Below are 144179 nucleotides of genomic sequence, written 5' to 3'. Positions count from 1 at the left end.
ATGACTTAAGACGATATTTTGTTAAAACGTGACTTCAAGTATAAGTCTTAGAGGGAGACAAGTTCATTTGAGAAAGAAAAAACTGCCGAAAACACGATAAGGAATATGGACACACATTTTTCATTTCCGTTTATGTGCTCTTGCATACCGACACGATGGAAGATGTAAATTTCAAATATAAATACGCACCACTACCACCTCCCTTTTCCCCCACCTCTACAACTGTCGCCACCACCAGAAGAACATTCACTTACGAGTATACTACCACCCTCTTAAAGTCTTCCAAGAGAAATCAATAATGAAACATAAGAAAAGGTGTTTGGGTGTCAAACCAACAAATGAAAGGAATAAAAATAACAATAATTCACCGCTACATTATACTCAAAGATAGTATAGAGTAAACATGGTCGAACCACTAAGATACAAGACTAACTATTTTGTCATACTTTCACATGATACGTTCACTTGTTAAAACGGGTGTATTTGTTAACATTAATTGAAAATTCATAATTAAATAAAATAAAGACTCAAATTCAGAAATTAACAGACTTTTTCAATTCCAAATTTTATTCAAATACTATGTTGTTGGATGTAATGTTACATCAATTCATGTTTAATCTAGATTGAGAATTAAATTATTAATATGCTCTAATAACTTAAAATTGTCATAAGTGTTTTACTCAAAATATGATTTCCAGGTAAAACTTCGTCTAGTTGATCTAATCCAAACAAGTTCTTGAATTAAAACACCAAAAGACTTCAAGCTCCATGCACTTAATACCAATAATGCTCAATACTCCCCATATGCTCGAAAATGTAAAAACATCTAGTATTTGACTACACTTATTCTGATTCATTTGAAACCAATTAAGTGTTTTTTACTAATTCCAAATCATAAACCATTTATGAATTTCACAATTTGAGTAATAAGAATTATATGAACCCTAATTTCATTGAACGAGTAAAAAGAGTACAAATCAAACATATTACAAGGATCAAATCAAAGACTACTAGATAAACTTAGATTAACATCACAAAATAATTCAAAACAACAAGTATTTCAGAATTTAGAAATCGGAAATGAAAGGAAAATTAGTTGCACATGACTAACTCGAAGTACAAATTCAACTAGTTTAAATCTTAAAACAACTTACAAATTCAAATAAATGGTGTTTACAAAGTGCTAATCAATGATAAGTTTTCCCACAATCGCCCTCTTGAAGTATCTATTCGAAGTCCTTGTAAAGTTGGCCAAAAAGAATGGAGAAATTGAACATTAAAAATCGTAAAACTGCGAAAATTGCATTACACGACCCACATAATGATTTGCCTTGTGAAAGCGCGAATGTGCAATGGAAAAGTACATTGCTATGGCTGATTTTTGCACTAAAGTACATTGTTGAAATATGGGTGCATTTTTCAAAACACAACCATGTAATGAATTGGCCCTCCCAAAGCGCGGTCGTGTAATGAAACTAATTTGCTGAAAATCCACAAAACACACCCGCATAATGGCATGAGTAGCTAAAGTGTGGGTCGTGTAATGATCTGAGAAAAGTCTATTTTTCGTTATTCTAACTTCTTTAATTCAACTCCAAAAGTTTTAAAGCTTTTTAGAGAGCATCCTTTACCCATCCTAAGCATTTCCAAACTTTCGAACGCCACTCAAACATCCACAACAAACATGAAAAATAGATAGATCCTCAATATTGTCCGAAAAATGTAAAATACATATAAAATCACACTAAAATGCTATGTAATGCTTGAAATAAACATGAAATGAGTATGCAAAATGTGCATTTTATGCACCTAACAAAGACTTAGAACCATAATAAAAAACCATTTTCCGTAAGAGAATGGGTTGATGATCCGAAAGGTAACAATCTAAATAACTCATGTAAATCTCCACTCATCCTGCGAACATAAGAAACCTATACAACTTGCTCATCTAACATGCTTCACGATCAAACCAAGTACAAGAATAGCCTACTAACGCTAAGTCAAACAACCCCGCATAAGTAATAAAAACATTAAAGACGGTTGCACCCTAACCATTAAAAATTAATCCATATTGTTCAGAGTCAAAGCATGCCTCATTAAAATACCCTTACATAATAACAATCATGAGTAAATATGTGTTGGTAAGACACCACACATGCTCAACCACCAAAAACTAATCATACGTAGAGGCATTCCTTTTATCAAACAACAAAGAATCCCCAAAACAAAAAAAAAAATACATCCAGACCTCCCAACTGACTAACTATAAGAAAAATGACCCCTTAAAGCCTTAATTGTAACGCCTGTGATTCTGGACTTGCCATTTTTAGCAATGTAATGGTCTAGGTTAACCTTTGTAACTCGTTTTGAAATAATAAGATTGTATTATTTGAGTATTATGTGTTTTGTGCTTAATTGCTTAATTATGTGGTTTGATTAATTAAGAATAAAAATAAGCGTCAAAATTTAAGTGTATAATAAACTTGATATCTTTAGATAATGTTGTAGTAGTTGAAACAAGGTTTCCGAAGATATAAAGAATGCCGAAATCCGAGTTATAACAAACAAGTTATGACCTGTCGAAATTTCGCGACAGAATCGGCACCGCTGAATAACGTAAAAAGTGAAATTTACGTTAGAGCGATATTTAGCCTTAGTGATCTAAACGAGAATCGAAGATCTCGTTGTTAGTATCAAAGCGATAAAAAGTTAGGCAAGAACGGACGTCAAACGAAGAAGTTATGAATTTATAACGAAACTTTCTGTCTCGGCCTATTAAAAATAAATGATAAAAATAAAGTCAAAATTAGCCGACGAAATCTAAACGAAAGTTGTAGAGCGTAGTCTCACCTTCGCGTGGATATAACGAACGTCGAAAACGGAGTTTGTATGAAGGAGATATGAATTTTCGAAGTTTATTAAATAATTAATAATTAAATTTAATTATAAAATCCGGCCTTATCCGAAGGCGAGTCACCGGACTCATCCGGAGTACGCCCAGCGTACTCGAGTACACCCCGCGTACAACGAAGATGTCGACATTCGCACTCGAGGACTTCGGATGACGCATGCGCTTACGATTTCGGAGCAGTACGCCCCGCATACTGCTGTACGCCCCGCGTACGAGGAGGTTCCAGCCTCCTATAAATAGGATGCGAGGCTGTCGGATTTATTTGCTAATTTCCTCTCGTTTTTGTGCCGAAGCTATGCGCGTAAACCCCCGAAGCCATCCCGAAGCCCCGGTAATATTCCCGAGTCCCGAAGCAAGTCCCGAGATCCCGAAGATCCCGAGAACTGCGGTTTCCGAGCCGAAGCTCTGCCCGCGAGAAGTTCGATTTTTGTAGAGATCTTCCAGATCTGCTGAGGATTTCTACTTTTGCAAGTCGTACTGCTGTCCGATCATCTTCTGATCAAGTGAGTGTATACTACCTTTCATAAACGCAATAATAATACAAGTATTGTTTGAGTGTATTAAGTATATTGTTGTTTATACGTGTGAGTGCGTTGTTACTTTCTCCTAACGTATAATTATGAAGTATTTTATACGAGATACGTGTTATGTATATATTTTGTTGTTATGTGTGTGAATGTATATTCACTTTCTTCTATCTTATAGATATGATTATTTCTATATGAAATACGTGTTATGTGTGTGTGCCTCATCTGTTATATGGAAAATGTATTGAACAAGCATGCTATACAAGTTTTGAAAATATGTATAAAAATGTATGTTTTTATCTACTAATATGTTGGGTAGAACATGGGTAGATAGTTGGTGTGTAATAAACAGATGAGAGGCCTCGTTGTTGTTTTGATCCAGTCATCTAGCGGAATTTAGATGACGACCACGAACTTTTCTAGACAGTCTAGTGGAACGCTAGCAGGCTCATAACCTGTAGGTGTTAATGAACTTGGGTGTTCATTCGCTGTATTTCATCCCCCTCATGGTTGCCTTATTTGACTTATATTGCTGAGGAAACCCCGCAGCATGTGTTGTCACCCCGATGAAAATATTTTTAGATTAGGTCCCTTGTGTTAGTTATTTTAGGGACGTAAAGTGAGAATAACGGGAATGGGTAACTGGGTTATTGTTGGTTGATAATAATTAATTTAATTATTTATTGTGGGTTGAAAACCCTATATGCTCACCAGGCTCCCAAGCCTGACCCACTCAGTTTTATTTGTATTACAGGAAGTGGCGCAAGGGCGTAAGATGGATGAACCATCAAGTTGTTTTGTTTACAAGTCTGTATATGTATATATTTGTTGAATGACTTGTAATGTTATCGTTTATGCTTATTGGTCTATATCGGAACATGACACCCCGAGTTTTGATTATATAATGAAAAATACATTTCTTTTATGAAATGCTTTGGTAAACATTGTTTTATCATGATTTGTTTTTGGGAACAAATTCCACAACTCTTTCAAATCAAAAGGATTTACTCCGAATTTATTTTAAAAGCATAAATGAAAATCGATCTTTTCTGACCGAGATTTTGGGGATGTCACAGTTGGTATCAGAGCATTAGTTTAAGCGAACTAGGAATTTTTAGGATTTCTAGACTTAAACTTAGAATGCTAAATGAAATTTTGAGATGTGTATCTGTTATATTTTAGACACGAGCACTAGTTTATTTTAGGAAAGTTGCCTAAAATGCTTTATGTGCTAAATGTTATATGTTATCATATATGATATTATTTGTTCGGATCTATGGTCTGTTGCCGACCGGATCTAGAAACTTTATGTGTGTAGGATTCTAAGCGTACGTCTACGATATTAGAACTAGCATGTAAACGTTTCAGAGTGATAAGGATGATTTGAATATCTACCGTGAATGAGGATCTAATTTCACCTTATTCAGTGTGTAGATCAAAAATGATGAGAACAAGAAGTAGAGTTGGAAATGCTGACGAAACAGGAATCAACCGCCAGTGATTGAGCAAAGACCTATCGTAGCAGCAGCACCTGAGCCAATTACAATGGCTGGTGTGCAAATGATGATTCAAACAATGTTGGATCGTCAAATGGATGAAACTAGACGGTTGCTTCAACAGAATCGTGAAGAACTGTCAATTCGTGTGGAAGAGCCTGAATTAAATGAAGGGCACTCGGAAGGTGGAAACTTCAGTGGATCAGTTAGTCAAGCCAACCCACCGATAGTTAGACGAGACAACCATGATGGAAGGAATGATGGAATGGGATGCAAGTACAAGGACTTTCTAACTTGCAAACCATCGACCTTTAATGGAAAGGAGGATCCGATTGGAGTTATGGATTGGATCTCAGAAATGGAATTGACCTTCATGACTTGTGGCTACAGAGGCAAGTTACAGACTATCTATGTAGTACGTCAGTTCCGAGGAGGAGCCGTTCGTTGGTGGAAAACTTTAGGAAAGACCGTAAGCCCAAATGAGCCACTGCAATTGTCATGGGCAGAATTCTTGGTGCAGTTCAAGCGCAAGTTCTGCTCGGCTCAAAATCTATTGGAGCTAGAGAACAAGTTTCTGACACTAACGAAAGGCAGCATGTCAGTCGATGAATACACCAATAACTTCACCGATAAGATGGAGTTTGCCTTGCGTATCGTTCCAGACGAGCTGACAAAGGTGGACCGGTATGCGAAGGGACTCCCATGGGAGTACGAGGTGCCAGTACGTCAGACACATACTCTAGAGGCAGCTATCTGGGCTGCCAAGTCTGTTGAGAACATGATAAAGGGGAGAACCACCAACAAGGTTGAGGTTGGTGAGAAGAGGAAGTTTGAGGGGACATCTGGTTCCGGTAAGAAAAGCAAATTTTCGAAATATGATTCGAAAAGGTTTGGTGGGGGAAAAGGAGGAGAAGCGAAGTGGTGTGAAAAGTGTAAGAAAAAGCACTTTGGGTAATGTAGCGAGGATGTAACTTGCTACAAGTGTGGAAAGGTTGGACATTTTGCCAATGAATGTCCGAACAACAAAAGGATGTGTTCTGGTTTTAATGAGGAGGGGCACATTTTGAAAGACTGTCCGAAGAAGAAGGAGGCAGCTAAGCCCAACATTCCACCAAAGCCAAAGGCGAGAGCATTCCAGATGACACTGGAAGCTGCTAAAGATGAAGCTGATGTCGCTTCAGGTACCTTTCTCGTAAACACATTGCCTGCCCAAATTTTATTTGATTCTGGAGCCAACTACTCCTTTATATCGCATGAATTTGGTAGAAAACTAGCTTTGCCTGTTGATAGACTAGATAATGCTTTATTAGTCGAAGTTGCTAGTGGCAAGTTTGTACCTGTTAGCCATCGTATGAAAAACATCTTAATCGACTTGAATGGGAATAAGTTCCGCGAGGAATTATTGCCTATCTAACTTAATGGTTTCGACATCATGTTGGGAATGGATTGGCTTAGCGCCAATGATGCCGAAATTTTATGCAAGAAAAAGATAGTTAAAGTAAACCCACCTGGAAAAGATTCGTTTATGGTGTACGGGGACAAACGCAGAGTGAATTCTGGAATCATTTCTCTAATGTAAGCTAGAAAGTGTTTGACCAAGGGATGTACATCATATTTAGCATTCGTGATTGATGCTAAGAAGGAAAAGAAGGTGATGCAGAGTATTCCAGTGGTGTGTGATTATCCGGAAGTATTTCCCGAAGATCTTCCTGGATTACCACCTGATAGACAAGTAGAGTTCAGAATAGACTTGTTACCAGGAACCACGCCAATAGCAAAAGCACCTTATCGATTAGCACCGACGAAGATGAAGGAGCTGATGATGCAACTTCAGGAGTTGTTGGACAAAGGTTTCATTAGACCTAGTTCATCACCCTGGGGAGCTCCGGTGTTATTCGTGAAGAAGAAAGATGGAAGTATGAGAACGTGCATCGATTACAGAGAGCTAAACAAGGCAACAATAAAGAATAGATATCCGTTGCCAAGGATTGATGACCTATTTGATCAATTGCAAGGTTCGAGCTATTTCTCGAAGATTGACCTAAGGTCATGATATCATCAGCTGAAAGTGAGAGAGCAGGATATAGAGAAGACTGCGTTCAGAACTAGATATGGACACTACGAGTTATTGGTTATGTCGTTTGGACTAACCAATGCTCCGGCAGCATTCATGGATTTAATCAATAGGGTTTGTAATCCGTTCCTTGATAAATCCGTGATAGTGTTCATAGATGACATTCTGATTTACTCGAAAAGCCAGGAGGAGCATGGCAGACATTTGCGAGAAGTGTTAGAAGTTTTGAAGAAGGAGAAGCTATATGCGAAGTTCTCCAAATGTGATTTTTGGATTCGTGAAGTACAATTCTTGGGTCACGTGGTCAACCAAGAAGGGATAATGGTTGATCCAGCAAAGATTGAAGCTGTAATGAAGTGGGAACAGCCGAAAGGTCCCACGGAGGTTCGAAGCTTTTTAGGATTAGCCGGATATTACCGAAGGTTTATCCAAGGCTTTTCTTCGATTGCTACTCTGTTGACAGATTTGACCCACAAAGGAGCTACTTATGCTTGGAGTGAGAAGCATAAAGAAGCATTCGAGAAGCTAAAGAAGAAACTATGCGAGGCACCGGTACTTTCTCTACCCGATGGAGTTGAAGACTTCGCTGTTTATAGTGATGCTTCTGGGGTTGGATTGGGTTGTGTTTTAACCCAAAGAGAAAAGGTGATAGCATATGCATCTCGACAGTTGAAGGAGCATGAAAAGAATTACCCGACTCATGATTTGGAGTTGGCAGCGGTAGTTTTCGCTCTGAAAATATGGAGGCATTACCTCTATGGCACGAAGTGCAAACTTTTCACTGATCATAAGAGTCTCCAATATCTCTTCAATCAGAAAGAGTTAAATATGAGGCAACGACGCTGGCTGGAATTACTCAAGGACTACGACTGTGAGATACTTTACCATCCCGGTAAAGCTAATGTTGTTGCTGATGCTCTCAGTCGGAAAGTCGATCTTGAAAGGAAAATGCCAAGAGCGTTGAGAATTGAAGTTGTCTCAACTATTTTAGAAAGTATAAAGAAAGCTCAAAGCGAAGCTTCTGAGAAGAATGACCGAAAGGAAGAACGTTTGGGCAAAACGTTGGTGTTCGGTGTAAACAGTCATGGACTGAAGGTGTTCCAATATCGGATTTGGATACCTAAGATAGGAGGAGTCAGAGATCTTCTGATGGAAGAAGCTCACAAGACCATGTATTTGATTCATCCTGGTAGCACTAAAATGCATAGGGACCTGAAACCCTACTATTGGTGGCCGACGATGAAGCTTGATGTTGCGAAGTATGTGGCTGAGTGTGTGACTTGTGCGAGAGTCAAGACACAACATCAGAAACCGTATGGGAGTTTAGAACCTTTACCTGTGCCTATGGGTAAGTGGGAAGACATTGCTATGGATTTTGTCACTAAGCTTCCCAGAACAAAGAATGGCCACGACATGATTTGGGTGGTCGTTGATCGATTAACTAAGAGTGCGCATTTCATAGCAGCCATGGAGAAATGGTCTATGGAAAAGCTTGCGAATTCTTATGTGAAGGAAATTGTGAGACTTCACGGTGTTCCGCTAACAATTGTGTCGGATCGTGATAGTCGTTTCACCTCAAGGTTTTGGAAATGTCTACAAGAGGAAATGGGTACCAAGTTATGTTTAAGTACAACTTACCATCCGCAGACTGATGGTCAGAGTGAAAGAACGATACAAAGACTTGAAGATATGCTGAGAGCATATACCTTGGAATTCCTAGGTAATTGGGATGAACAGTTACCATTGGTAGAATTTTCCTATAACAATAGTTTTCACTCGAGCATTAAGATGGCACCTTACCAAGCTTTGTATGGACAAAAGTGTCGTACGCCGTCTTGTTGGCTTGAGGCTGGGGAAAAGCAGTTTATGGGACCGAAAATGGTTCATCAAACTGCTGAAAAGTTGAAAATAATTAGGGAAAGAATGTTAGCAGCTCAAGATCGTCAAAAGAGTTATGTTGACAAAAAGCGAAGACCGATGACTTTTGAAGTTGGGGATTCGGTTTTGCTTGAAGTCTCGTCGTGGAAGGGACTTATAAGATTTGGTAAAAGGGGAAAATTGAGTCCAAGGTCTATTGGACCGTTTAAAGTTCTTCAGAGGATTGGGAACCAATCTTACAAGCTCGAATTACCCGAAGAACTGAATGGAATTCACAACACTTTTCATGTGTGTTATTTGAGAAAATTCACGGGAGAAGTTCCCGATATAATTCCAATTTCTGAATTGAGAATCGATGAGAACAAAAGGTTGATTGAAGAACCAAAGGCAATTGTTGACCGAAAGACTAAGAAGTTGCGACGCAAGATGGTCGAGTTAGTGCTTGTCCGATGGAAACAAACGAATGGGCCAAATCTCACCTGGGAGACGGAGAGTGACATGATGGGTCGCTATCCGCATTTGTTTGTTGAGGTGTGATTCCGGGGACGGAATCATTCTAAGGTGGGGAGAATTGTAACGCCTGTGATTTTGGGCTTGCCATTTTTAGCAATGTAATGGTCTAGGTTAACCTTTGTAACCCGTTTTGAAATAATAAGATTGTATTATTTGAGTATTATGTGTTTTGTGCTTAATTGCTTAATTATGTGGTTTGATTAATTAAGAATAAAAATAAGCGTCAAAATTTAAGTGTATAATAAACTTGATATCTTTAGATAATGTTGTAGTAGTTGAAACAAGGTTTCCGAAGATATAAAGAATGCCGAAATCCGAGTTATAACAAAGAAGTTATGACCTATCGAAATTTCGCGACAAAACCGGCACCGCTGAATAACGTAAAAAGTGAAATTTACGTTAGAGCGATATTTAGTCTTAGTGATCTAAACGAGAATCGAAGATCTCGTTGTTAGTATCAAAGCGATAAAAAGTTAGGCAAGAACGGACGTCAAACGAAGAAGTTATGAATTTATAACGAAACTTTCTGTCTCGGCCTATTAAAAATAAATAATAAAAATAAAGTCAAAATTAGCCGACGAAGTCTAAACGAAAGTTGTAGAACGTAGTCTCACCTTCGCGTGGATATAAAGAACGTCGAAAACGGAGTTCGTATGAAGGAGATATGAATTTTTGAAGTTTATTAAATAATTAATAAATAAATTTAATTATAAAATCCTGCCTTATCCGGAGTACGCCCCGCGTACATCGAAGATGTCGACATTCGCACTCGAGGACTTCGGATGACGCATGCGCTTACGATTTCAGAGCAGTACGCCCCGCGTACGAGGAGGTTCCAGCCTCCTATAAATAGGATGCGATGCTGTCGGGTTTATTTGCTAATTTCCTCTCGTTTTTGTGGCGAAGCTATGCGCGTAAACCCCCGAAGCCATCCCGAAGCCCCGGTAATATTCCCGAGTCCCGAAGCAAGTCCCGAGATCCCGAAGATCCCGAGAACTGCGGTTTCCGAGCCGAAGCTCTGCCCGCGAGAAGTTTGATTTTTGTAGAGATCTTCCAGATCTGCTGAGGATTTCTACTTTTGCAAGTCGTAGTGCTGTCCGATCATCTTCTGATCAAGTGAGTGTATACTACCTTTCATAAACGCAATAATAATACAAGTATTGTTTGAGTGTATTAAGTATATTGTTGTTTATACGTGTGAGTGCGTTGTTACTTTCTCCTAACGTATAATTATGAAGTATTTTATACGAGATACGTGTTATGTATATATTTTGTTGTTATGTGTGTGAATGTATATTCACTTTCTTCTATCTTACAGATATGATTATTTCTATATGAAATACGTGTTATGTGTGTGTGCCTCATCTGTTATATGGAAAATGTATTGAACAAGCATGCTATACAAGTTTTGAAAATATGTATAAAAATGTATGTTTTTATCTACTAATATGTTGGGTAGAACATGGGTAGATAGTTGGTGTGTAATAAACAGATGAGAGGCCTCGTTGTTGTTTTGATCCAGTCATCTAGCGGAATTTAGATGACGACCACGAACTTTTCTAGACAGTCTAGTGGAACGCTAGCAGGCTCATAACCTGTAGGTGTTAATGAACTTGGGTGTTCATTCGCTGTATTCCATCCCCTCATGGTTGCCTTATTTGACTTATATTGCTGAGGAAACCCCGCAGCATGTGTTGTCACCCCGATGAAAATATTTTTAGATTAGGTCCCTTGTGTTAGTTATTTTAGGGACGTAAAGTGAGAATAACGGGAATGGGTAACTGGGTTATTGTTGGTTGATAATAATTAATTTAATTATTTATTGTGGGTTGAAAACCCTATATGCTCACCAGGCTCCCAAGCCTGACCCACTCAGTTTTATTTGTATTACAGGAAGTGGCGCAAGGGCGTAAGATGGATGAACCATCAAGTTGTTTTGTTTACAAGTCTGTATATGTATATATTTGTTGAATGACTTGTAATGTTATCGTTTATGCTTATTGGTCTATATCGGAACATGACACCCTGAGTTTTGATTATATAATGAAAAATACATTTCTTTTATGAAATGCTTTGGTAAACATTGTTTTATCATGATTTGTTTTTGGGAACAAATTCCGCAACTCTTTCAAATCAAAAGGATTTACTCCGAATTTATTTTAAAAGCATAAATGAAAATCGGTATTTTCTGACCGGGATTTTGGAGATGTCACATTAATGGATAACAATTCAATGTTATTTAATTCCGTCTCTTGTAAAGATAAAAAAATTCACGTGATATTTTGAGCACAAATCCCTAACACATACTTTTTTTCTCCTTGTCACACAGGCCTTGAATATTGAGCGATATGAATTTCATTTGGGATCATCATCAACATATGTATTATAAGTATATTTTATCACCTAATTCCCCTCCTATAAATATTGATTCTTGGACACCTCCAACTTTGTTATCTTCATTACACAATTTAACTACCACACACTCCTCATCAAACTCCGAAGCTTTGGATTCAGAAAAAATGATAATCACTAGAATCACTCTCCGACTTGAATTCAAGATCCTTCCAAACAAAGGCAGGGTTCCATCCGCTTACCTCCTTTGCCCTTACCTAGTTCACATTACTTTACACTACTATCTTGAAAGATTAAAAGAAAAAATAAGAGCTTCGACCGTAGTCTTGATGCATAGTCAATTACGCGAAAGATTGTGATCATCGGGTCTTCAACGTAAAGAAGTTCGCCTCACCAACTAGCAATTTAGAAAATGTTTTTTGTGTTCATGTTTTGTTATGATTCTTATTAACTAACAATGTTTTATGCTTAATCGGTCATCAATCTACCAAATATAAAGGAAAATGCATCAAATTTTCTTAGGGTCTTCTTATTGTTTTTAAGGAATACGTGTTCCATATAGAGTATTACATGTGTTATTCATTTTGCCTTAGACTTAGAAACATATGATAAGTGTTTCTAGCCCAACAGTATCCAGTGTTGTCGTCCCTCCATAAGGTCGAAGGTTCAAGTCTCACTCTGGACATAAATAGAATATTTTATGAGTAGTTTATTATATATTTGTAATTATCGTATATACATTAATTATTTGTTTGAGATGCAAGGCTAATGTTTATTTATTTCCTATTTACAATACTTAGAACCAAACTAAATGCTTAAAACAATGGTGACAAATGTATTTAATTCGTAAAACCCTCTCTGTGTGTATATAAACTTTTTATTGATTAATTCGATATAATGATTTTCATTTTATATTTTCAATTTTATAGCAAAAGAAATGAAAGACAAAATAGGAAAGTGTTAAAGAAGTTTGGAAATGAACCCAAACCATGTACATGTTTAGGATTCTAACAATTAAGAACATACGGTCATATGATATACATGCAACGAGCGTGTTTGTGGTTGAGCTGGCCACGAACAATGGGCGTGCACACTACCCCATTGTTTCGTGGTGGCTCATGTTCATTCTCACTCGTGTTCGGGACAACGGAAGCGCACGGCCAATTGGATTGAAGGAAGCAATTTGAACGTTACGCTACCCGTTGAATGGTTAGTTTGTTAAAAAAATCAATTATAAACAATTTATTTACCTATATAAATACAACACTTTTACTCCTTATTTTTTACACCATTCTTTTCTATCTCTATTACTCTATACATAATTTACATACTACATCTTCATAACCAAAAACCATGGATCCCAACCAAAACACCCCTCCAAACTACAGAAATCGCAATCCCGATAATGCTTTTGCGTTAGATACAACACCTCGCCAATTTCCGACTATGGAGTCACCTCAATGCGGTTTTATCGATCTACTTCAAACCGGTTCCCCTATCCAACAAACACCACTTTTCTAATAACAATATCAACCTTTTCCGTATTTCCAACAACAACAAATGCAACAACTCCAACAACAATCGTCACAACAACAACCACCAATTTCACAACCACCAAGCTCACAACCACCACTTTCACCGGATTTTGTTGCGAAAACGCAACCTTCACCACCACCTCAACCAAAAAAGAAAAAAGAAAAAAAAACCGGCCCGACCCACTACCACGCAAGAAAGGGTTCCATGGACAAAAGAAGAAGAAGAAAAGTTAGCGGAGGCATGGGTGGCGGCTTCCGAAGATCCAGTTGTAGGAGATAATCAGCCTTACGGAAGTTTTTGGGAAAAAATCCGAGCCATTTTTTACGAGTTAATGGAAAGTGAAACTCGAAATGCCTATCAAATTACGTCGAAATGGCGAGATATTCGACTAAAATGCACCGAGTTTGGAGGAATCTACAACAACCTCATAAACATATGCAAAAGCAGCTCGAACAATTTTGATGTTTTCAAGGCAGCCATGGACCAATTTGAAAAAACAACGCTAACACGCAAAGCTTTTCCGTATATGAAACCGTGGCTAAAATTGAAAGACGCCCCAAAATGGAAAGAGCAAACGGAAGGAACTTCCCAATCTTCGGGTCCACAGCGTTCGAGAAATCCCGATGGAACTTCTCAACAATCGGACGACCGAACACACATCGACATCAACGACGATCCGATAGATCTTGAAAACGACCAACCTCTTCGTCGGCGGGTTGGAAGAAATAAAGCAAAAAAGCGGCGTCAACATCTTCGAATTCTAGTGTTATGGATATGTTTGGCGATAAATTTGATCGATATGTGCAACTTCAAGAAACGAAGGCCGAGGTGATGACTCGGATGGAACAAAAAATGATCGAAGCACAATCATCATTTCAAGAGGCACAAGAGACACTCCAAACAAAAATCGATATGGAAATCTTGAAAATGAAAACGGACGACCTCGAGGGCGAAGACTTGAAACTTTTCCAAGTGATGAAAGAGTCAGTTCGAACCCGACGTAGGTGTAGATGGTAGTTTATTTTATTTATGGTTGGAATTTTTAGTTTTTTTTAATGTTTTTTTTTTAATTTTTAATTTTATTTTAACGAGTGTAATTTTTATTTTTATTGTTAGTTTTATTTTTATTTTTCAATTAATGTAGTTTTTATTTAATGTAATTTGGTATTTTAATTTAATGGAAAAACTAGTATTAAAAAAATGATTTAATGTATTTTTGAAAAAAATTAAAAAAATAAAATAAAATAAGGTGGAGTAGTGCGTTAGTGATAGATATCCCATGCTAACGGTAGGAGGATGTATCATGTAGTGCTGATGTGACACCCACCATATATGTGGTATGTGTTGGATATAACGAATGATCTAATAAGTGCGAAAATGAGAATGAAGCACATGAATTAGATGAGACAATTGTTGATAACGAACTTAACGATGATGAAATTCTATTTGGATGAAATCTACAAAAATCTCACATGATCCGTGAAATTTCGTGTTTTTAGCGATTGGAGCAAAAAAAAAATACTAAAACTATATTTTTATGAAATTAATTTGAGATAACATAAAACATGATCATGCCCTCATGCTCGTTCCGATGGTTTCATATATATATATATATATATATATATATATATATATATATATATATATATATATATATATATATATATATATATATATATATATATATATATATATATATATATATATATATATATATATATATATATATATATATCCTAATTCTAATAAATAAGTAGAACTCGGCCACGTGGCATTCTTCCAGCCCCCCAAAATAGAGTTTTCCCGCTCATTTTTTCTTCTATATTTACGTAAATGCCATTGAATCCGAAAATTGAATAAAAGTTCAAACTGATGCAATATATCAGGAAATTTTAGCTGTCAATTGCATTCAAAATATTCATGCATTAATTTTAAATGAATAAAGATTATGGAAATAATTTGAAAAAATATGTTAATGAATAATCAGATTCGAAAATCACGATTAAATTTGAAAGTTTGTTTATTTTGATTGCAAATTCAATATATTGCAATCATTAAATCCCTAAAAATCTGCAGTATTTTTCAGCAAACGTAAATATCATTTATACGGTTAGTTTGTTTTTACCATTCTGCTCCATAACAATTCTGCCCCATAGAAACCACAGCAAACGTATTCTTCTTCATTCTTTGTTATTCTGCAACGCTTCAAGAATTAAATATCAGGTTAGTGTATTCAAAAATCAGAATTACCAATATTTCTATTTCCTCCATGTTCTTATTTATCTGTATCTATCACGTTCTCATTGTATGATTTCTATTCTTCTTCTTTTTTGTAATTCTTCTTAATCGTCTACTTCTTCTACCTTTTCAGTTTAAAAGACGAAAAACTAATGAACATTACAAGTTCATTTTCTTTAAAAAAATTAAAAATAGTCTTTTTCAGATGTGCACAGTAACTTTTTTTTATGGTATGAAATTTTAAAATTTGTTTGTTTTTATCTAAATACAATCTCAAAAAAATTTAGAATTTTAAAATTTATGAGTAAATTAAGTCAGTTGTTATTGTCATGTGTTGATTTTTAATTTTTCTGTTTTACTCATTGTTATGTTATCTGTTAGTGTTAGTATGTTGCAGGGGCATTTTCGGTATAATTGTCGTTTTCATGTTTATTATATATTTGTGTTCCATCTTATTATATAAACTTTTATTCAATCTAAAACATTATTTCATATGAATTATTTGTTTTTATTTGTATTCCATTTTATTATAAAATGAATTATTCAATTTAAAAATTTATGAGTACATTAAGTCAGTTGTTATTGTCATGTGTTGATTTATAATTTTTCTGTTTTACTTATTGGTTAGGATGTTCTGTACATTTTAAAAGGTTGCTAATTTTCCTTACAATTCTATAATGATTAAATTTATTGCAGAAAATGGAAATAGGAAATAAGGTTTACCTAAATAAATCTTATTAGTTGATTAAATTTATTGCAGAAAATGGAAATAGGAAATAAGGTTTACCATTTAAATCGTATTAGTTGATTTTAGTTATAACTCAAATAAAATATATTGCCCCTAACTTGATAAGTATTTCATATATCGCAATTAACAATTAAGACAAATCAATCAATCAATCAATTTGTATAATAAAAATGTGAAATTCTTAGCTTTCTTCCCCAATTCGCATTCTACTGTAAAATTCGCATTCTTCATTCACCCTCTTTCTTCGCATGTTCCAGTAATTTTTTTTTTTTTTTTTTAGTTCATTCGCATTTGAGTTGTTTGTCTCACCAAATGCGAAATTAATATTAACCATAATCACCTTCGCATCTTTAACCCCAATCCATACAACCTCATATGCGAAACCCAATTTTGATTTGTATTACCAAATGCGAACATTTTTGCTTTTACACATGAACTGCATTTGACTCCAATATTGAACAAATCACATTTCACAGTCCTTCTTGACTTCGCATTTTTCTTCACGAATCGTCCCTCAATCAATAACCCAATTAACCCAATTGCGAATCCAAAATCAAAACTTATCTGTTTTCATATGCGAACCCAACTGATTGGCTTTTCAAAATCAAATTCGCAACTCCAAATCGTTCGATTATTCGCCCCAATTCCAAAATCAAATAACAGATCCTTCGTATGATTCATTTAATAACCAAGGCTTCGTTCCAGAAAACATCGATTTTAACAGATATTCGTTCCCACAATCTTTAACCTCCGTTTAAAATCGATCCCTATATACAAACCCAATAACCAATCGAACACATACCATTCGAAAACAATAATCATTACACCCTTCAACAGATTTGACATCGCATTTCAAAACAATCGATCTTACTTCATCTGCTTGATATATCGCAATTAACAATTAAGACAAATCAATCAATCAATCAATTTGTATAATAAAAATATTGCTATATATGTAAAGACCATATTGCCCCTAACTTGATAAGTATTTGATATATCGCAGTTAACAATTAAGACAGATAAATAAATCAATCAATTTGTATAATAAAAATTCGAAATTCTTAGCTTTCTTCCCCAATTCGCATTCTACTGTAAAATTCACATTCTTCATTCACCCTCTTTCTTCGCATGTTCCAGTCTTTTTTTTTTAGTTCATTCGCATTTGAGTTGTTTGTCTCACCAAATACGAAATGAATATTAACCATAATCACCTTCGCATCTTTAACCCCAATCCATACAACCTCATATGCGAAACCCAATTTTGATTTGTATTACCAAATGCGAACATTTTTGCTTTTACACGTGAACTGCATTTGACTCCAATATTGAACAAATCACATTTCACAGTCCTTCTTGACTTCGCATTTTTCTTCACGAATCTATTCAAAAGGTTTTTCATTTTATTTTATAAACTTTTAATTATATTTGCTTGTAAAAAAAATTTAAATTTTTTCTTAATATTTTAAATTTTTGGCCGATATTGCATATGTGGTTATTATTGTTCAAATGTTAAAGCTATCTTGAGCTTGATACTTTGATACTTTTACAGGTGAAATTATATTGTGATTGATGGTGCTTAATTTGTACTTTATCTAATTTGTATTAAAAAAAATGAAAACTTTGTTGGTATTCTTCTTAAAGTAAAAAATAACTACTCGATAGTCAATACTACAACATTTTACTTTCATTGGTTTCCCTTTAACCAGTAAAAATCATTATTATGTAATTTTTTAGAATGGAACATTCCCTTTAACGGCTGTTTACTTAATAATTCTTTTCATCATATTGATGAATCCTACTTTTTTTCATTTGTTACCATTTAAATCTTATTAGTTGATTTTGGTTATAACTCAAATAAAATATATTGCCCCTAACTTGATAAGTATTTCATATATCGCAATTAACAATTAAGACAAATCAATCAATCAATCAATTTGTATAATAAAAATGCGAAATTCTTAGCTTTCTTCCCCAATTCGCATTCTACTGTAAAATTCGCATTCTTCATTCACCCTCTTTCTTCGCATGTTCCAGTAAATTTTTTTTTAGTTCATTCGCATTTGAGTTGTTTGTCTCACCAAATGCGAAATTAATATTAACCATAATCACCTTCGCATCTTTAACCCCAATCCATACAACCTCATATGCGAAACCCAATTTTGATTTGTATTACCAAATGCGAACATTTTTGCTTTTACACGTGAACTGCATTTGACTCCAATATTGAACAAATCACATTTCACAGTCCTTCTTGACTTCGCATTTTTCTTCACGAATCGTCCCTCAATCAATAACCTAATTAACCCAATTGCGAATCCAAAATCAAAACTTATCTGTTTTCATATGCGAACCCAACTGATTGGCTTTTCAAAATCAAATTCGCAACTCCAAATCGTTCGATTATTCGCCCCAATTCCAAAATCAAATAACAGATCCTTCGTATGATTCATTTAATAACCAAGGCTTCGTTCCAGAAAACATCGAATTTAACAGTTATTCGTTCCCACAATCTTTAACCTCCGTTTAAAATCGATCCCTGTATACAAACCCAATAACCAATCGAACACATACCATTCGAAAACAATAATCATTACACCCTTCAACAGATTTGACATCGCATTTCAAAACAATCGATCTTACTTCATCTGCTTGATATATCGCAATTAACAATTAAGACAAATCAATCAATCAATCAATTTGTATAATAAAAATATTGCTATATATGTAAAGACCATATTGCCCCTAACTTGATAAGTATTTGATATATCGCAGTTAACAATTAAGACAGATAAATAAATCAATCAATTTGTATAATCAAAATTCGAAATTCTTAGCTTTCTTCCCCAATTCGCATTCTACTGTAAAATTCACATTCTTCATTCACCCTCTTTCTTCGCATGTTCCAGTTATTTTTTTTTTTAGTTCATTCGCATTTGAGTTGTTTGTCTCACCAAATACGAAATGAATATTAACCATAATCACCTTCGTTCTCTCTCATACTTAATTCAAGAAGGTTGTTTCAACAATTTCTGGTAGATGCTGTAACGACTCAATTTTTACGTCCGAAAATTTCATTTTAAAATATTACTTTAGGAAACATTAATAAATAAAAACATTGTTTGATCACACCATAACACATCGTAACCATGTTCTAAAAGGTCAAACCATACATCCCATCAAAATATCAGAGTACAATCCCAGTAAATCTCGTAAATGCGGAAACCGAAGAGTGTGTGTATGACGTGCCGCTACCGCACCGGCTCCTTCCCCTTCGATGCAGAGGTACCTGAAAACAAAACTGTAAACGTAAGCACAAAGCTTAGTGAGTTCCCCCAACGTACCACATACCATACAAACACATAACATACGTACTGCCAGGCTATTCTGGGGTGCCTGACTACCCGGTACGGCCATTCTGGGGTGCCAACCTACCCATACGGCCATTCTGGGGTGCCGTCTTACCCGTGTCAAGCCATTCTGGGGTGCTGACTACCCATGTCAAGCCATTCTGGGGTGCTGACTACCCATCGGTCCTAACAACCGATCCTCGGGGACTATTTCACCCCCTACTACTACTATCACATATAACATAACAAGCCAGCATGCAAACATATCATCACATACTGTCAGACGTATCTGGGGTGTCTGACTACCCTTCGGTCCTAACAACCAAACTCTACTACTATCACATACAATATATCATGCTAGCATATAACATATCAGGTAGTAGCAAACTTAGATGATATCACAAAGACAATCATCTAACATACATCTCCTACTGGTGGGTCGGCATTGTGGCCTTAGACCCACTGCTACTGGAAGGTAACTCACCTCAAAGTAGCTGCTGAACTGATCGGGAACTAACTGACTGCTGCTGCTCCGGGAGTCCTCCGGCTGCAATTCCCACAACATACTCAATCAAACACTGCTAACTGTCCTTTAGGTAAAATGACCATTTTACCCCCGGTCTAGCTCTAAGCCAAAGCTAGAGTCAACTTTCAGTTGACCCGACTCGCCGAGTGGATCTCCACTCGCCGAGTCCCTAGCAAACTATTGTCCTGGGTCCCTGGTTCTACTCGTCGAGTCGGGCTATGACTCGACGAGTTCACCTTCTAACTGTCATTCAACTCCTTCATCCTACTCGCCGAGTTGTATGAACAACTCGTCGAGTTCATCTTCATCCGAAGAACACTTTATGCTAAGACTCGCCGAGTTGTATGAACAACTCGCCGAGTCTGTTCTTGATCTATGAAGATTGCCTTGGACTCGTCGAGTCAGGGCATTGACTCGCCGAGTCCTAACATGGGTGAGTTCAGCTCCCAACTCACCGAGTCACCCCCTGTGACACACGGCTCAACTCGACACATCATGAAGGGACCAAATCGGTGACTCGCGACCAGACTCGCCGAGTCACCTATACGACTCGCCGAGTCGTCGCCATGCATCCACCAAATACACAGATTTACTCGATTTCAGTCCATGCCATTCATAGATCTGGACTTCTAGGACCCAAATCACACGTAAAGTTTCCAACTTTACGTGTGGATATTCACTAATGTGGATTTTAGGGTGCAAAATGCCTCAAAAGGGTAGATCTAGGATGAACAAGCCACATGGGGCCATAAAGCTCACAGATCTGAGCTCCTGGAGCTCAATCTTGCATAGATCTAAAGGTTAATCCACTTATTATGAAACATTAAGCACAAACAAGCTTGAAGAATTGCTCAAGGGTGTCCCAAATGAAATCCTAAGCATAGAAACAGGGGAAAAACGAGATATACCTCAAGGAAACTGTTGAAATGACACAGAGATGGCTGATCTCCTCCTCCTCTTCTTGATCTACTCCTCTTTCTCCTCAAAACCTTCAAGAACACACCAAGAACACTTCAATCTCTCAAAGAAATAAGGGAAAACGATGTTAGGGGAGTTCTGGGGGTGAATGGGGACGAGTTGGGGCGGAATGAGGGTTTAAATAGGGTGCAAACCCTTGAAACTTAGGGTTTCATCCAGCAGCGGTGACTCGCCGAGTCCAAGATATGGACTCGCCGAGTCGCCCACTTAAACGTGTCCTGAGTCTCGTCCCTACTCGGCGAGTCGGACCCTATGACTCGCCGAGTCCAAGGCTAAATTAGGGCAATGCTCAAATAAAATTCACATACCGGAAACTAGGTGCTACAAATCTCCCCCACTTATTTTAGACTTCGTCCTCAAAGTCTGATGCCTGGTCCTGAAACAGCTCGGGGTAATGCTCCATCATCTCGTCCATCGGTTCCCAAGTCCATTCCGAACCCTTGCAGTGCTGCCATTGCACCTTTACTAGCTCTACCCTCTTGTTTCTCAACGTCTTGGTCTTTCTGTCAAGTATTGCGACTGGGTGCTCAATGTAATTCAAGCTGCCATCAACCTGAATATCCTCCAACGGTACTACTGCTGAATCGTCCACCAGACACTTCCGCAGCTGCGAAACATGGAAGGTGCTGTGGATCTGACTGAGCTCGGCTGGCAGATCCAACCTATACGCCACCTTGCCCACCCGGGCTGCAACCCTGAACGGCCCGATGAACCTTGGGCCCAACTTTCCCCGCTTCCTGAATCGAATGACACCTTTCCAAGGCGACACTTTCAGGAGGACCATATCCCCGACATGGAACTCCAAGTCGGATCGACGTCTATCGGCGTAGCTTTTCTGCCGACTCTGTGCAGTCTGAAGTCTGCTCCGAACCTGCTGGATTTTCTCGGTCGTCTCTAGCACCACCTCGGTACTTCCCATGACTCTCTGGCCAACCTCCCCCCAACATATCGGGGTTCTGCACTTCCGTCCATACAACATCTCGAACGGGGGTCGATCAATACTCGCGTGATAGCTGTTGTTGTAGGAGAACTCAGCCAAAGGAAGATAGGTATCCCAGCTACCACCGAAATCCAGTACACACGCCCGCAACATGTCCTCCAAAGTCTGGATGGTCCGCTCACTCTGACCATCTGTCTGCGGGTGAAAGGCGATGCTGAAATGTAGACGAGTGCCCAACTCGTCATGAAATTTCTTCCAGAATCTGGAAGTAAAACGCACATCCCTGTCCGAGATTACCGATACTGGCACCCCATGCCGTGCCACAATCTCCCTGATATAGATGTCGGCCAATTTTTCGGCCGATATGCTCTCCTGAATCGAAATAAAGTGAGCACTCTTGGTCAATCTATCCACGATGACCCAAATCGAATCCACTCCCCGTGCGGTCCTGGGAAGCTTTGTGATAAAATCCATCGTGATATCTTCCCATTTCCACAGTGGAATGTCCAACGGCTGCATCTTGCCATGCGGCCTCTGATGTTCGGCCTTGACCTTCCTGCAGGTCAAGCACCGCTCGACGTACCATGCCACATCCCGCTTCATGCAAGGCCACCAATAATCCGGACGAAGATCCCTATACATCTTCGTCGCCCCGGGATGAATAGAAAAGCGGGACTTGTGCGCCTCCTCCATCAGAATCTGACGCACGCCACCGTGATACGGTACCCACACCCTACGGTGTAATGTCAAAAGTCCTCTGCCATCATAATCAAAGGAGGAAACCTGACCCACTACACGCTCGCTCTTCCGATGCTCCTCCTTGATAGCCTCCTGTTGAGCCTCCCGAATCTGCTCCAACAGGGGAGTCACCACCGTCATCCTCAAACAGACGTCCCTGATCGGCACCGTCTTGCGGCTAAGCGCATCGGCCACCACATTGGCCTTCCCCGGGTGGTAAAGGATCTCGCAATCATAATCCTTCACCACGTCCAACCATCGCCGCTGCCTCATATTCAGATTCGGCTGGTCCATGAGGTACCTCAAACTCTTGTGGTCCGTGTAGATGGTACACCGAACTCCGTAGAGGTAATGCCGCCAAATCTTGAGGGCAAAGACCACCGTCCCCAACTCCAAATCGTGCGTCGGGTAATTTGCCTCGTGAGGCTTGAGCTGCCGCGAAGCGTAGGCAATGACATGCCCCCTCTGCATCAGAACTGCGCCCAACCCTGAAATGGACGCATCGCAGTAAACCACAAAATCCTCTACGCCCTCAAGCAGGGCTAGGATCGGTGCCTCACACAATTTCTGTCTCAGCATCTCAAACGCAGCCTGCTGCTCGGGTCCCCACCGAAAGACCACGGCTTTCTTCGTTAGCCGGGTCAGGGGTACTGCTATCTTGGAGAAATCCTGGATAAATCTCCGATAGTAGCCCGCCAATCCCAGGAAGCTCCGAATCTCGGATGGAGACATCGGGACCTCCCATCTCATCACGGCCTCGACCTTGGCCGGATCAACCAGAATTCCGTTCTGGTTGACGAGGTGTCCAAGAAATTGCACCTCGCGCAACCAAAACTCACCCTTGGAGAACTTGGCATACAAGCTCTCCCTCCTCAGGGTCTTCAATACCTCCCTCAGATGCTCCTCGTGTTCCTCCCGAGTCTTGGAATAGACCAAGATATCATCGATAAAGACTATCACAGACCGATCCAGCATCGGTCTACACACGCGGTTCATGAGGTCCATGAACGTGGCAGGAGCATTGGTGAGCCCAAACGGCATCACCACGAACTCGTAATGACCATAGCGCGTCCGAAACGCGGTCTTCTGCATATCCTCCTCCCTGACCCTCATCTGATGATACCCCGAACGCAAGTCAATCTTGGAGAACCAGGATGCTCCCTGAAGCTGGTCAAATAGGTCGTCAATCCTTGGAAGCGGGTATCGGTTCTTCACCGTTACCTTGTTCAGCTTCCGATAATCTATACACATCCGATGCGACCCGTCCTTCTTTCTTACGAACAGAATCGGGGCTCCCCAGGGTGAACTGCTCGGCCGAATAAATCCCTTGTCCAGCAGCTCCTGCAGCTGCGTAGACAACTCCTGCATCTCGGGAGGAGCCAACCAATATGGTGCTTTGGCTATCGGAGCCGCACCGGGAATGAGGTCAATCCTGAACTCCACCTGTCGCTCCGGAGGTATCCCAGGTAGTTCCTCCGGGAAAACATCAGCAAAATCTCGAACCACCGGGACCTCGCTCACGGTCACCTTACCCGCCTCTCGGGTATCCATCACATACGCGACATAACCGCGCATCCCTGCTGAAGGTAGCGCCTAGCCCTCGCTGCTGAACATACAGTGGGTCCACACTGCGGCCGCTCTCCATGAATCACTAACTCTCCCCCGCTTGGGGTCCTGACTCGCACTAGCTGCTGTGCGCAATCTATCACTGCCCCATTAGGGCTCAACCAATCCATACCAATAATCACCTTGTTCCCACGCAATGGAATGGGAACTAAGTCTACCAGGTAACGCTCCTCAAACAGTCGCAGAACACAATCTCGAAACACCATCGATGCTCGCACCGATCGATCGTCAGCAATCTCTACCTCTAACGGGCAATCTAACTCGCCTGAAGTCTCATGAAATCTCTTGCTAAGAGCAAGAGAAACAAACGATCGGGATGCACCCGAGTCGAACAATACCTGAACCGGGATGCCGTTCACATGGAACGATCCTAATACACATGTATACATACGGAGCACATATCAATATCATAACAACGTAAAATAAAAGATAGAAGGAAAGAATCATACCCGTCACCACATCGGGCGCGGCGCGTGCCTCCTCGGCAGTCAACTGAAATGCCCGACTCCTCACCACTGGAGCCTCTGCCTTGCCCTGACGACCATCCGTGATCCGCAGGGTCGCTGGAGCTGGCGCCTTCACTGGCGCTGAAACTGTCAACATGGGGCAATTGGCCTTTTTGTGGCCCCTCTGGTTGCAGTGGAAACACAGCAACTCCGATGTCTGAATAACTGGCGCAGGAGCAGTGCAATCCCTGCTGATATGCCCAAACTTGCCGCACTTGTAGCAGCCTGACGATCCCATCCTGCACGCCCCCTCGTGCGGCCTGCCGCACCTCCTGCAGCGGCTCGGTCCCGACTGGCCTTTCGGCCTCCCGTCTGATCCCTTGGGCTTCTTCCCCGAAGCCCCTGCTGCCTGACCGTCCTCAAGTTTCCGTTTCCGGATGTGCTCCAAATCTATCTCTCTCTCTCTCTAGCCCTGGCAATCATGGAGTCCAGGGTAGGGCAGGCCGAAAAGCTAACATGCTCCCGAATGTCAGCTCGTAGCATATCATGGTAACGAGTCCTCCTTATATCCTCGTCACCTGCATACTGGGGCACCAATAAAGCCCTCTCCCGAAACTTGGCGGTGATCTCCGCCACGGTCTCTGTCGTCTGTCTCATGTCTAGAAACTCCCTGGCCAGCTGCTGAAGCTCGACCGCTGGCGCAAACTCTGCCCTAAACCTAGCCACAAAATCCGACTAGGTCATTGCCTCGATAGCCGAGGCTCCCAACGAGTCACCCACTGACTCCCACCAATCCCGGGCTCGGTCCCGTAAACACCCTGCTGCGTACCTCACCTTCGACCCCTCGGGGCAGAAGCTGGTCAACTGGGCGGACTCAATATCCGCAATCCACCGTCTGGCGACAATGGGGTCCTTCACCCCATGGAAATCCGGCGCACCACTGCCCCTGAAGTCCTTGAAGGACAGTGTGCGAGATCCCGACTGGCTAGAGGCCAAGTCGCTCCTGAATGCCCGTAGGCGATCCTCCATCAACTCCACGATCCCTTCCTTGATCGACCCAAAGATGATGGGGGTCGACTCAAGGATGCCCCTAGTGATCTCCGACGTGATGAACTCACGTAGCCTCTCATCAATCGGCTCGGTGCCTGATCCCGAACCTGACCCCTCTCCTGACCCGCCATCTGTCGGTCTCGGTCGAAGTACCACCATTCTGCAAAACATCATAATAATCATTAGTGGTACTGCTACTTTCTGAGGGATCTCAACTACTTACAGGTTCCTTGGTCTTGTCTTGGCCTTCCTCGGCTCGGGTACGGATCCTCTGCTTTCAGTAGTACGGGCCCATACTACCTTCCACATCTATCCGTACCTTCTCCGAGGAATTCCTCGACTCCACCAGCTCCCCTTTACTACTGCTACTCTCTGTTATTCTCATCCTAGGCTTGCCCTAGGGAAAACTCAAGTTCAACACAACTAGTCCTCAGCTGCTGTAGGTCTCCTCATAATGCCAGTTAGCCACCACCTAAACACCATCACATGTGATGAGGATTAGATAATCCTTCAAGTAAAAGATCCGTCCCTACAACGGTTGGACTCAAACAAGAGCTGCGCCATAGGGCCAGTTCCAATACTTTGGGATTATTCAACCCTGATTACATGTGGTGTGACGTGCTTACCCAGTGGCTAACTCCCATTACTCAGAATCCCACCAAGCACGAAGCAAGCAGCATTCGGATAAGGGAAAAACAGACTCAAGCCAAAACTATTCTTATAACAAGAAACGACACTTAACATAGGATGCTAAGCTCATACTATCAGGCATAACCTAAACAGGCTATCCTACTGCTGTCTACTCAATTCTAGTGTGCAATATTCATAAAGCTGTAACACATAAGCAGGCACATAAGGCATCACTCCTAGATCCTTAGCCTATTCTAGCATGCAGTTCTACGTAAGCTGATAAACATAACATAAACTTGTATGGGTACTATGGGGAATACTTACTTGAGCTCGGCCGGTCGTGCACGTCACACACTTTGCTCTTTCTTATGACTCTTTTCCGGGTTTTAAAGAACAATTTCTTTTGAAAAAAATCATTCAATCCCTCGATTTGAGTCCAAACACTCCCGAAGGCGTGTCCGAATCCCTCAAACCAGGGGTCTGATACCAACTTGTAACGACCCAATTTTTACGTCCGAAAATTTCATTTTAAAATATTACTTTAGGAAACATTAATAAATAAAAACATTGTTTGATCACACCATAACACATCGTAACCATGTTCTAAAAGGTTAAACCATACATCCCATCAAAATATCAGAGTACAATCCCAGTAAATCTCGTAAATGCGGAAACCGAAGAGTGTGTGTATGACGTGCCGCTACCGCGCCGGCTCCTTCCCCTTCGATGCAGAGGTACCTGAAAACAAAACTGTAAACGTAAGCACAAAGCTTAGTGAGTTCCCCCAACGTACCACATACCATACAAACACATAACATACGTACTGCCAGGCTATTCTGGGGTGCCTGACTACCCGGTACGGCCATTCTGGGGTGCCGCCCTACCCATACGGCCATTCTGGGGTGCCGTCTTACCCGTGTCAAGCCATTCTGGGGTGCTGACTACCCATGTCAAGCCATTCTGGGGTGCTGACTACCCATCGGTCCTAACAACCGATCATCGGGGACTATTTCACCCCCTACTACTACTATCACATATAACATAACAAGCCAGCATGCAAACATATCATCACATACTGTCAGACGTATCTGGGGTGTCTGACTACCCTTCGGTCCTAACAACCAAACTCTACTACTATCACATACAATATATCATGCTAGCATATAACATATCAGGTAGTAGCAAACTTAGATGATATCACAAAGACAATCATCTAACATACATCTCCTACTGGTGGGTCGGCATTGTGGCCTTAGACCCACTGCTACTGGAAGGTAACTCACCTCAAAGTAGCTGCTGAACTGATCGGGAACTAACTGACTGCTGCTGCTCCGGGAGTCCTCCGGCTGCAATTCCCACAACATACTCAATCAAACACTGCTAACTGTCCTTTAGGTAAAATGACCATTTTACCCCCGGTCTAGCTCTAAGCCAAAGCTAGAGTCAACTTTCAGTTGACCCGACTCGCCGAGTGGATCTCCACTCGCCGAGTCCCTAGCAAACTATTGTCCTGGGTCCCTGGTTCTACTCGTCGAGTCGGGCTATGACTCGACGAGTTCACCTTCTAACTGTCATTCAACTCCTTCATCCTACTCGCCGAGTTGTATGAACAACTCGTCGAGTTCATCTTCATCCGAAGAACACTTTATGCTAAGACTCGCCGAGTTGTATGAACAACTCGCCGAGTCTATTCTTGATCTATGAAGATTGCCTTGGACTCGCCGAGTCAGGGCATTGACTCGCCGAGTCCTAACATGGGTGAGTTCAGCTCCCAACTCACCGAGTCACCCCCTGTGACTCACGGCTCAACTTGACACATCATGAAGGGACCAAATCGGTGACTCGCGACCAGACTCGCCGAGTCACCTATACGACTCGCCGAGTCGTCGCCATGCATCCACCAAATACACAGATTTACTCGATTTCAGTCCATGCCATTCATAGATCTGGACTTCTAGGACCCAAATCACACGTAAAGTTTCCAACTTTACGTGTGGATATTCACTAATGTGGATTTTAGGGTGCAAAATGCCTCAAAAGGGTATATCTAGGATGAACAAGCCACATGGGGCCATAAAGCTCACAGATCTGAGCTCCTGGAGCTCAATCTTGCCTAGATCTAAAGGTTAATCCACTTATTACGAAACATTAAGCACAAACAAGCTTGAAGAATTGCTCAAGGGTGTCCCAAATGAAATCCTAAGCATAGAAACAGGGGAAAAACGAGATATACCTCAAGGAAACTGTTGAAATGACACAAAGATGGCTGATCTCCTCCTCCTCTTCTTGATCTACTCCTCTTTCTCCTCAAAACCTTCAAGAACACACCAAGAACACTTAAATCTCTCAAAGAAATAAGGGAAAACGATGTTGGGGGAGTTCTGGGGGTGAATGGGGACGAGTTGGGGCGGAATGAGGGTTTAAATAGGGTGCAAACCCTTGAAACTTAGGGTTTCATCCAGTAGCGGTGACTCGCCGAGTCGCCCACTTAAACGTGTCCTGAGTCTCGTCCCTAATCGGCGAGTCGGACCCTATGACTCGCCGAGTCCAAGGCTAAATTAGGGCAATGCTCAAATAAAATTCACATATCGGAAACTAGGTGCTACAGATGTCTATACTATGATGGAAACGGAGAGAATGTACTACATACGTAGGCAACAACATGTTCTTAGATGTGATTCTTATGAAAATTTACGTAACCAAAAAGCTCAAGGAACGACTGATATCTCGAATGTCGGCCAACGTGTCATATTACCTTCATCCTTTACCGGAGGTGCACGCTATATGCTGCAAAACTATTTGGATGCCATGTCACTATGTAAATGGTTTGGATATCCTGATTTCTTCATAACCTTTACGTGTAATCCCAAATGGCCTGAGATTAAAAGGTTTCTTAAGGATACTTCACTTCAACCAGAAGACAGACCTGATATACTATGTAGGTTGTTTAAGATCAAGCTTGATGCATTCATTAAAGACTTAAGGGAGAATCAAATTTTTGGCAAAGTTCAAGCATGTAATTAAAACTATATTTTTAATTTTTTTATAAAACATTGATCTTATTATTATATTTTAAATATGTTTTGATATCTAATCACATTCTCTTTTATTTTTTGTCAAATTCTTTTACAGATGTTTATACCATTGAATTTCAAAAAAGAGATTTGCCGCATAGTCATATATGTCTATTCATGCATTCTGACAACAAGCTACCAACTGTTGAACTTATCGATCCAATAATTTCAGCAGAGATACCAGACAGAATTGAAGATCCTGAATTGTATTCGCTTGTGAATGAGTTTATGATTCATGGTCCATGTGGAGCTGAAAATATGAATTGTCCATGCATGGTGGATAAAAAGTGCTCTAAAAACTTTCCAAAACAATTCATTAATCATTCGTCTGTTGATCAGAATGGTTTTCCGTTATATAGGCGAAGAAACGATGGTCATTTTGTAGAAAAATCAGGTGTAAGGTTGGATAATAGAAATGTTGTTCCATACAAAAAATATCTATTGAAAAGATATCAGGCACATATTAATATTGAATGGTGCAATCAGGGATCTTCTATAAAGTATTTGTTTAAATACATAAATAAGGGTCCTGATAGAGCTACAGTTGCTGTTGTACCAACCAACAATGAATGTGAAAATAATGATGCGGTCGATGAAATAGTTGAATATTACGATTGTAGATATTTATCAGCATGTGAAGCATCATGGCGAATTTTTAGATATGATGTTCATTGCAGATATCCTTCTGTTGTTAGACTACCTTTTCATCTTCCTAATCAACAACAGATTGTATATGGCGAAGATGATGATATTGATGATGTTCTTGACAAACCTTCTGTTGCCGCTTCAAAGTTCACAGCTTGGATGGAGTGTAATGCAATCGACAGTGAAGCACGAAAACTCACATATGTTGAATTCCCTACAAAGTTTGTTTGGATATTAAATGGTCGGTTTTGGAAGCGAAGGAAAGTAGGAAAAGCCATCGGTAGAATTCATTCAGTTTCACCTAAACTAGGTGAAGCATATTTCTTAAGGATTCTTTTAAATAAAGTAAAAGGACCAACATCATTTGATGAAATTCGCACGGTAAATGGAGAAACACATTCTTCTTTTAGAGATGCCTGTTATGCACTCGGGCTATTAGATGATGACAAGGAATACATTGATGCAATTAAAGAAGCAAGTCATTCTGGATCTGGTTTTTATCTACGCTTTTTATTTGCTACATTGTTGATGTGTAATAGTATGTCTAAACCAGAGATCGTTTGGGAAAATACATGGGAATATTTGGCAGATGGAATTCTATATAGCCAACGACGAAGATTTAAGTCAGCAGGTATTACATTTTTTCTTATTTTTTAAAATTAATTTATTTTTATTTTTCAACACCCATTAAATAATTAGTAATGAAATTATTAAATATCAACCACGTATTTTATTAATTATTTAATATTTTCGTGCAGAATTGTCCCTCGGAGTAGATGAACTTAAGAACTTAACTTTGTTCGAAATACAACAAATTTTACTTCGAAACAACTCTACTCTCAAAAACTTCAAAAACATGCCATACCCAGATGTTGAATCCGTTTCTTCTTCAAACAATCGACTTATCACCGAGGAACTAGATTACGACATTCCCGTGATAAAGAATGACTATGATCGTATGTTTCTTGCATTAACAAATGAGCAACGGAACATTTTCCTAAACATCAAGAGTGCTATTCAACAAAATAAAGGAGGTGTCTTCTTTGTTTACGGGTATGGTGGAACGGGTAAAACTTTTTTATGGAAAACAATATCTGCAGCAATTAGATCTGAAGGAAATATTGTATTAAATGTTGCTTCAAGTGGTATTGCTTCCTTATTATTGCCCGGTGGTAGAACAGCACACTCTCGATTTATAATTCCATTTGAGCTTACAGAGGATTCTTTTTGTAACATAAATCCAGACGGTGAGTTGGCAAGCTTAATAAGGAAAACCTCTTTGATAATTTGGGATGAAGCACCTATGGTCCATAAGCATGCATTTGAAGCTTTAGATCGAACTTTGAAGGATTTATTAAGGTGCGTAAATTCAACCATCTCAAATATTCCATTTGGAGTGAAAGTTATTGTCTTTGGAGGAGATTTTAGACAAATTCTACCTGTTGTGCCGGGTGGCAGTAGACAGAACATTGTAAATGCTTCTTTGAGTTCTTCATATTTATGAGATTAACAAAAAAACATGAGGCTAACTGTTGGAAGGGATCAATCAGATATAGGAAAAATAAGAGATTTTGCAAATTGGTTGTTGGATATAGCAGAAGGAAAACTTGGTGGTCCGAACGACGGTGAAACGATTATCGATATTCTGGATGATATTCTCATTAATGATTCACATGATCCTATAGGTTCCTTAATTGAGTTTGTATATCCTTCAATTTTAGAGTACTATAGCGATATAAATTATTTCCAAGAAAGAGCGATACTTGCTCCAAAAAATGAAGTTGTCCAAGAAATAAACGACCGTTTACTTAAGAAGTTTCCAGGAGATCAAGTTGAATATTTAAGTTCAGACTGCATATGTGAATCCGAATTTCTCCATGATCAATTTGATGCAAATCTATACTCTCCTGATGTATTAAATGGACTCAAAGTATCCGGTTTACCAAATCATAAATTAGTTTTAAAAATTGGTGTTCCAGTAATGTTACTGAGAAATATTGATCAGAAAAACGGCTTATGTAATGGCACAAGACTACATGTGTTATCATTGGGCAAACGTGTTATTGAGGCACGTATAATAACTGGAACTAATATTGGAAATCGGACTTTTATTCCAAGAATGTCTTTAACTCCATCAGAAAAAAAGATTCCCTTCAAATTCACAAGAAGACAGTTTCCTTTGGCTGTATGTTTTGCAATGACTATTAACAAAAGTCAAGGACAATCGTTGTCAAAGGTTGGTCTGTTTCTGAAAGATCCAGTTTTTTCACATGGACAATTGTATGTTGCCTTATCTAGAGTTCAGAGTAGAGAGAGATTAAAATTATTAATTTTAGATAAAGATGGCAAACTCAGAAATAAAACTTCCAATGTTGTTTATAAGGAAGTTTTTCGAAATTTGTAGCCAACTTTTTTGTAACGTCGTTTTATTCAATTTTAGGAAATCACACTTAATCCATCATATTACTGTATTTTTTTATAATTACGTATTGTTGTATTTTATGTTAATTTCATTACACACATTGGTATTGTATCATCTGCATATGTCCAATTAGAATGATGAATAAAAAAAAATAGTTTTCAAAAATCTTCATTCCTAATTAAATACTTCCCATTTAGTTAGTAATTAAATAATTACCAATAAAAAAAATTATTTAAATATTCAATATTACAATTTATAAGTTATCAGAATTATTGATATAATATTTTATTAAATAATTAATTTTTAAATTCAATTCAAAAACAGCACCCGTGGGTTCCACGGGTTTTAACCTAGTATGTATGTATATATATATATATATATATATATATATATATATATATATATATATATGGAAAGATTATTTGGAAAATAAAAAAACCTTAAAAATCATAAAAATACATAAAAAAAATACCAATACATCATAAAACTTCTTTTTGAAATTTTTATCAAAAAATTGCAGCATTTTTTACAATTTCTCTGAAAAAAAAAATCAAAAAAAAAAATCAAAATTTTTTTTCATCGATTTTGACCTAAAAGTTGCAATTTTTTGATAAAATAAATTCAACTTTTTTTTTTGTGATCTCTAAGTATTTTTTTTATGCATTTTAATGATTTTTAGGAACTTTTTTTAAGGTTTTTTGTTTTCCATAAAACCTATATATATATATATATATATATATATATATATATATATATATATATATATATATATATATATATAATAATTATGCAATAATAATTTAAAATAAGTATAACTATTTAAAATTAATAATTATGCAATAATAATTTAAAATAAGTATAACTATTTATATTTTAAATAAACACTACACTATAGTGTTAGAATTTATAATATTATATATTAAATATTAGAAATTAGAATTAATGTAGATATTATATAATTTGTAAGTCACATGACTATTCATAATGTATATATAATAATTTTTGGCAAAATATCAGAAAATATCCCATAATAGCCCACGAAACCATAGATATTTATATTCGTCTACTGTTTCGCAAAATCGTCTCCTGTTTCGTGTTTTGTATAATTTTTTTTTTCATTTTTAAGATATAAAACCATAGGTATTGTAAAATCTACGGTTTTCCAAACCGTAGGCTACGGTTTATGGTAACTCTATGCGTTTTTTTTAATAATAAATCTACGTTTTTTTGGGTATAATGTACGATTTGTCAAAAAAATGACGTTTATTCTCTTTTATTTTTTTTTGAATAGAGAGTATTTTTTTGAGAATTATTTTCATTATAAAGAATGCTTATAAAATGTAGAATTATTTTGTTAAATTTTTTTGAGATTTGTAAAATATAAAATAGTTTTTAACAAATAATAAAAATTGCCATTTTTTTAATTTTTATTTTTATTATTATTATTTTTTTGTAAATTTGGCTATTTTTTGGGTAAATTTGATTACTTTTTTTACTAAATTTGATTATTTTTTTTTTGTTAAACTTGATTACTTTTTTGTCAACTAAGGTTTTGTTTCAAATATTTGGTATACAATTTTCTATATCATCATTTTTCAAATTATCATTTAACTTAAACTATTAATTTTTCATGTATTTATCAGCATCTAAAGTTTTTAAGGATTATATAATGAGGTTTTTCCAGCACAGTAAGAGAAACATTGGTATAACCATGCTTAAAAAAATCAATTTTTACACTTTTTAATTAAAAAAACATTTTTTATTGTTTTAGGACGATATTGCCCCTACACATTGTGTTTATATAAATAAAATTTGATTTTTACAGTTTTAGGACCATATTACCCTTGCACAGTGTTTTTATTTTAATAAAATTCATTTTTTACAGTTTTATGACCATATTATCCCTACCCACTGTTTTAATATTAAAAAGAATTCAAATTTTATAGTTTTAGGACCATATTGCCCTGTACATAGTTTTTATATTAAAAAAACCAATTTTATAGTTTTAAGATGTTATTGCCCCTGCAAACTGTTTTTATATTAATAAAATTAATTTTTTATAGTTTTAGGACGATATTGCTCCTACACACCGTGTTTGTGTGAGCTCATTTTAAATATTATCTTTTATTTTGTAGCTTCCAAGTAGTTTGTGAATGCTAAAGCATGGAATAGTAGCATCAGGAGAGTTTAAACTGTATTTTTAACTACACCTTTGCTAAAAATGTATGGATTAGCTTTGGATTGGGCTGGTAAGTGGATTGGATGTAAACATACAATGATTTATGGTAATCTATTGAGCTTGTGGATGATAGGAATACAATTCCTAGAAGGAGAGCGACTTGTATTTGGAACAAAATTTCGGGCTATATGTCGATTTACTCTAATTCATGATGTTATTATTTACTGTGTTTGAGGTTGAATTTGATAGTTAATATCAAAGGTCTCAATGGAGAAAAGTTGGAAATATGATGTTAAATGGATCGTTTCTGCTTTTGAGTTAAATAGATTTGGTGAGTTATGTTAAATTGGATGATTTTGCACCAACAAATGGTTTTGAGTTTGAAGTCTTTAAGTAAATCAGTTGCTGATTGGATATTGTTTGAATTCGTAGAGAAATGTAAATCGCCTCCCCTGCATAGTGTTTTTATATTAAAAACATTTAATTTTTACAGTTTTGGACAATATTGGATACTAAAAACTGTTTTTATATCAAAACACGATGGATTTTCACTTTTTTTTTACCATATTGCCCTTGCACGTTGTACTTTTATTAAAAAATAAATTCAATTTTTATAGTTTTAAAATCATATTGCCCCTGTACAGTGTTTATTTTAATAAAATTCAGTTTGTACAGTTTTGGGACAATTTTTTCCTTGCACACTGTTTTTATATTAAAAAAAATCATTTTTTAAAGTTTTAGGATGATACTGTTTTTGTATTAATAAAATTCAATTTTTACAATTTTATGATCATATTGCTCATGCACATTGTTTTTATATTAATAAAATTTATTTTTTATAGTTTTAAGACAATATTGCTCCTGCAAATTGTTTTTATATAAATAAAATTCATATTTTATAGTTTTAGGAACATATTGCCTTGCACAATATTTTTATAATAATAAAATTCAATTTATATTTTTTTTAGGACCATATTGCTCGTCCACAATGTTTTTATTTGAAGATAAACTATTAAATGGGCCATTGACTGCCGAATAGCTGCATCGTGCTGATCGCCGAAATGAACAAATCGCCAGAATGAAACAAATCGAAATGAATCAATTTGATGACCGCCGAAACTAATCGTCAAAAAGAAACAAATCGACGTCCGAAAAAAAAAATCATTACATTATAGTAGATATTATAGTAGATAGGTATACTAAATTCTCTATTTTAACCAAAACTTGGTTTTCATATCAAACCTTTTGCGATATGAATTATGTGTATAGATACTTAGATATTTAGATTTTAAATATATCACTTACTAACTAATCGTTTACATGATAAATAAGTAAATAACCATAGATACATAATATTTACTAATAGATTTTCGGTGTCAACTTAATATCAAAAGATTATTTTTATACTATTACATTAACAAAAAAAATCATGTCAAAGTTTCATTTGTTTATGGTTTGAAAGTTAAACAAATTTGACTACATTTACCTAACTCATTGCCCACCAAAAAGAAAAAGAAAAAGAAGTTAATTATAGATGGAAAACTAATTGCTGAAATTTTTAATTTTAACATAAATTAGAAACATATTGTTATTTTTGACCCAATAACGAAACATAGTTTTATTTTAAATCCAAAACACCCACATACTTTTAGCGATTAACAACCATTGGATTTCGTTGAAAGCTTATGTTGTAATTTTTAAACTATACCATATATTATTATTTATGTCTGCATTTAGTTATTTTATCTCCTTCAAATATAATAATATGATCTATATCAAAAAAAAATAGAGTATGCGTCTTCTTTTATGACAACATAGACTGGATATATAAAAACTCTAAAATAAGATTTCATGACCAGAAAAAGCAATTCGACATACATTGGAAATAAAAAAACGGGTTAAATATTTCGAATCCACATCACACCAAAGCGGTTAAAGTTTCAAAACAAGTTAGATGTTACAGTGATTTGTAGTTAACATTTTGAATGATTAATTGCAATTTGCAATGAAATGACACATAAATGATTTATCAAGGACAGAAAAAACTAACGAATTATGAATATTTAGTATATTAATTAACAGTTAATGGTTTTTTGGTTTGATATGATAGCTGCAATGAAACTATTCAATGAAATAAATTAATCGCCGCTGAAAACTATTCGCTGCCGCTGGTTTGCGCGGGTAAACAACTAGTGTATATATATATATATATATATATATATATATATATATATATATATATATATATATATATATATATATATATATATATATTATTTGTTTCCATTAAATAAAAGTATTGAGTAAATGTCTCGGTGTCATTATATGAGAAAAAATATATATTTCTTTGACTACTCTATTTCCCATATGAAAGTAGCATAATTGAGGATTGAACTAATGGAATGGGATGACTTTCAGGTTGTTATTGGTAATGCCAGTACCTACAGTTTCACCGTCCCAACTTTCTTGGTACTGCCCAAAATTAAGATGATGCGAGTTCTCCAAGCCAGTGCTCACTTTTTTTTCTTCACAACTTGTATGCCACGCATTCATATTTCTACTAAAAGGTTTGGAATGTGTAGGTTATATTTTCAATTGTTTATTTGGAAATGAAAGAAAAAATAAAATATGATGTGACATCTATGTGGTACCAAAGTTGAGAGATGGAAAGGGAGTCAATAAGGGCATCTCCAACACACATTCAAACTTCATTTTTTTCATCAATTTCTTCTTACATTTTTCTCTAACTCTATCCAATTTCCATCTCAATTTTTGGATATATGAATTTTATTCCCCTATATTTAGGGTTATACTATTCATATCTCCAAAAATAAAGTTGGAGTTTCAGTTGTCAATTTTAATCTCTTTAATTTTTATTTTATATATTTTTAGTTTATTTTTGTTTACTAATTATAATTTAAATGTAATATTTAATATTTATAATATCATGTTATATACTAATTTATATTAATTAATCGTAAATATAAAGTTTAATATTTATTTATCGAATTCATGTAAAAAAATAAATATATACTAAAGAGTTGAAATACGGTAATATAATTTATAAAATATAATAATCAAATATGATCGTGATATTGATATATTTATTATAAATATAATCTTATCTATTTAATAATTATTTATAATAAAGTAATAATTAGTTTAAATTTATTATATATAAACATTTTATTTATGATAATATAATTTGTGATATTTTTGTAATGAAAAAAATATAATATATAGTATTTCTTAAAATCTAACTAGTAGAGAGATGTATTTGATAATATATATAAGTTATAAAAATGGAATATTTTACGAATATACTTTTTGGGCTAAAAAATAAAATAAGATTGGAAATGAAACACTATTTAACCAATTTTTTACTTTATTTAGAAATTTTGAAATAGGTTGGAAATGGTCTAACAAGCTTATTAAAAACACCAAAATTTAAACATTTTTTTTTATAACACGTTATATGTAAATTTCTATCTAACAGTCGAATATTTATTAATATAGAATATTTTGGCACCTAAATAAAAGTTCGTTCAATAAATAAAAAGTGAATATAATACTCAAATTAAAAGAAGCCTATCTTAAAAGATTTCAGTATATATTTCTAATTGTATTACTTGTTTTTCGTGTGCTACAACGTTGTGACAATTATTTATCTAGTTTACAACCTTATTCTCATTTTACGTATAAGAAATGCCAATTAATTATAAAAGATGCAGTGGGTATTATCTCAGATATCCTTAATTATCTAGTTTACAACTTTATTCTCACTTCCGTCCCATTTGGTCCGTTAATATCCTTAATTATCTGCATCTTTTAATATAATCATTACATTATATAACAAATGTCCATTAATGTATAAGTTGTTAGTTTAATGTTTTACTCATTCAATAAATAGTTTACAAAAATATACTAAGACACCGTTTTCATTAATTAGTTTTGTTATGTGTGTAATGTGTCATACATGTGGCAAGTCGGCCCTTTACTTTATTCTAGAATGCTTTGCCGTAAAAAAAATTCATAAAAGGATCATAAATCATAATGATAATATCTATATCACTTCTTTTTTCTTGAAAATTATAGACATTATAACAAAGCTATTGGAAAACAGAAAGTCCAAGTTGGCAGAATTGTCATGTCGAAATTTGAAATAGATAACGAAAACAATTGAACTTTCATTAATATAGAATATTAAATTAATATAAATTGAATTTTGTTCAAGAAACAAACATAAAATAATGTATGTCAACTAAACGAAATCCATCACGAAAATACTTTACTTTAATTCTTTTAATCGTGATACTTGTTTTTCGTGTGAGATATCATTGCGATAATTGTTTATTTTGTTTACAATATTAATCTTGTTATATATATTTATAACATTTGCCTCGTTTGATTTTCCTTCATTTGATGGTAAGTAAACATCTAGATTATTAGCTTGTTTAAAAAAAAACTTGTAATAAAATTAATATGTTAGTATTATAATATAACTTTTATAACTATATTTAATACGATACCGTACATATTTATAAAATATCAAATAATAATGTCTTTAAGATAACGTGACCTAACCCTTTGTGTTTAGCCTGTATCATAAACAAAATGTGTTAAATGATCAAAAACTTTAAAAACATTATCACATAATACTTTAAATATTTAAAGATATAGTTAACATGTTAATTTAAATATCTAATAATGTTAATAATTTTAGTAGTGACAATCTTTAGACACATTATGAATTTTGATATATTCATTAATTTTTTTTAATAAAAAAGACTTTAACTTTTCAAAAAACAAAAAAAAATCAAGTGAGTTTTTAAAAAAAAAATCATTTTTTTATAAATCAATATGGATCTCTATGGAAGCAGGATGAAAAATCATCCTATTATATTAATATACAGTAGAATTTTAATAATTTTCACCATTAATGATTTTTATGACCACAATAATATGAATTGTTTCAATGTAAAAAATCATAAAATTTAACAAAATAAGAATTCTTTTAAATGAAGAGTATAAATAATTCAACGCAAAGTTAAATAAATATATATGTTCATTATTTATTGTATAATATAGTTAGTTGGTCACATTAAATATGCTCTTGATAACATTTTATTTATTCTCACTATCTTTTTTTATAAATTAATATAATATTAAGAGTAAATAATGCTATATATATATATATATATATATATATATATATATATATATATATATATATATATATATATATATATATATATATATATATATAAAATACAATTGTAATATTCCAAAATAAGAGATGCTATATTTTTTTGAAAATAAAAATTTATAAGAATAACATTAATTTGATTTTTTTTTATACTTTAAACTTATTTATTATTTTAATTTTAATGCTAATTATTTAATGCTTAACCTAATATAATTAAGTTATTAATTTAAAGGAAATTAAGTAATCTGACCACAGTTTAATGTGCATTCAACGCACGGATTCGATCAGTTGGATTAGGAGGTTGTTAGAGTTGCAATGATATGATAACTAGTGGCAACTAGTTCCAGGGAAGGATTTCGTTCGGAAGTCGTTTGAGGTAACTATTTGGGAGTCCCTTAGCTTCGCGATCGGGCCGGAACCCGATATTTCAGATGATTGGTGAAGGAATTGAGACTAGGAAGGTCTCGGTAGATTTTGGAAAGTAGCCATGTGGCAGAATGTTGTTTCAGGTAGTTTCCGTGTTTAGGGCGGTATTGAAGATTTGGGTTTTTAGGTGTATGAAAAGTATATGGATGTTTGAACCCCAATTATTAGGAGTTGAATCGTTAGATGATAGATAAGTGGATTGGGTTCAACAACAATGATTTGGTATGGGCGGTTTGTCAGGGAGCCATACCATCTCGAGACTTCAGATTTCGAAGTGAGTAAATGTGATCATATTGCTAGGAATTCATTTATCTTCAGGTTTTAGAACCCTGCCAGGGTTGGTTACGATTGCCTTAGAAAGGCTAGGGTTATGATCATAGTTGTGGCCGTGTTGTCCAAGTTGTCTGGAGTGTAAGGAATGATGAGAAACAATTTCGAGAACGAAATCAAATTTAAGTGGGGGAGAGTTGTAACATCCCGTTTAAAATAAGATAATTAAATAATGAACCCGGAACCCCGAAAAGTAATTTTTATTATTATTTAATATTGTTATAATCCAAAACCCAATAATAATTAGCAGAGAGTTGGTTTCGGGGAGCCAAATGACAAGATTTAAATATCCAGAGGTTAAAGTGTAATTTTAGGATTTATTTTGAAAAGGATTTTAGAAGGCAGTGTGTAATTGGTAACTTTCGGACTCATTATGGAAGGATTTACGGGAGCTGGGGTATAAAGGGTAAATTACGGACTTCATATGAAAACAATTTTGAAGACGAAGGGCCATTTGGTAACATTTGGACTTGAGTTGTAAGAAAAGAAAGAACGAGGGAATGTTTGCGTCATTATGGGGGCGATCTTATGTGAGACGGGTATATAACCTAAAACCCGTCACCCTCTAACCCTAACCCTAATATCATGCATCGGCCACCACCCCACTTCTTCTTCATACTCCCGCCGCCACTCTCATAATGAACCATCTCCAGCTGCCGCCTCGTCGAGTTCGAGCATCACCACTACGACCTTGCTGCCGAAGGATGTTGGTAAATGGAGGATCACCGACGAAGCTGGAACCCCGAATCCTGTAACGCCCATAGATTCGGGCTAGTCAATTTAAAGACAATGAGAGTCAAAAATGAGTTTTTGATGGAAGATTATTTAGAATGATTAATCTTAACCAAGTTGTAGTATATGTTACAAGGGTTCCGTACATATAAAGAACACCGAAATCCGAGTTATAACGAAGAAGTTATGGCTCGTAGAAGTTTTACGGCAAAACCAGCACGACACCGGGAGAAGTAAATAGTGAATTTACGATAGAGGACTTTTTAGCCTTAGTGATCTAAATAAAATTTGTAGTATACGTTAAACCAAGAACATACAAAAAAAAGAACACCCAAATCTGACTTCGTATGAGGAAGTTATGAATTTTCTAATATTTGGCATAGGAGTGTACGACCCGAAACTCAAAGTTTAGTTCAAGCGGTTTTTGACCTTCTGGAATGATCCTTTAGGCTGCTTAAGGACTAAGCAACTGGATTAGGTTTTCGACTGAATCCCGAACTGCTCAGCTAAGTTATTCAAAGCTGGAAATGTCGAAAAAGCTTCTTCTGACTGATGAACTTGTCGAGTTACCTGACGAACTCGACAAGTCAGGGCTACTCGACGAGCCCAGTCTGTGACTCGGCGAGTCGGTTCGTATGTTAGCAAAATTTTCGGGATTTTGACTAGAATTGGGTTGGGATAATTACCATAAACGTTTTTTTACTGATAAAATACGATTTGTTTTAATATTATGTTGATTATCCTCATCCAATTAGACGATAATTGTTAAATAATTAGATAATCATTTGTTTATACGATAAAATAGATTATTTGTATTATTTATATAAATTATTTTGCCATAAATTGAATTAGATCAAATTTAGATAATCACTAATTATTTGATTAATTAAATTATTTGAAATTTGATCTAGAAGGTTTTGAAAAGTTTCAAAACTTGCCCTCAAGTTTTGGAATTTAAATTTTTTATTAATAGTTTTAATTTTGAAATATTTAAATTCTAAACCCTAGAATTTTACAAGTTTAAAATTTAACCTATACTATTATAATATTATAAGATTAATATATATATATATATATATATATATATATATATATATATATATATATATATATACTACCTCCATCCCAAATTGATAGTTCACTTTTGACTTTTGAAGTATTTTTTCTTTAATTTTGACCTTAATTATTTTTGTTGTTGATAAATAATACTTAATGCAAAATATATGAATGGATTGTATTTTAAATGTTTTTTCATTGTTATAAGTTTTATCAAGTAATATATAACACACATAAAAATATTTAAGATCAAAGTTGAAGAAAAAAGACTTCAAAAGTCAAAAGTGGACTATCAATTTGGGACAGAGGGAGTATAAGATAAGATAGTCTTACCGCTAGTAGGCCTCATTCACGAAGCTGGTCTATAAGGGGTGTTTAAGGAAGCGGCCTGTAAAATGACTGTCATTGGGTGTCCACTCTTACCCACCGCATTCTTGACTAGTGGAGGGTCATTAGCCGAACGGGTAGGATAAGGCAACTAATTCCTCATTAATAAGTATAATGATCTATAAAGTAACTAGATGTTCTTATAAATTCCCAATCTTAGTTACTTTAGGAAAAATGTGAAATGATGCTATTTCATGAAATTACACTTTGCGCCTTGTCAAATCGTTAGTGGAGCGTGTGTAGTTACCTGTCACACTAATTTGGGACTAGAAAAGGTGGCAAATGGTAGCTCGATGTTTATCATAGATCAATGGAGCGTGTATGGATAACCGACACATTGATTAGGTGGTAAATGACATCGAGAGTACCAAGTACATTTGCATGGTTATTCACACCTTGTTTGTGATCCTCGGTATCCCAGTCACAAACATGAAGGGCATATCAAGATTTAAACATGCCATTGAAAATTTCAATGAATCTCAAAAAAATCTAGGAATTTAAGTTCATTTAAAACTTAATTGTTTTTTTTGTTTTTCATGGTGGAAATTGGTAAATCGTCATTTACCTACCTTCAAATAGGACACCCGAAAGTAGTCTGAAAGGCAAAGTTATTGCATATACTCCTACTACTGCTTCCCTTGTTTTGGCTATTAGGCAACGAAAAGGAAATAAGAGGAAGGCTCCTTCAAAGAGCCACAAGGGAAAGTCCCATGATGGTACCTCTTCTAATGGAACCAAGGCTAGTCCTGTTGCTCCCTCTTCCAACTCGAATGATGCAGAGTGCTTCTACTGTCACGACAAAGGGCATTGGAAATGAAGCTGCTCGAAGTACCTACATGACATCAAGGATGGAAAGATAAAGCCCACCTTCACAAGTATTTATACTATTCATTCTAATAACTCATCACATGATGTCTTGGGTGTAACGCCTATAGATTAGGGCTAGTCAATTTTGAGACGATAAGCATCAAAAATGACTTTTTGATAGAAGATTATTTAGAATGAATAATCTTAACTAAGTTTAAGTATATGTCACAATGTTTCCGTGCATATAAAGAACGCCGAAATCCGAGTTATAACGAAGAAGTTATGACATGTCGAAGTTTTGCGACAGAACCGGCATGACGCTGAATGACGTAAAAAGTGAATCTACGTTAGATTGATATTTAGCCTTAGTGATATAAACAAAAGTCGTAGAATTCGTTAAACCATGAGCGTGCATATAAAGAACGTCGAAAACGGAGCTCGTATGTGAAAGTTATGAATTTTTGAAGATCGTGGCACGCATACCAAAGCTTATCCGAAGCGTACGCCCAACGTAACCAAAATTACGCCCAGCGTAATCCCAGATCCTGCAGCGTATAAATAGAAACCGAGATCAGCCATTTTCTTTGCTTATTTTCTTTTTTCTCTCTAAGTTTTTGCCTCGATTTGCGTGCCAATTATATCCCGAAGCCCCGATATCATTCCTGAGCCCCGAAGCAAGTTTCGAAGTCTCGAAGATCCCGAGAAATGAGATTCCCAAGCCGAAGCCCTGCCCCTCGAGGAGCTTGGTTTTATTGAAGATCTTCCAGATCTACCCAAGAATACTACGTCTACAAGTCGTAGTGTTGTCCGATCATCTTCTGACCAAGTGAGTGTATAGTCACTTTTGTCTTACACATAGATATGAATTATTTTATAAAAATACATTCTCTGTGTATAAATATTGTTGTTTATATGTGTCAGTGTTTGGTTACTTTCTTCTAACACATAAATATGAAGTATTTGCTATAAAATACATGTTATGTGTTTATATACTGTTGTTTATTTGAGATAAGTGTGGAATAGATGTTTTATATGGTTTTTAAATGAGTTAAACTGTATATGTATTTTATATCTACTAATATGAGTTGGAATAATGTCTAAGGCTGCAACTATATTTAGTAAGTACTTGACCCGATTGAGCATGGTCCTTTTGGGTTGCCTTCACCATAGCAACTTGATAGGATGATTTACAATGAGAGTTGAAATATTATAAGGAATAGTAATATTGTTATAAGTCATAAATTAATTAGGAATTAATTTGGTGACTTAAAGAGATTAATTAAATAGAAGGGCATAAACTATCAAGTGTATGATAGTTATACTTTAGGCTATAATCCCTTATGGATAATAGGGTGGACGATTTTAGGGGCTTAGGATAGACCTAAAATCCATCCAAAGCTTATCATGAAGGGGATTAGGATTGCTTAGGGCCTAAGTTATCCAATTAGGGTTTAAAGGTGAAACCCTAGGAGCCTTACAAGTATAAATAGACCCTAGGGGTCATGGAAATCGGCACTCTTGTCTCTAAAGAAACCCTGGCCGATTTCTAAGTCCTTCCCCACTCTCTCAAATCATCCTCTTGCTAGTTGGTGTTTGTAAGCCATTAGAGGAGTGACAATTGTGACTCTAAAGCTCCAAGGACAAGAAGATCAAACAAGTGATTCAAGATAATCATATAACTCTGATTTCTCAATGTTATTATGATAGAATGATCATTAGAAGTCTTGGATTCATGCATGTTCAATTAGAGAAACCTAGATCCAAGCATTAGGGTTTGTATATGCACATAGGAATGTTCATATGGCCAAAACCCATCAGTGGTATCAGAGCCTAGATTGGTTTCTATTGAATTGATGCATTGGTTGCTTGTTTGATGCTTGCAAAATTCGAATTTTGTGTTCCTTCCTGATGAACTCGGCGAGTCGCATAGTGGACTCGGCGAGTAGGCCTCAACTTGCCGAGTCCATTGTGGTACTCGGCGAGTTCGAGCGTCAGAAAGAGCTAATTTCGAGATTTCTTGTTGTTTATCCTTTGGATACTTACCTTCATCATATTAGGTCAGCATAAATCCGATTTTAAGATATATTTGAGTATATCCTTGACCTAATTGAAGATATTTATCAATTAATTAAATATTAGTTTCCTTATGTGATAATTGATTAATTATTTTAATTAAATTGGTAAATTGTTTTGCAAGAAATAATTAAATAAATCAAATATGGATAATTATGTGATTAAATGTTAATTTAGATTATTTGTTATTTGATCCCCTATGTTTTGAAAAGTTTAAAACCTACCCTCAAGTTTTGAAATTTTTGTTTTGTGATTACAAGTTTAATTTGGACAATTTAAATTTCAAACCCTAGAATTTTACAAGTTTAAAATTCAACCCTATACTAATATAATATTACAAGATTAATATATATATATATATATATATATATATATATATATATATATATATATATATATATATATATATATGTATGTATAACTAAAATGCTAGTCTTACCGTTAGTAGGCCTCATTCACGAAGCCGGTCTATAAGGTGGGTATAAGGTTGCTGCCTATAAAATGACGCTTAATGGGTACACACTTACACCCACCGCTTGCTTGATCGGTGGAGGGTCGTTAGCCGAACGGTTAGGATAGGGCAACCTCATCTCCTCATTAAAAGTATAATATGAAATACAAAGTAACTACATGTTTTTTAAAAATCCTCAATCCTAGTTACTTTAGGAAAAGTGAATTGATGCAATCCCATGAAATTACACTTTGCACCCTTGCTAAGAAGTTAGTGGAGCGTGTGTGGTTTACCGGCACACAAATTGGTTCTAAGCAAAGGTGGCAAAGGTTGATTCATTGTTTATCATAGTTCGATGGAGCGTGTGTGGTTTACCGGCACATCGAATAGGTGATTGTTACAATTAAGGCACCATGTGAATTTGCATGGTAATTCACACCCACTTTGTGATCCTCGGTATCCCAGTCACAAACGAGAGGGGCATATCGAGATTTAAACATGTCATTGAAAATTTTCAATGAATCTCATCCAAACCTAGGAATTCTCAATATATTTAGAACTTAAAGTTATGTTTTCATGATGGAGAATTAGTGAATCATCATTCACTTACCTTCAAATTGTTTGCATGTTAGATTACGGCATCCCTTTTCTAATATGTAAATATTGTTGTTGGATCCTAGCCCTAATTTTCTTATTGGGTGATAATTAGGGATCCAAATTCTAATCTATCTTTGTCCTTTCTATTTGTAGATCTCAAACACGAACAACGCTACTACTAGCTCGTTCACATTGATGAGCCTTTGCCAAAAGGTGACTTTCGATGGAACGAACTTTAGCGAATGGATAAGATACATTCGCACGATTGCTAGCTACGAGGACAAGGAGTATGTCCTCGATGAAAAGCTCGAGAAGATCAATCCTGAAATCGCTACTCCGGCTGAAATCACCGCTTTTGAAACTCATGAGCATGATGCAACGAAGGTTCATTGCATGATGATAGCCACTATGAACTCCGAATTCCAAAAGTCCTACGAGGACATGTATCCGTACGAAATGCACCAAGACTTGTTGGAGAGATACCACCAAAATGCGAGGCAAGAATGTTACGAGATCTTCACTAACATTATATCCGCTAAAATGGGTCATGGTGAATCTCTAACCGTGCACCTGCAAAAGATGCAAAGGTATGTCGATCGTCTTCGCAAGTTGAATGTTGACTTTGGGGAAGACTTAGCGATCAACATGGTGCTTCACTCCTTCCCTCCGTGTTACAACCAATTTAGGATGACCTACCACATGAATAAAGAAGATGTCAGCCTAAGTAAGCTCCAAGGTCTCCTTAGGGTTGCTGAGAGCAATCTCAAGGACAAGTCTGTTGCACCCACTCCCAATCCACCCGGTGCTCCTGTTTTGGCCATGGGGAAAGGAAGAGGCAAGAAGAGGAAGGCTCCATCTAAGAGCCACCGCAAGGGAAAGTCCCGAGATGGTTCCTCATCTAGTGGGACCAAAGTTGATCCTGCTAAGCCTACCTCTAACCCAAAGGAGGCCGAGTGCCACCATTGCCACAAAATAGGGCATTGGAAGAGAAGCTACCAAGAGTACCTGCAAGCTATCATGGAATGAAATATAAAGCCATCTTTCGCAGGTATATATACAATTAAATCTAATGATTCATCTCATGCTATTTCTTGGGTCCTCGATACCGGGTGTGGTTACCACATTTGTTCTGAATTGCAAGGACTAAAAAGAAATAGGGATGTGGAGCATGGGAGAATAAATTTAATCATGGGGAACAGAAGATCGTCGCCTGTGACCAAGATTGGAGTGTATTATCTAGTGCTTAGGAATGGTTTATGTTTAGACTTGAACAATTGTTGCTATTCGCCAGAAATGACAAGAAACATCATTTCATTTCATGGTTTGTTCAGACAAGGATTTAGATTTTCTTTTAATAATGAGAATGGTTCTATTTGTGCTTATCTAAATGGTGTCTTATATATTGAAGCAATACCATGTAATGGAATTTATGAAACTATTATGATTGTAGATAACCTAGGAAATGATGTTTTATGCATGGATTCTTCCAATAGTATGGATAGAGCATCCTTGTGGCATTATCGTCTTGGACATGTCAACAAGAAGCGCATAGCCCAACTCCAAAAGGATGGAGTGTTGGAGTCATTCGACCTTAGGGAAGATGACACGTGCGAATCTTATTTACTTGGAAAGATGACTAAGTCACCCTTCACTAGCACATGTGAAAGGGTTGAGGGTTTATTGGACTTAATACATACCGATGTATGTGGACCATTTAGATCAACCACAAAGGATGGGAACCACTTCTATGTGACTTTTACTGATGACTATAGTAGATATTGGTATATCTACTTAATCAAGCAAAAGTCAGAAACATTTGAAAAGTTCAAAGAGTTCAAGAATGAAATGGAGAATCAATTGGGCAGGAAAATCAAGATGCTTCGATCCGATCGAGGAGGAGAGTACCTAAGTCTTGAATTCCATGACTATCTAAAAGAGTGTGGAATAGTTTCACAATTGACGCCACCTAGGACACAACAATTGAATGGTGTGGCAGAAAGGCGTAATCGAACCTTGTTAGACATGGTCCGCTCTATGATGAGTCGTGCTTCACTATCTATCTCATTCTGGGGGTATGCCTTAGATACTGCCGCCCATATCCTTAACCGAGTCCCTAATAAGAAGGTTGCCAAAACACCTCACGAGATGTGGACAGGGAAAGCTCCCTCGTTAGCACATATCAAGGTTTGGGATTGCGAGGCTTTCGTAAGACGAGATACTCACAACAAACTCGAACCTCGTAGTGAGCGATGTATTTTCATCGGCTACCCGCAGAAATCCTTTGGATATCTCTTCTATAGACCGAAGGAAAATGTTGTCTTTGTTGCGAGGAGAGGAGTTTTCCGAGAGCGAGAACTCATAAGCCAAGGAGACAGTGGGAGGCAAAGCGAGCTTGAAGAGATTCAAGAGTCGATAGATGAAGGAACCTCTACCGCTGGTCCTCAACCCAAGGAGGAAACTCCGGTTGAACCGATTGAAGAGTCCTTACCTCTTAGACATTCCGAAAGAGTTAGAGTTCAACCCCAGTTATATGGTTTTCATATTACTACCGAAGGGGACACGTATATTAGTGATAGTACACTAATAAATCTAGATGAACCTAATAGCTATAAGGAAGCCATGGCAGGCCCGGAGTCTGCGAAATGGAAAGAGGCAATGGACAGCGAGATCCATTCCATGTATGACAACCAAGTTTGGAATTTGGTTGATAATGTGCCCAGACGTAAGACCGTTGGGTGCAAATGGATCTTCAAGAAGAAGACCGATGTGGATGGAAACGTACACACATATAAGGCACGATTGGTTGCGAAGATAAAATCTATTAGAGTGATGCTAGCAATTGCCGCATTTCATGATTATGAGATTTGGCAAATGGATGTCAAAACCGCTTTCCTTAATGGGAAGTTGGCTGAGGATGTTTACATGGCTCAGCCAGAGGGTTTTGTTGATCCGAAGCATCCAAATAGAGTGTGTAAGCTTGAGAAGTCCATTTATGGACTTAAGCAAGCGTCTCACAGATGGAATCTTTGCTTCGATGAGAAAGTCAAAGAGTTTGGATTTGTATGAAGTGAAGATGAATCATGTGTATATGTCAAAGCCAGTGGGAGTATAGTTAGCTTTCTCATTTTGTATGTCGATGACATACTGCTCATAGGAAACGACATCCCGACACTGCAGGAGATTAAGTCCTGGCTCGGGAAGTGCTCCGCTATGAAGGACCTCGGAGAGGCTTCCTATATTTTGGGAATACGGATAGTGAGAGAACGAAGTAAGAGACTAATAGGACTTAGTCAAAACACTTACTTGGATAAAGTACTAAAACGTTTTAGTATGGAAAACTCGAAGAAGGGAGAACTACCGATACAATATAATGCCAAGTTGAGTAAGACTGAAAGTCTGAGTACCGAAGCCGAAATAGCATAAATGAGCCGAGTACCATACGCTTCCGCAGTTGGCTCAATCATGTATGCTATGACTTGTACTTGCCCTGATGTAGCCTTTGATTTGAGCATGTTCAGTAGATATCAAGGGAACTCTGGCAGAGCCCATTGGATTGCAGTGAAGAATATCCTTAAGTACCTTCGGAGGACCAAGGAATGGTTTTTAGTCCTCGGAGGGAGGGATGACTTGAAGGTGCGAGGGTATAGTAACGCCAGCTTTCAGACCGATAGAGACAACTACCGTTCGCAGTCGGGCTGGGTCTTTACCCTGAATGGAGGAGCAGTAACTTGGAAAAGTTCCGAACAAGAAGCCGTAGCTGATTCAACATGCGAATCAGAGTACATCGCAGCGAACGAAGCATCGAAAGAGGCAATATGGTTAAAGAACTTCATTGGTGATCTTGGAGTACCTACCATAAAGGAGCCCATGGAGATTTTCTGTGATAATGAAGGAGCGGTTGCCTTGACCAAGGAACCAAGGGATCATGGAAGATCTCGACATATCGACAGAAAATATCATTTTATAAGACATCGTGTAGAAGAAGGACAAATCGTGGTGAAGAGGATATCATCAGAAGATAACCCAGCAGATCCGCTTACGAAGGGACTGAGCAGGGTTAAGCACTTGCAGCATGCTAGGAGCATTGGGCTGAAGGATGATATTAATATAGATTAGACAGTATTAGAAACACGTGATAGATAAATGTAATTAACATTTGATGATTAAATAAAAGAGTATTATTTATGAGTAATGTTACTGTCTTATGTTAATTGTTTAACTATCGTTTCACTTTGCATGTTTTAACTTCCAGAATAATTGAGTTTATTAAGAATAATCGACTTATTCAAATTGTCCACAATAGTTCATATGTTGGAAGTAGGTATGAATGAAGATTGTCATGAATTGGTGTGTAGATTGTCTAAATGGTATTAGACATAGCAAGAGTTTGCTACAACGTTCATGAGTGCTTATGAACTAGTTTTGAGCATTGGAACAAACCCGTGCTTGCTGGAATCACCTTATGGAATGTGATAAAAGGGTGATCGCAAGACGATAATATCATATGTCTTAAAACCTAGATATATGGTTTGTTATTTGTTAATTGGTTGTACATTGATAATGCGAAACCGCATCAGTCACTTGATATTATAAAACGCATTGTTGTGTATAGTTGACTAATGAATAAGTAAATGCAAGTAAATGCATACAAGTCGAAGTTTATCTGTTACTTTTATCCTAAGAAGGTAAAAGCGATATCTTGGCCGCTCGATGATTTGATTTGACTTATGTGCCGGGCCCAATCAGAACTAAATTGATTTGTTCGATTAAGTTCTGTGTCCAATAAATATGAGATCGAGAAACCAATTGTGAGACAAATTGTTTCCATACGAATGTCTGCATGATATCTAAACAGAGGAATGTACGATCCCTTATCTAAAGGACAAGATTGATCATATCAGAGTTTGACAGCGTCTTTGAGAGCTACGATTGCTAATCGGTATATATAGTTACTAGACTTATCCAAGTGGGAGATTGTTGGAATAGTGTCTAAGGCTACAACTATATTTGGTAAGTACTTGACCCGATTTAGCATGGTCCTTTTGGTTTGCCTTCACCATAGCAACTTGATAGGATGATTTTACAATGAGATTTGAAATATTATAAGGAAAAATAATATTGTTATAAGTCATAAATTAATTAGGAATTAATTTGGTGACTTAAAGAGATTAATTAAATAGAAGGGCATAAACTGTCAAGTGTATGATAGTTATACTTTAGGCTATAATCCCTTATGGATAATAGGGTGGACGATTTTAGGGGCTAAGGATAGACCTAAAATCCATCCAAAGCTCATCATGAAGGGGATTAAGATTGCTTAGGGCCTAAGTTATCCAATTAGGGTTTAAAGGTGAAACCCTTGGAGCCTTACAAGTATAAATAGACCCTAGGGGTCATGGAAATCGGCACTCTTGTCTCTAAAGAAATCCTGATCGATTTCTAAGTCCCTCCCCCACTCTCTCAAATCATCCTTTTGCTAGTTGGTGTTTGTAAGCCATAAGAGGAGTGATAATTGTGACTCTAAAGCTCCAAGGACAAGAAGATCAAACAAGTGATTCAAGGTAATCCTATAACTCTGATTTCTTAATGTTATTATGATAGAATGATCATTAGAAGTCTTGGATTCATGCATGTTCAATTAGAGAAACCTAGATCCAATCATTAGGGTTTGTATGTGCACATAGGAATGTTCATATGGCCAAAACCCATCAATATGTTGGGTAGAACATGGGTAGATGAGATAGTTGGTATGTGATAAAATGACGAGGTATGTAATATGATTAAGAATGATATTGGCAGATGCACCAAGTAGAAAATGTCATAATACTAGCAGATGCGCTTGAGAATAATATTGGTAGATGTACCAAATAGAGAATGTCATAATACTAGCAGATGCGCTTATAGGATAATCCTGGCAGATGCGCTAGTAGGATAATGTCGGCAGATGCGCCCAAAAGAGAATGTCATAAACCTGGAAGTCGCGCCTCATAATGTATGACGTAATCCTGGCAGAGGCGCTCAAAGAAGGATGTTGGTAGATGCGCCTTATGTAGTAATGGATTTTGTGTCAATTCCTTAGGTCAATCCTTTGGAAGGAATGAATGAATGATATTTGAATTCTTAGGGTAAAACCTTGAGAAGTAAAGAAGATAATGGGGATGGGTAATTGGGTTGATTGTTTGATGGTTGAATATAATAATTATATTATTGTGGGTCGAAAACCCTATATGCTCACCAGGCTCCCAAGTCTGATCCACTCAGTTTTCTTTGTACCACAGGTATCAATATGAAGACATATTTCACTGAGAGATTAAAGGAGATGTAAATCATTAGTGTAAATAAATGTAAGTTCTGTTTATTCTTATGTGTCTGTATCGGAACATGACATCCCGAGATTTTGTAATATAATGAAAATACTTTTCTTTAAGAAATGCTTTGATAAATTCTTATCTTATTTTGTTTTGGGGACAAATTCCGCAACAATTTTCTTTAAACAATTACTCTGATTTTAAAAACAAAGCATAAACAAATCGGTCTTTTCTGGCCGTGAAATTGGGGATGTCACATTGGGTCCTCGAGATAGGATGTGGTTTTCACATTTGTTCTGATTTGTAAGGTCTAAGAAGAAGTAGGGATGTGGGCCATGGGAAGATAAACTTGATCATGGGTAATAGGAAAGCACCACTTGTCACCAAGATTGGAGTTTACTCTTTAGTGCTTAGTATTGGGTTAGGTTTAGATTTGAATAACTGTTGCTATTCATCAGAAATGAAAAGAAACATTATTTATTTTCATGGTTTGTATAAACAATGTTTTAGATTTTCATTTAATAATGAAATTGGTTCTATTAATTCTTTCTTTAGTGGTACTTTTTATTTTGAAGCGTTGCCGTGTAATGGAATATATGAAATTGTGATGGTTGTAGACAACTTAGGAAATGATGTGTTGCATATCGATTCTTCCAATGGTTTGGATAAAGCATGCTTGTGGCATAGTCATCTTGGACATGTCAACAAGAAGCGCATAGCCCAATTCCAAAAGGATGGAGTGTTGGAGTCATTCGACCTTAGGGACGATGACACGTGCGAGTCTTGTTTACTTGGAAAGATAACCAAGTCACCCTTCACTGGTACTTGTGAAAGGGGTGATGGTTTATTGGATCTCATACATACCGATGTATGTGGTCCCTTTAGATCCGCCACAAGGGATGCAAACCGTTTCTAGGTGACTTTTATCGATGATTATAACATATATGGGTATATCTACTTAATAAAGCACAAGTCAGGAACCTTTGAAAAGTTCAAAGAGTTTAAGAAAAAAGTGGAGAATTAGCTGGGCAGGAAGATAAAGATGCTCCAATCCGATCGAGGTGGTGAGTATCTTAGTATCAAGCTCCACGACTACCTCAAGGAATGCATAATTTTTTCTCAATTGACGCCACCTAGGACACCGCAGTTGAATGGTGTGGCTGAGAGGCGCAATCAAGCCTTGTTGGACATGGTTCGTTCCATGATGAATCAAGCTTTGTCATCTATCTCATTTTGGGGGTATGCCTTAGAGACTGTCTATCATATCCTTAATCTAGTCCCGACTAAGAAGGTTGCCAAAAAACCTCATGAGATGTGGACAAGGAAAGCTCCCTCGTTGGCACATATCAAGGTTTAGGGTTGCGAGGCTTTCGTAAGATGAGAGACTCACAACAAGCTCGAACCTTGTGGTGAGCGGTGTAATTTCATCGACTATCCACAGAAGTCCTTTGGATATCTTTTCTATAGACCGAGTGACAATGTTGTCTTCGTTGCGAGGAAGGGGTTTTCAGAGAGCGAGAACACTTATTCCAAGAGGACAGTGGGAGGCAAATTGATCTTGAAGAGTTTCAAGAATCAAACAATGAAGGAACCTCTAACACTGGCGCTCAACTCGAGGAAGAAACTGTTGTTGAACTGATTGACGAGTCCTCACCTCTTAAACGTTCCAGTAGAGTTAGTGTTCCACCCGTATTATATGGTTTCCATGTAACTGTTGAGGATGATACATTTATTAGTGATAGTACACTAATAAATTTGGATAAACCTAACAAATACAAGGAATCCATGGCAGGTCCAGAGTAAATATCCCCATTTATTTTAATCGATGTAATTTCGGGGTCGAAATCCTCAAAAGGAGGAGGTATTTGTAACATACACGTTTTGAAATCGTGTTATAAGTAAATAAAATTGTGAAATATTATGTAAAATTTAGTTTTGAGTTCTAACAGATGGTTTTTACTAGAAATGAAGTAAACTATGTTTAGAATCACTAAGAAAATATTGGAAGTCTTATGAGATTCCAATTAAAAGCCAAATAGTGAAATTTAGCGAAAATATGAAATTTTAAATAAGTAAAATTTTATTATTTGATGTTGTAGAAAATCTCGTTAGAAATTTGTAGGCGAAAACCTCGTCAAAATCCGAGTTATAACAAAGAAGTTATGACCAACCGAAGATCCGCGACAAAACCGGCACAGTGCCGAATGACGTAAAAAGCGAGTTTTTGATAAACTACTTTTTAGCCTTAGTAATCTAAATGAAATTCGTAGTATTCGTTAAACCGAGAAATTCGATAAAAAGAACGCCAAAATCTGACTTTGTATGAGGAAGTTATGATTTTTCGAAGTTTCAACTTAGCAGTAGACAGCAAAAAACTCGAAATTTAGATCGAGCGATATTTGACTGATACATCCTAAATGAGAATCGAAGGTCTCTTCATTTGTAGTAAAACGGTAAAAATTCTGACGAAAACAGATGTCGGATGAAGAAGTTATGAATTTTTAACGGATTTTCTTGTCCCGGTCTATTAAAATTAATAAAATTAAAAATTAATTCAAAATTAGCCAACGAAGTCTAAACTAAAGTTGTAGAGCGTAATTTTAGCTATGCGTGCATATAAAGAACGTCAAAAACGGACCTCGTATGCGAAAGTTATGGATTTTAGAAGTTCGGGGCTCGATTTCCGAGAAATTTTGCATGAACAGTGCCAGCCTCGCGAGATCTCGCCTCGTGTCCGACACGCATCGCAGTTCGGTTCGCCCAGACCATCGGTCCAATACGCGCCCGACATTCGCCTCGCAGCCGAGTCCACTTCGTGTCCTCTTCTGATTCGCCGAGGCCGAGGTCCAGTAAGAACTAGACACATCTCGCATCGGTGGCCAATCCGACGCGAGCCACGTCTCGCCTACCAGCCTCGCACCCGGTGCCACGTCCGAGCCTCGCAGCGGCCTCGTGGCCTTCGCTTCTCCTGCCAAATGTCCGAAGCTCGCATGAGCCACGCTTCTCCCTCTTGACCGAGCCTCGCAGCTGTGACGTGGACTCTTCTCAGCCCTCGGATCCGAGCCCCTCGCCCTATAAATAGAAGCCTGCGAGATCTCCCGGGTAATTTTAGAAAATTGTCATTTTTTGCCCCCTTTTCCATATATTCTTCATTTTGACTTTCCCCGAAGCCCCGGTATCAATTTTAGCACCCGAAACACGCCCCGAGACCCTCGAGAAGCCCGAAAATTTTGTCTTTTCGGTTTTGAAACCCTATATTCGCAAAGCCCGGTTTTCAACACAGAAAGTCATATTTAAAACCGAAGTGTTGTCCAAATTACTATTTTAACCCCCGGTTAATTTAAGGTGAGTTCAATATATAGGAACAATTGTATGATATATGTTATATGTGTTATGTGCTTCTCAGTATTATTATTCCGAGTTATTTTTCCGTGTTATTTTTATTCTGCTATTTTGATAGCAAAAGTAATACCTTTGACCATGTGAATAGTGAAAAGACTTAGATTCACATTGGTAATGGTACGAAGCCTCTGGCCATGTAGAGCGTGTTTTGTAAGTGAATGACTTATATTTAAATGGCATTGGCAGAAGATTAAACAAGGCGTGAAAACCTGAAATCTACTGAAATGTCAAACAGGACGTGAAAACTTGAAATCTACTGAAATGTTAAACAGGGCGTGAAAACCTGAAATCTACCGAAATGCTAAACATGGCGTGAAAACCTGAAATATATCATATTGATAATCATAAATTATATGTCTTCTGTGCCATTTGGGCCAAAACTTTATTGATGCATATCAAGTATTGAAATCGTTATGTCTCATTGATCGTAAATCTTTGAATCAAATGTTGAGCTGATATTAAAAGCCTAATATATGATACGCATATGCTATGTTGTTCGTGTTCCCTTTTACTTCTATCATATTGGTATATATAAGGCATAAGATTATATTGTATCTATTTATTGAATTCACTAAGCGTTATCGATGATCCCTCTCAATGTTTAACAATTGCAGGTGATGAGTATCCAATATAGTTTTATACTGCAAAAAGATTTAGAATAGTTATTACCATTTCTCTGTATTTTAATGTTCATGTATGTATATGAATTGTAGATTCCAGGGTAGATATGAAATGTAATAAAACTTAGTCGGTTTGTATCCAATCTTTTGTAATCACTTTATCAATAAAAAGTATTGTTTTATAAATATGCATGTAGCATGTTTTGAGGAAGTAACTTAAGAATAATGTTAGAATACTATGAAAGTTTGAGTCTTTCATAAATCCGAAAGTTGGGGTCTTTCAATCATGGTATCATAGCAATGGTTTAAGTGAACTAAATATCACAGATTGGTATTTAGACTTAAACTATTGGAAGCTCAATATATTAGCTGATTCATAATAAGTAGATGGATACGAACAATAGGAAATATTTAAGTGGGGGATTGGGTAGTGATAAACCCTAGTATTTTAAGATATTAAGTTACTTCAGAATTTTAAGAAAATTAGTTTAAGTGAACTAGAAATTTTAAAATTTTCTATAGTTTAACAAGAATTATTAAGTAAAGATGATACAATATATTTTAGGTTGAATACCTAATGGAGGCAAGCACTAGAATATTAAGAGGAGATATGCCTTATATTATATTATGTGCTAAATGATAAATGAATATAGAGAGGAGATATGCCTTATATTCTATTATATGAGAAAGCTTAAGGTCTGTTGCCGACCTTGGTTTAGAAAATTTTAAGAATTTTCATAATAGAATTTTTCGAAGTGATAAAGAGACTTATGATAGTTGACATCGATAAGTTTATAAATAAACGATCACGAGATATCGTAAAATAATAAATATGAGTTGTTATTGTAATAAGTGTATAAATACCAATAGAGTGGTAATATACATTTAAAGTATGTTTGATATATAATAACATCTTTGGAAGAAAGATGTGCGTTTGAAACACGTTTGGGCAAGATAAATGTGTTGGTACAAATCCATGAAGTTGTTCTACCTTTGTTCATATTGAAGAAGTGATTGTTTAATAGAGTCAAAAAAACCAATGATGGTGATCAGTACTTTGGCAGTATCACAATGAATGTTGTGCAAGATTTAAAAGAATTAAATGAAGAGCAAAAGAAAGGCTAATGAAGTTTTCAGACTCAATAGGCCAAGATGTGATGTAGTATGTAGTTCGAGTAGTAACCCTATAAAAGATGTTCAAAATTAGTATTTAATAATACTAAGTGATGATCGACTTCTATCCTATCCTTACATAATTTCCATTGTGTGTTAAGTCGACTTTAACATACAAGATTGGGATGGTGAATTGAGTCATTTAGTGGTAAATGGTTAAGAAACTTACTTGTTTAAGTAAGGTAGAATGCTTAATTGAAGAAGAAATACACCCATAGTATCGTATGAGAAGAGATGTTGTAGTCAGGAATGACAGAGAACCAAGTTGAAGCTAGTAGAGCTTGCTGAGATGCAGCTAAGATGCAGACTTCATAGGCTAGACTCCTATGAAGTAGACTTAGACTTACTCAGATACAAGAATAACGATGTCAAGTAAGAATAATGAAATGAACAAATGGGCATAATGGATAGCATGAGTTATGTAACAGCCCGAAATTCAGGTTCGACCATTTAACCCTTCATCTTTTCCAAGATGTCATATTGGGTCCCTTGTGTTGAGTAAGTACGCTGGGCGTACAAGGAGTACGCTGCGCGTACTCGCGCGCTTATTTTGTACGCAGTTCCATCAGGGTACGCTGGTCGTAACCGGCCCAGACTCAAAACCCTCATATGACTTGAGGGCTATAAAAGGAATGAGATGGTCTTGTCCTTCAGCCGCCATCTTTCAGAAAGAAACCCTAAGAGAGCATTTTTCTTCGTTTTTAGCTTCGGTGTGAGTGTTCTAAGCTTCAAAGTGTCATTTCAAGGTGGTGAAAGAGAAGAGGAGACCATTGTGGAGGCTAGAAGTTGGTGGACAAGTGTAGATCTGAGGACTACAAAGGTTGGAGCTTCTTCTTGAGGTAAAAAGTTCAGATCTTACCTTGTAGTTTATATGGTGTGCTTCTTGGACCAATTTCTAGGGTTTTTGGTCCCAAGATGGAGACTTTATGAGCAAGTAGTCTCCATTGGCCTAGATCTATCATATTTTAGAGCTATATGAGTTGTATGTTCATCAAAATGCAATCTTGGACGTGGATGTTGAGCCATGCATGAGATCTAGACTCTTGGAGGGGAAAGGAAAGGTGTTAGAAGGTGTGGGGAACCTTTATAGCCATGCAAAGGCTTAAAGGTTTCGACTTTATGGACTAAGAGGTATTATTTTGGCCAGATCTGGAATATAGGGTTATATCTTAATCGTCTAATGTAACGCCTATGTTTCTGGGCTTGCCATTTTTTAGCAATGTAATAGTCTAGGTTAACCTTCGTAACCCGTTTTGAAATAATAGAAGTGTATTATTTGTGTATTATGTGTTTTGTGCTTAATTGCTTAATTATGTGGTTTGATTAATTAATAATAAAAATAAGTGTCAAAATTTAAGTGTAAAATAAACTTGATATCTTTAGATAATGTTGTAGTAGTTGAAACAAGGTTTCCGAAGATATAAAGAATGCCGAAATCCGAGTTATAACGAGGAAGTTATGACCTGTCAAAGTTTCGCGACAGAACCGGCACCGCTGAATGACGTAAAAAGTGAAATTTATGTTAGAGCGATATTTAGCCTTAGTGATCTAAACGAGAATCGAAGATCTCGTTGTTAGTATCAAAGCGATAAAAAGTTAAGCGAGAACGGATGTTAAACGAAGAAGTTATGAATTTATAACGAAATTTTCTGTCCCGGCCTATTAAAAGTAAATAATAAAAATAACGTCAAAATTAGCCGATGGAGTCTAAATGAAAGTTGTAGAGCGTAGTCTCACCTTCTCTTGGATATAAAGAACATCGAAAACGGAGTTCGTATGAAGAAGATATGAATTTCCGAAGTTTATTAAATAATTAATAATTAAATTTAATTATTAAATCCGGCCATATCCGAAGGCGAGTCACCGGGCTCATCCGGAGTACGCCCCACGTACTCGAGTACGCCCTGCGTACAACAAGAAATGTTGACACTTCGGATGACGCATGCAGTGACGATTTCGGAGGCATGTACGCCCCGCGTATTGGGAGGTTCCAGCCTCCTATAAATAGGATGCGAGGGGTCCGAGCATAATTGCTCATTTCTCCTCCATTTCGTGCCGAAGCTATGCGTTTTTACCCCCGAAGCCACCTCGAAGCCCCGGTAATATTCCCGAGTCCCGAAGCAAGTCCCGAGATCCCGAAGATCCCGAGAAGTGCGGTTTCCGAGCCGAAGCTCTGCCCGCGAGAAGTTCGATTTTTGTAGAGATCTTCCAGATCTGCTGAGGATTACTACTTTTGCAAGTCGTAGTGCTGTCCGATCATCTTCTGATCAAGTGAGTGTATACTACCTTTCATAAACACGATAATAATACAAGTACGGTTTGAGTGTATTAAGTATATTGTTGCATATATTCTCGCCACACGTGAAACGAATCCATTGGAAAAATACGCGTAAGTTATTTAGACGAAATCATCGTGAAACATGGTGTGCCACTAAAGATTTTTTTTCCGATCGTGATACTCGCTTCACTTCTCACTTTTGGGCGAGTATGAAGATTGAATTGGGATCTCGAATTACTCCCAACACAACTTATCATCCTCAGACAAGTGATCAGAAGAAGAGAGCAATCCAAATAGTAGAAAATATACTGAAAATATATAAAGTACTATATGAGCATAAATGTCATACTCAAATATGTTGGCGTGACCTAGGACAGAAGATCTTTGGAGGATATGAAATGATTCAATACATCACTAACAAGATACAAATTTTGCCGAGAAAGAATGAAAGCGGCCCAGGATCGACAAATGTCCTATGCAGAAAAGAGGCGACGACCCATAGAATTTCGAGTGGATGATTTAGTAATACTGAATGTATTTCATGAAAACACGTTATTCTACTTTGGAAGAAATAATAGTAAGTAAGCAAGCTTACTACTAGGAATTGCCAGAAGATTTGACAGATATTCATGAAGTGTTTCATGTGAGCTATCTGTGTAAAGGTTAAGCATATATGATGAAATGGTTCTATTATCTGAGGTGAAACTGGATAATAAATTAAGTAGAAGAGATCGTAAATGAAAAACGAACTAATCTACGTAATAAAGAAGTGAATTTGGTGCTTCTCAAGTGGAAACACCATTGAGGCTCAAATTATACTTGGGAAAATAAGAATGAAATAAGAGTGAAGTATCCCTAATTGTTTTAATCATTATGATTTCGGAGACGAAATCCTCAAAAAGATAAGGTATTTGTAACATACACGTTCTAAGATTGTGTATTGTTATTATTAAAAGTGAATAAAATTGAGTATTGAGTTCTAACAGCTAGTTTTTACTAGAAATGAAGTAAAACTATGTTTAGAATCACTCATAAAATATTGGAAGTCTTATGAGATTCCAATTAAAAGCCAAATAGTGAAATTTAGTGAAAATATAAAATTTTAAATAACTAAAATTTTATTATTGAAAGTTGTAAATCGTCTCGTTAGAAACTTGTGGGCGAAAACCTCGTCGAAATCCGAGTTATAACGAAGAAGTTATGACCAATCGAAGATCCGCGATAAAACCGACACGACGCCGAATGACGTAAAAAGTGAGTTTTTGATAAACTACTTTTTATCCTTAGTGATCTAAATGAAAGTGGTAGTATTCGTTAAACCAAGAAATTCAATAAAAAGAACGCCAAAATCTGACTTCATATGAGGAAGTTATGATTTTTCGAAGTTTCAACTTAGCAGTAGACAGCTAAAAACTCGAATTTTAGATCGCACGATATTTGATTGATACATCCTAAATGAGAATCAAAGGTCTCTTCATTTGTAGTACAACGATAAAAAGTCTGACGAAAACAGATGTCGGATGAAGAAGTTATGAATCTTTAACGGATTTTCTTGTCCCAGTCTATTAAAAAAAATAATATTAAAAATAAAGTCAAAATTAGCTGACAAAGTCTAAATGAAAGTTGTAGAGCGTAAATTTAGCTACGCGTGCATATAAAGTGATGGGTTTTAGTCATAAGAACATCCTATGTGCTCATACAAACCCTAATGCTTGGATCTAGGTTTCTCTATTGTACATGCAATTTATCCGAGACTATAAACCCTAGATCTAGCATATGATAATCAATACAACATACAATTAGGGTTTAGATCATACCTTGATGGTTATGTAGCAATAACAATCTCAAATCCTTCATGTATTGACTTTATAAAGCTTAGAGTCACAAATGTCACTCCTCTAATGGTTCACAAACACCAAGAGCAAGAGGATGAAGAAGAGAAGAGAAGAGAAGGAGGCTGCCCAAAAACGTCCAAAACCCTAGAGAACAAGTTCACCACGTTTTTGGGGCTTAAGGGTGCTATTTATACATGTAGGCTATTAGGGTTTTAAACTAGGAAACCCTAATCTGACTGCTTAAGCCCTAAGCAGCCCATAGATTTCTTTCATAAAGGCCTTGAACGATTTCTAATGGGTTTCCCCATAGAATTCGTCCAACCTTATATAATAAGGCAATCCATAGCCCAATTGCAATTATCTTATAATTACAATTCCAGTCCCTTAAGTTTAATTAATCTCTTTTAGTCACAAACTTAATTCTTATTAATTCTTGACTAATATTAATTAAACAATATGATTTCTCCTTTAATATATTATTCTCTTAATATATTAATAAATCATATTTACTCCTTTCTCTCCATAATTCATCCTATCAAGTTGCTTTGGTGAAGGCAACCCAAAAGGACCATGCACCATCGGGTCAAGTACATACCAAAATAGTTATGGACTTAGATACTAATCCAACAGTCTCCCACTTGGATAAGTCTAATAATTATTCTGCGTATGACTACAGATCCTGATCTGCAATTGTAGCTTTCTAAAGCCGCTGTCAACTATGATCCTATAAGATACGCGTGTCCTTTAGATAAGGGATCATATATTCCTCCATTCTAAATATCGTATAAGACATGATTTCTAATCATTCTCTCTGTACCATTTCTCGACTTTCGATTTATGACGACTGACTAATTGAATAAATCAAATTAGCCCTAGCCCGGCCGAGCATTTACGTTTGTCATCACTAAATCATCAAGGGGCCCAAAGATATCGCTTTTATCCCACTTTGGATAAAAGGAACGGATAAACTTTGACTCAATGTTCGCTTGTACTTACTTACCGAATTACATGCAACAATATGTTTTACAACACCAAGTTACTGGTGCATTTACATATTATCAATGTGCAACCGATTTGCAAGATACAACTCATACATCTCGGTTTCAAGAATATAAGATGTTATCGTCTCACCAATCACTCGTGATAAAATCCATGAAGTGATCCAAGTGAGCGTGGGTTTAATCCAATGCTCAAATCATATTCATAAGCACTCATGAACATTGCAACAAACATTTGCTTATGTCTAATACCCTTTAGACAATCCACACACCAATTCACGACAGTCTTCATTCATACCTACTTCCAACATATGAACGACTGTGTCCCGTTTAAATAATTTGACTGTTCTTAACCAATTAAATTATTCAGGAAGCCAAAACATGCAAAGTGAAACACAAGAATAATACTAATCCCAGATGGCCTCAAACCTTTGAGTATAAATAAAACACCTTTTATTCATCACCACATCGATTACTCATTATTTTTTGTTTCGGATAATCAACTTCTTACTTGAATTACAACACTTGTCCCATACTCTTAGCATGCACACAATGTTTACCTATGGTTCTTACTTTGTGAAATAGATAAAATGAACACATTTCCAGTCATACTTATTTCACAACTCCTAATCCTTTCCACAAGTGATAGAATATCAAATTCTTGCCACTTATAGAATATGTTAGATTCTAACATTTTATGCAATGATCATTTCGTAATGTCACTGCACTAAAGTCACAATGACTATTGCCAATGAAATTACAAAGTCCTCTATCGGGGATTGTTACAATACAATTCCATAGATGTGATGTCTCTCACTCAAAGTACATTTCTTTGAACATCCATTTGCATAAAGTTTCTAATCTGGACTTAGATTCTCAATATCTAACTCCCAATATGGAAACCTTTCCATACTTACCATATGATAACATATTCTTAATAGAATCTTATCTATCCATAATAATGTCGATATACTCCATCCAATACTATACTTCCAACTACTCACAAGCGACCAATCCTTGGCGAACTTTGGATTGTCCTTTGATAGTTGTTGAATTATCTTAGTCAAAACCGATTCTTGTCCTTTTTCCCTCTAAATGCGCTAGACATTTGGAAAAATTTTAGAATGGTCAAATATTATAGCACTTGCAATCAATCCTATACCCGAAGCGTATGGGATACGATATGATACTTTATCAATCTTTTGCCATAATATTTTATGTGTCACGTTCTCACAATTCGAACTATGAAGAGGGATGCCACAATCATAATCGAAATTTAAGAACACACTATGTATACTTGACTAAATTTATTAACATTCCACAACCTAAGCCTTTAGTTTTGAAATGAAGCATAATATTATCTCCCTTAATTATAGCAAAACAACTATTCAACTCTTACAACTTTGCAAAGTATGACTCTTGTTTTCTATAATTAATATTGATAACTTGCAATACTTGCCTTAATAATCATACAATCATAACATTTATGATCCCACTATCATGATGATTATTATAAACATAACACTTATGCTCCCACTAGCTTTGACATGTATTCAGAAAACAGCTTAACTTCCAGAAAAACAATACTTATTGAATTTCTTAAGTTCATGTTCTAATACCTAATGCTTGGATAATCTTTTATCAAGGCTTCTTAATCTCATACACCTTTGTCTAAGATAACTCATATGTGTGTCTAAACAATTAAGACTAATTGCCAAATCTCACAATTCGAATTGTGGAAAGGGATACCGTAACCATAATCGAATTCGAGAATACAATTTTTTCAATTGCTATCTTCTTAAAATCTCTTTTAGTGAAAGCATTTCCTCACAGTCATTTTCATGAAGGAGGGAATCTTATGACACTTAGATTTTAATGGTGTATGTATTCCTATCCATGTGAATTTGTCAAAAACAAAGTTTACGACAAATTCAAACTCATATGGATCGAACTTTCTTAATCTTGATTTCTTGCCTTATGGTAATACGGTTGCCCACCAAGTCTTCCAAGCAGTTAACATGTCAATGTACTTTTCATTGATTAAGGTCCTTGCCTTTTATGCATTCAAATGAGAACTCGCAGGGCTCACATGCATAATTAACTCAACTGGAACGGCACAAAAACAAGATAGTATCAACACGATAGGTTATGAACCTCAAGTCGTGTGCTAGTGATGATCGATAAGGTTTATTCTTGATTAGTTTTTGAAACTTTTCAAGATCATTAAAACTCCCACTGACACCTTGACATATAAGATTCTTTTGTCAATAAACATTTCTTGACAAATATTCAAGAGTTAGTGTAGTTTTTATCAAAACACTTCATAAATAGGTCCTAGTTGGTCTTTGTCTTATCCAAGACATCACAACTTTCCTCATTTGATGAATGTTATAAACCTTCTTAATACATATTACTCAATGTCATAATCTTAACTCTAAGGCTTGTTTTGGAACAAAGTGTGATTGACTTCTTGATTTAACCATTTCTTCAATTCTTGATTCCTCTTCTTAGACATACAATTGTACTAAGACTTGCTTCGAGGATCAATTGAGATATGGTTCTTAATCATTAAGACTTATCATAAAACATAATAAAAGGTACTCTCCCTTCTTCTTAGAATAGAGAAACTTTTATCTTTCAGCCTACTTGATTCTTCTTATTCGTTGTGCTTATTGATTTAAACTTTTACAATCAATTCAGAATTACACTTAATCTTATAAGTGAAATTATATTTGCTAAACTTTTAGTAAATCATGATGAATATCTTTGTTACTCTTGTGGTGGACTTGATCAACACATAACCTTGTGTACTCGATCTCCTAGTCCTTCACTTGACACTTTGTCAACGAATTAGTCTAATTTCGAAATGTGAAAGTTTATTCATACATCATACAATTCTTGTTGTACGATTTAAAATTTCTATCCAATTGAAACTTGGGCGATGAGAAACTTTCCCTATTTGGTAAATTCTCGATATTTCCACAAACAATATAATTAAGAATCACATCCATTTGTTGTAAATATTCGAACATCAGTTTTTCATAACGATTTCATTGCAAGGAGATAAATAAATAAACACGTCAAACAAAATTTATTTTATTTATAAAAACAGCGGAAAAAATTTGTCCTTACAATGCAAAATCAACTGAAAAACTATGTAATAAATATCCCTAACAACTCTATCTAAGCTCAAAATCTAATCTTCGAATCCATGTCTTCGTGATTAGATTCATCTTGCTATTTCATCAAGCTTCCTCTCTTTTAATCGATCCTGCAAAACATTCAAATGCAATCTTATCACATTATGTATTAAGAATCAACGAATAGGAACTTAATCGAGTTAGATAGTGGCTTTTACCTGAAGTACAACCATACTCTTTGACTCTCCCATCTTTTGGACTCTTCAGGCTCTTAGGGCAGACTTGTATCCAACGCCCTTTCTCTTGGCAGCAAACGCAGGTCGGTTCTCCTAGAATGTCCTCGGAAGCATGGTTGATTGACTTTCCCAACAAATACGCTCCATTGCTTTTCCAAATCATTTCTGATTCAGCAACAATGATCATGTAAGTTAGGTCAATGAGGTTTGCATCATGATCCATCATATAATACTTTCTTTTGAACTCATTATATGATTCAGGGAGTGACCTTAGGACCCAGCCTATAGCCAACTCATCAGGGAATGATGCACCTAACATTTTCAACCTATCAATGTGTGATTTCATTCCTAGAATGTGGGCACACACGGGTTTACCATCTTCATGTTTCATTTCCAATAGGGCTTTAGTGACATTGAACCTTTCAATTCTTCGATCTTGTGGGTTAGGGAGAACAACGGGAGGAGGAGGAAGTGAAGCAAGATCTCTTGTTCCTCGATCGAATCGTGGAATATCATCTTCATATGGAATGCTTGTTCCACGGGACTTGGGAAGACCATAGTTGTCGAACTTTGACATCTACAAAACGGGAGAAAACAAATTCAAGTTAGTTGATCGATTGAGTCCTTAGTAAATCACCCAAATGAGATACTAAGGCTACGACCCAACACAATACGCTACAACCTAGAAAAGGGATGTCGTAATCTAGTTGCAGAATATTTGAAGGTAAGTGAATGACGATTCAGTAATTTCCATCATGAAAAACGAAAAATAAATTTAAGTTTTAAATCTATGAAAACTCCTAGATCCTTTGAGATTCATTGAACATTTCAATGGCATGTTTAGATCTCGATATGCCCCTCTAGTTTGTGACTGGGATGCCGAGGATCACAAAGCGGGTGTGAATAACCATGCAAACTTACATGGTGCGCTCACATGTTACGGTCACCTATTCGATGTCCCGGTAAACCACACACGCTCCACCGAACTATGACAAACATTGAGTCACCCTTTGCTACCTTTGCTTAGAAACATTTAGTGTGCCGGTAAACCACACACGCTCCACTAACGTCTTCGCAAGGGCACAAAGCGTAATTTCAAGGAATTGCATCAATTCACTTTTCCCTAAGTAACTAAGATTGAGAATTTGTAAAACATTTAGTTACTTTTGTACTTCATTATACTTATAATGGAATGTTTTTTTCCTATCCTACCCGTTCGGCTAACGACCCTCCACTAGTCAAGAGTGCAGTGGGTAAGAGTGGATACCCATTCAATCGCCATTTTACAGGCAATTTCTTCAAACACCCCTTATAGACCAACTTCGTGAATGAGGCCTACTAACGGCAAGACTGACTTTTACTCATACATATATATAATGTTATACTTTTAATGTTATATATAGTATAGGGTGTATTTTATACTTTTAAAATACTAGGTGGTCAAATTTAACAAATATACTTTTAATTCAATTAAATTTTAAACCAAAACTTTATGGATTTATTAAATCTCTTTTAATTATACACCTTAATTAATTAATAAAACCATAAGGGTGTGATTTGAAATTTTCAAAACAATACTAGGTTTTTAGAATTTAACATTCCTAGATTAAACTTTTAATCAACTTTTAAATTCCAAAACTTGAGGACAAGTTTTGAAACATTTCAAAAACTTAGGGTTTAGAATTTAAATATACATCAAAATTAAAGTTTTAATCAAAATTTAAATTCCAAAACTTGAGGGCATGTTTTGAAACCTTTTCAAAACATTAGGGTTTCAACTATTTAAATTTCAAAACTAAACTTTTGAGTTTAAATTTAAAATATGAAACCTAAAGGGGAAAATTGAAACTTTTCATAATACAAGGATCAAATAACAAATAATATAAATTAAACAATTAATTTATCACTATCTATATTTGACCTAATTTCAATTTCTTGCAAAATAAGTTACCCAATTAATATAAATAATCAACTTTAATCATATAAGGAAGTTATTATCTAATCAATTGGAAATTATCTTGTGTTTTGGCAAGGATATTCTTTAAGAAACAATAAAATTCGTATTTTATAGGTTTAAAACGAATATGGTAATTATCCTTAAGCAAAATAGCAATAAAATCTGAAATTTCCTCTGTCTGACGCTCCGACTCGGCGAGTCACACTTTGGAACTCGCGGAGTAGGGCTGACTCGCCGAGTCCAGGTAGTGACTCGCCGATTCAGGTCGAACAGAAGGCCAGAAAACGATTTTCAGCTACGTAATGCATCAATACAATAGAAACCAATCTAGGCTCTAATACCACTGATGGGTTTTGGTCATAAGAACATCCTATGTGCTCATACAAACCCTAATGCTTGGATCTAGGTTTCTCTATTGTACATGCAATTTATCCAAGACTATAAACCCTAGATCTAGCATATGATAATCAATACAACATATAATTAGGGTTTAGATCATACCTTGATTGTTATGTAGCAATAACAATCTCAAATCCTTCCTTTATGGACTTTAGAAAGCTTAGAGTTACAAATGTCACTCCTCTAATGGTTCACAAACACCAAGAGCAAGAGGATGAAGAAGAGAAGAGAAGGAGGCTGCCCAAAAACATCCAAAACCCTAGAGAACAAGTTCACCACGTTTTTGGGGCTTAAGGGTGCTATTTATACATGTAAGCTATTAGGGTTTTAAACTAGGAAACCCTAATCTGACTGCTTAAGCCCTAAGCAACCCATGGATTCCTTTCATAAAGGCCTTGGACGATTTCTAATGGGTTTCCCCCATAGAATTCGTCCAACCTTATATAATAAGGCAATCCATAGCCCAATTGCAATTATCTTATAATTACAATTCCAGTCCCTTAAGTTTAATTAATCTCTTTTAGTCACAAACTTAATTCTTATAAATTCTTGACTAATATTAATTAAACAATATGATTTCTCCTTTAATATATTATTCTCATAATATATTAATAAATCATATTTAATCCTTTCTCTCCATAATTCATCCTATCAAGTTGCTTTGGTGAAGGCAACCCAAAAGGACCATGCACCATCGGGTCAAGTACATACCAAAATAGTTATGGACTTAGACACTAATCCAACATAAAGAACGTCAAAAACGAAGCTCGTATGCGAAAGTTATGGATTTTAGAAGTTCGGGGCTCAATTTCCGAGAAATTTCGCATGAATAGTGCCAGCCTCGTGAGATATCGCCTCGTGTCCGACACGCGTCACAGTTCGGTTCGCCCAGAGCATCGGTCCAATACGCGTCCGATGTTTGCCTCGCAGCCGAGTCTGCTTCGTGTCCTCTTCTGATTCGCCGAGGCCGAGGTCCAGTAAGAACTAGACACGTCTCGCATCGGTGGCCAATACGACGCGAGCCACGTCTCGCCTACCTGCCTCGCACCCGGTGCCACGTCCGAGCCTCGCAGCGGCCTCGTGGCGTTCGCTTCTCCTTCCAAATGTCCGAAGCTCGCATGAGCCACGCTTCTCCTTCCTTACCAAGCATCGCAGCTGCGATGTGGACTCTTCTCAGCCCTCGGATCCGCGCCCCTCGCCCTATAAATAGAAGCCTGCGAGATCTCCCGTGTAATTTTAGAAAATTGCCTTTTTCGGCCCCTTTTTCCATATTTTCTTCATTTTGACTTTCCCCGAAGCCCCAGTATCAATTTTAGCACCCGAAACACGCCCCGAGACCCCCGAGAAGCCCGAAAATTTTGTCTTTTTGGTTTTGAAACCCTACGTTCGTAAAGCTCGGTTTTCAATTAAGCTCCCGGTTTTCAACATAGAAAGTCATATTTAAAACCGAAGTGCTGTCCAAATTACTATTTTAACCCCCGGTTAACTTAAGGTGAGTTCAATATATAGGAACAATTGTATGTTATGTGTTATATGTGCTATGTGCTTCTAAGTGTTATTATTCCGAGTTATTTTTCCGTGTTATTTTTATTCTGCTTTTTTGATAGCAAAAGTAATACCTTTGACCATGTGATCAGTGAAAAGACTTAGATTCACATTGGTAATGGTACGAAGCCTCTGGCCATGTAGAGCGTGTTCCGTAAGTGAATGACTTATATTTAAATGGCATTGGCAGAAGATTAAACAGGGCGTGAAAACCTGAAATCTACTGAAATGTTAAACAGGGCGTGAAAACCTGAAATCTACTGAAATGTTAAACAGGGCGTGAAAACCTGAAATCTACCGAAATGCTAAACAGGGCATGAAAACCTGAAATATATCATATTGATAATCAGAAATTATATGTCTTCTATGCCATTTGGGCCAAAACTTTATTGATGGATATCAAGTATTGAAATCATTATGTCTCATTGATCGTAAATCTTTGAATCAAATCTTGAGCTGATATTGAAAGCCTGCCATATGATACGCATATGCTATGTTGTTCTTGTTCCCTTTTGCTTCTGTCGTATAGGTATATATAAGGCATAAGATTATATTGTATCTATTTATTGAATTCACTAAGCGTTATTGCTTTTCCTTCCCAATGTTTAACAATTACAGGTGATGAGTATCCAATATAGTTTTATACTGTAGAAAGATTTAGAATAGTTATTACCATTTCTCTGTATTTTAATGTTCATGTATGTATATGAATAGTAGATTCCTGGGTAGATATGAAATGTAATAAAACTTAGTCGGTTTGTATCATATATTTTGTAATCACTTTATCAATAAAAAAAAATATTGTTTTATAAATATGCATGTAGTATGTTTTGAGGAATTTACTTAAGAATAATGTTAGAATAGTATGAAAGTTTGGGTCTTTCATAAATACGAAAGTTAGTGTCTTTCACCCAAGTATCTATGATTGTATGCTAGATAGGGTAATACCTTGGAATATTAGTATTTGCATGTATATTAGAGAAAACATAGATCCAAGGTATTTACGGTTGCATGTACACCATAGGAGTGTTATATTGATGCAAATGTTTTATTTTCAAAGTTGAAAAAAAAACATGAAGTTTGTCAAATTTTAAGATAATTTCTTGTTTTTGTGAAAAACTAATTATTTGTAAAATTTGAATCATTTGATATATGAGTTAAATTAGGTCAAATTTAGTAAAAGATAAAATCATATGATTATTTTATAAGTTTTAAAAGTTTGATGTAAAGAGTTTTTTAAAACCTCCATAAGTTATGGATATGAAAAGGTTTAAAAAAAATTGATTCAAAGTTTTTTTTTTATGGAGTTGCAAAAATTGGTGTTAATGTTTTAAAGAATTCCATAACTTGTTCTTAAGTTATGGAACATGAAAAGTTTCATCATTAAACAAACATTAAACTCCATAAGTTATGGAATCCAAAAGTTTTTTTTTGAATTATATTGATCTTATGAGTTGATTTAGATTAATAGAAAATTATGTGATAATATGTTTTCAATCCATTTTAATCTTAGAGTTGATTCTAAAATGTGTTTTTGTAACTTGTCCTCAAGTTACATGAAAAGTCACATTTAAGTTTCTTAAAACTCATAAAAGTTGTCATAGGTTACATAATGAAGAGTCTTGTCCTCATTAAATGGTTTTATGACTCCATAACTTGTACTCAAGTTATGGAGGTTCAAGAGTCTCTTCATTAAATAATAATAAAATGTGTAACCTTATTTAAACCCATAAGTTATGAATAAGGAAGAGTCACATTCTTTATTGGTTTAAAGTCTTCCATAACTTTTCCTCAAGTTATGGAACTTGAAGAGGTGTTTAGTTGAAACTACTTTAAACACATAAGTTATGAAATTAATTAGTTTTGAATAGTTCAAAACTTGCCCTAAAGTTTTGGAATTTATAAAGTTTTCCTCGTGGATACTTTAATTCCAAGTTAGCCCTTAGAATTTCAAAAGTTATAATTCAACCCTTATACTTTATAATATTATAAGATTAATAATATTTATATATATGTATGTATAAGAGTAAAGTTAGTCTTACCATTAGTAGGCCTCATTCACGAAGCCGGTCTATAAGGGGGGGGGGTATAAGGTTACTGCCTATAAAATGGCAGTTTAATGGGTGTCCACTCTCACCCACCGCTTCCTTGACCGGTGGAGGGTCGTTAGCCGAACGGGTAGGACAAGGACTAGAATTCTCCCTTCATTAAAAGTATTAATGATAAATACTAAGTAACTAAACTCTTATAAATACCCAATCTTAGTTACTTAGGAAAATGTGAATAAGGTGCTAATCCATGAAATTACACTTTGCACTTTGTTTAAGTCGGTTAGTGGAGTGTGTGTGGTTAACTGGCACACTAACTCGTATTTAACAAGGTATACAAAGGGTAACTTAATGTTTATCATAGTATCGATGGAGCGTGTGTGGTAAACCGACACATCGATTGAGGGGTAAACACTTAAGGGTACCAAGTAATTTGCATGGTTACTTCACACCTTGTTTTGTGATCCTCGGCATCCCAGTCACAAAATCTGAAGGACACACTCGAGATTGAAACATGTCATTGAAAAGTTCAATGAATCTCAAAAGATCTAGGAGTTTCAAATCCAATTAAAACCTAATAATACATTTCGTTTATCTTGGTGGAAATTGGTGAATTGTCATTCACCTACCTTCAAATATTTTATAACTTGGATTACGGCATCCCTCTTCTAAGTTATAAAATAGTTTGTTGGGTCGTAGCCTTAAAATTTCATATTGGGTGTCATATTAAGGACTTTAGATCAACTATCTTGAACATCTCCCAAAAGATGTCTAAGTTCAGACATCTATGATCTTCCCAAATCTCTTGGAACTTTACTTCTTTCACCTCCTCCAATTATTCTCCCTAACCCACAAGTTCTTGAAAAGTTTAAGGTCACTCAATCCTTATTGGAAAGCAAGGTCTATGTGTGATCACATCTTGGAGATGAAGTCACGTATTGACAAGCCGAGAGAGTTGGGTGTCAAAGTCTAGAGGAAGTGGATGTTCAATCACTTTCTAAGTCACATATTGAGTTCCTGTGGGACTCCTATGAAATAGACTATGACAAGACCCTTAATGATCTTATTTATTAGTTTGGTGTTGCTAAATCAGAAATGATTTGGTGTACTAGTAAAGCAAATTTGATTAGGAGATCAACTTCCCAAAACTTTATGGATATGGATAATAGTGACAAAGGAAATCCAGAAAAAGCATTCTCTTCCCAATGGAAAGGGATTGGCCATAGTCAACTTGGTTGACCAAATGGTAAAGAGAAAGGCTAAGTCTGAGATAGTCCGATGTACTATTACCTAAGGGTCCATATGTTTCTATTTCCAAAGGAAGGGGCTTTGGTTACGAAGCTGCCAAACTTACCTAAGGATGGTAAAGTCAATAAGTTTGATTTTATTTCAGGTAAAATCCATTGTCTAACTCTATTAAGTTCATACTTGGAGATTCTTATTACATGATGTGACTGGGTCACATGTTGATGTTTTAAGAATCAAAGAGAAGTAAAGAAACTTAAAGGAAGTATATCCTGACTTTGATTGCATAGATGGATTTCGATCGCATGGTTCGGTGATCATAATTTTTGAGTTGTTGCTTAAGAGTTATGATATATTGCTTAGGTATAGATAACAACAAGATTTTCATAGGGATTGTAGGGATAAGGTTTTCCGCAAAGTTTTAAAATAAAAGGAAAATTTTTTCATTTCATTTATTTTAAGTATCCTTACAATGGCATTTGTGGAAAAATTATTGCTTATAAGATTCCATTGATAGCAATATTGCAAATGGATTTGATTCTTTCGTCTGTGGTAGTGTCTAATTTTACCAAATAAGGAAAGATTCTCATCACCCAAGTTTAAATTGGACCGAAACTTTGAATCATGCAAGTTATATAGTATAATGAATGAGAACTTTCAAGCATTGGAAAATTAAGACTAACTACTTGTTCACATGGATGTGTGTGTCAAGTAAAGGACTAAGGGATCGAGTACACAGTCTTGCGCACTGGTCAAGTCCATCACAAAAGATCAATAAGACTATTCGTCATAATTTACTAAAGCTCAGTAAATATGGTTATACTTACAAGCTTAAGTGTAATTCTAAGACATTGGAAAAGGTTCCAATGTATGGAAGAGCGAATAAGAAGAATCAACTTAGGCAGAAAGATAAAAGTTTCTCAAATCTGAAAAAATGGGAGAGTACTTTAGCATCATATTTTGTGATCATCTTAATGATTTAAAAATCATGTAACAATTAGTCCTCTAAAGTCATCTTAGTGTATTCTTATGACTAAGAAGAGGAATCTTGAATTGTTGAAATGATTAAATCAAGAAGATGAGTCATGCTTCATTCCAAAAACAATTCTTAGAGTTATACTCCAAGATTGTAACTTGAGTGACACATCTTAACGAAGGTTTAATAACACTAGTAAAATGTAAGAGTAAAAGGTTTTCTACTCTTTTACATTCGAAATTGGTAAGTTTTGATGTTTTGGATAAAACAAAGACCAACTAAGGCCAATTGTGTGAAGTGTTTGTCTTGATTGAAATCCACATTATCTCTTGAATATCTAACAAGAAAGTCTTATATTTCAAGAGGATAGTGGGAGTCTAAAAGGATCCTTAAAGGGTTTCAAGAAGTAATCAAGAAGAAAAACCTATATTTCATCACTAGCACACAACTAGAGGTTTATAACCTATCGTGTTGACATTTCTATGCCCATTCCAGTTAAGTTGGCTATACATTTGAGTTCTATAAGCTCTCAATTGTTTTCATAACTACTTGGAAGCAATGGCAGGCCCTTGAGCTGCCAGGTGGCAAGAAATTAAGATTGAGTTCAGTCCAAGTGAGTTTGTATTTGTCATTATCTTTGTCTTGTGATTATGGTTTTGACAAATTCATGTGGATAAGAACACATAAACCATAAAATCTAAGGGTCATAAGGTTTCTCTCCGATTCATGAAAATGATGGTGAGGAAACACTTCCACCAAGAAGATTTGAAGCAGATAGCAAAGGTCTAAACAATTGAGACTATGATTATGGCATCCCTTTTCATAGTTCTGAAATTGTTTAGACACACTTGTAAGCTATCTAAGAGGTGTATGATTTTGATAAATTCTTATCAAAGCAATCTAGTATCAAAAATCTGAACTTTGGTAAGAAAGTCAAAACAGTATTGACTTCTAGAAGTCCAGCTAATTTATGGATACATGTCAAAGCTAGTGGGAGCATAAGTGTTATGCTAATAATCATCATGTTAGTGGGAGCATGATAATTATGATAAAGGTTGCAAGTTAGCAATGTTAATTATAGAAAACAAAAGTTTTAATTTGTGAAGTTGCAGGGGTTGAAAAGTTGTTTTGCTATAATTAAGGGAGAGGAAATTATACTTCATTTCAATTCTAAAAGCTTAGATTGAGGTTTTAATCATCTTTAGTCAAGGATATATATATATATATATATATATATATATATATATATATATATATATATATATATGATTTTTGTGTTGGAATGGTTCAACATAAGGAAATTCTATATGTGGGTCTATTATTTGCATTCTAAAATTCGATTATGATTACGACATCCCTTTTCATAATCTGAATTATGAGAACTTGGCAAATAGAAATATTGTAGCAAAAGGACTGGTCCAATATCATGTCTTTATGTGAGACATCATGAATCGTGTCCCATATGCTTCAGATATAGGATCGATTGCACGTGCTATAATGCTTATCCTTTCTAAATTTTTCCAAATTCCTAGGGCATTAAGAAGTAAAAGGTCTAGAATTGGATATGACTAAAGTGATTAAGCAATTGTCGAGTACAATCTAAAGTTTACCAAAGATTGGTTGCTTAGGGATAGTTGGAAGTATAATGTTAATTTTGGAAGGACCATATTGACATATTCTGATAAGAGGCAACTCTTGTTCAAAAATGATAGTCAAAATGGGAATATGGAGTTTTCTCCATAGATAGAAGCGATCTGTGTAAGATTAGAAAAACATAGTGCAAGAAGCATATTCAAAGCAATGCATACTTTGAACATAAGGCTTTGTGTCCATGGAAGAGGTCTTCATTGGAATTCCTTGTAATGGTTGTTGAAAAGTCTTTGTGACTTTGTACACATTCATTTCAAGAGGGTAATGTTTTAAGTTTAAAATTTAACATATTTCGATCTGGGAGTGTAAAATTAGAATCATTTAAATTATGTTCAATTGGTTTATTTCACAAAGTAAGGATCATAGACAAACATAGAGTGCATACTTGGTGTATGGCAAAGCTATTGTTTAGAAAAACATAGTGTACATGCTTGGAGCATGGGACAACTAGTGTTTTTTCAAGTATAAAGTTGATGAAACCGAAACAATGAATAATGAGTAATCAGTATGGTGATAAATAAAAGGTGGTTTATTTATATTCATAGTTTTTGATACCATATCAGATTCAATTATTCTTGTGTTTCATTTAGCATGTTTTGATTTCCAGAATAAACTAGGTCATTCTTCCCGGATGACTAAGTTATTCAAACCATCCACAGTCGGTCATATGTTGGAAGTAGATATGAATCAAAATTGTCATGGGTTGGCTTGTAGAGGTCCAAGTTGGTGGACAAAGTTGTGCTACAACACTCATGAGTGCTCATAAGTTCTGAGTATTGGATTCAACCCGCACTCATTTGAATTACTTCATGGATTTGATCATGAGTGATCATGAGATGATAATATCTTATATTCTTCAAACCTAGAGATATGAGTTGTTACTATGAGTTGATAGTACATTGATTGCACGAAAACGCATTGGTAACTTGATGTTACAAAACATGCCTTTGTGTATGACTCAACAAGTAGTAGAACAAGCCATATGAGTCAAATTTTATCCATTCCTTTTACCTTCGGGATAAAAGTGATATCTGTGGGCCCCTCGATGATTTAGTAACGACACATGTGAGTGCTTGGCCAAGCCAGGACTGATGTGATTTGTTCAATCAGTCAGTCATCATAAATCGAAAATCAGGAAACAACAAATGGACAGAGAGAATGATTATTAATCCATGTCTCGGTCCATATGATATCTAGAATGGAGGAATATATGATCCCTTATCTAATGGACAAGCCATTGATAAGGTCAGAGTTTAGTTACAAGGTCAGAGTTCGACAACAACTTTTGAGAGCTATGATTTCCAGTTGGGTTTTGAAGTCATACGCAATAATAGTTTTAGACTTATCCAAGTGGGAGACTGTTGGATTAGTGTCTAAGTCCATAACTATATTTGGTATGTACTTGACCCGACCCGACATGGTCCATTTGCGTTGCATGGTATCATGAACTTGGATAGACTAAATGAGAGAAATAAGACACTTATGGTTATTAATATATTATAAGTTCTAATATATTAATAATAAGAATAATAATATTTAATTAGTATTGATCAAGAATTAATTTAGAATTAATTATGTGATCAAAAGGAGACTAATTAAACATATGGGTGGATTATGTAAATCATCCATAACTTATATAGTGGGCCAAAGCTCCATGGATAATCAAGTTGGGTTAAACCCATAGGATGCTCCATTGAGGTTACATAACCCATGGGTGATGGAAATGAAAGGTCATGACAATTAGGGTTTACATGGTGTAACCCTAATTGTAACACACTATATAAGCATCATATTATTCACCAAAATCGGCCACTAGTGTGTGTAAAAGAAGGGCTAGCCGATTTCATAAAGTATGGATTTCTCTCTAAGTTATTCCAAGAGCATTCGATGTTGTGTGAGCCATTTGAGGTGTCACATTTGAGGCACTAGGCACTCAATCCCCATGGAGTCAAGCTACACTACAAGAGGTATGTATTTTATCTATATTATTACCCAAGTATCTATGATTGTATGCTAGATAGGGTAATACCTTGGAATATTAGTATTTGCATGTATATTAGAAAAAACATAGATCCAAGGTATTTAGGGTTGCATGTACACCATAGGAGTGTTAGAATGCTCAAAAACCCCAACACTAACTTATCTAGGTCCTGGCATACCCCATCGGCCCTATCGAGTGGTACTGGGGTCTCTTCTACCCCTAATATCACATATCAGATAACATCATAACATACTAGCACATAATCATAATAGATAACAATATACCAGATAATTATCACAAAGGCAATTATCCCTACTATAACACTTACTAGTGGGTCTGCCTTGGTGCCTTCGATCCACTTCTACTAGAAGGTAACTCACCTCAATGTCATGCAGTAACTAAACTATCCTCGATGTTGGGATCAACTCCTCTCAAACTCCTACACATAATGATCTTCCTTAATTACCATTTCATACTCTTAACCGTTCCAAGGGTCAGCTCAGGTCAAAGTCAAACTCAAGGTCAACACCTTGGTCGAAGTCAACTTTTGGTCGAAGTCAACATCTAGTTAACTCAACTCGCCGAGTTGGTCCACCAACTCATCGAGTTCCATAATCCACAAAATACTGGAACTTTGATCCTGCTCGTCGAGTCTTTCAAGAACTCGTCGAGTTCTCCTTCATGCAAAATTGGGACATTGCCTTGAACTTGCCGAGTTCATCCATGAACTCATCGAGTTCTTTGATCTTCAAGTCAATATTCATGTCTATCTTGTTGAGTCCTCTTCTAGACTCAACCAGATTGCTCAGAAACAAAAAAGGTTGGGGAACCATAACCAACTCGCAAAGTCCTATGAACGACTCACCGAATCCCCTAAAGTCCAAGTCTATCCAGTCGATTTCAGTTGAGCTTAATGCATCAGGACATAGATCTAACCTCCTAGGATCGATATTGCGCGTAAAGTCACGAACTTTACATCCATGCATGGGTCTTCAAGCTTAAAAGACCCAAAAATTAAGTCTACAAGGTGCATGGGACTTCCATGGCCATAAAGTTGGCACCTTTATGCCATGGGAACCCTCAAAGGTTCAAGATTTGAAGTATAACCCCATTGATACACACAATCCTGAACATGGTTTCACTAAGACTTAGAAAAGGTAGAAAATAGCCCTAAATAGAGATCTAAGAAATGAATAGTCAAGGTATCATCTTTATACCTCAAATAAGCTGGAAATGAAGCACAATTCCTGGATCCACTTGACTCCTCTAATATCCCCAAGCTTCTTCTTCCTTCCCAAGCTTCAAAATCACAAAAAATGGCACATCAAACTCAAGAACACTCAAAAATCGATTAGGGTTTCATGAAGAGGGTCTGAGGGTGATGGAGGTTAGAGTGGAGACCCTACAATTTGTTTAAATAGGGTGCAAACCCTAAAATTTAGGGTTTCATCCAAACAGAGCTACTCGTCGAGTCGTGGGTTCCGACTCGACGAGTAGACTCTTCCACCCATGGCCAAAATTCGCATCTACTCGACGAGTTAGGCCTCCAACTCGTCAAGTCCCAATGTAAAAATGCAGCAACTTATATTAAAAATATGTACTGGGAACCGGGCGTTACAATAAATCAACACCAAATCACCGAGGGGCCAAAGATATTGCATTTCCCGTTAGGGAAAAAGGATTGAACAAACTTTGACTCATATACTTGTATCCTTTACTCACCAAACTACACATAACACTACATTTTATGACATCAAGTTACTGATGCGTTATCGCAATACCAATGTACAACCGACTTGTAAATTACAACTCCTATATCTCCATTTTAGGAATAAAAGATATTATCGTATCAAAATTACTCTTGATATAATCCATGGAGTAATTTTGTGAGCGTGAGTTTATCTAATACTCAGAATTCCATTTTCTAAGTACTCATGAGCGCTGTAGCAACACAATTGCTATGTATAAACTCCTTAGACAGTCTACAATCAATTTCATGACAGTCTTTACTCACTACTTACTTCCCAAAGTATAAGTGACTGTTGAGCTTTGAATAATCAAATTATTCAAGAAGTAAAACATGCAACGTGAAACACAATAACAAATTAATTAACTATGGTATCAAAACTGTTGAATATAAATAATCTCTATTATTTAATCACCATAATACATATAACTTTATTCATTGTGTAATGTTTCGAGTAATCAACTAATCACTTGAATTAAACATCAGTCATGTCATGTTATGAACATGCATATTATGCCTCTCTATGGTCCTTCATTTATGAAGAGATTAGTTGGACATTATTCCAATGATGCTCATTTCACATTTCCAAATCCTTGTCACTATCTAAAATGTATTGGAATTTCAACTTTTCATGCATTGACCTTTTGTGATGCCGAGTCTTTAAAGTCACAGAGATTGAGGCAACGGTATTACAAAATGTTCCATTGTAACTTTGTTACTAGAAACAATTACATGGTAATGAAGCTTCAAATTTAAGGTACACTCCTTTTAACACTTCTCTTGCATTAAAGTTTGCAACTCACAAGTAGATTTAATAATCAACTCCCATTATGGAAACAATTTCATATTCCCATACAATCATCAATTTTAACCAAGAATCATCTCAATCTAAAACATGTCACCTATGGTCAGTGCGAATCAATACCATACTTCCAACTATCCATAAGCAACCAATCTTCAATAAACCTCAGAATGTTCTTGACAGTTGTTTAACAACTCTAGTCACACAAAAAATTCCAATCCTTTTTCTCTCAATGCTCAAGGCATTTGGAAAAATCAGAATAAATGAATATTACAACATATGTAATCGATCCTATATCCAAAGCATATGGGACTCGATTCATTATATTCAATATTTGTTTAATCTCTTACTATAGAAATTCCTATGTTGAACCATTTCAACATGATATTCACATATGTCTATGACTAAGTTCTATTAAGCTTTATAATCTAACCCTTTAGATTCGAAACAAAGTATGAGTGCCCTCTCCCTTAATTCTATCAAAGGGACACACTTCCCAACCTTTGAAGTTTGCAAATTGAGAAATTTGTTCCCTACGAACAATATTGTCAGCATGCAACACTGACATAACAATTATGCTCCCACTTGCTTTGACATGTACCCAAAATTCAACTAAACTTCTAGAAATCAATACTCTCAACTTAATTACTGAAGTACAAATTTCTGTTACGCGATGTTTTGATAAGTCTCCAAATAGACTACTTAACCTTATACAACTTAATTGGATATCATATGTGTGTTTAAACCCTTTCATATCTTATAACTATGAATCTTGAAAGTTCAAACAATTCGTTGGCATTTCTCACAATTCAATATATGAAGAGGGATCTCGTAATGATATTGTGAATTTGAGATTGGGATTAATACAAGCAATATCCATACTGATCTTTATCTGATCCTTTAAAATCTACCAGTGAAAGTGTTTTCTCGTAATCATTCTCATGAATTAGAGAGAAAACTTTGCCACCAAGATTTTATGATGCACGCGTTCCTATCCATGTGAATCCTACAATCATAAGAAAAGATTTAGGACAAAGCCAAATTCAAATTTAGCTTTCCTTAATGAACTAAAGTTTGATATTCTAAATTTCTTACCCTCTGGTAACATAAGGGTTTACCAGTGCTTCCATGTTGTTAGCAAGTCACCCATATTGATCAATGCACTTTCACCCACAACTCTGGTACTACATAGATGTCAGATCATGTTTTATTTTTTCTCTTATTTCTGTCATATAAACAATTGAAAATGTAACCCACGTATTCTAAACCTTTTAATACAAATATGAATGCATAAGGTACAAGTTGTGAAGAAAAAAATGAGGACCGACTTGGAGAAGTCGGATCGTCTTAATTTTGGGCGGTACCAAAGAAGTTGGGACGGTGGAACCGCATGTAACGGCGTTACCAATGGTAACCTCAAAGGCATCCCACTCCATTATCTCCACCCTCAATTATGCTAATTTCATATAGGAAATAAAGTAGTCAAAGAAATATATAAATTTTCTAATATAATGACACTGAGACATTTACTCACATGGTAAGGTAATTTTATTTAATGAAAACAATATATATATATATATATATATATATATATATATATATATATATATATATAAAGAGAGAGAGAGAGAGAGGTTGGATTCATTAGGCTCACTAACTTTTTTTAAGATCTATAAGATCAAGTTTTCAACTCTCATTTTGAAGCTTATCATATACCAAAAAAATAAAAATATGTAAATTCATCATTTTTCAACTTCTTTCCATATTGATATTCAAAAAAAATCTGTAACATATGCAGCACATGCACATTATTTGGAAAAATATCATTTTATAGCTTATTTTCTATCGAAAAAATTATTAAAAATATGTAAATTTATCATTTTTAACATCTACCCATACCTATATTCGATTTTTTTGCATATAACGTAAAATGTGCACCATATGCACATGAGTATAAAAACATTTGTTTTGAATTTTCTTTTTTCAAAAAATCACTTTTTATAGCAATGTCCTAACTTATTAAGATATATTTCATCTGTACATTAATGTGCATATATACAGATGTGCGTATATACATATTTTCATTTTATGTATATGTGCATATGGTGCACATTTTAAGTAAAATAAGTTTTTTTTTTCAAATATCAATATGGAAAGAGATTAATAAATGATGAATTTATATATTTTTAGTTAGTTTTTTTAGTTATAAGATAAGTTCTAAAACCAATGTTGAAAATCATGTACATTTGGGTTTGTGCATATATGCACATTTTTAAAACTTTTTCTAGATATGTTTTTTAGAAACGTCTTAATTAACTACGATATTGATATAGAAGTTCAATCGTTAAAAAAATGTGCATATGCTGCAAATTTTTCATAGAAAAAAATTATTATTATTTTTTTCGAATATCAATATGGAAAGAGATTGAAAATTAATGAATTTACATATTTTTACTTATTTTTTTTCGATATAATATAAGCTTTAAAATGCATTTTTTTTACAAAAAATGTGCATATGGTGCACATTTTTCATATAAAAAAAATTATTATTATTATTATTTTTGATATCAATATGGAAAGAGGTTGAATAAATATGAATTTACATATTTTTATTTTTTCGATATAAGATAAGTGTAAAGTTCATAAAATTCTTGAAAATTTTAAACTTTTTAAACAAACCCAAAACCATCATTGTTTACAAATTGTTTTCAAAATAAGTTCACATCAGAGAAATCCCAAAATCGTAAAACAAAATATGAGGAGGTGCACGCTCACGCCTTCGCCTTCCCGCAATCCTCTGAATTACCCGAAACATAATCTAAACTGTAAGCCTAAAGCTTAGTGAGTTTTCCCAAAATACCGATACATAACAAATAGCACAAATATAATAACAACATGTAATGGCTCCACAACTTAACAGACTGGATTACCCCTGAGCCCACAGTATAAGTCTGGCTTATCCCACGGGCCCACAACTTATGTATAGCTTACTCCCCGACCTGATCAGTCAGCAGAATGAATGCCGCTAAGCCCTCGGTACGAGTTTGACATGCTCTGCCCGGCCCCCAGCTCGTAACTGGAATGCTCATGAGTCCTCGGTATGAGTCTGGCATGCCTTCCCTGGCCCTCAACTCATATATGGCATACTCTAGGGTTTGTTGGCTACAACACAAATCAGTACTACCTCAACCCACCCACACAATATGTCAACATATAACAGATAATATCATATATAGATAAACATGCAATATCACAGGTAGTCCTACAGATCTACCAGACTAGCATATCAAACTAGCATGCATATCTAATTCATACTCAACAAATTAGCAAATACTAGGTTATCAAACCAATGAGTCGACCTTGATGCCGTCGACCCCTAAGTACGGTGAGGAAAATTTACCTCTTAAATGTCAAGCTCGCTGAAATCCCTAACTGCTGACTCACGGAAAATCCCAAACTATCACAGTAAACAAACATCCAATAAACAATTGGAATTCTATTCTTGACTAAGGATCCATACTTAGGCTAAATGTCCATTTTACCCTTTCCCTAGTTGGGTCAGGGCCTTTATCCAAAAGGCCCAGATTATTTCAAGGCCCAAAATTGGCCCAATTTTCCAAATTGGGCCCGACTCCTTATTGGGCCTTATCCCAAGGTCCAACTCCCCAATCAGCCCAAAAAACACTCATATCCAGAAGTCCAAAGAGAATCCAAGTATCTAAGCCCAAAAAGACAGCCCACTTGAAAATCCCAAAACCACAAGCCCACAGACTGAGTACACGGGGCGTACCCAACTGTATGCTTGGCGTACACATAATGAGGCTTGTACGATGTGCGTACCTGCTAGTACGCCGAGCATACTCCCTTACTAAGACCATTCTCCCATTAAGTTCTTAATACCTTAAGATAACACCCCAAAACGGAGATCTGACCTTATTGAGCTGAGAAAACACATAAAGTTGCTAACTTTAAATTCATGCAAGGCTAAACAAGGCTCTTTAGCTCAAAAAGGGCTTAATACAGGACTTAATGCTTGCATGAGACTCTTAACTTCATAAAGATGGCACCTTTATGCATAAGGGAGCCATGGAAAGCCTAGATCTGAAATGATAAGTCTTTTGGGACGTCCTAGTCCAATCATCCACCCAACCATGGCTTAAAACATAACAAATTAACCCCAAAAGAGATCTAAGCAACTAGTATTAAATATAAGAACTTGATAACTCAAAATCCTTGCAAAATAAGTAGATGTTCTGGATATCCAATATCCCACCAAGCTATGGACTTCACTTCCTTTTAGGGTTCTTCAAAGATGGATCAAAACACACCAACTTTCACTCCAAAAGCTCAAGATGCAATATGGGAGGCTAAAAGGGACATTTTGGGTTTTCTGGAGGGTGAGGGACATGAAATGAGACCAAGTCTAAAATTTAAGGATGAATTTATAGGGTGAAACAACCCACATTAGGGTTTTATGAATCCACGTGTATGTCAAACGTAATATAGCATACGCCCAGCATACACTCCTGAAGTCCTGATCCATTCTCTAGCTAGTACACTAAGCATACCATTTGGGTACGCCCCGTGTACTAGTTGCAAGGGTCAAAATGCACAATTCAAAGGTTTGAGAGGAAAAAAGGGAAACTTACCAAAAATCGGGGAGTTACAATAAGCTCTAAAATGAGGGGGTATATTCGTTTTTACTCGATAAAAAACAAGGCTTAAAAAATTAAACTAAAAAAAAAGAAGTGAATTTTGTTATAATCCGATGAATGTGCGTCCATTGTAAAAGTCTACAACCATTCGTTTTGCCATTGACCGATTTAAGTTTTGATGCTTTGGATTGATTTTTGGTTCCTTGATTAAACCAGTCGTTTTGCCATTGACCGATTTAAGTTTTGATGCTTTGGATTGATTTTTGGTTCCTTGATTAATAATAGTTTCCTATCGCCCCCCCCCCCCCCCCCCCACACACACACACATATATATATATATATATATATATATATATATATATATATATATATATATATATATATATATATATATATATATATATAGGTTGTGGATACCACTATCTAAACATCAGACACAATATATTTCACACGCAGACTTGTTGAAGTAGTTCAACACATTGTTGTACGTCGAACAGATTATGGCACCATTCGAAGTATTTCTGTAAGTCCTAGAATATATAAATGTAAAATGTATTTGATATACAGTAGAATTTTAATAATTTTCATGATTAATGATTTTTATGACCACAATAATATGAATTCTTTCAGTGAAAAAAATCACAAAATTTAACAAAAGAAAAGGTCTTTAAAATGAAGAGTACAATACAATTGTAATATTCACGAGAGATGCTATTTTTTCAAAATAAATATTTCTCAAGAATAACATTATTTTGATTTTTTTATGATACTTTAAACTTGTTTATTATTTTAATTTTAATGTTTAACCTAATATGATTAAGTTATTAATTTAATTAAAATTAAATAATCTAACCACAATTTAATTTGTATTTGAAGATAATAACATAAAATTTTTGTTTTTAGTAAAAATAATCATTTGGCATGAAATGAGCTTTAGGAAAAAAGAACACCTTTTCAGACAAAAAATACATTTCGGAACACGGTTTCGGATTCCGAAAAAAATTCGTAATTTCATGTAACATCCCGATGATGAGTTATTTCCAATTTTAACCATATGTATGAAGATTATTTGAATTTTTGTCCTTCTATAAGGGAAGTGTTGCAAAATGGCCCATAGTGGCATTTTTGTAAATTATGGGCGGAGCTCACGTACATCGGGGGTACGTTAGGCGTACGTGCCAGAACCTCAAACCTTAATTTATAGGGTTTGGACCTATATAAGCATCATTAACTCACCAATACTCATTCCCTTACCTGCGTCCAACCCTCATTTCGTCCATTGCAACCCTAATCTTTTATGTGTGTTCCTTTGAGCTTGCAAGTGTCTTTGTGGTGTCTTTGAAGCAAATACAAAAGAGAAGCACCAACTTGGAAGATCAAGACCACATAGATCCACAAACACCTCACCTCCAAGCTTCATTTCGAGGTATAAAGTTTTGAACTTTATGATCGTGTATGTAGATCTTGTTTATGTTAGAAGTCTATGCTTATTAGCCCCATATTATTGGTTCTTTTGGGTATGAGCTACCCTAGACCATATGAGTTTTCCTTTTGGACATTTTAGGGTAGTTTGAGTGATAAAATTGTGATCTTGGACCTTCCTTTCACTCCATGCAAGTGTTGAGATGTCTTAATGGGTTTAGAAGTTGGAGTTCTAACTTTTAGGCACTTGCTAGCCATGCAACACCATAAAGTTGGAAACTTTATAGTAAAGGACATTAGTTTAGGGGGAGATCTGAGTTTGGACGAAAGAGATTAAGGAATAAGCTCTTAATAGAAGCATTAATGGAGGGCTACGTACGTTGGGAGTACATATTGGTATGTTGAGCGTACTAGGTCTGCTTCATGATTTTGGCCAAGGGTTGAGTACGCCCCGCATACTCAGTTGTATTCACCTAGTTTGACTTTTTGACCTTTTTGAATTTGACCAAGTTTGACCTAAGGGTATTTTGGGTATTTTGAGTGGTATTTGAGATTGGTCATTATTTGGTGTACATGTGACCAGTTGAGCTGACATTCACAACTGCATCCTATTCAGCGATCATTCTAGACTAAGAGATGAGTTTTCCTCACTGTTCTTGTGGGTCGAAGGCACCAATGTCGGCCCATTAGTTATGTATTATGGTATAGAGGATGTTGCTATGATGTAGTGATTTGTTAGATCTGTGTCCTATCATATAGGATGTATTATGTATTAGTGATATGTAGATCTGAATGATTGTCTGTTGACTGGTTTTATGTTTATCTGTTTGTTGGATATATGTTATATGTCAATATAGTATAGTTGGGTTGAGGTAGTACTGCTTAGTGCGGTATCCAACAAACCCAGGATCAAGACAGACATAAGTTGTGGGCCTGAAGGGGAATCCATACTTATACTTTAGGCTTGGGAGCAAGCCATATATGAGTAGTGAGCATGAAAGGCGAGCCAGACTCATATTATGGGCTCAAGGGTAATCCAGTCTTGTGGACCCAATATATGTTGTTATATGTTCTTGTGTTGGTACTTTGGGGAAACTTAATAAGCTTTGGCTTAAAGTTTTAATTTATTATTTCAGGTCATTCAAATGACCGTGGCAAGGCAAAGGCGTGATCGTGCACATCCTTTGGTTTTTATGTTGATTGGATTTTGGGATAATCTTATTACTAAAATACACTTTTGAAAGAAGGATTTTGTAAACATTTATGGTTATGGGTTGTTTTTGAAAAGTTGAAATTTATGGTGATTTTTAGGATGTTACATTTCAAGAATAGGTCTGTAATCCGATGAACAAATTTGGTATTTCGAGAGAAAAAAATCTTTATGTCTGAATGTAATAAAAAAATTAAACAAAGATAGTATTGGGAATTATATATGATAATAGCACATAAAATCACACATTTTATTGAAAAACGGAGAAATTAAACACTTCGAAAATAAACATTGCAGACATAAGTAAGAGTATTTCTTTGAAAAATAAATTTGGAAAAAAAAACTCTAAAATTTGAAGATCAAATATGGAATGAAACCTTCTGAATACGAACTGTAGTCTGAAATGAAACATTACAGATGAAGTGATTATTTTTCAAATACCAAAAAAAAAAAGTTAGTATCTTTAAAAAGCTCATTTATAATGGTTAAACTACTTAAATTTCCTTAATTTAAATATGTTATAACTATAAACTATCGTCTTTTTAATGTTAGAAGTTCGAATTATTGATATCATATACTTGATATATATATATATATATATATATATATATATATATATATATATATATATATATATATATATATATATATATATATATATATATATATAATATGATTAACATCCATAAAACTCATAAAAATTTAAAACTTTTTCGATCATCCAAAAACACCATTTAATTACAAACTGTTTTTCAAAATAGTTCTATATCAGAGCATCCCATAAATCAAATCATAAAATTCGAGGAGGTGCACGATCAAGCCTTCGCCTTCCCGCGATCATCCGAAGTACCTGAAACAAAATCCAAACTGTAAGCCCGAAGCTTACAGTTCCCCAAACTACCGATCCATAACAAATAGCACACATAATAACAGCATGTAATGGATCCACAACTCTACAGACTAGATTACCCCCAAGCACACAGTGTGAGTATGGCTTGCCTTACGGGCACACATCTCACATCTGGCTTGCTCCCGAGCCCACAACATAAGCCTGGTTTGCTTTCGAGCCCACATCTTATGACTGGGTTTCCCCATCAGTCCTAACATTGGAATATAACTGGTCAGACCTTAGTGCGAGTCTGGCATGCTCCACTGGCCCTCAGCTCGCGTCTAGAATGCTTTGGAGTCCTCAGTATGAGTCTGGCATGCTCTCCTGGCCATCAGCTCATATATAGCATACTCCAGGGTTTGTTGGTCACCACACGGAGCAGTACAACCTCAACCCTACCCACACAACATGTAGACATGTAACAGGTAATTACACATACAGATAATCAGACAGTAACACAAGTAGTCCTACAGATCAACCAGACTGGCATAGCAAACTAAAATGCATAACTAACTCATGCTCACAAGTAGTATTGAATCAAAAATATCAAGTAGTACTGAATTAAGAAGATCAAACCCCAACTCTCATCTCTAACTCAACTGCATGTAACCATCATATGATTGATTCCATTAAGACCCAAATTACCAACATATCCTCAGAAGTCAAACTTGGTCAACCATTGGTAAAAGTCAAAGTCAACGGTCAAGGTCAACAGTCCATGTTAATCCAACTCGTCGATTTCATCTGCTGACTCATCGGGCTCCTTCAGAACTCGGAAACCGAAAACTCAAGTCAACTCGCTGAGTTACCTGAGTAACTCGTCGAGTTCTTTAGTGCCTAAAAGATCAGGAAAACCATAATCAACTCGCCGAGTTCACTCATAATCCAGAAGGTGGGTAAACCCCATCCAACTCGTCAAGCTGGATATAAAACTCGTCGGGTTCCTTCATCCCTTTTCTCATTCAGAAGCTTTTAAGCAAAACCAAGGCTCCAAATTGTAGATCTAGCCTCCCATGGTGTAGTTACCACGTAAAGTTGCCAACTTTACGTGCATGCAAGACCTCAAAGGGATTAAGACACTAGAACCCAATGTTTTAAAACCCGGTTTTTTGGTTGACCCGGTATGATGACCGGTTCACGGGTCAACTGGTTCAACCGGTTGAACCGTCGGGTCAACCTGGTTTACGGTCTTTTTCTATTTTTATATATTTTTACTTTCATGTATAATGCATAAACATATAAAACTAATAATTTGATGTCCACAAAATTTAAATATTTAAAAACATTGAAGAAACCGCAAACAACTTGTTGTTTTGGCGTTCGCTACTTGTATCCAACTATCCAAACCCTATTAAAACGGGTCAATCCGGTTTTAACTGATTCGATATAAGCAGTTGAACTGTGACTTAGGGGAAACCCGTCCGGTTCGTATTTTTACAAAAAACCGATCTCAATTGACCCACCTTCTACCCCGGGTTACGGTCCAACCGGTTGAACCGGCTGGGTCAACCCGGGTTTTAAAACATTGCTAGAACCAAGATTAATAAGAGGTTTAGGGCATGGAGAAAGCCCAAAGCTTGCTAAAGTCGAGAACTTTATGTCCATGAGGGCCTAGAGGAGTCCAAATTTGATCTCCTCACTTCAAAACGTGGTCAATAACAGAAATGCCTCAATAATAAGCTAGAAATGACCTTAAACTCTTGAGTGGAACTAACAAGAAAATGATCAAGGTAATGACATTTTACCTCCAAATAAATTCCAAAATGAAGTAGATGTTGGATCTACAAGCTCCTCATTGTTCTAAGCTTCTCAATCTTCAAGTCTCTTCAATAAATGCACCAAACACACACCCTTTAGCCTTACAAACACTCAAAATAGGAGGTTAGTTCGATTTGGGTTTATTTCTGACTAGAAGATGGTAAGGGAGGCTGGATAGAGGACTTAAGGTCCTTTAAATAGGGTGCAAACCCTAAAAATTAGGCTTTCCATGCACAACCTCAACTCGTCGAGTTGGGTCCTCCAACTCGTCGACTAGGTCCTAAAGTTCACGCAGCCTGATCAGTTTCTACACGACGAGTTGGGGCATACAACTCGTCAAGTAGTTCTAAAAATAGGAGTATAAAAGCTTCAAATTTATACCTAGGAGTCTGGATGTTACAATTCTCCCCCACTTGAACTAAACTTCGTCCTCGAAGTCCGCTGCAGTAAACAGATCCAAGTAATGCTCCCGCATCTCGGCCTCCGGCTCCCAAGTCTACTCAGATCCCCTACGGTGCTCCCACTGTACCTTTACCAAAGGTACCTCGTCGTTTCGCAAAACTTTCACTTTCCTCTCCATAATGGCCACTGGTCTCTCCACGTAATTCAGGCGTTCATCGACTTGAATATCATGTAATGACACTACTGCCTCCTCATCTAGTATGCACTTTCGCAATTGCGATACGTGAAAAGTGTTGTGAATCTGACTAAGCTCCTTCGGAAGATCCAGTCTATATGCCGCCTTTCCAATCCTGACAATAACCCGAAAGGGTCCAATGTATCGGGGACCCAACTTCTCGCTCTTTCTGAAGCGTATCACACCCTTTGTAACGACCCAAATTTTCAAAATAAAATTTTCATTTTTAATTAACCAAACATTTCCTTAAAGTGTGAAGTAACATTAACCACTGTTTTCAAAATTCATAACATTAACATTTTAGTCAAAACATCAGAGTGTCCCATCAAAACAAATGCTGGAGAGTGCACGCCACACCATCAAGCCTTTCCCTTGACCTTAGGCTCAGATGTACCTAAAACAAGTCAACAAACTATAAGCTAATGTTCAATGAGTTCCCCAGAGCATACCACATGCTCAATCCACACAAACACATATCATAATAGCTATACAAGCTACATATACCACATAAGCCATACATACATACATATAGATAAGCCCTGAAAACTCTCCAAGGTCTTACTCTGGGTGCCATGGGAACCCCCATATGGTCTTAGCCCAATGCCTTGGGAACCCCCGAGGTCTTGACCTAGGATGCCATGGAAACCCTCCAGGGTCTTACACCTAAGTGCCTCGGTAACCCCCCGAGGTCTTTACCTAGGATGCCATGGAAACCCTCCACGGTCTTATAGCTAAGTGCCTCGGGAACCTCCGAGGTATTTCATACAAGTATTATAGATATAAATAGCATATCACATATCAAATAATCCATAGCACATACGTAACAAATAATGGGCCCGCCTTGGTGCCTTCGACCCATTGGTATGGTGAGGAGACTCACCTCTGTCTGCAAAATCCGAAAGATGCTCTCCTAACAGTCTGTGACCACCCATGTTGGATAATAATAACATTACCTAAGGTTAGGACTTAATACAATCAAATTGAAGAACCCAACCCCAAGTCCTTTCATAATGGCCCAAAAAGTATTCCTTTGTTAATTGGCCCAAAGTCCATGTCCAAAATCATTAATAGGCCTTATGGCCTAATTAGGCCCGACATAGTATCCATGGCCCAAACCAGATAAGCTGCCCACTATCTCCAAAATGTGACCAAGCCCAATGACTAACTAAGGCCCAAAAGCTTACAAGCCCAAAACAAGTCTGAGCCCATCTGTTATGTGTACGCCTTGCGTACCACCCTGGTACGCGTAGTGTACTCAGTCCATTAGTCGTACACGCTGCATACTCTAAGTTACACCCAACATACAAATAGATTAAGCACATTTTCCATTAAGTGCTTAATACTCTATGTTCTAACATCCAAAGCTTAGATCTGGTCAAATTAAGACGTCTTAAGGCATAAAATTGGCAACTTTATGCCTTTGCATGTCCTTTATGCTCCCAACAACCCATTAAGACCTTTCGAAGAGTCTTAACCCATGCATGATGTCAAAACACCCATCAAGACTCCATTTTTATGCCATGAATGGACCAAAGGACTTCAGATCTATCTTCCTTAAGCTCTGGAGTTGCTAAATATCCTAAGAGGTGGTTCAAGAACACAAAAGGGGACTAAGGAGAAATTGTAACTCTAGAAATGGAAATGATGACCAAGGTGAAAGCTTTTTACCTCCTTAAGCTTCATAGGCTGCTCAAAATGCAAGATTCAGAAGCTCTCCCTCGTTTAAGCTTGTTTCTTCTTCTCATTTATAGCTAACACACAATAAGGATGTTGTTTAACCACTCAAAAGCTCAAGAACACATTCTATAATGATTTTAGGGTTTTTAGGGATGTTTGAATACTAAGGAGGCTGGTTAGGGGGAGACTCGAATGAGATAAGGATGCTTATATAGATCTTAAGTCCGTAAATTTGGGTTTGAACATCCATCACGTATGCCCCACGTACCCTTTGGTACGCCCATCGTGCTAGCCCTCCGCGATCATCCATTCATGGTACGATAAGCGTACTTATGAAGTACGCTCAGTGTACTTATGAAGTATGCTCAACGTTTAAGGGGCTTATTTTACAATATTTGAAATATCAAGGGCTTCAAAGGTAATACCTGATTTGGAATGTTACAAATCTCCCCCAATTGGACTAGACTTCATCTTCGAAGTTCGTAGACGTAAATAGATTGGGGTAATGATCTCGCATCTCGTCCTCTGGCTCCCATGTCCATTTGGAGCCCCTTCGGTGCTACCATTGCACCTTTACTCGCTTCACTTCCTTCTTCCGAAGAACCTTGGTCTTCCTATACAAAATTGCAACGGGCCTATCAATGTAGTTAAGACTCTCGTCCAACTGAATGTGATCCAAGGAAACGACTGCGGCCTCGTCAGTGACACACATCCGAAGCCGTGACACATGGAAGGTGTTGGGAATCTGGCTAGGCTCATCTGGCAGCTCCAAACGATAGGCCACCTTACCCACTCGGGCTATAATCCTGAAGGGTCTGATATATCGGAGCCCCAACTTGACTCTCTTCTGAAACCTGATAACTCCCTTCCATGGTGACACCTTTGGTAACATGAAGTCCCGCACCTGGAACTCAAGATCCGATCGCCGCCAATCAGCATAACTTTTCTGACTGATCTGCATGACTCGCAGTCGGTAGCGCACCTACTTAATAAACCCTGTAGTCTTGAGCACTACTTCAGTGCTATCCATGAATCGGTGTCCAACCTCGCCCCAACAAACCAGGGTCCTACATCTTCGACCAAACAACATCTCAAACGAAGGTCGGTCGATACTGGCATGGTAACTGTTATTTTATGAAAACTCTGCCAACGGGAGGTATGTATCCCAACTACCTCGAAAATCCAACACGCTTGCCTGAAGCATATCCTCAAGTGTTTGAATCGTCCTCTCACTCTGGCCATCTGTTTGGGGTGGAATGTTGTGCTGAAATGCAACAGTGTGCCCAATTCCTCATGGAATTTCTTTCAGAATCTAGATGTAAATCGAACATCTTTGTCAAAGACTACCGATACTGGCACCCCGTGTCTTGCCACCACCTCTCGCAGATAAATATCCATCAATTTCTCAGCGGAGATGCTCTCAGAGACCGGAATAAAGTGCGCACTCTTCGTCAATCTATCCACAATCACCCATATGGAATCCACACCCCTTGCTGTCATCGGTAACTTCGTGATGAAGTCCATAGTGATATCTTCCTACTTCCACATGGGAATGGGTAGCGGCTAAACCTTGTCATGAGGGCGATAATGCTCGGCCTTAACCTTTCGACAGATCAAGCACCGCTCCACAAACCAAGCGATCTCCTACTTCATGCAGGGCCACCAGTAACTCATCCTCAAATCTCTATACATTTTTGTAGCCCTGGATGTATAGAGAACTTGGACTTGTGTGCCTCCTCTAATAACTTCTGCCTCACTCCCCCATATATTGGGACCCACACTCGGCCACACTGGGTCAAGAGACCCTGAACATTTCGGACGAACAAATGAATTTGCCCCCGAATCCGCTCTAACTTCCAATTTTCTTTCTTTAAAACCTTCACTTGAGCCTCCTTGATCATATCCAACAATAGAGAGACCACCGTCATCCTCAAACAAATGTTCCCAATTGGGGAGCCTGCTATCTTGTGGCTTAAAGCATCAGCCACCATGTTAGCTTTCCCTGGATGGTATAAGATCTCATAATCATAGTCCTTCATCACATCCAATCACCTCCTCTATCCCATCTTGAGGTTCTGCTGATCCATCAAGTACTTCAGGCTCTTATGATCAGTGTAAATAGTGCACCGCATACAAATAGTGCCTCCAAATCTTGAGTACAAACACCACTGACCCAAATTCTAGGTTGTGAGTGGCGTAGTTTGCCTCATGAGGCTTCAACTGCCTCGAGGCATAAGCTATCACATGCCCCTTCTGCATCAGTATCGTGCCTAACCCTGAGATTGATGCATCACAATACACTACCAAATCATCTAGTCTGTCAGGTAGTACGAGAATCAGAGCCTCACATAATCCCTATCTCAGGGTCTCAAACTCGAACTGCTGATCTAGTCCCCACCGAAATGTCACATTCTTCTTGGTCAAGTGGGTCAAATGCACGACGATCTTGGAGAAATCCAGGATGAATCTCTGATAGTACCCATTAAACCCAAGAAGCTACGAGTCTCTTATGCGTTCTTTAGTACTTCCCACCGCATCACAACCTCAACCTTGGCCGGATCAACCGAAATTCCCTCCTGGTTGCTGATGTACCCCAAAAATTGTACTTCACGTAGCCAAAAATCGCACTTTGAGAACTTGACATAAATCCTTTTCGTTCTTAGTGTCTCCAATACCAACCTCAGATGATGCTCATGCTGCTCCATGGTCTTAGAATAGACCAGGACATCATCAATAAAAACTATCACTGACCAATCCAGTATTGGTCTGCACACTCTGTTCATGAGATACATGAACATTGCTAGGGCATTGGTGAACCCAAATGGCATCACCACAAACTCATAGTATCCATACCGAGTCCTAAAGGTCGTCTTCGGTATATCCTCATTCTGAATTCTCATCTGATGGTACCCTGATCGAAGATCAATCTTGGAAACCAAGATGCACCCTATAGCTGATTGAACAAGTCGTCTATCCTCGGGAGCGGATAACGGTTTTTCACCATTAGTTTGTTCAGTTCTCGATAATCAATACACATCCTGTGTGACCCATCCATATTTTTCACAAACAGGATTGGTGCTCCCTATGGGGAACTACTCGGACAAATAAAGCATCAGTCCAATAGCTCCTGAAGTTGCGTAGATAGCTCCTGAATCTTTGGTGGAGCTAGTCAATAAGGTGCCTTAGCTATCGGAGCGGTACCCGACACCAAATCAATGTGAAACTCCACATGCCTCTCCATAGGTAGTTAGGTACCCCTGGTAACTCCTCAGGAAAGGTATCCCATAACTCCTGCATAATCGGAACGCTGCCCATATCCATCGTGGTCTCAACCCTCGTATTGGAGATATAAGCCAAAAATCCCAAACAACCCTGATGAAGTAATCTCGTAGCCCTCGCAAGTGAACAGAGGGTTGGCCCCTGCGAGGCCCTCTATCTGTGAATAACTAGTTCTCCCCCACTTGGGGTTCGAACCCTCACCAGCTGGAACTCGTAGTCGATCATGGCCACATTGGCCCCCAACCAGTCAATCCCAACAATCACCTTCATCCCTCGCAACGGTATCGAGACTAGATCAACACAAACCCTCTCCCTAAAAAAATTAAGGACACAGTTCCGATACACCCTTGCAGCACTCACGGTGCGATCTTTTGCAATCTCCACCTCAAGCGGGGAATCAAAAGTTCCCGGTGCATCCTGAAACTTCTTACTAAGCGTAAGAGACACAAACGATCAGGTGATAAGTCTATTTTATGAATGTACAAAATTGTCATAAACCCTTTGAATTGATGTATAATTATCCAATAATGGCACTACTTTGATGATTTGATGGACTTCATATGCAGGTCAATATATTGTACTAAAAGTGGGCGGAATCTGCAAGTAAAACGGATTGCTAAAGGAATGAAGATGCGTTGCTGGAAATTTGACCATGCTTCAATGTTTTAGTCATATCTCAAGTACTGGAGATCCGATTAACATGAGTAAAGAAGTTATGGAAACTAGACAAGATTTTCTACAACTTTCATGTTTTGTGTTTCTGCTAGTTATGTCGTTTTGACCACCCAAACTTGCACGGAAGATGAAGGATGTCTCCAGGCGTCTAAGACATCCCATAGGATATCCAAGTCAGACGGTCAGCATCTGGTCAAATTTCGGAGCAGAAAAGAAAGAGAAGTCCCATCGGCGTCCTACATGGAATCTAAGATGTCCCCTAGGACGTCCCAGCGTTTTAGGGGCGTCCCGTGTTGGATCGGTATGTTTCGGAAAGTTTGGAAATAGAGGAAGGACGTCCTAGAACACGTCTAAGATGTCCCCTAAGACGTATGATGTTTTTGTCCATTTTTAGTGTATTTAAAGGATGATAGATGGCATGCAAGGACGTACAAAGAATGCTTCAATGTTCTACACAATGTCTAAGACGTCTCCTAGGACGTCTAACGTCCCACATCGCCCGATTTCACTCTTTTGTGTCAAATACTATAAATAGGGATTTATGCATTCGTTTTTAGGGTTAGCACCTGCGATTTTCAGAGTTTTTTCTATGTTTTTTAGGATTCTAAAACCCTTGGAAACATGTGGAAACACAAGTCCATTCCATTTATATCCGGATTCAAGGCAAAATTCGAATCAATTCATCATCAAGCAACATTAGAAGATCATTCAACTGGTGATTTGCATCAATTCTAGTAATTTTTAGAAACGATTAATTCCTCCCAAGGTTTATTTGTTTCGTACTTTGGTAATCATTAGGCTACATTTTTTTTGATGATTCTAAGTTTGATTATGAGTTCTATTATGTATTTCATTTATTTTATCTAAGTTAGTGTTTTTATGAACTTAATGGAAGGCTAAATCATTAGGGTTACTTCCGGGGATGTTTAGGACTTTTTGATGAACACACTTGATTATTACTTGATTATAGTTAATTTCAATTGTTTTTTTTTATGCTTCATGTAATGATCTTTGGTAATGATAATTGAAATTGGGTTGTATGAATTGTTTGATGTCATAGTTAAGATAATCTATTTTCAATTAATCATTTGTTCCAAGTTCAATTAGTTTAGGAATAAAGAGAAGTGATTGAATCAACATATATTATTCCAACTTATGATATTGAATCTTATTGCGGTAATAGGTAGTTGTAAGACATTTTATGCTAGTTTACTAATGGTTCCTAATCCATTTAGACATAAATGAGTAAGACAACAAGTTGAATGAACATCTAGTGTGCCCAAAACTATGTGTTACAAGTTAGTAAACCCCAATTGCATCTAACTAATTGAATTAGGATTCTAGGGAAGAAAGTGTGTGAACCTAAAGTGTACCGGGAGTACTCTAGTTTTCTCATTGAGTTTTTGTTTTAATTAATAAATTTCCAAGCTTTTTATTTGATCATTGATTTAATATTTTTCATGACAATTGTCAATAATATATTTTTGTTGACTATTTTCACACAAAGTTTGACCATACACTCCTCATGGATTCGACCCTTACTTACTCTAACTATCTAATGTGTGTGAGGTTAATTTTTGACCGAGACAACAACATCGATCATCAGGTAGCCCCCGAGTCGAATAGAATGTGAGCTGACATACCATTGACTAAAAGGTCCCTATTCATAAGCACAATACAAACATAAGAAATGCAAATAAATATAGAGCACTATAATAGAATACGTACCAGCTACAATATATGGTGCTGCCCGAGCCTCCTCCGTAGTCAACTGAAATGCACAGCTCTTCACCGCTGGATCATCCGCCTTGGCACGGCGGCCATCCATGATCCTTAGTGTGGCGGGCGTAGGCACCGCCACTACTCCTCCCCTCCCTACAACTTCTGACAATCAGCTCGCTTGTGTCCGATCTACTTGTAGTGAAAACAAATCAAACCCTTTTTGGGGCAGTCCCTGCTCACGTGGCCCGACTAACCACAAGTATAACACACTGTGCTCGACCCTCGGCAAGCTCCACCATGTGATCTCCCACACTTGGCACATCGGCCTTGACCCTGCTAGACCCTACTGGATGAATCCAAGGTCTTAGGCTTTTTAGCCTAACCTACTGTCATTTGCACCTGCTCAGGCTACCGCTTGGTGCGGAAGTCCAACTCCATCTCCCGCTCTTGGGCCTTCTCCACCATCTCATTCAGGGATTTACACACTGTAAAACTCAAAAACTCCTGGATATCATCCCTCAACATGGAATGATACCTCGTCCACCTTATATCCTCGTTCGTAGCATACTGTGGGATCAACAGTGCCCGTTCCCGAAACTTGGCGGTGATCTCCGCCACAGTCTCGGTGGTCTGCTGAAGGTCATGAAAATCCCTCACAAGCCGTTGCACCTCAATTGGTGGAGCAAACTCCAAATAAAATTGCCTAACAAACTTGGCCCATGTCATCTCAACCACACCAACTGCTCCCACTGGTTAGTCACCTCTCCCCACCAATCTCGGGCCCGATCCCTCAACATACATGAAGCAAACCCCACCTTCGTCGCATCAGGGCAAGAACTTGTGTGATGGTAATTATCTATGTACGCCACCCAACATCGACTAATAATGGGGTCAGTGACCCTAAAAAACTCTGGCACCGTGCACGCCTTGAACTCCCGGAACGAGGAAGTTTGGGCCCCGATCTGGCCCAGAGCAATGTCAACTATGAATGCCCTGAGCCTCTTCTCCATGATCTCCATCATACTCTCCTTGATTGTCCCAAAGATAATTGGGGTAGCGTCGAGGATGCCCCTCGTAACCTCTGTTGCAATAAGCTCACGCAGCCTCTCGTCAATGGGCTCAGTGGTGTCGCCCAACCCAACTCCAGACCCTGATCCTGACCCCCCTGCTCTAAACCGTGTCACCGACATACTGTACTGTAATTCCATAAAAGATAAGGATCAGGGTGTCAATAGAGGCGATCTTCCCACACCGGTCTGCCTTAGAGCTTCCAGATCTAACATTAGTTCGGGTATAGGTCCTGTGCTTTCAGTAGTATAGTCCCAATACTACTTTCCACGCCTACCTGTACCTTTCCTAAGGCTATACCTAATAACTTTAATTTGTCCCAAAACAAACCATATCTCATAGGCTAGCGTATAACTCAAATCCTAGGCAGTCAAGGATTTTCTCTACCCATATTAATCAATCATAACAGGTTGCCTTTATACGTGGAAATTATACATGGAAAAGGATCAAATAGACTTTCGAATAAAAGATTCTACCCTAGGACCACAACCATACAAGGAACAAGATATAAGGCTAAATCATTCATTCTAAGGCTATAAGCTCCTAACCATATGCAATTTTTAAAGCATACACATAGCAAGATCCATACGATTATCATAGCTCAAATATCAGTATAACATCGCTAACATATTGGGGAGCTACTTACTTGGCTCAGCCAATCACGCGCGTTGCACTCTCCTTTTTTCCATTCTATAAAAGTTTCAACTTTCATTTTATTTTTCAAAACAATTACCATTTCCTTAGTTTGAGTCCTTACACACCCGAGGGTGTGCCTGAATCCCTCAAACCAATGCTTTGATACCAACTTGTAACGAACCAAATTTTCAAAATAAAATTTTCATTTTTAATTAACCAAACATTTCCATAAAGTGTGAAGTAACGTTAACCACTTTTTTCAAAATTCATAACATTAACATTTTATTCAAAACATCAAAGTGTCCCGTCAAACAAACATCGGAGAGTGCACATCGCGCTATCAAGCCTTTCCCTTGCCCTTAGGCTCAGATTTACATGAAACAAATCAACAAGCTGTAAGCTAATGGTTAGTGAGTTCCCCAGAGCATACCACACACACAATCCACATAAACGCATATCATAATAGTTATAAAAGTTACATATACCACATAAGTCATACATAGATACATATAGGGAAGCCCTGGAAACCCTCCAGTGTCTTACTCCAGGTGCCATGGAAACCCCCACCTGGTCTTAGCCTAATGCCTCAAGAACCCGCTGAGTCCTTGACCTAGGATGCCAGGGAAACCCTCCAAGGTCTTACACCTAAGTGCCTCGGGAACCCCCCGAGGTCTTTACCTAAGATGCCATGGAAACCTTCCAAGGTATTATACCTAAGTGCCTTGGGAACCTGCCGAGGTCTTCCATACAAGTATCAAAGATACAACTAGCATATCACGTATAACATAGTCTACTAGCACATACGTAACAAATAATGGGTCGGCTTTGGTGCCTTCGACCCATTGGTATGGTGAGGAGACTCACCTCTGCCTGCTAAATCCGAAAGCAGCTCTCCTAACAGTTTGTGACCACCCGTGCTGAACAATAATAACATTACCCAAGGTTAGGACTTAACATAATCCAATTGAATAACCCAACCCTAAGTCCTTTCATAATGGCCCAAAAAGTCTTCCTTTGTTAATAGGCCCAAAGTCCATGTCTAAAATCATTAATGGGCCTCATGGCCTAATAAGGCCCGACCATAGTATCCATGGACCAAAACAGATAAGTTGTCCCACTAGCTCCAAAACGGCAAAACGTGACTAGGCCCAATGACTAATTAAGGCCGAAAATCTTACAAGCCCAAAACAAGTCCGAGTCCATCGGCTATGCGTACGCCTTGCGTACCACCCTCGTACACGCAACGTACTCAGTCCCTTAGTTGTACGCATGCGTACTAACATACAAACAGATTAAGCACGTTTTCCATTAAGTGCTTAATACTCTATGGTCTAACGTTCACACCTTAGATATGGTCTCATTAAAAAGTCTTAAGGCATAAAGTTGGCAACTTTATGCTTTTGCATGTCCCTTATGTTCCCAACAACCCATTAATACCTTTCTAAGAGTCTTAATCCATGCATGAGGTCAAAATACCCATCAAGACTCCATTTTTATGCCATGAATGGACCAAAGGACTTCATAACTATCTTCCCTAAGCTATGGAGTTGCTCAACTCTTAAGAGGTGGTTCAAGAACACAAAAGGGAGACTAAGGAGAAATCGTAACTCTATAAATGGAAATGATGACCAAGGTGAAAGCTTTTTACCTCCTTAAGCTTCCTAGGCTACTCAAAATGCAAGATCCAGAAGTTCTCCCTTGTTTAAGCTTGTTTCTTCTTCTTCTTTGGTACTAACACACAACAATGATGATGTTTAACCACTCAAAAGCTCAAGAACACAATCTATAATGATTTTAGGGTTTTCAAGGATGTTTGAATATGAAGGAGGCTAGTTAGGGTGAGGTTTAAATGAGATAAGGATGCTTATATATGTTTTAAGTCTGAAAATTAGGGTGTGACCATCCGTCACGTACGCCCAACGTACGTGATGGGCCTCCGCAATTATCCATGCATGGTACACTAAGCGTACTTATGAAGTACGACTAGCGTACTTAAGGGGCTTATTTTACATTATTTGAAATTTCAAGGGCTTCAAAGCTAATACCTGATTTGGAATGTTACACCCTTCCAGGGTGAGACCTTCAGTAGTACCATGTTACCAACCTGAAACACCAACTCAGATCGTCATCGATCAACGTAACTCTTCTTCCGACTCTGAGCGGTTTGCTACCGTTGTCTGATCTGCTGAATCTTCTCGGTAAGTTGTAGAAATACTTTAGTCCGACCCATCACACTGTGACCGACCTCACCCCAACATACTAGGGTGCAACATCTTAGTCCATACAATAGCTCAAATGGTGGAGCACCAATACTGGAATGGAAGTTGTTGCTGTAGGAGAGCTCTGTAAGGGGTTGGTGGAAATCCCAGCTCCCAATGAAGTCAATGACGCGGACCCTCAACATATCCTCGAGGGTCTGAATGGTCCGCTCACTCTGGCCGTCTGTTTGTGGATGGTAATCGGTGCTGAAATGCAATCTCGTGCCTAGTTCCTCATGGAGCTTCTTCCAGAACTGGGAGGTGAATCGGACTCACGATCTGACACAATAAATATCAACACCTTGTGGCGAGCAACGATCTTGCGGAGATACACATCGGCTAACTTCTTGGCTGACGAACTCTCCAAAATAGCCTGAAAATGGGTTCTCTTGGTCACTCGATCCATGATGACCCATATCGAATCATATCCCTTCGCCGTACTCGGCAACTTGGTAATAAAGTCCATCGTGATGTACTCCCATTTCCACATGGGAATCTCCAAAGGTTGAAGCTTGTCATGCGGCCTCTGATGATCGACCATGACCATCCAGCAGGTCAAGCATCTCTCAACGTACCAAGCAATCTCTCGCTTCATGCACGACCAACGGTAACTCAAACTCAGATCCCGATACATCTTGGTGACCCCGGGTGAATAGTGAAGCGAGATTTATGAGCCTCCTCCAGTACAACCTGTCTGACCCCACCAGACATCAGAAGTTAGACCCAAATGCAACGGGTCAAAAATCCGCGACTATCCTACACAAATCGGGTGATCTCGCCCCTGATCCTCTCGAGCTTCCAGTTACCCTGCCGCACACCCTCAGCCTGAGCTTCCTTAATCAAGCTAATGAGTGGAGAATCCACATATATCCTCATACATGTCGTTGGTACAGATTGCAGCTCAAGGCATCCACAACCACATTCGCTTTACCCAGATGATAAAGGATCTCATAGTTATAACCATTGACTACGTCCACCCACCTGCACTACCTCATGTTCAGGTTCCTCTCTTCCATGATGTGTCTCAAACTCTTGTGGTCTGTGTATATGGTATAATGGACCCCATAAAGATAGTGTATTCAAATCTGGATAGCGAATACCACCACTCTCAACTCCAGATCATGCATGGGATATCTTGTCTCATGCGGCTTCAGATGTCGTGATGCATAGGCTATCAGCCTTCCTCTCTGCATAAGGACTACTCCCAATCCAGTGATCAACGCATCACAGAACACCATGAAATCTTTAACTCCCTCAGGGAGTGTAAAAACTGGCGCCTCGCAGATTTGCTGTCGTAGAGTCTCAAATGTAGTCTGCTGCTCAGAGCCCCACCTAAAATCCACCCCTTCCTCATCAGACGAGTAAGGGGTACTGCAATCTTGGAGAAATCTTGTATGAACCTCCGGTAGTACCCTGCCAATCCCAAAAAGCTCCTGATATCTGAGGGAGATTTCGGAACCTCCCACTGCATAATCGCCTCAATATTGGCTGGGTCGACCAAAAATCTCTCCTGGTTAACGAGGTGTACAAGGAACCGAACCTTACGTAACCAAAACGCGCACTTCGAGAACTTGGCATACAACCATTCTCACCTCCAAATTCCTAATAGCTCATGGAGATGCTCCTCATGCTACTTTCTGGTCTTAGAGTATACCAAGATGTCATTTATAAACACAATGATCGAGCGATCGAGCCTCGGTCTGCATACCCAATTCATCAGGTCCATAAATAATGTCGGCATGTTGGTGAGCCCAAACGACATCACCACGAACTCGTAATGTCCATAACGAGTCCGAAATGCAAACTTCTCCATGTCACCCTCCCTAACCCGGACCTGATGGTATCCGGACCTCAGGTCTATCTTGGATAACCAAGATGCTCCCTGCAACTGAGCAAAAATATCATCCATCCTCGAGAGTGGATAACGGTTCTTCACCGTTAACTTGTTCAACTCCCGGTAGTGAATGCACATCCGGTGTGAACCACCCTTCTTTTGGACGAAGAGAATCGGCACTCCCCATGGAGAACTGCTCGAATGGATGAACTGCTTTTCCAACAGCTCCTGCATCTCGGGTGGTTCCAATCGGCACGGCGCCTTAGAGATAGGGGCCACACCTGGCACTAGGTTGATCCTGAACTCGACCTGCCTCTCCGGAGGCACTCCGGGTAACTCCTCTGGAAATACATCAAGAACTCTATGACAACCGGGACATCAAAAACCAAAACCTGACCCCTGACCCGCGATCCACCACATACACCAAATAACCCACACACTCGTGTTGAATATACTGTCGATCCCCAGCAGTTGAGCAAAACCCTGAACCCAATCCGGTGCACTCGATGTAGATAACCAGTTCTCCCCTACTTGGGTTTTGAACTACCACCCGCTAACCCTCGCAGTCAATCACATCACTGAATCAACTCAACCAGTTCATATCCACAATCACACATACATCCCCCTGGGAATCAGAATCAAGTCTATGGGGAAGGATACCCTCAAGATCTCCATAATGCAACCTCGATAGACTGAAGAAGCAGAAATCTCGTGTACATTGGTGATGGAGACTCACAATGGACACTCTAGCTCTCTCACAGGCAAACCAAACTCCCAACTAAATGATCAAGAGACAGATATAATCAGTAAGGAATCTCACAGGCAAACCGACTCACCTCGGAGTCATTTAATACCAATACAGGTAAGGAATTCACTAAGAACGTACCTATAATAGGTACAAACACATAAGCATAAAACATATATAATCAGTAAGATAAAGGATAGAAACATACCAACCACCACATTAGGAGATGTACTGGCCTCCTCGGTTGTAAGCTAAAAGGCGCGTCCTCGAGCCCTCAGGGGCTCTGCTCTACCTTGACTCCTGTCAGTAATTTTCAGTGTAACTGGCATGGTAGCACGCACCAGATTGGCGGCGAGCAACAAACAGTTGATCACAGTGGTGACATATCCTCACACTCGGAACCGGGGTGGGTTGGCGACAATCCCTCACATAATGCCCCTCCTTGCCATATTTGGGGCACCCGCTACCAGATCGAAAAAACACAGAATGAGCCTTCCTGCACTTCCCACAAGTACGGACGCACTGACCACCAGCCCTCGAATCAGCGGTCTTGGACCGCTTTGGCGCCGACTATGACTGCCTCGGGGCATGTCGTTGCTCTCTCAACTGTAATTCAATCTCAAGCTCACGCCACCTAGCAGTCTCCTGTAACTCCAGTAATGTATCACATCGTTTGGTAGCAAAAAATTATCTGATGTTAGTCTTGAGCATGCTCAGATAACGAGTCATCTGAGCTTGCTCAGAAGTAAACTCCAGGAAAAACATCGCCCTCTCAGTGAACATACGGGTGATCTCCGTCACCGACTCCATACCCTGTCTCATCTCCAAAAACTCCTGTGTCAGTCGCTCTCGCTCAACCCGTGGAATGTAGCGAATGCGGAACATCTCCTTGAACTGATCCCAAGTAACCGTAATTCTCTGCTCGTCAGAGTACGACCCCGTTATCAATGTCCACTGGTCCTTTGCTCCAGACCTTAGCAAGTTCAGAGCACACTTGACCTTCTGGTCAGTAGGAAATGAGCATGTGAAAAAGCATCCCTCAACGTCAGATAGCCACCTCATGGTTATGATCGGGTCCTAAATCCCATCAAAAGTAGGGGGCTTCGTGTTATCGAAGTCCCGGTACTAAAAAGCCCGACCTGTCCCCGTACCTACAACCGCCACGATTGTGGAGGTTGCAACGACAATCATCTCAACAATGGTTGCATAGTGCTCATCAAAGTACTAAACCATGACGGTCTTAATAGACCCAAACATCTCTAGAAACTCAGGCCAGAAAAGTGCAGCAACCTCCTTGTGTAGGATCTCCCAAATCCTGGCATCTAGCTCAACTGGCCTCATCTGACCAATGGTCTTGGGCACTGCTGGTCCACCGTGACTGCTAGCTCCTGATCCGGACGGAATTCGGTTACAAATCGCCTTGTAACCACCATACAAAAAAGATACCAAGAAGATATCAGTCATGTCATATGATAACGGGGAACCAACTCCCAGCAAAGCCATAGGGGTTGTGACTTCCTTGCTACGCGTATGGGTCATGTTCTTTCTGTAGTATGGACCCATACTACCTTCCACACCTACCCATATTTGCATCAAGCGTCATCACAACACCATAAAAATATACATAAGCATAGGCGAGCACTCTGGTCTCATTCCTAGGGGAAGGGTAAATATCTCATAACTGGCCAACTGACCTCGCATATTTCATCCATGAAACTTCCACCAACCATGCAGCACTATTGTATGTTAGTCATACATAACGTTGGACCGTATATACATTCGAATATTTGATCCTACCCTAAGCCCTTCATCAAACAAGAAAAGGAAATAAGGCTAAACCAAACATTCTCAGGCTATAAGATCTTAATTACATACAACTATGATGCATACATTAAGCAACTACAGTAATGATGTCAATTTCATATAAGGAAAACCCTAGGCTATCAGACATCATACAATCAGGCAAAAATAAGGTGCTTTTAAGTCCTTTGTAGTGTTCTTGGTGCACCTTGGAGAAGAAGGAACTCATTGAAGAAGTGTTGGTTGCATTAGAGCTTGAAGATCCAGACTTTGTTCACCTTGATCTTTCTTCTAGAGGTATAAAGTTTGAATCTCGATGATGAAATTGTTAGATCTGGCTAGTTTTGGGTGTTATGAGCTTTTGGTCACTTTATGTTCATAAAGTTTAGATCCTAAAAGTTTGTGACCTTGTTATGGATAAAGTTGGAAACTTTATCCATCTAAACATCATTTTGATTCAGAGTTGAAGGTTGGAGACTTGGAATTAATGGATTAAGTTGAAAAAGATGCCCTTTTGGGTCCCTTTGAGAGTTAACAAATAGATATTGTTTGTTGGCACCATTCTAATGGATAAAGTTGGAAACTTTATCCATTATGGAGCTAATATGAACCATAAAAATTTCATCTTGGACTTGTTATCCCTTTCCAAGAAAAATTTGTGATGTATTATTGGGTTAAGAACTTAGGGTTTTGGACATTAAGCACTTTATAGACATGCAAAGTCATAAAGTTAGAAAGTTTATGACTTAGGACATCATTTTAGGTTTGGATCTGAGTTTTGGACGAAATGGCTTAATAAAATAAGCTCTTAATGGAGTTTTTAGACCGGGCTAAGTAAGTTGGGCGTACTTGGTGGTACGTTGCGTATACAGGGTCAACACCCTGCTTTTGGTCAACGTCATAGTACGCTAGGCGCACTCTCTTGGTACACAACACGTACTCTACTAGGAAGAAATATAATGACTTTTGGACCTTGATCGTTGACTTTGATTTGACCAAGGTTGACAAAAGTTTGACTTAAGGGTATTTTGGGTATTTTGAGCTATAGTTAAGCCTTGGTCTCTATCTATTGAATAGGTGACCTGTAGAGCTAGTATTCGAAGCAGTTTATTGTTCAACTATCTCCAGACTTAGAGGTGAGTTTCCTCATCGCTTTTGTGGGTCAAAGGCACCAATGCCGACCCCTTTAGTTATGTATCCTATTATATAGGATGTTGCTATACGATAGTGATCTGTAGATCTGTCTGCTAGTCTGTTAACCGCTTATATGATTATCTGTTGCTAGATATATGTTATTGATTATGTAAATGTCGACATGGTATGGCGGGGTTAAGACTGTTCTGCTTTGTGCTATTAATTAATAGACCGGGGCATTTCAACCGAAAGGTTTGGGCTGGGGGTAATCCAACCAGGAGGTTGTGGACTCGTTATGTATGGGGCAAACCAACTGAAAGTTTATGGGTTGGAGCATTCAAACCTAAAGGTTGTGGGCCAAGGTAATCCAACCAGGAGGTTATTGACACGTTATCTGTTTGATTATATGTTTGTGTGATGGTACATTGGGGCAACTCACTAAGCTTCAGCTTACAGTTTTAGTTTATGGTTTCAGGTACTTCTAGGGATCGTGGGAAGGCGAATGCGTGATCGTACACAACTTCCTATTTTTATGTATTTGGATCTTGGGAAAAACTCTGATTTGAAATAATGCTTTTGAAACAATGACTCTTTTTGTAAACAATATTGATTCATGGTTGGTTTTGAAAATTTTAAATTTATGGTGATTTTTGAGTGTTACACTCCCCCACAAAATCATTTCCAGATTAACTCCAAAATTTACCAAACATCCCCTGTATTTCGAGATTCTTTACAAAACTAGTATGAAAATTACACTTTAACCCCCCCCCTCCTCGAGGCCAACACCCTACTAAATCATTATTGATCTTGGGCCAAAAGAAATCATAAGTAATTACATCTCAAAGTTCAAGGTTTATTTTCGAAACGGGGTGTTACGTTTGAACTTTAAAGAAAACACCATGAATAGATTAACAATATAGTTTCAATTCTAGATTTCCAATGTCAAATAACATTCCTTATTTTTTTATTTTTTCTTTTTTTATAGGTGGAAACAATATCATTAGCCAAATCGGGTATTCAGGCTATCAAAGAGAAGGGTGTCTCTAAAATTGGGGCTGCAAGATTCTGTTGGGTGGTAAGACTAGCTTCACATCAAGTTTATTAATATATATATATATATATATATATATATATATATATATATATATATATATATATTCATTCTGGAACTCCACATTACATTTACATAGTAAATTGCTACGTTATAATGGCTCATAAGCATCAATATATTCCAACGTACTGAAGCGGGTTCCATTATATTTAACCACTTGTACTTTATTTTTCCAATAAAACCATAAAAACTACAAACATTTTTACTCTTTAACAATTTGGACAAAATATTATAAGTTAAAATGGTTGATTTGGAAAACTTAAGCATCTAACTTTTAGGCATCAAATACATTTTTGTCGTAAAGAAATGAAAAATGGATAAAATTGTGGTTGCTGTAAAAATTCAATTTTTTTTTCCAGATTTTCAAGTAAATTACAAGTAAATAGCATATGAATTACATGTGATTTACATTCAATTCACATGTAATTTACATATGAATCATATATAAATTGTGTGAATTGGCATAATATCTTAGTAATTAATTTGAAGCAAGACTACAAGTGTGTAATGATTCACATGTAAATCACAAGTGAATCACATATGAACTATGTGTGATTTACATGTACATGTAAGTCACATATAAATCACAAGTGAATCACATATGAATTGCATGTGATTCACATGTAATGCACATATTAATCACATGTAAATCATAAGTGAATCACATCATATATGAGTTGCATGTGATTCATATTTAAATCACAAATGAATCACATATGAATTATATCTAGATGCACACATACATTTTATGTGAGTGTTTTTTGTTAATTTTTTTTTTTAATTTTCTTGTGAATTTCACATTTGAATCTGAAAAGATATAATCTTACATGAAATAATCACATGTGAATTTTACATGATATATACACATGCATTTTTACGAGTGTTCTTGCATTGATTGATTTTTTTTCGTGTAGATTTGAAAGAATTTGTGGAAAATATTGAAGATGCGACAAGTGATAAATTGAAGAAAATATGAAAATCTTGACACGAATACATGAAAATCTTTGAAATTTTGTAGCACTTTTTGTTTTTTATATTTTATTTTGTATCGACTAAAATAATTATACTATTGTGTTTATACATTAGTAAATGAGTTTTTTTATGATTTACTTACGAATATTATAGTATAAGAAATGCATATATTCATTTGAAAAAAATATGCGTATATACATCCAAAACGTTGATTTTTTGGTTAAAAAAGTTATAATTTATACATTTTTTTAGAATATTCTAGTTTTTTGAATTTATTTTTTTAAAAAAATTGCATTTTTTAAAAAAATATATATATTTTCAGTTTTTTAAAAAAAAGTTCATGTTTTTAAAAAAATAAATTAATATTTCTATTTTTTTTAAATGAAAATTATTATTTTTATAAAAAAACTGAAATTGTGATTTATAATGTTAATTTTTTGACATTCTTATTAATATTTCCAATAACACAAAAAAGTAAACATTACATGAGATTGGTAAGTTGACGTTCTTGCCCTTAATGTACTAATTTTGATCTAACGCTCCATCTTTAGTTCTCAGGAAACTATAAGTATTCAACATATATATATATATATATATATATATATATATATATATATATATATGTGTGTGTGTGTGTGTGTGTGTCGGGCTCATAGTTGATTTTGAGTTAGGAAACTATAAGAGTTTTGGAGCCTCATAGTTGATTTTGAGTTAGGATCTTGGTGTCGGGCTCATTGTAGTCATGTGTGGCCACAAAGTTTACAACTTTACGGCTTTAAACGTTCCATTATGATCGGATCTGATTTTTGGACATGAGATCTTAAGCCATTAAGACATTGGTTTGGAAGTTGGTAATCAGCAAGCAAACACTAGGCGTTTGCATGGGAACGCCCAACATTTAAATGCGAGATGTCATAGGGTGGAATGCCAGGCATTCTCAATAGAAGCCTATTGGATCTATTTTAGGCCTTGGCCCATTAGGGGTTTTAGGCTTAGTTTAGTTGGGCTTGTATATAAAGGGGAAACAGTCTTTTACCCTCATCATGATGAGTAATGGACTAGACCATGGGTTTGGGTTAAACCATAATTATTGATTGGGTTTGTTTATGGTTTTGGTTTAGCGTGAACCGCAATGTTCGTGCACGGATCGAGTGTTGTTTTAGTTATCATCAGTAGAGGTGAGTTTTCCTTACTATACTTACAGGTCGAAGGCAACAAGGACGTCCCTTTGGATTGATATCCTATTTTACCTTATGTTGTTATACTGTAGGGATCTGTTAGATATGTATCCGGGTATATAGGATTTAGTTATGATATAGTGATTTGGTTAGATCAGTATCCTGGTATATGGAATGATGGCGTGTGTAGTGATCTGTAAATCTGGTTGTTCTTTGATGCCTGGTTATATGTTTATCTAATATGTGTATGTCGACATGTTATAGTTAGTTAGGTTGAGGCGGTCCTATTTTTGTGTTGAAGGCCAAGATACCCAGCGCAGTCCGGATAGACTGTAGGCCCTACGAGGCGGTCCAGTCAGGTCGAAGGCCCGACGAGCCGTCCAGATATGTTGTAGGCCCTACGAGGTGGTCCAATCATGCCGAAGGATCGAGATCGGTCCAGATAGGTTGTAGGCCCTACGAGGTAGTCCAGTCAGGCTAAAGGCACGATTATGCATGTTGTATTTGATATGTTTTATGTGGTGGTACTTTGGGGGAAATCACCAATCTTTGGCTTACGGTTTTTAGTTATTGTTTCAGGTACTTTTGACGATCGTGGGAAGGCGAAGGCGTGACCATACACATCCTCTATTTTATGTACTTTTTATCTATGTGATACTCTGATATGGAATAAGACTTTAAAAACAATGATTTTGTAAACATTCTATACTTTGGGTTGTTTTAAAAAGTTTAAATTTCTTGTGATTCTTATAGTTTTTCAAGTTGGTATCAGAGCCTTGGTTTGAGTGAATTGGAGGAACGCTCATGTTAATCCAGTCTCAAACTAAGGAAAGGTTTTAAAAATTATTTTCAAACTAATCAAAACCGGAGCTAGTAAGTACACCCCAAATTACCACACTATTATTTGATATCGTGATATGTTAGAACATCATGCTAGTGATAGGATAAGGATCTTCAAGTACCACATGATAAAATTTCCTGATTATATGATGCCTAGTAGCCTAGGGTTTTTTTTCTTATATGAAATTGACATCATTATTGTGGTCGCTTAGTGTGTACATCATAGTTTTACATAACAAAGATTCTATAGCTCAAGAATGTTTGATTTTTCTTTACCTCCTGTTCTTGTCTAATTAAGGGCTTAAAGTAGAGTCAGGTATTCGACACTTTATGGGATCCAACGTTATGTATTATTAGCATGCACGAGTTGCTACAGGGTTGGAGGAAGTTTCATGAATGGGTGCAATGCATGGCGGGTCAATGCGAGAATTATTAGCCACTCTTAAAAGAGTGAGGTCAGGATGAATGTGTATCTGAGATGATGGGACTTAGAGATCGAGAATTTCGTATGAGGATCTGCCTGATTTTATTGTGTTTTGCATTCAGTCGGCTCCACTGCTCGAATGTTGCATGCTTTGTGCTTTGTGGGACCCACATCAATGTGAGCAAACTATAAAATGAATACATCAAGTTACATGTTATGGAGGTTAAATAATCTTAAAGTAAAGGATTTGGACCTATTGCGCAGCTCTGTTCTGAATATAACCGTTGTAGGGTCGGGTCCTTTAGTCGAAAGATTATTTAAGTTTTGTTGCATGTAAGTGTATTCATGAAGTTGTTGTATCAAATTGATTGGGTTCCTTTAGTAGCTAATGGTAGGGGAAGTGAGGAATCCTTGGAGAGCCTAGGAAGTATTTTAGTGTGGTTGTTTCACTGTTGAGCAGGTATCAGGAGTATTTTTTTATGAGTAGGTCTTAGACGACTTGAGATGATCATTGAGGAAAGTATGGATAAGTGTGGCAGGTATTATTTGGGCCCGTACTACTAGAAGCACATGATCCATACTTGAATCGATGAGAGTTTCGGGGATTCTAAGGGCTGGTCGGGAGAGATAGCATGGTTTGATACCATGATTCATGGCAGTGGTTCCGTATCTGTCGATATTTTGGTTATGGTTGCTTAGGCATGAGGATGGGTCTGGTAATTGTTTTGGGCCCCAGTGGCGATATCAGTTTGGGTTGATTAGTGCAGACCTAGATGAATTTGTTGGTTTTGAGGTCGCGAGGTTTTTTCCCGGGGCCGTGAATTCAAGTCGTGGGACTTAAGAAGAAGATGATTGTTATGATAGACTTAGGGATTGCAACTAGAAGTGAGTGGTTGCTTGATGGAATGGAACATCGCTAACTATAGCGAGGATTACACCCTTTCATTTTCTGAGTTCGAAGAAGGAGTCAACAGGCTTGTGACTTTCAGAGTTGGGATGCAAACCAACTGTAACGACATAAATTTTCAACCTAATTTTTCATTTTTAAAACACAATAAACCACAACTCACATTTTATTAAAACTCACAAGTAACAAATTATCAACACATTTTAAAAATCATTTATCACAAATCCAGGATCCTCTTGAGACATATATCTAACTTGGATGAGTGTACAATCAAGTTGGCGCCTTCCTGCGATCCTGATAAGAACCTGAAACACATAACACATAACACATAACACGGTAAGCACGAAGCTTAGTGACTTCCCTAAAATACCACATACAACACATTAGCCACTCAAGGCTATAACACTGTAAGACCCTCAGGTCTATGTGTCTCAGTGGGACCCTCCAATCCCGTGGCTCGTTGGACCCTCTGGTTCGGTTTGGTTGGGACCCTCTAGTCCCATAGTTCGTTGGACCCTCCGGTCCGGTCACATAATATAGCATATATATCACACAGACAAAATGCATAACTCAAGTAAACACATAAGACCTTCCGGTCACACATAAATACCACTCTAGGTAAAGTATAGTGAGAAGACTCACCTGACAAGTAGCAGGTAAATAACCCCACACCCGAATCTCGAAATAGCCTCCGCCTAACACAAGGGATGAATATCTCTAATTAATACTCTTTTCACAATTCAAATAACCAAAGACTATTCTTTCTCTATCTAGATCTTTATAGTGGATAAAAGACCATTTTACCCCTCCATGGTCTCTATTACTCATGTTGACCAAAACCCCAAAATCAATAGAGGCCAAACTCGTGTCAATAGTCCATGACTGACATGACTCGTCGAGTGCACTCTTGCGACTCATCGAGTCCTCTCGTATCCTCAGAAGTCTCGAAAAGTCCAGCTCAACTCGCCGAGTTGACCCCCAACTCACCGAGTTATCACTCAATCAACCCATCGGAACAAACCTTCACCGACTCGTCGAGTCAGGCCATGGACTCGGTGAGTTCCTTCGATCAGATTCTCCATTCAAACGATTTAAGGCAGACCCATCACCCCAAACACTAGATCTACCATCCTAAGGGTCGATTGTCACATAAAGCTGCAAGCTTTATGTTTAAACATGGTATATAAGGCTCAAAATGTCAATATAACTCTAACAAAGATGATTAACCACAATAACTCTTATATGGTTAAATAAAGTTATAATCTTTGGACTCTCTGGACCTCACAAAGTCCAGATTGGAAGTCTAGGCCTCAAAAGGGACCTTATACATTTAAAGTCCAACAATAGTGGAAGAAACCCTAATCTTCCATATTTACAATATCTAAGCAAAATATGAAGAAAGGTGAAAGATTTTACCTCTTACTTAAGCCCTTGCATGAAGTTACACTAGATCCACTGATTCTCTAGCTCCCTTATTGGATGATCTCCTCTTCTCCCCAAGAGATGCACTAGTCTACTCCAAGTTTTAGCTTCTAAAACTCTCATGGCTCTCTATACACGTTTAGGGTTTGCTCTCAATGAAAGGTATCCGAAAATAAGGCTATATATGTGACTTTAAATAGGTCCCAAACCCCAAAAATTAGGGTTTATTTGCCCAACACCAACTCGGCGAGTCAGTTCTCTGACTCGTCGAGTCCACTCGTTAAATCCACGCGAGCAACTCGACTCAACTTGGCGATTTGGACCCTCAACTCGTCGAGTCTCTCCTTAAATCTCAAGATTAACATACATAATAATAACCCTAGAAATCCGGATGTTACACCAGCATGGGTCCAGTTGGTCGCGGTGTTTGGAGACAGTATGCCAGCATGGGAATGCATAGGAGGATTGATGTGGTATGGATGCTTAGTGATGCGATCAAGGGTCTGTGTTCCTTGGATATAGGAAACCAGGTACCGAATTGACGGTTAGGATTGCAGGCAAGGAGTGTATGTTTTGGATCGTAAGTTGGTGTTTGTGTACGCATTTGCATGAAATCCTTAATGTTAAAGTGGATATGATTGGTAATTTCAGAGGCCTTCAGCTGAAATCCACAATTCTCTTAGGATTTGATTGGTCCTTATATGGAAGATCATCCTGAGTTTGTTATGCATTCCATGAGTCAGGAACGGTTTGTGCTTGATTGAGCCGGTTTGAGACATACTTGGTTTCAACACCAGTGGATGGTAATTCGAACCTTAAGTAGGGGATAACTGGGTATTCTGCTTGTAGGATTATCGAATGGTCTGAGTTCGTGATATTGGAAGAATGGCTCATAGGGATATGCGGTGCGGCTATGTGGAATTTTGGTTTAGGATTTGGTCGGGGCAGGGGTATAGAGTAAGTTGTGATCGGATGTATGTGTTCAGGAGGTGCATGGGTTGTCTCTCAGTAGAAAGTAGTTGGTCAAGATATCGTTGCAACTATTGGTTCCTTTTAGGAGTACCAATAAACATATGAGGAGTTGCTAAGATCACTCAGGTTGAGTATCAATTACAGGGGAAATTTGTCAGCTCGTTGTATGGATTTCTATTTATAGTCTAGCTTGGGCAGATGTCGATTAGGAAATCAGTTTCAGAATTGGGTGCATTTAGCTCCATTCGGGTTTTGGTTCATTAGATCTAATGTGAATGCATTCTCGATCATTGATCGTTTGTTCATCATTCAACGAACATTCTCCAAAAGTTTCAAGTTGTGACAGATGAAATTGAAGGGATATGTCAACATGTCATCAAGTTCAGTATGTTTTATGTTCCTTTGGTCTTTGTGTATGTTTACCCTCAATGGTGGTGTGGAATTTTGGTTCATAGCATGCTCGGGTTTTGGTAGCATTCATGATCACCTTGGAAGTCTTCTCGAGCTAGTAGCGTATTAGTGGAATCTGTTCAGTCTCAATCAAGGTATGGGGTCATGTTCCGATCGTTCATGAGGATGTCTTCTGTTAAAGATCGAGGCTTGTCATTTTGATAGAACTCTAGTATTTCTTCCCTTTTTGGATGAGGTTATAGGTTCCCAAAGCATGTGCATTGATCATTTATGCGGATGTCTCCTGTTAATGATTGAGGTTTGTCGTTGCGATAGAACTCTGGTATTTCTTTCCTTTTTGGACGAGGTTATGGGTTCCCTAAGGGTATGCATTGTGGTACCTTCAATATATATATATATTGCCAAGAAGGGTGTTTATGGGTTGATCAAGATATCACTGGAGCACTGGGATTATTATATGCATGGTTCTATTTGGGTTATAGCCTTTGAATTGGATCAAGAGCACGACTATTTATCCTATTCTTGGGTCGTGTGCAACCATGATTTCGTACGGTTTTACATTGGTATAAGCTTGTTCCATTATAGGAATTGTGTGTGGTAAAATTATGGCATTGTTGTGCTCGATTAGCATTGAGAGGGACGTTGATTGGTTCCCTTCAAGGCAATGTAATGAGGTGAGTATCTTTAGGCCCCCGGGGTGTTGGATGAATGATGCAGCGTTGACAAGATCGGTGTAATATTAGATAGGGAATTTCATACCCATGTTGTGGGCTCGGAGGCAATCAGACCTATGCTGAGGAACTTGTAAGGGTATTCCAGACATAGGTTGTGGGCCCAGTGATCATGAATGTTGATTTCTTCTACTTATAGTACTTTTGGTGTTGGTGCATTGATGGAAGCCGAGAGATTCACAAATCAGCTGGTTTGGATAAAGGGAACAATTAAGGGTTGTTGGGAGTATCATTCGTGTATCAGAAAGTCTCTGCAAAATGTTTGCATTAAAAATCCCATTTGTTCACAAGCTATTATTAGGGGTTTGATTATCAAGGTTGGGAGTCGGTTATGAAGTCTCGAATCATAAAGTTCTTGGTGAATGTCTTAAGTGATTTTCCAGGTGGGGGTACACCTGAGGTTATAAGGATTGGAGGCAAATGTGAAAATTCTTGGATTTATCATCTTTGCTCGTAGGATGAGTGGTTGGAAATGGCGTGTCAGGGACTCAAGGGTTTATTAAAGGCTTTTGGTACATCTTATAGATTTAGAATTTGTGAAAATTCGCGATTGAGGTGGTTGCATTTTTTTCTGTGTGTTTGGTAGTGATCATACTCAAAGGCAAGGGGTGGATTCAATGAATGGATGAATGTCAATCCTAGAATATGGGTTCTGAAATTTAGATCTTATGGGTTCCCTGTATCAGGAAGCATATTGATAGAGTTGATGCGGTGTTTGCATCCTTGAGAGTCCCCGACTTTGTGGATCTCTCTAGACATTCGGTCTTAGCCAAAAAGTTGTGGAATATGCTAGCGTTGTGTGTGCCTCTTTGCATTAGTTATCTAGATGAGGCTTGTGTTTGGAGCCACCTTGTTTTCGGATGAAGGGTATTGATTCCCGAGTGGAATCAGCAAGGTAAGTCAGGGTCAGAAGGGTTCCGTATGATTCGAGTTGTAAAGAGATATCGTAATAATTGCATCCCAATATAGTTTTGTTTTCTTAAGAGTCAGTTGAGGTATTGGATTTCTGAATTTTAGGAGGGTTGTGATGGCTTCTCCAGTGATAAAATTTAGCAAGTCAAGGATGGCATGGGTAGGCAGCTGCTTGAATGAGCCGACTTTTAGTTGGGATCGGGTTCTAGGAAGGACCGTCTGAGTGACCTGATGTGGAGATATGGAAACACTACCTTGGGTTAGTTACTGCACCAAACTTCTACGACGAAGTCTAAGTCAAGCGGGGGGAATTTTAACATCCCGACGATGAAGTCTTTGGTCCAAACACCATGCATTTGGCATAGAATGCTAGGCGTTCTATAATAGACGCTAGACATTTGCATGCAGAGACCAAACCCTAATTTTCATTGTTCACACCCTATTTAAATAACATTATGGCCTCAAAACCCTTCACCACTCCAGCCTCCATCCTCATTTTGAAAACCCTAAGTGTGTATGAGAATCTGAAGCCATGGCTCATCTTTTTGGTATCATTTAGTGTTCTTGATAAGAGAAGGAAGATCTTTGGAGTATTGTGGTTGCTCTCTAGCTTGTGGATCTAGACTCTTGACATCTTGGAGCATCATTTTGAGGTATAAAGTTCAGATCCGGATGTCTCATTTGTTAGATATTGATTTAGGGCTAGTTTATGTTCTTTTGGTCCTAAAGACTCAATCTTTGTGAGTATGGAATGCTCCAGAGGTTTGGACTGTCCTTTCAAGCATAATAGTGAGTCTAGAATCATAAAAATGCAATCTTGGGTCTTCATAATCTTCCATTCAAGAGTTTTGGAGCCTTATAATTGATTTTGAGTTGGGATCTTGGTGTCAGGCTCATTGGAGCCATGAATGGCCATAAAGTTTGCAACTTTATAGATTTATACGTTCCATTATGTGTAACATCCCAAAAATATGACTCAAAAATTTTATTTTTATGTTTACCAAATTCACAAACACAAAATATCATTGATTCCAAAACCATGAAAACACAAGATAGTTATAGTGTTTAATCAAGACAATCCATAGGAAAACATTATCAAAGTACAAGTCCCAAAATATCTACTTGTGGAAAATCATAGTTTGATGTGACACGATCAAGTCGGCCTCTTCCCCTTCGAGCTGGAAGTACCTGAAACACAAACTAAAATAGTAAGCACAAAGCTTAGTGAGTTCCCCCCCCCCCCCCACCATATCACATATAACACAAACATACTATCAGGCATATCTGAGTGCCCGACCTACCATGCCGAGCAAATCTGGATGCTCAACATACCATGTCAGGCATTTCTGGGTGTCTGACCTACCCTGCCAGGCATATCTGGGTGCTCGACCTACCCTCCGGTTTATTTCAACCAGTTACAGAGTCTATTTCACCCCTACCACTACCACATAACGACACACATAAATCACATAATCATCAAGAAATACATAAACGATGATAATTATCACACAGACAACCATCATATTATGCAATAAATAAATGGTCGGCCTTGGTGCCTTCGACCCGTAACTTTCACGAAGGAAGACTCACCTCAACTGTGGATGTCAAATCGTACTCCTCGAATAACTCGATACTCCTCTCCCTATAGCATAACAACTTCCTAAGTAGACATTAGATCTAAACCTGTCCCCAAGGTCCAAACCCTGATTTATAAACTGTGGATGGCCAGCCTACGCCCAACGTACGCTTGGGTATGCCTAGCGTACGCATGGGATTCCCCCACTTCGGGCCTCACCAATATACGCGTACGTACACTATGTACGCCAAGCATACGACCCCCTCCCATAATCATAGTGGTATTATTATTTGAATAAGCAACAAAAGGAAATACCTGGCAACTCAGGCATTACATTATGATTGGATCTGAAGTTTGGACATTATATCTTAAGCCATTAAGATATTGGTTTGGAAGTTGGTGATTAGCGAGAAAACGCCAGGCGTCTGCATGGGAAAACCTAGCGTTCGGATACCAGGCGTCATAGGGTGGAACGACAGGTGTTCTCAGCAGAAGCCTAATGGATCGATTTTGGGCCTTGTGCCATTAGGGGTTTTGGGCTTAGTTTAGTTGGGATTGTATATAAAGGGAAAAATGGTCTTTTGCCCTCATCATGATGAGGAATGGACTAGACCATGGGTTCGGGTTAACGCCACAAATCGAGTGTTGTTTTAGTTATCATTAGTAAAGGGGAGTTTTCCTTACTGTACTTACGGGTCGAAGGCACCAAGGTCGACCATTTGGATTGATATCCTGGTTTGCTGTATGTTGTTATGTTGTAGTGATATGTTAAATATGTATCCTGCTATATAGGAGGTGGTTATGCTATAGTGATCTGTTAGATCAGTATCCTTGTATATGGAATGTTGGCATGCGTAGTGATCTATAAATCTGTCTGTTGTTTGATGCCTGGTTATATGTTTATCTATTATGTGTATGTCGACATATTGTGGTTGGTCAGATTGAGGCAGTCCTTCTTTGTGTCAAATGCGAAGATACTCAGGCGGTCCTGATAGATTGTAGGCCCTGCGAGGCAGTCCAGTCAGACCAAAGGCTCGACAAGAGGTCCAGATAAGTTGTAGGTCATGCGAGGCGGTCCAGTTATGCCGAAGGCTCGGGAGCGGTCCAGATAGACTGTAAGCCCTGCGAGGCGGTACAGTCAGACAGAAGGCTCAATTATGCATGATGTGTTTGATATCATGTATGTGGTGGTACTTTGGGGGGACTCACTAAGCTTTGGCTTATGATTTTTGGTTATTATTTCAAGTACTTCTGATGATCGTGGGAAGGCGAAGGTGTGACCAAACACATCCTCTGTTTTATGTACTTTTGATCTATGGGATACGCTGATATGGGACAATACTTTAAAAACAATGCTTTTGTAAACATTCTAAGATTTGGGGTTGTTTTAAAAAGTTAAAAATTCTTGTGATTTTTATGGATCTTACAACCTTACTCTTGGTGGTGGATACATTGTAGAGAAACTATTTCTTGAGTTTTTGCTATCTTCATCAACTCCCTAATTCCAAGTGGGATCAAAGGCTTCAAATGTTATCTTTTAAACATCCTATGGCTCATATATATATATATATATATATATATATATATATATATATATATATATATATATATATATATATATATATATATATATATATTTGCTAAACCACCACAACAACCGGACCACCATTGCCAGTCGACCGCTACCGCCAATCGGACCATCACCTCTTGCCAGAACCTTAGCATTTAACGACATTAACTTCACCTGTACCACCCATTTCGCCACCGAATACCAGACATGTATACCAGATCTGTTCGTCATCGACGAGAAGAGTTTGGCTAGGGTCATTCAGCACCGACTCCAAGTTGCCTCTGTACGTGGTTCGATTTTATTCCACCTCTGCATGGGGTGAAACAAGAATAACGATGAAGGGGGTGAAGCGAAACGATACCACCATCTTTATACAAACTTCAACATCGTCACTGCCTCTTCAAACCCCTGCTTTGATCTCTATGTCACCATTACCGCTGATCTAACTACCACTACCAGAACACAACAAACAAATCTAGACTTGTTTGCTCTAGTGATTGGTTCCTTGTTGATGGAAATCTTGGTGAACGGAATAATTGCCTCTACAAACCTCCTTCGATCTTCGTCTTCGAAAACCATTCTCATATTCGTAAAATGTTCTAGTTGTCGGACCCTTCTGGTTTGCCGTTAGAAAACATATTTGGCGACAGAATCCTCTCGTTGTTGGAAACCTTAGTCACCGGAATAGTCATCAGAATCAGATGGTGGTGGTGTTTCCTTTTTTCTGAATGAGAGAGAGAGAGAGAGAGAGAGAGAGAGAGAGAGAAATAGGGGGGGATGATAATACATATATATATATATATATATTTTCTTTTTATAAAAAAATAGAAAATAAAAATATAAAGGACAAAATCATTATTTAAAAAAAATCAAGATAAATTGGATCAGACTCGTAAAAAAATAAAAAATTTAGACCAATGATATTAATCCAAACAAAAATGATAATTTTCATCAAAGCTTAGGAAATACTTTTAGACTTTTGTCTTTATTTTATTATTTTGTAGGTTTCAACCCTTTAACTACTCATCCAAGTTATCATTACTCCTTTTCATAAAACACAATTTCTAATTGCGAACATGAAATGTTTTCTGGTTTATATAGGGAATGTTTGCAAGGTGTAATGATGATAATGATATCGATAATATAATTTATATCGAAAATACCAAGTACATCGTGTGTTTATTATTTAGTAAAGATAGTATTTTTCATTGTTGTTATATTCAGCGGATCGATTTGTATTTTTTATATCGCTAGTACTATTTACATACATAAGTGAAATTCCGTCCAGACAACCGAAGTTGATTTCACAATCCAGATTCGGAACCTAAGGGCCCTTATCCATATTTAACAATATATTTATTAATATTTGGACATTATAAATTATGATGGTATTACTCGGCATATGCCTAATATATAAATTGTTTAAAGATACCAATAAATTTTCTTCAATCTTCTTTCCATAATTAATCAAACGATAAAGTAAAGTCCGATTTCCGAGCATGTTTTAAAATATATTTAAAATTTTATTAACAACATTTGACAAAAAAAAAAAGACATGATTTTTCAGCACATGACTCAATTAATACACACCTAACCCGAAAGTCAAAGTTGACAGGCTAACGATCTCATCTTGGTTGGGTTGGATTAGGTCGGGCATTGAAGTGCGACACCAAGCTGCTCCTCTCGAACCACCAATCTAACACTAACTCTTTGGGTCAGTGACTCAGTCACCCAGTCCAGTCATTTCCGCACCTTTGATCTTAAAATGTTATTGTGTCATGCATACCCCTAAAATTCTGGAAAATATCCCAATATACCCTTTAAACAAATTTTATTACATCCATTGATCACCCTTGCAAAATTAATCCGAACTATTCAAATAAGTATTATGTTATCTAACAGTAGATTTGTATAGCATAAATAGCATAAAAGTCAAAAAGTTGCGTTGTTATACCATATTATTTTCAACTTTTATAATTTATTTATATACGCATTATAAACATCAACTATTTTATCACTATTAAATATTAATTAAAATTAATAACCTTATATCCACACTTTTTTTTTAAATAAATTTTGAATAGTTAAAATATAGGATATAATTTATAACTTTATATGCTGGTTCTTAATCAAATGTCAAACTTTAGATGAATACTTCCTAATAAATAAATATCTTTTATCACATTTCACATTCATAATTATTTTGCTACACGTAATTTTGTGATTATTTTAAATTAATTTTTATTCCACTTTTCATTTTATTAAATTCTAGACCAGATAGTATTTAAATATAATAATAAATGCATATTAATTTTAATAATTAACTTTTCTTCTAATTTCAAAATTACTAAATTAAAAATTTATTAATTTTCTTTATTTATTTATCTATTTTATTTATTTGAATTTAAAAGAAAAAAAAATACTTTAATTTTTATAATTCAATATTTTCTTATTTTTCTTATAAATTTAAACTTCTTAAATGTTTAGAATTTTTTATTAGTTTTCTTTTAAATAAACACATATAATACATATGTTTCACATCCAGTATAATCATCAAACAAAGGAAAAAAAGATTATAGTGTTATATGAATCTTTTTTTTTCATCATTTAATGACACGATAATTTGCACGGGCATCTCCAACCAACATATTTTTGGTGTAAATCTATTCCATTGTAAGAGCAATTTTCATATTGAATATGATATTATAAATGTTATATTATTTATTAACAGTAAATTTCGTGTTGAAATTCATGCGTCATTTATTGTTATTCAAGTTTGAGTTTATACCTATTTAATTTATTATTTATTTTGGTAGTTTTAGCTTTAAGGGGGTGTTTGGATAGGAAAAAATTAGAGATGCTTATTGCTTATTCCCACAATAAGTTAATTTTAGTGTTTGTATAAAATTCAGTTTATTAAGCTAAATAAGCTAATTTTAATAAGCATCTATCTCCATGCTTATTGATTATTGCTTATTCCCACCACAAATAAGCTATAAGCAATAAACTAAAAAGCTAATCCAAACACCCCTTAAGTTTGTATAATTATAGTTACTTTAATTGTATATTTATATTTTAAATTTAATAATTATTCCATAAAATGTTTAATTGTGTTATAAATAATTTTTTTGGTTAATTATTTTAATAATATAACATATACCACGACTTAGAGTAGTAAACAATGGAGTAAACAATGGTATATTTATGTTTCTTTTGGTGTTAGGATGTAATATTGGACGTCCTATTTCCTTCTCATTTCCCTTCTTGTATGCATGCTTTTTTTTGCCTTTTAACATCTTACTTGATGGCCTTTTAATGCTGGATCCAAAAAAAGTTATATATTATTTTTTTATTTGGTTATATATATAGTAAAAAAAATTCTTAAGTTATTATAACAAAAAGATGTAACCCAGATTTATTGAAAACTAATAAATAAAATAAGTATTTTTGAAATATTTAAATATGTTAGAAAAAAATATTTGAAATATTTATTTATGGATCGGAGATGGTCTAAGCAAACAATTTATAGTCTTTTTTTTCATAAATATTGTAAATCTCATGATGATTAAGCCTAAAATTTATTACTTTGAATCTTATTAAACTATAACTTTTATAAAATACTATTGATTTATACAAAATTTGGTTGACATGATTTTATTTATAGCTAGTTTCGTTATTTATTCTGATATCGTTCGTGAAGTTAATATTTTTTGGTTTGATATTATTATAAATGATTTATTCTTATGAAATATTAAATATTGGATATTTATAACAATGATCAATAAAAAATATTTTATTTATAAAGCTAGAAACATATTAATGCCATCTTGCCCTTTCCAAATCGATAAGGTAATCAATTGACTGACATAAAAATAATAATCTTGTTGTGTTTGACCAATATGTAATAATAATTAGTTTATTTGGTTTACATATATCAGACAGAATTCAAAATTTCCCTGTATATATGTATAAGCATATATATATATATATATATATATATATATATATATATATATATATATATATATATATATATATATATATATATATATATATATATAAAAGAAATTATTACACTTTCAGAAATAAATACATATCCATGGTAAACTTTTTAGGCTAAATTATCAAGAAATAAATCAATAGTCGATCCGAAAACTTTTTAGGACTGAGAATTTGGAATTCTATAAGGGTATTTTGGTAATTTTGTTTATTGAAAATGTGAATTAAGTCAAAAATGAAAGGAGTATTCTCTTGTATAGTTTGTCTCATTTTGGGTTTAGTGTTTTATTGGGTCCTCATTGTTTACGTTTTACTTTATTAATTTCCATAAGCCGACGCCCGACAGCTCCTCTTCTAAAACACAAACCCACGCCAGCGTCTACACAACAAAGAATCAAAAAGGGCCAACCATAGTTAGTTCTAGAAAGTAACGCAGAGAGAGATCAAGCTGGAATGGGTTGAAATCGAGGTTTTCAGCTGTGTAAATTTTATATAATATTGTTTCTGCAGTTGCAGAATCGGAATCGCAACTGAATTTCGATTATTCTGGTAAATTCTCTCAGTCTTTGATTTGATTTGTTAGTTCCGCTACTTGCGTCATTGTATGCTAAACTCACACGGATGTTGTTGACTTGTTTAGTTGCTGTTTTGAATGATCGCTGAACTGGTTTACAGTTTTTTTATGGTGTTTTTAGCTTAATTCTGTTATGATCACGACCGATCGGGGTAGGGTTTCCTCTTTTGTTAACTCTTCTGTGGCTGTGTGAGATGTTGAGAAGTTTTGGATCTCTGAGCTTTAGGTTTGATCACTAGTTTTTTTGTTAATTTGGTGAGTTAGGGCGTCTTATGAAAAGGATATATTGGTTTAAAGCTCATAAATACGAGGCACAACTGAACATTTAGCAATTATGAAATTTTTAGTTTGAAAATCGTTTTCTGGTATGTTATTCATTTTTTCCAATTTGGTTTGTGTTTGATTCGCTGTATTCTCGGAAGATTGAATTTCTTTTTTTTGGTATACCTGCACTGTTATTTTTATTACTTTGGACTTATGTTGATTTTGTGATGATCTTGAATACATAACTACCTCTCAGACTATTAAAGCTGAATCGTTTCATTTTTGTTTGTTTGCTAGGAAGGACAAAACAACTGAATTGTGGTCTTCACTTTTATAAGCTCCACGTCCGAGACAAACTTTAGAAATTCTTCTCTACTCAGAAGGTCGAAACCATGGCTACTTTGTCAAAAACAGACTCCAAGCGCATGTATTCTTGGTGGTGGAACAGCCACATTAGCCCCAAAAATTCAAAATGGCTTCAAGAAAATCTTACAGGTATAGCTTTCTTACATCATAAGTATTGTCTTCCAATCTTCCTCTTTCCTTTTTTTTTCTTCTATGGTGGAAGTCAATATGTACATAACAGAAGAGATTTATTGATTTCTCTGTGCAAATGCAAAAATTCTCCATTGACTATACCAAACTATAGCTACCTTAATGCAAAATTTTGTTATATTAGGCCATCGATGCTTTGAAACCTTCTCATACCGAGTTGCCTATGTTCAAAGTATATTTGACCGTTTTCCTAATATTACTCAAAGGGCAACAACTCTCCACAACAAAAACACATGTTTTCTTTTGAAAAGTTGTTGCAGTTTAGTTAAATCTACCAAGGGTGGGTGTTATCAGAAATTACTACTTTAGGGCAAATAAAAATGTTACGACTTTCATCTGTGTTGTGTAATTGGAGTTATTATAACTAGCACTTCTATTTAATACTTGGATATATACAGGGTATGTTGCACACTTTAAGTATTTTGTTATGTCTTGTTCTGCGGTTTTCTTGCTCATTAATGGGTTTTTTTTTTCCTTGTATGAACGAATAGATGTGGATATCAAAGTAAAAGCAATGATAAAGCTCATAGAAGAAGACGCGGATTCCTTTGCTCGAAGGGCAGAAATGTACTACAAAAAGCGTCCTGAGCTTATGAAACTGGTGGAAGAGATGTACAGAGCTTATCGGGCCTTGGCAGAAAGATATGTCCATGCAACCGGGGCCCTCCGCCAGGCCCACAAAACAATGACAGAAGCCTTTCCAAATCAAATCCCCTCAATGGGTGATGATCCTTCTGCTAATTCCCCCTATGATGGTGATCCTCAAACACCAGACACAAGAACCACTTTTGAATCCAATGACTTCCTGAAAGATGAAGATTCAGATGGGTCTGTAGGAAACGTGAGAAGAGGGCTTAAATTCAATGATTCAGAAGATGGAAGCAACAAAAACCAGTCTCGGAATCGAGGGTTCTCTGTAATTGAGAACGTGGGCATGACTGATAAAGAAATCTTATTGCTAAAAGAGGCTTTGGCTAAATTACAAGAGGAAAAGGAAGCTGGTCTGAAGCAGTATCAAGAGAGTCTGGAGAGGTTATCCAAATTAGAGTCTGAAATCTCTCATGCACAAGAGGCTTCCAGTGAACTTGTTAATCGAGCAAGCAAAGCTGAAGCTGAAGCTCAATCACTGAAAGATGCCCTCCAAAGATTAAAAGCTGAAACTGGAGAAAATCTTGAACTTTACCACAGGGGCTTGGAGAAGCTAGCCAACTTGGAGAGAATGATAATCGAGCAAGAAAAGGAAACTGAGATTGTAGTCGGAAACTTGAAGGAAGAAATTGCAAGATTGAAAGAGGAAAAGGATGCTGCTTATGATCAGTATAAACAATCTTTAGGGATGCAATCGGAATTGGAAAAGAAGTTAACGGAATCAGAGAAGGAAGCAATGAAGTTCCATGAACGTGCTGAAAAGGCCGAAACTGAAGTTGAAAACTTAAAGGTGGCAATTGCAGAATTGACCAAAGAGAAAGAAGAACAAGCTCAATTATACCAGCAATGCTTGGAGACTATCTCAAGTCTAGAGCTTAGACTCGCGTGTGCTCAAGAGGAAGCTGAAAGACTCAATAACGAGATCGATAATGGAGTTTTAAAGTTAAAGGGTGCAGAAGAACAAAGGGTGATGTTAGAAAGGTCAAATGACAGTCTTCACTCGGAGTTGGAATCCGTGATTCTGAAGATGAACACTCAAACACAAGAACTAACAGAGAAGCAAAAGGAATTGGGAAGACTCTGGACTTGCATACAAGAAGAAAGACTACGGTTTGTTGAGGCCGAAACCGCATTCCAGACTTTGCAACAGTTACACTCCCAATCTCAAGAAGAATTAAGATCTTTGGCTTCAGAGTTACACAATAAAGCTCAGATTTTGAGGGATATTGAAACACGTAACCAAGTTTTAGAGAAAGAGATGCAGAAACAGATTGAAGAGAACAAGAATCTGACCGAGGTCAACGTGTCTTCGATTGTGTCCATGAACGAGATGCAGTCACAGATCGGTAGCTTAAAGGAATCCAACGGGAAGCTTGTGGAAGAGGTTGACCTTCGAGTTGACCAAAGAAACGCGCTTCAGCAAGAAATATATTGCCTGAAAGAGGAGCTTAACGAATTGAACAAGAATCACCAGTCCATTGTGAACCAAGTTGCTGATGTGGGGTTGGACCCAGAACGCTTAGGGTCATCTGTAAAAGAGTTGCAGGGTGAGAACTTGAATCTGAAAGAACAATGGGAAACAGAAAAAAGTGAAAAAGAAGCTCTATTGGTGAAACTCGAAATTATGAATCAGCTTCTTGAGAGGAATGGCGTTTTGGAGAATTCGCTTTCGGATCTGGGTGAAGAGTTGGAAGGGGTAAGGGGTAGACTAAAAGCACTTGAAGACTCGTATCAGTCTCTTTCAGAAGAGAAATCTACACTTTCTGTTGAAAAAGCAAATTTATTAGGCCAGTTACAAGTAACGAGTGATAATTTGAGCATAGTGTCGGAGAAAAACACTGTTTTGGAGAATTCTCTCTTTGATGCCCATGTCAAACTTGAAGTCTTGAAGCAGAAGTCAAAGAGCTTTGAAGATTCATGTCAATTGCTTACTGATGAAAAATCGGTACTCATTTCCGAAAAGAGTATTCTCGTCTCGCAGATGGAAATCACCGAGAAAAACCTCAAGGATTTGGAGACGAAATATACAGATTTACAAGAAAAGTATTCTTCAATGGAGAAAGAGAGAGACTCTACACTTCACAAAGTAGAAGAGCTACACGCATCATTAGCTTTACAAAATCAACAACACGTCTCCTTTTCACAACAGAATGAGAAACAATTGAATACAATGAGAACCCAGATTCAGATCCTAGAAGAAGAGAATCGAAATAGAAGCAAAGAATTCGAAGAAGAGCTCGATAAAGCTTTCGGTTCTGAAATCGAAATCTTCGTCTTGCTTAGATGTGTACAAGATTTGGAAGAACAGAATGTTTCTCTGTTGAATGATTGCCATAAACTTCAAGAAGCCACCATGTTGTCTGAAGGTCTGGTTCATGTGTTGAAGCAAGAGAAAATCGAAAGCCAGGTAAAGATAGAATCTTTATCTAACCAGAACAATAGATTGAAGATGGGAATGAATCAGTTGCTGAAAGTTGCTGGTGTTTCTTTGAACTCTGGATTTGAAACTGACCAACATGAAAGATCTTTCGATAGTATTCAGACAAAATTCGAGGGAACAAACCGTTCCCTAACTGAAAATCAAGACAAAAACACAGAATTAGTTGTTGAGATATCGATCCTAGTCACGCTTTTGAAGCAGCTCAAAACCGCAGTGGCGGATCTCGAGGCGGAAAAGGGCGGTGTTCAGCACGAGTTAAGTGTCGGGATGGCAAAGATTCTCGAGTTGGAAACCGAGGCACGGAAGCTTTCGGAAACGAACGATAATTTGAGATTGAAAGTGAGTGAAGGAGATAATACTGAAAAAATGCTAAAATCTCAATTAGAGAAGTTACATGGAGAGATGTTGGTTGTTCAAGAAGCTTACAGAAGTTTACAGATGGACAATTCAGTGGTCCTGGAAGAAAACAAGTCTTTATTAAAAGATAAGATTCACATGAACAACAAGATTCGTGTTTTGGAAAAGGAAAACGACGTCTTTTTTGGTGATTTATTAAGTCAGAGTATCCTCTCTCATACTTTGAAGACTTGCCTTGATGAGAAACATGAAGAAGTCAACGGGTTAGGTGGCGATTTACAGAAGCTTCTTGTTGTCAACAGCACGATAGCTGACAAAATGTCTGTAATTGAGAATAAACTTAAAGATGCAAAAACCGAAAATCTCCGTCTTAAAGAGAATTTGGAGAAATCCGAGATGGAATTGGAAACGGCTAATTCCGACCGTGTTCGATTGGAATCGGAGTTGGTCACCGGAATCAGTTTGTTGCGTTTAAAGGAAAAGGAACATGAGGATGCGGTTCAGAAACTGATGATTTTAGAGAGTGAAAAGATGGGGTTATCCGAGATTTTATCCGGTTTGCAGAGAGAAAATGAGGAGGTTAAAATGACAAGAGATGAACAGGGGAAACAGATTGTGAAATTGTTGGAAGATAACGATGATTTGAAGGATTCCCTCGATGAGAAACATGAAGAAATCAATCGGCTTGGTGAAGATCTTCAAAAGCTTCTCGTTGTCAACAACACACTTTCTGACAAAATGTTGATTGTTGAGAAGAAACTTGAAGAGGTGGAAATTGAAAACCTGCATGTTAAACAAGAATTGGAAAAATCCGAGCAGGAATTGGAAACGGTTAAATCCGAACGTAATAGATTGGATTCTGAGTTAGCAAACGGAATCAATCTGTTGCATTTGAAGAAAAAGGAACATGAGGAAGCAGTCCAAAAACTTGTAGTTTTCGAGAAAGAAAAGACCGGGTTGTCAGAGATGTTGACCAGTCTACAGAGAGAGCACAATGAGGTACATATGACAAGAGATGAACAAGGGAAACAGATTATCCAATTGTTAGAAGATAATGATGACTTGAAGAAGTCCCTTGATGAGAAACATGATGAAGTCAATCGGCTCGGTGAAAATCTGCAAAAGCTTCTTCTTGTCAATAACACTCTTGCTAACGAGATCGGTATTGTTGAGAAGAAAATGGAAGATGTGAGAAATGAAAATCTGCAACTCAAACAGAATTTGGAGAAATCCGAAGAGGAATTGGAGATGGTGACACGTGTCCGTGATGAATTGGATTCCGAGTTAGTGAACAGAAACAATTGGTTGCATGCAAAGGAAAAGGAACATGAGGAAGCAGTTGAAAAACTGGTGATTTTAGAGAACGAAAAGATGGTGTTGACCGAGATGTTGACCGGTTTACAGAGAGAAAACAGGGAAGTTAAAATGGCAAGAGACGAACAGGAGAAACAGATTGTCAGACTTCTAGAAGACACCAATGATTTGAGTAAAGAGCGAATGCTCCTACGCGAAGCAAGTCAGCTTTTGGAGGTCAAACTGCATGAATTGACCGAAGAACACGAAAAAGCAAAACAAAAAGAGGAGACAACGAGTTCTGAGTTGGAAAAGGAAAAGGAAAAGAATCAAATGTTGGAAACACAGACATCAGAAGTGTATGGTGATTTGCAGACTTCTGGTTTATATCAAGTTTTGTTAGAAGAGAAGATTCGTGAGCTTACTGAAGTTTGTTTGAGCCTCCAAGAAGAAACTAATTCCAAAGACGTGAATTCCAAATTACTCAAAGAAAAAACCGAAACTTTGGAATCCGAGAATGAAGACCTCAAAGCTCGTTTGGCTGTATATCTCCCTGCCCTCGTGTCATTGAGGGATTCCATCTTATCTCTCGAAAGCCATACCTGTATTAGAACCAAAGTTCCAGAATCTGAAAATGAAGAACACAAGGTAATATTTTGTTTTATTTTATATATATATATATATATATATATATATATATATATATATATATATATATATATATACACACACACACACACACATACAAAAGTTCAATAGGGAACCATAATTAAACAGGGAACCAAGGCAGCAATCGTGAGTGTCGTAATGCAAACGATGACAGCCAAATATAAGGTTGTATATTTGTTAGTTGGATGCGCATGCACCCGATTATAGCAAAAAACTTTTTTTTATTTTTTTAATTTGGCATATTTTTTGTCAGAAAAAAAAAAAAACAAATATATCAAAATTTATAATTTTTTGTCCTTTGTAAATAGACATCCATATTGATATACCAAAAAATTGATTTTGTTAACCTTACAGCTCGTTCAGATTTACAATGTGAATATGAACTGTGATTTTTGGCATTTACAATGTGAATTTGGTTATATATGATATTGATATGTGGGGATCTAAGTAAATTTACATGTGAATTTGAGATAAATTCACTTGTAAATCTCACAAATCTCATTATGGATAATCAAACATTGAAATAGTATAAAAGGAAATGAACCTACTTTGATTCATATGTAAATGTGAATATGTCGACGAATTCATGTGTGAATCTCACTAAATTAATTTGCGAATGAACAAAGCATTGAAATAGGAAGTTAGATTCACATTTTGAATGCTAAAAACTGAATTATATAAGGTTACAGTGTGAATTTGGGCAGTTCAGATTAACAATGTGAATTTTGGAATATTAAGTTTTTTTTCAAAAAAAAATAATGCCTAAAATTTGAAAAAACGAAAAAAAATAAGTTTTTTTTTTTTTTTTTTTTCTATGATCCTGTGCATTCATGTCCAACTAGTAAATGTACATCCTCGTCTTTGGTCATTAACCATTTGGATTCCGACGCTTATGATTGGTTATTTGGTTCCTTGTTTAATTATAGTTCTCTATTGACCCTAACCCTGTTATTAATATTATTATTATTGTATATGTTTTTGTATTTGGAGTAATTTAGAATGACGTGTTTGTGTAATGATGAGTATTTTCAGGGTGCTGAATCCTCAAGCATGGAAGAGGATCCGTCTGTAGAGCTGCAGGATCTGGAAAGTAAGGTTAGATCTATCGAAACCGCTGTGCTTGAAATGCAGATGTTGGCAGTGCAGGACAGGTTGGATTCCGAAGCAAAGCTGGAATCGGCAATGAGGCAGATAGAGGAATTGAGTTATCAAAAGAGTTCCCGTAAATCAAACAGTAAGCCGAAATCGACATCGGAAATTTCGGAAGTTGAAATCGGAATCCTACCGAAAGACATCATGTTGGATCAAGCATCGGAATGTTCCTCATACGGGATGAGTAAAAGAGGACCAATCGAAGGCGAGGCATGGGAGAGTGCCGATAAATTCCGACACCATCCGACCGCCTCTGAGGTTTCTCTGGAAACTCTGGAATCGGAATCAAACGTGGCGATGGAGATGGAGAAACCAGAGGTGTCGAAGAGATTCCGGGGGGACGACGGAAACAAAAGAAAAGTATTGGAAAGACTGAATTCCGATGTTCAAAAGCTTACAAACCTTCAAATCACAATCGAGGATCTAAAACGGAAAGTTGAGATAACCGGAAACAGCCGAAGAGGAAAAGCAATGATCGAATGTGAGACGTTGAAAGGGCAACTCATGGAAGCGGAATCCGCGATTCAAAAGCTATACGAACTGAACGGAAAACTGGTGAAACATATCGAGGGCCACTCCAACTCATCAATAACACCGGAATCGGTAGAAAACGAAAGCATGAGAAGGAAAAAGGTGTCTGAACAAGCGAGAAGGGTATCTGAAAAAATCGGTCGGTTGCAGTTAGAAGTGCAAAAGATACAATTCGTGTTGTTGAAACTGGATGATGAAAATGAGGCACAAGGAAAATCTCGTTTTATGGATACTAAAAAACGAGTTCTTTTGAAAGATTATCTTTATGGTGGCGGAAGAACGAAAGCAACTGTTAGCAGCAGTGGGAGAAGAAAGAAGACCAACTTTTGTGCTTGTGTTGAGCCTTCGACTAAAGGAGATTGACTGATTGAGATTCATTTCTTTCTGCGTATTATATTATACTAGACTTCATAATAACAAACATCCATCTACTACCTTTTTATTTTATTTTTTTCGTCTATAGTTATGGAGTAATTTTAGTGTGTTTTGTTTTTTAAACGTTGCAACTTGTATGTATGGATTATTTTGGGTTTATTAGGGGAGAGAGGAGAGACGAGGCCCACCTATGCTATGTTAATGTTCCCATTTGATCTGGAGAAGCTATTTTTAGAGAGCTTGCTTGGTTTGCACTTTGTACTTTGTAGCATTGTCAATGTCATACTTTTTTTCACGTTTTATCTAGAGGTAGAGGTGCTAATTTTTACTTTTTTACACTCACTTTACTTTTTTTTTTTTTTTTTTTTTTTTTTTTTTTTTTCTGTAACTATCTATAGTGAAAACATGTAAATGACGATGCCGACTTCTGCACTAATTATTCATATAAAAATTTAAAATTAAAGCTAAAAAGGTTCACAAGGTGACCTAAAGCGTTACCAGGCTTCTGTTCCGGTAAACACTAAAATCTAAAAAGTTATCATAGCAGGCCTCCATCTAAAAGGCTATATTATATGAGTTCCACTCCAAAGTCCAACCAAATTAATGGTTGAATAACTCATCAAAACTCAACTTCTTAAACCATCTTCAACAATCAACTCAACTATTTTTTTTGCATAAAAAAATAATACAACAACTCTAATCAACTTTTAACACCATTTTCTACACCAAAAAAAATAATATTCATCAGTATATTCTTTGTTTACAATTGCCGGAAAACACCCTTCAACTTATTAATTTTTTACAAATTTATTTATTATCATTTTGCAGTAATAACTTTAAAAAATATATTACTACAAATTATAACCACATGAATCATTTACATATTATTAATTATTATCAATTTACTATATAACATAATATTAATAAAATACTTAGTCATATTTTATAAACTAGAAATAAATAAACATCATAATACATGGGGTGACCTTTTACAATGATGCAGGAAGAGGAGTGGGGTTGGAGCCAGTTTTGATGTAAATTAAAAAAATAAGATATGCACGGTTGGAGATGCCACAATGCAATCCTAATTACATGACATTATGAAGCAGCATATATATATATATATATATATATATATATATATATATATATATATATATATATATATATATATATATATATATATATATATATATATATATATATATATATATATATATATATATATATATATATATATATATATATATAGGGTTCACAAAAGAAATCGTGTAGCTAGAGTTGTTATAATTAAGTTGTTAGATTTGAAAGTAATCCTGCAAAATTAACAATGCTAGTGGGTGTTACAAATCAACCATTACAATGAAGCGCATGGTAGAAATTACAATACACATTGAATGCACACAAGTTTGATTGGGAATTTAACCTAAGTAGGGGAACAATAAAAAGCTACCATTTCAATTAAGCTAAACACAAGTTCGATTGGTTTTAGATACTAAATATGGTTATCATTTTCTCATCTATTTTCCTAAACAACTGATAGATTAAGAAGATAATCAAGGAGCTCTTTCCAGTCATGCTATACCTTTTCCACGACCATAGAATAGCGAGTTTCCTGTTATATGTTTCATGAACAGGGAAGTTATAGTTTCTGTTTTAACTTTACTTGTTTTAAATTGTGTAGTGAGAATAATCTACAAAGAAAAACGGGGTAAGTTTGTTTTGAGAAAATTAAAACTGACCTTAACATGGTGGACGACATGGTTCTGACTGGACCTATGTTGGTGGTAGGGGTGTGCATGGGTCGGTTTGGGTCGGTTTTGGACTCAAACCCAACCCAACCCATAAATTGTCGGTTTCTGGTTTTTAGAACCCAATAGGATCGGTTTTTGGTCGGTTCGGTTTCTTGGGTTCTGAGGTCGGTTTGGGCGGTTTTTCGGTTTCTTGGGTTCAACCCATACACTCACGGGTTCTGGGTTTAAACCCATGGGTTTAAGGTTTTAACCCATTTTCCATAAATGAAGCAACAAGTTAGATACTTCAAAAAATAACAAATTTAAGTTAAGTACTTCAAAAAACATGAGTCTTACACAAATAGTCAATTACAAGTTACAACTAAAGCCCGAAATAGTCTATTACAACTAAAAAACAATCAAGTATGGGTGGTTTCTCGGGTTGGATGGGTCGGTTTCTTGGGGCGGTTTGTCGGTTTTAAGTATGAGTCGGTTTCTTGGGTTGGATGGGTCGGTTTCTGGTTAGAAACCGAACCCGAACCCGATTTTTCGGTTTCTAAAAATATCAAACCCAAACCGTCGGTTTTGCTTCGGTTTCGGTTTTTTCGGTTTCGGTTTTGTCGGTTTCTCGGTTTTTTGGTTTGGGTTTGCTCACCCCTAGTTGGTGGGCATCACACGCCAGTTTATTCATGCCTTCAATAATGATGAGGTGCCCGTTATAAGCTTGATTTGGAAGGTTAGTTTTTTTTTTTTTTTTTTTTTTTTAGCAATTTGGAGTTGATGGTTGTCGGAATTTTGTCGAGGAGAGCCCACATATTTTTCATAATCCTTTTCCTAATAAGTCTAGAGATGTAATTTTATTATGATTATTATTTTATGTTTCTTAAGTATTCATACAAAATTAATCAAAGTAAAGGGGTATCCCTAATAAGTAAAGGGGTATCCATACAAAAAAAATCAGGTAATCTCTCTATCTAATAAATAAAACTAATTTGCCACATATCCCTTCAAAAACACTAATTTCATTCAAAGTAAAATGCCTATTTTAACCCTGCTTCCCAATACATTAATGATATTAATTGTCTTGCTAATTTTTCTGTCCTAGCTGTTTCCTTTTCAGGTCCTGATTTGTAGTATTCAATATTTTAAATTTGAATTCCCCTTAACCGTTTTTTTTAAATCATGATGAGCAGTTATTAACTCAAATCGATTTTCATATACGTATCTATTGCTCCATGTCCGTGGCGATGATCTACCTCCATACGCTTTTAGATGCTCATTAATAAAAATAATACTATATTTTTTTGATCTTCTGTATCTCGAAAAATCATGGACAAATTTATTGATTTACTTTCAAAAACCCTTTTTTCAATCATGTAGATGCAAGAAATCAACATGTAATATTCTCCAAATTTGAAGACGACCTGGCTAAGGCTTAGATATGATGCATATATATACTTCTAATTGTTGGAATCCTAAGTCTTGGGGTCCAATCAATCTAATTTATGGAAAGTTTAGTTTATGACAAGTTGGTCATAAGTTTCCTAGTTTAATACAAGTTGGTATGTTAGGCTATATATACGTGTCCATAATCGAGTTTATGATTATGAGAACAGATTGTAAAAACATTGGTTTTGAGTGATTTTCCAATTAATCAAAGAGTTATTTTGGTTATTTGTTTTGCATTCTTGTTTTCAAAACTTTAATTGGTATCAGAGCTTAGGTTGAGAAGCTGTGAGATCGATTTGTACCTGTTGACGAGTCAGGTCAACATGACAGATACAGGGGGAGAAGGAGAAGCTCCAGTGAGAGTGAAGGAGGTTGGGATAACCTCAGTTTCGTGTCTGATGCTCACATCCACTAACTACACCGTGTGGGCAATGCGTATGAAGGTTGTCTTACGCATCCACAAAGCCTGGACTGTGATTGATCCAGGAACCGATGTCAATGAAGAAAAGGACTGCCTTGCCATGAGTTTGCTATATCAAGACCTACCAGAAAACCTCATAATGCAGATTGGAGATCAGGATTCGGCCAAGAAATTGTGGGATGCGATTAGAGCACGTAATGTGGGCTCAGATAGAGTCAAAGAAGCGAGATTACAAACCTTGATGTCGGAATTCGATCGCCTGAAGATGCTCGAGTCAGAAACAATCGACAGCTTTGCCGGAAAGCTGTCCGGAATCACGTCTACATCGTCGGCATTAGGAGAAACGATTGAGGAATCAAAATTGGTGAAGAAATTCCTCAAATCATTACCCAGAAACTTCATTCACATCGTTGCATCTCTTGAACAGGTACTAGATTTAAAATCGGTAGGGTTTGAAGACGTAGTGGGTCGATTGAAGGCATATGAAGAAAGAATAAGGGAAGTCGATGCTGGAGAAGGACAATCGAGGGTTCTATTTGCCGAAAAATCGACCGCAGATGGAGGTGGGTCGTCGACTGGTGGGGGTAACTCATCGGGAACGAAGGGAAACTGGAAAGGATCGAATGGGTCTAATAAAGCGAATGGGTTTAATGGGACTGGCGGGTCAAGTGGATCCGGATCTAGTGGGTTATCCGGGTCATGCGGATCAGGCGAGCCCAAAGGGAATAATAGGGTTTCTCAAAGCAATCGGCCCAATAAACTGTCCAATTATAATTCTGATTGCAAAAATTGTAATTGTTGTTGTGGCAAGAATCGGAAAAATAGGGAAAAGGATCGATCTAAGGTGATTTGTTTTCGGTGTGACAAACCGGGTCACTTTGCTTCTGAATGTCCGGAACGACTCCAAAAATTACAAGACGGTGATTTTTCGGAACGTGACGACAGTGACGAATCCGTTTTTTAAATACGGATCGGGTTGAAGAATTCTCTAGAAGGACTTAGAGATTCGGGGGTGATTGTTGGAATCCTAAGTCTTGGGGTCCAAGCAATCTAATTTATGGAAAGTTTAGTTTATGGCAAGTTGGTCATAATTTTCCTAGTCTAATACAAGTTGGTATGTTAGGCTATATATACGTGTCCATAATCGAGTTTATGATTATGAGAACAGATTGTAAAAACATTGGTTTTGAGTGATTTTCCAATTAATCAAAGAGTTATTTTGGTTATTTGTTTTGCATTCTTGTTTTCAAAACTTTACTAATAACACATTTTTCATGTATTTTCATCTCCATATACCCAAGACACAAGCTACTAGCCTACTAGCCATAAAAAATCGCAAGTATTTTTTTTTGCACAACTTCCAACAGCCACGAAAAGAAAGAACCAAATATAAAAAGGAACACTAGGTTAGCATCTGTAATTGTGTCTTCTTCCTAAACAGTGATAAAAGGCTGAATTATTTGGATTTTTTATTGATCATTAAAGTTTCTCTATCAACATCTATGTGTATGTGTGTGTATATATATGTAGGTAAATGTCGTTTTTTGTTTAATTTGATGTTCTTTATGTTTAGTGATGACATTGGTAGGTATGCAGATTCGATTAACCAAATTTGATCAATAGAAACTGCAAATGGCATCAGTTGGGTGGTATGGACTTATGGAACTGATATTGATCTATTAGAAACCTCATCTAAATTTTCTTGAATGTCAATTTCATATACCCTTTAATTATTTGACGCAATTTTAGCTTTAACTGAAATTGCAACAATAAATTGTGAATTTTTGATGGTTTCTTTTGTGTAATTGATAGATAAATCATTTTTTTTTTTTTTAAATTGCAACAATAACTTAATTATTTATTGTTTGTTTGATGCAGATGAATCTGAAAGCTCACTTGAAGTTGTTGAAAAATGGAATTGTTTCATGAGGCAAGCTATTATTATGATGTTTTATTAGAGTGTTTACAATTTCCTTTTAGATTTGCCCATATTTTTTTAAAAATTTAGAGAGCGTATAGGTCTTGGTTCCATGAACTTAATCAGTATGTATGGGAATCTCATCCTAACTTAAAACTCCTTATTGTTTGTAAAATGTTGGAAATTTGTTTTTGATGATAACAAAATAAGAGGATCTTGTGAACCTAAATTACTAACACAGTTTCTTTTTGGAGATGACAACCCAAAAACTTATCTTTGAACATGAATTTTGAGAATTTTTTGAATAGGTAATATTAAACATTATCAACTCTATTAGAATGAAAGAAGATATATATGCGTTCTGAGGTTCCCATTCTGGTCTTTCTCAATAATAAAGCATTTAAATAGTCGCAAATAAAATATGGTGCTCACAATAATATGGTTGACCTTTTAGAAAATGAAGTTACTTTTGTGTTTGAGTTAATTTAAGAATGAGATAGGAATACATTGTTTTTATTGGCAACCTGTTAAAAGCCCATTAAATATAAAACTGAAAATTAAATATAAATTCTGAAAAAAAAAATGACATGTAGCACATAAACAATTTTATTTATTAGGTAGTATAGATATAGAAGTATAAATTTGATATAAATAATTGTTAATAAACAAGGTTAATAATATTATATGATTTAAGTTTTAAATATTTATAAAAATAACGTTAATAAATTTTATTTAGTTTCATTAAAATCTAAAACAGAAACTCCGTAATTATATAATGTTGACTTTAAATATATAATAATATCATTAGTTTAAAAAGAATGTATATTCGTATATTTGAAGGGTTTCATGTAGCTCAAAATCCATTATTGTAGAGCAAGATCAAATATTTTTTATTTTCCATGGTATTTTTTTTATTATTATAGAAAATTGAATTTCTAAGTTTTATCTTTCTAAATTAATAAATTTTAACCGTGGTTTGTAATAGGTTTGTTATATTGAGGAAAACAGCGGATCAAAGTTAATAGGTTTGTATCCGTGATTTATTTATTTATTTTTTTTTATTTTTTTATTTTTTTATTTTTTTGCAAACATGTTATTAAAACGATTATCACACCTGAATTTATTCCAAGAATATCTTTAAATCATTCTAGAAAAAAAAAATCTCTTCAAATTTTAAAGAATAAAATTTACATTGGTTGTATGTTTTGCATTAATAAGTAATAAGAGTCAATGATAGTCGTTATCGAATGTTGGTTTGTATTCAAAAATCTTATTTTTTTATATGGACAATTGTATGTTGTCTTATTTAAAGTTTGAATACAGAATGATTAAAATTGTTAATTTTAGATAATAATGGTAGTTTAAAAAAAAAAAAAAAAATCTTATGTTGTCTATAAGGAAGCTTTTAGAAATTTATAAACGATTTGTAGTTTTTAATTTGTAATTTATCATGTTGTGTTTATTTATTTTTAATACATTTATGTTATATTTAATTTTTAGTATATCAATTTCATTTCCATGATTGATTGTCTTTTTGCATAAAAAAATATTAGCTATTCAAATAAATATACATTAATTCCAAATAATCAATATAAAAATCTAAATAAATATTATATCTTATTAATTTAATAAATTTTATAAATTTTTTTACCCGTGGTTTCCACGGGTTATAAACTAGTACACAATAAAAAAATCCGGAAAAAATTACACTGCTAAAATTATTTTTGAAGGGTATCCCAGGATACATATTAGATCCGCCTATGTGTTCAAGATCGATCATATAAATCAACATATACGAGTTTTGGCTCTCGTAGTCTAGAGGTTTACAGGGCTGCATTGAAAGCTTGAGTTGTATGTTTTCGGGATATATATATATATATATATATATATATATATATATATATATATATATATATATATATATATATATATATATATATATATATATATATATATATATATATATATATTCGTTTCAGTTTTCAATATATCCTATGACATTTCACTTTTCAAATGTTTGAAGGGTGAAATAGTACAACTGTGTGAAGCTCAATCTATTGAATTTTCAATAGAGGATGACACACAAAGACTTGCATGGGTGAACTTTGAGGTTGTTTTAATGGCCAATGTTGAGCATAATTAAATAGGCAATATATAGTTAAATTCAACTATCACAATAGGGGCCCCACTTGTCTGTTTGTTGTCAGTTAGCATACTAATTCATTATTCCAAACGATTGTAGGTTGGACTACAAAACGCCCAGGGTGACGCCTGGCCTGTGTGGTTGCACTGAAGGTGTATCAAGATACAGTAGATTTAGGGTCTAGCAGGTAAGGATGTATAACAGTATAAGTGAGCTCAATGAACTTATACAAGCCGAGTATGGGGTAGCTTTTTATTTAAGATGCTGTTAGTTTAGTAACACAAAGTCATTTACATAATCGTGTAATTAAGTTATCACATTTTTCAGGGTTTTGAAGATCATCAATCCCAAATGGCAGCAGGAAGCTTAATTTTCTGGTGCTCCTACTAATGTATCCTCCTATATATGGGGCATCATAGATTTTTATCAAACATCTCTATCATAATTTATTTCTCCATTCACTCTCTCTATCTTTATTTTCCTAGACGAAATATCTTTTAATTAACTTCCTTTTATATGCTTATTGGTAGGGCTGTTCACTATTTGGTTAAAACCGAATTGTTCAATCGGACAATTTGGATTTGACTATTTGGTTCGGATATTCGGATTTTTGGATTGATTTTAAGCCAAACCGAATTGTTTTTTGGATTTTGGATTGTTTTTGGTTTATAAAATAAGAATTGAATAGTCCAAAAAAAACCGAATAACTTATTTAGTTTTAATATATATTTTTAATAATTTATAAATTTACTAAATTGTTTTTTTAATTGTAAGAACTTTCATCCAATATCAAGTTTTAATATTTACTTCTTATCAAAAGTTTTTTTTTGTCAATGAAAGATTAAACTAATCAAATTTTCTTAATAGTTGTTTATAAATTATTATTCATAAATAATTTTTTTTATAGTTATTTTTATAGAGTGAGCTAAAATTTATGTTATATATATATATATATATATATATATATATATATATATATATATATATATATATATATATATATATATATATATATATATCTTAAAAAACCAAATTGTAAAAACTGATCCAACCAAATTACAATTTGGTTGGATCGGATCGGATTTAAATTTAGTTTTGACTATCTGGATCAATGTTTTGAAAACCGAAATCTATTTTGATTTAATCGATCGGATGGGATCAAACCGATTCATCCAAACAAACATCCCTATTTATTGGTAAACCATAGTATGCTTTGGTTCATATACTTGCTATTTTGGGCACCAACTTTCACGTTCCATATGAAAACGAAAGAGTAACTATAAATATAGGTTTTGGATCTGATAAGAAATTAAATATTTTTAAAAATAAAGGTGATAAAAAATTAAAGACAAAATTACATAAATGGCCCTCATGGTTGACAAAATCGACCAATTATGGTCCTTATGACGAATTCTTTACACAAATGGTCCCTGTAGTTTCAAAATCTTGCAAAGACGATCCTTTTGACTAACTGCGTTAACTTTTTCAGTTAAGATCTATGTGAAATGACATATTTGCTCTTCATGCATAAGGACGCTTTATGTAATATGTTTCTACCATAGGGACCATTTATGTAATTTTCACTATTATTTATTATTTTTTTTATTTATTTTAATTATATATTTAAGGATTTAGATTTGTTTAAATTTATTGTTTAATATATATATATATATATATATATATATATATATATATATATATATATATATATATATATATATATATATATATATATATACATGCTAACATTTTTTAACGTTTTGCTCAAATTATTTTTTCTAATCTTTTTGACATTTTCTTCAAGTAAATTTATTAATGTTTTTTATTTTGACGTTTCATTCGAATATTATTTATTTATTTATTTAGTTTTTTGACGTTATGTTCGAATACATTTTTCAACTATATAAGGTTGTATAATTATTATTTTTGTAAACTAATTTATTAACATATTTTT

The 144179-nt window shown here is 36.5% G+C and overlaps 3 protein-coding genes across 3 annotated transcripts; all 3 read left to right on the top strand.

Annotated features, from left to right (window-relative positions):
- The first annotated feature begins 29176 nt into the window (after positions 1-29176).
- Positions 29177-31777, top strand: LOC145047071 (uncharacterized). The gene is made up of 3 exons (XM_078995317.1): positions 29177-29570; positions 29687-30904; positions 31032-31777. Exons 1-3 carry the CDS (start codon positions 29177-29179, stop codon positions 31775-31777), a joined length of 2358 nt encoding a protein of 785 aa, XP_078851443.1.
- Positions 31778-31792: 15 nt separating this feature from the next.
- LOC145047070 (uncharacterized) lies at positions 31793-110160 on the top strand. Its single transcript, XM_078995316.1, has 3 exons — positions 31793-32341; positions 109664-109753; positions 110149-110160. Exons 1-3 carry the CDS (start codon positions 31793-31795, stop codon positions 110158-110160), a joined length of 651 nt encoding a protein of 216 aa, XP_078851442.1.
- A 15845-nt stretch (positions 110161-126005) lies between these two features.
- Positions 126006-134815, top strand: NET1D (kinase interacting (KIP1-like) family protein). Its single transcript, XM_078997168.1, has 4 exons — positions 126006-126252; positions 126839-127036; positions 127588-132482; positions 133536-134815. Exons 2-4 carry the CDS (start codon positions 126934-126936, stop codon positions 134547-134549), a joined length of 6012 nt encoding a protein of 2003 aa, XP_078853294.1. The 5' UTR covers positions 126006-126252; positions 126839-126933; the 3' UTR covers positions 134550-134815.
- The last annotated feature ends 9364 nt before the right edge of the window (positions 134816-144179 follow it).

This window comes from Lactuca saligna, chromosome 5 (assembly GCF_052625555.1).
Source record: "Lactuca saligna cultivar CGN05327 chromosome 5, ASM5262555v1, whole genome shotgun sequence".
Classification (NCBI taxonomy): Eukaryota; Viridiplantae; Streptophyta; class Magnoliopsida; order Asterales; family Asteraceae; genus Lactuca; species Lactuca saligna.
Note: the sequence above shows the minus strand (reverse complement) of the source record. Positions and strands in the feature narration are given on the sequence as shown.

Excerpts from the sequence above, each read along its gene's own strand:
- NET1D (XM_078997168.1), top strand. The coding sequence starts at position 126,934 with ATGGCTACTTTGTCAAAAACAGACTCCAAGCGCATGTATTCTTGGTGG. Across the intron at positions 127,037-127,587 it reads GCTTCAAGAAAATCTTACAG|ATGTGGATATCAAAGTAAAA; the intron begins GTATAGCTTTCT and ends ATGAACGAATAG. Across the intron at positions 132,483-133,535 it reads CTGAAAATGAAGAACACAAG|GGTGCTGAATCCTCAAGCAT; the intron begins GTAATATTTTGT and ends GAGTATTTTCAG.
- LOC145047070 (XM_078995316.1), top strand. The coding sequence starts at position 31,793 with ATGAGGCTAACTGTTGGAAGGGATCAATCAGATATAGGAAAAATAAGA. Across the intron at positions 32,342-109,663 it reads TGGGCAAACGTGTTATTGAG|GTGGAAACAATATCATTAGC; the intron begins GCACGTATAATA and ends CTTTTTTTATAG.
- LOC145047071 (XM_078995317.1), top strand. The coding sequence starts at position 29,177 with ATGGAAACGGAGAGAATGTACTACATACGTAGGCAACAACATGTTCTT. Across the intron at positions 29,571-29,686 it reads TTTTGGCAAAGTTCAAGCAT|ATGTTTATACCATTGAATTT; the intron begins GTAATTAAAACT and ends ATTCTTTTACAG. Across the intron at positions 30,905-31,031 it reads ACGAAGATTTAAGTCAGCAG|AATTGTCCCTCGGAGTAGAT; the intron begins GTATTACATTTT and ends ATTTTCGTGCAG.